Below are 144,179 nucleotides of genomic sequence, written 5' to 3'. Positions count from 1 at the left end.
AGATATGACAAAGAAAAGATAATTAAGGCAGTCAAACTATTATGACTACCTTCCTTTTGCGAAATAAGGTGTTGAATCAAGGACAGACAACTATTCTCCCAACGGTCCATTGCGTCATCAAATTTATCTCCAACTAAACCTTTAAGTCGAGACTGAAGATTTTTCTCTTTAGAAATAAGAAACACATTTTTCTTCGCAAGAGAAGAATAAGATTCTTCTAATTTGGAATATTGTTCTTTAAGCTGATTCGCCTTTACACTTAAAGTTATTCTACCTTGAATGAGTGTATCTCTTTCAGCGATATATGACTCTGTTACTTCTTTAAGTTCATTTCTCAAAGAGAGAAGAGATAGCTCTTGGTCATCACATACTTTTTGAAGAATACTAAGTTGTTGCGAAGATATCACCATCTTGTTTAAATAAGTTATCTTCTCTTGGGACAAGGATTTATTCTCATCTGATAAAGTTTCCATCCCTAAATTAGCTTTAGTTAAAGAATAAGAAAGACGAGATACTTCATTACTTAATAAATCTTGTCTTTGAATTAATTGGGTATTTTCATTGGTAAGATTATTTATATGATCAAGAGAATATGAATAGAGGTTATCTAATTGGTTATATTGATCCATCAAGATTTCATTATCAACACGGGCTTCTTCAACAACAGATTCAAATCGATATCTCTCCATTATTCGTTTCTGGTTTAAAGCTTAACATGCGAAAGAGGGATTTCAAGGATAATTAAATATGGGAAGGATAAAACCATTAAAAAGGCAAATTAAAGACACATATAAGAAAATTATACCTCTCAAAACATCTCTATCAGAACCCAAATTCTTGCTTAGAATTTCGCAAACATTAGACTTGATAGGATCAATAGAAGACTTCTTGACATCATCCAGAACTTCAAATAAAACTTTGAAGGCAATATCTATCCCTTCCACGGTTTCTTTCGAAAGAGGAAGAGACTTAGGTAAAGAACTGGTAGAGACAGAAGGTTGAGAAACATTATCAATGGGAAGAGAAGAGGTTTCATTCACAGCAGGATCAACAAGGGGAGTTTCAGTCATTGAGAGGTCAGCTGAAGAAATGAAGTATGAGGCAGCTTTTTCGCGAATTGGAGATAAAGGTTTATCTTGCGAAGATGTCGCAGAAGATTTAGAAGAGGTGAGTAAGTGGAAGGGAACAGAAGTTGGAACAGTTTTAAGGTGGCGAGATTTCTTGATTGGTTTATTAACATCTTTATCACCCTGCGAATTACAATCCAGATAAGAAACAGAGGCAACAATATTGTTATTATAAAAGGATAGTGTTTCTTACTACCTTCTCATTCGCAGACTTTCTTTTATGCGCAACAACCTTATGCTACGACTTGGGAATGTTAGGGTTCTGAACTGTAAATCTAGTGTTGGAAGCGTTTTTGTTGAAATAACAAGAGTATGGGAATCACATAAACAACATCAAATAAGGCAATAAACAAGATCAATTTCAGCAAAACTCATAAAGAAGAAAAAAGAAAACTAACCTTGATGAATCCATGGAAGATAATAGCAGGGAGATTGTTCCGAAGAAAATTATGAAGTATGAAGATTTGCAGAAGAAATAGTATGAAGATGAAGAAGAACTTAAAAAGATTGAAGAAGAAAGAAGAAAAGTTGCAATAATGGAATTTGCAGAAGAACGATGAAGTTGCAGAGAAGATAAAAAGAAAGAAGAAGAGAGTGAAAAGGAATATATATAGAGGGAATTTCTCCTCGAGAAAATAAACACGATTAATACGGAAAGATATGAGCGGTTAAAAAGTAACGGTTACAAAAGACGTGTCGAGAAATAAATGGAAGAAAGAATACGTGTGATAAATGCAGAATATGAAAAGATGAGCAACTGCGGAATTTCTCACATCATTCTCTACTTTGCAGAGAAGATATGAAAAGAGGCAAGATGTAGGATCAGAATCTCGCAATGACAATGTTTCAGCGAAATTATCAATGACACAGCACAACAACGTCGCAGAACAATTTCAGAAATGATAAAATAAATTACGTCAACTAAGATCACGAGAAAGATATGATAGTCCTGCGAAAATTAGAGAGTTTGCGAAATTAACATTTGTAAGGTTGCGAGAATGTCGCAGACCATACCCGAAAATAAAGGACAGATTAGCTGTCATCCACTATGTATTTCCTTATAAATAGTCATTCGAGTTGTAAAGAAGAGGGAGATCTTTTTTGAGTAAGAAACAAGTAAATAGGAGAGAGAAAGTTCACAGCAGAGATCATTCTTGATTTCTTTATCTTTTCTTGTAAGAACATTCAAAGATTAATCAATAAAATTAAGAGTGTAAACCTAAAAATGAGTTGATTAACAATGAAATCATATGAGGGGTGTACTGTAGGATTTACTGCAACTACAATGATATATGTTGAGAATTATGAACTAAATTAATCATCCTTGGTTATTTAGTTTTATACTCCATAAGTTTTCTTTCTTTATGTTGAGTATATGTGCGGTTAAGATGGTCATGTTCCATGATAATCTTAGTCGGGGTTCCATAATCTCTTATGTTGATCCCAAAATAATTAAATTCATTACCTCGGTTATTAGTTTGGTTATTTGTTTGTATTCTGATTAGATTAATTATAGGTTCTCTTGTAATTAATCTAATCGAATTTTCAAATATTCCACAAATTCTTGTGTTGAGTATATGAACGGCTACGCTATCATGCTTTATTGGTTAATTTAGTCAGGTATTCCGTAAGGTTTTCCTTATGTTGAGTACTTGAACGGTTAAGTAAGTCACCTCCGTATGATTAACTTAGTTGTAGCCTGTTGCTCCGTGAGTTTTCTTATGTTGAGCACTTTCAATTAAATTGATCACTTTGTGGTTTTGATTTAATTGCGTATTCCATTTAGAATACTCATGGGTTTACTTGTGAGTATTTTGATTGAGTTTCGGATATAAAAAATCATTCACATGGTTTTTAGTGTCCAAATAAAACTCCTTCTTTTCTTTCGAAATTAAGGTCGCTCTTGTTTTTCCTTTGGGAATGACATCAAATGGGGGTGAGTTATTTTGAACTTGTGCTTAATGGTAATATCTTGCGGGGAGTGCGGCTGTGGAATTTTATAGGGGTTATCTTGCGTCTTAAAACTCCTTGATGAATGTTCTTAGCTTCGGCTATAAGATTGCATCTAAATTAAGATGATATGTTGTCTTTCTTTTGGTCATGAAATGTCTCTTGTGGAAATTTAATTATGAACCTCTTCTTGTACCTTTGCCAATTTTATTGACGAAAAGGGGGAGAAATATTGTAGGTCACACTACAAATACATATGGTTTTCGGATCATTGTGTAAGGGGGAGTGGTTTCCATGATCGAGATGGAGTATTGACTAAGGGGGAATGATACATATCACCGTAGTACTATTGTTAAAGTCGTGATGCAATTGGACTTTGATGTTCATAATAATACTATGACATTGTATAATAATGATCGAGAATCTCGATTTCTCTCATTGTTATAGCTACGGATCTTCAACGACGGTGATGCTAAACTTACAACCTTTGGGATAATTGGAGTACTTGGAAGGACGAATATTTCAAGAAATATTGAAGATTGGACTATGGAATAGGAGTCACTAAAGTTTATCTTTTTTGTATTCCATATGTATTAATAGTTTTGTTACTAAAATTGACAAAGGGGGAGATTGTTAGAGCATAGCTCGGTCAACCTCGCATGCGTTGCTATATCAAGCATGTTTGTCAATGTTAGTGATCAAAACTATAAAGTCTTGATTTCTAGCCTATTATATAAGTCTCGGACTAGGATAGGAAAAGTGTAGTTGAGCTCAAGGACTTCATGGCGATTCAACGACAACGACGAATATCTACACCAAGGAACCTTGGAACTTCATCAACAAAAAGGTATGTGAAGACTTGAACTTATCTATCAATCGAAAGTCTATCTATTCTTCTCCTACTTCTTATAAGACAAAATTCGTATGCTATATAGACTAGATCATATACACTTGATATTTCGAGCTGAGTATTCATTGCTTATCTTTTACTCGAAATCATGTGTTGGTAAATCGTTTCGCTTTGACCAGGTTTATCTTCACCTAGTGACGAAAGTCATGAAACTTTTAATCACTTTGGAAATTGCTCTGACGAGAAAGGTCTGTTGTTCTTCACGACTGAATATCGCCCTCTGAGAATGTTTCAATGATTGAAATGAGAGTTTAGATTAGATAACCATGTATTCCTTGAACCGAAGTTTTCGAACTTTGTTGATCAAGAGAAATCGGTAGGATTGTAGAGAGGTGATTGATTAATCTAGGCTGTTCTTCGGGAATATAAGTCCGGATTACCAATTGCTTCATGTTACCTTGATTTTATATCTAAAGACGGAACAAAACCTAGGGTTTATCTGTGGGAGACATATTTATCCTTTCGATAGACTTTTCTGTGTGAGACAGATTCGTTTATTATCAAGTCTGTGATTTTGGGTTGCAGCAACTCTTTTTGTTGTGGGTGAGATCAACAAAGGGAATCAAGTGCGCAGTATCCTGCTGGGATTAGAGGCGTAGGAGTACAACTGTACTTTGTATCATTGGGAGATTGGTAAGGGGTTCAACTATAGATCAGTCCGAAGTTAGCTTGGAGTAGGATAGTGTCTTTAGCGGCTTAATACAGTGTGTATTCAATCTAGACTAGGTCCTGGGGTTTTTCTGCATTTGCGGTTTCCTCGTTAACAAAACTTCTGGTGTCTGTGTTATTTCTTTTCCGCATTAAATTTATATAATAGAAATAATATAGGTTGTGCGTTCGTGATCATCAACTTCTCTAATCCAACTTTTGGTTGTTGATTGATCCTTGGACATTGGTCTTTGGTACCGTCCAAGTTATCTCTCTTTGAAAAAGACTCGCTATTGATTTTAGCTTGAGTAATGATCAAATTGAGAGATTGAGATAGTAACTTCTTGAGATACTTTTTATCTAGATTGATTCCGACTGTCTAGTTGATTCTCTAACAAAGTATCTCGGAGTTAGTCCATACAGATTGCTAAGCGAAAGATTGGGTGGTGTTGTTAGACCCCCGCTTTTTCAATTGGTATCAGAGCAGGAAAACACATTAAAGACCTCATCAGTCTGTGTTTGTAGAGATCCGACTCTGTGGACATAATCTCATACACATACCAAAATTCCTCCTAAAGCTGTCAACTTTGTCAAATGTATCGAAAATACCTCAAAGGGTCACTCCTTAGCTGATTCATCCTAATCCCGAGGTAAGGAGAATGTCCCATGGTGCGTGAATCATTCTTCATCCAATGAGACATTGTACATAATGGCTAAAGCTGAAATGGAGATCACAAGAATTTCAAAAAATTCTACAGAGTTTGTTGATCTCAAGGATCATGTACAACTGATGGATGAATTTGAAAAGTCTATTGATCGTGAACAAATACTCTACAACATTATAGGGTCATTCTCTAAGGAAATTGAGAAACTTCTTCAAGAAATCAATATACAGCGTGAAAAGATATGTGATCTTGAAAAGCTGGTTAAAGAAGGCTCAATTAGAGAAAGTTGTTTGATCAAGACACATTCATCCGATCTAGACAAACTTCGTGTTGAGAAGGAGAAACTTGATGCTTCACTTGTCTTAGACCGTGGAAAGTGCAAATCCTTGGAAAAGGAAAATTCCGTGTTAAAGAAGAATTCTTCTCCACAAACTGATTCTCATGAGTTACTGTGCATAATGAAATTTTCTTCAAAAGAAGATTGTGTCAAGAAAAGTTTTCACAACTTAGAATCTTCCCCGGTGGCTATGAAGTTTAAACAAGTAACTGTTGTTACTTCTCCTCCACGAATATGTACCTTCTATGAAAAAGGAAATCACTATGCTATCCATTGTTTTGATAGGAAGAAACGTGTTTCTGAACTTCACAAGTGGCTTCTTTCAACTGTCAATGGAGTAAATAGTCGAATGACTACTACAATAAAGATTCCCTTCACAGGAAACCAGCCATCTTATAATGATCTCTCTCCTAGAAATCAACACATGATATTTGTAAATTCTTGTGCTTATAAGATTGAATCTGATAAATCTAAGTCTAGTGTGTGGAGACGAAGTTCGGAAAATCCCCTAGAACCTATCTCTAGAGGTCCTAGACTTTACTATCAAAAAGTTTTCTCTCCTGTGATTCCCAGAAGGACTACCAATTACACCCTCTTTCCTCGAAGCTGCGGTGAAAGGACAAGAAGTGCTGAGAAAAGATATCCTAGAGGAAATTACAACCACTCTCTCAAAATCGATGGTGAGACTATGTATCCCTCTGCTAACTAACAGCATAATGGTCTATCCTTGTGTCTAACTTGAGAGATACAAGGATGAGAATTTGAGAGATGCTCAAGTTTTGTGCTATATTGTCTTTAGTTTGTATATCCCTTGTTCTAATGGTCTTCTCATTGTTACTTTGACCTCTTGATGGTGGTAGTTTTTGAAGATGTACAATATACCTCTTTAGGGACATTTGTTTTGTCAGCCCACGAACGCCCATATCTCCTCAAGGAATTTTAGGGTTTCTATCCAGGGTTTTCACGAACGTATATAAATCTTATCTTATATGTGGCTCATTTTTCTTCAGAAAGGAGCTTTATGGAAACTGTTCCCAAAGAAGAAGTTAACCCTATGGATGAGGATGATCTCAAAGGGTATGATTCTGGTCAAGAGTTTATACGGAAGAAGATGCTAGAAAGAAAAGAGTATAACACTTGGATTGGTGAATCTGTCAAGGATCTGATTCGTGTTCATAATGAAGTTAAGAACGAACTGGCTAACCTTCAATTGTAGATACACCATCTTATTGATGGACATGCGAAAATCCTTGGTACTCAAAATATCTTGATCAGGAATTAGAAGAAAGTTATCCTTGATTGTGCAAAGTCTCGTCATTATGCTCGCACTATTGATCGAAAAGTCAACGCCCTAACCTTTGAACATGGTGTCTCTACGGTCAACAGAGTCAAGGATATCAGTGACTCCTACTTTGATGGACCATTTCAGAGGTATGAAATCATCAATGAAAACTAAGATTAGATACCTAATATGTCTTCTTTTTGGATTAGTTGGAAGAATAACTAGTGTTTTGAATAGCAATGATTGTGACAACACATAGATATTATTTGTTTCATCTTCTTATGTTATTAGGTTTATTGGTATTAAATTCTAAAAATATTTGGAGGATGATGATTATTGCAGTATTTTCTTGGTTTGTTATATTGCAATATTTTATGGGATATGTATTGTTTGCGTCCGTGAACTTGAAGGTCCCATATAGCGGTCAAAAGTAAAGTTGTTCATGAATCGGTATTCTTATTGATGAAAGAACGAATGGACTTTTGATATATACAAAAGTTATGCCTATGGAATCATGTATTTGATGGAAAATAGGATTAAATCTTTTGTGTGACAAGGATAAAGTCTGTTATATTGTTATGCATATAATGATGCAAAGATAGAATAGATCCTTGTATGTTATCCACGGTATAGATCTTCATTGATCCATTTTATTATGTTTTACCGTGAAGGCTCCATTATGTGTCTTATGTTGAGCACCTTACAACTAAGTAGATTAACCTTGGATTTGTTGGTTGTTCCATAAGATGATATATGTTGAGCATTATGAACTAAATTAATCATCCTTGGTTATTTAGTTTTGTACTCCATAAGTTTTCTTTCTTATGTTGAGTACATGTGCGGTTAAGATGGTCATGTTCCATGATAATCTTAGTCGGGGTTCCATAATCTCTTATGTTGAGCCCAAAATAATTAAATTGATTACCTCGGTGATTAGTTTGGTTATTTGTTTGTATTATGATTAGATTAATTATAGGTTCTCTTTTAATTAATCTACTCGAGTTTTCAAATATTCCAAAAATTCTTGTGTTGAGTATATGAACGACTACACTATCATGTTTTATTGGTTAATGTAGTCACGTATTCCGTAAGGTTTTCCTTATGTTGAGTACTTGAACGGTTAAGTAAGTCACCTCCGTATGATTAACTTAGTCGTAGCCTGTTGCTCCGTGAGTTTTCTTATATTGAGCACTTTCAATTAAATTGATCACTTTGTGGTTTTGATTTAATTGTGTATCCCATTTAGAATATTCATGGGTTTACTTGTGAGTATTTTGATTGAGTTTTGGATATAAAAAATCATTCACATGGTTTTTGGTGTCCAAATAAAAATCCTTCTTTTCTTTCAAAATTAAGGTCGCTCTTGTTTTTCCTTTGGGAATGACATCAAATGGGGGAGAGTTCTTTTGAACTTGTGCTTAATGGTAATATCTTGCGGGGAGTGCGGCTGTGGAATTTATAGGGGTTATCTTGCGTCTTAAAACTCCTTGATGAATGTTCTTAGCTTCGGCTATAAGATTGCATCTAAATTAAGATGATATGTTGTCTTTCTTTTGGTCATAAAATGTCTCTTGTGGAAATTTCATTATGAACCTCTTCTTGTACCTTTGCCAATTTTATTGACAAAAAGGGGGAGAAATATTGTAGGTCACACTACAAATACATATGGTTTTCGGATCATTGTGTAAGGGAGAGTGGTTTCCATGATCGAGATGGAGTATTGACTAAGGGGTAGTGATACATATCATCGTAGTATTATTGTTAAAGTCGTGATGCAATTGGAGTTTGATGTTCATAATAGTACTATGATACTGTATAATAATGATCGAGAATCTCGATTTCTCTCATTATTATAGCTACGGATCTTCAACGACGGTGATGCTAAACTTACAACCTTTGGGATCATTGGAGTACTTGGAAGGACGAAGATTTCAAGGAATGTTGAAGATTGGACTATGGAATAGGAGCCACTAAAGTTTTTATTTTTTTTATTCCATATGTATTAATAGTTTTGTCACTAAAATTGACAAAGGGGGAGATTGTTAGAGAATAGCTCGGTCAACCTCGCATGCGTTGCTATATCAAGCATGTTTGTCAATGTTAGTGATCAAAACTATAAAGTCTTGATTTCTATCCTACTCACTAAGTCTCGGACTAGGATAGGAAAAGTGTAGTTGAGCTCAAGGACTTCATGGTGATTCAACGACAATGACGAAGATCTACACCAAGGAACCGTGGAACTTCATCAACAAAAAGGTATGTGAAGACTTGAACTTATCTATCACTCAAAATTCTATCTATTCTTATCCTACTTCTTATGAGACAAAAGTCGTATGCTATATAGACTAGATCATATACACTTGATATTTCGAGCTGAGTATTCATTGCTTATCTTTTACTCGAAATCATGTGTTGGTAAAGCATTTCGTTTTGATCAGGTTTATCTTCACCTAGTGACGAAAGTCATGAAACTTTCAATCACTTTGGAAATTGCTCTGACGAGAAAAGTTTGTTGTTCTTCACGACTGAATATCGCCCTCTGAGAATGTTTCAATGATTGAAATGAGAGTTTAGATTATATAACCATGTATTCCTTGAACCGAAGTTTTCGAACTTTGTTGATCAAGATAAATAGGTAGGATTGTGGAATTGGCTTTCCCAAGTCCGCGAACTGACAGAAGTTTTCATCCCGAGAATTTCTGCTGGATTTTCCTTTAACTCGTTTGCATGTTTAGTCCGCGAGCTCAGTCCGCGAACCCAGTCCGCGAACTGGCGGAACTTCTCTTCCCGAGATTTTCTGCTGATTTTGGAAAACTCAACCGATTAACTTAAGTCCGCAAACTTGTTTGTGAGCTTAAGAGGTTATGATCTAAAGATGTGCTCTGAACATGAAACATTAATTATTAAGGAATGCTTTATGCAAACCGTGGCTATAATGTTCATGAGACGATTCTAGTCGAATCGAATCATCTTTGTTTCAATTGTGTCTTGTGTAGTTACATAAGATCTCATAGCAATTGAACAACTCTTAACTAGTTCATTTGAGTCAATTGGACTAGTTATGGTGAAGAAGAACATAATTAATATGAGATGCTCATATATGGTTGACCTTTTGGGTTATCATTTTGAACCAACATACGTGTACTCGTTTGGGCATGGTTTTCTCAAACCCAGTAAACGTGTACCCAAGTGTGTGTGACAAGCTATGTCTTTCGATATAACGGTTGAGAGATATTGGCTTAAACCTAAATCAGGTTTTTATCTAACGGTGAATAGAGTTCGCTTTGTCCCTAAGGCAAAACCCTGATTTGAAGACTATATATAGGAGACATCTAGCATTGAGCAAACCTAATCCCCACACGTCCGTGTGATACTAGTGCTCTCGCTAGAGTCTATCTACATTAACTCTTGAGCTTCTTCTCTAAACTCGAGTTAACGACTTAAAGACTTCATTGGGATTGTGAAGCCAGACCGATACTACCTTTATCGTAGTTGTGTGATCTGATCCATCTTCTATCGTACGAGTACAATCGGTTGATTGGATTGAGATCTTGAGAGTTATCCAATAGGAAAGATAAAGAAGTCACAAACATCTTCGTCTCACTATTTTAGATTCCTCGACAATCCGCTTGTGTAGTCAGGAAGGATTGTAGAGAGGTGATTGATTAATCTAGGTTGTTCTTCGGGAATATAAGTCCGGATTATCAATTGGTTCCTGTTACCTTGATTTTAATATCTAAAGACGAAACAAAACCTAGGGTTTATCTGTGGGAGACATATTTATCCTTTCGATAGACTTTTCTGTGTGAGTCAGATTCGTTTATTATCAAGTCTGTGATTTTGGGTTGCAGCAACTCTTTGTTGTGGGTGAGATCATTAAAGGGAATCAAGTGCGCGGTATCCTGCTGGGATCAGAGGCGTAGGAGTACAATTGTACCTTGTATCAGTGGGATATTGGTAGGGGATCAACAATAGATCAGTCCGAAGATAGCTTGGAGTAGGCTAGTGTCTGCAGCGGCTTAATACAGTGTGTATTCAATCTGTACTAGGTCCCGGGGTTTTTCTGCATTTGCGGTTTCCTCATTAACAAAACTTCTGGTGTCTGTGTTATTTCTTTTCCGCATTATATTTTATATAATAGAAATAATACAGGTTGTGCATTCGTGATCATCAACTTCTCTAATCCAACTTTTGGTTGTTGATTGATCCTTCGACATTGGTATTTGGTACCGTCCAAGTTATCTCTCTTTAAAAAAACTCGCTATTGATTTTAGCTTGAGTAAAGATCAAATCGAGAGATTGAGATAATAACTTCTTGAGATACTTTTTATCTAGATTGAGTCTGACTATCTAGTTGATTCTCTAGCAAAGTATTTCGGAGTTAGTCCATATAGATTGCTAAGAGAAATATTGGGTGGTGTTGTTAGACCCCCGCTTTTTCACCTACTACAAAGAAAGAAGCTTGGGAGAAGAATCTAAGTGCGGATTTAATTTTAACAAAACTTGATGGTCTGGAAGAAGCTAGAGAGATCGCTTTGCAACATATGGAAAATTATCAAAGAAGATTAGCTCGAGAATACAATAAACGGGTTAAGATAAGAGAATTTCAACCTTGAGAATTAGTGTTACGAGAAATACCGGTTTATCAGAAAGGAGGAGATGGGAAGTTAGAAAAGAAGTGGGACGGACCATATATAATAAAAAAAATAGTTATAAATGGAGCTTATGAGTAGGGGGATCCCGAAGGAAGAGATGTAGGAAGAAAATTAGATCGTCCTTAGAATACGTTATATTTGAAGAAATATTATCCATGAATATATGTGATATAAATCGCACATGTGAAAAGAATGCAAAGTTAAGAATTAGAGTTCCTATTTTTTTGAACATGGATGTAATATTCAATTCAATAAACAAGTTTGAAGATTTCGTTCATTCTCAAGAAATTCTTTCATCAGAAAAAGGCAAATGTAAGACCTTGATGTAAGACCTTAATAGAAGGCAATAGAAATAAAATCTCTAATTAGGGAGGCTAGGTATCTGAATGTGGCGTGCAACCTAGTTCTCATAAATGCAATAGGAAAAAGATAAGACCCATCGCACGTCATAATCGGGGAAAACCTAGTAAGCATGACTCAAGGGAAAGCTGCATCGACCCTGGAACTTGAGCCATGGAGATTTGGGGTGAGAAAAACGAAAATGCCCATCCAGGAAAGACACCTTAGTCGAAAGATTGGGGTAATAAGATCTTTCCTAAGGAGTGCAGAAACTCGATCAGGGCGCCGAGGTACACGGTTGAGTCAAGAGTTCCCTGGGCGTCTGGAGCGTACCTTGCCACTCTTGACAAGTCCTAACTATGATGCACTCGGTCCGAAGATACCCTACTTAGGGTGCGGTCTCGTAACCATAAAACTTATCGGTGGAGGGATAAGATACTGCGAAATCAACTGGTTGTTGTATTACCAGATGGGAGGAGCCAACCTTAACCCGGTATAGGTAAGCTTCCTTGAAGGGGCAACCGGGGGGAATATAAGGACATCATCCTCCATTAGGGAGCTAAATTGAGTCAAAAGACGTAAATGTCATGAGGCTTCTTACTCACGGGAGTATTAAGGCTTGCCACATTTACGCACAAGAAAAACCTAAAGAGGCAATAATACAAGAATATGATAAGACGAGATCAATGGGTCCTTACATTTAGGTGTAATGACCGCCTGCGATCTTGTCGCACAAAAACAAAAGATATATTAAGGCAAGATAATACCTTTACTTAGGAAGGCAACATAAGACCTCATGAGAAAAGTTATATATAAACTAATGTTGTTTTGCAGGGAATTCGAGAAAAAATAGTAGGATCAATCAAACTCGTATACTTGATTCTTACAAGGCATATAATAATAGGCAAGTAGGGGAGTTAAAATAAAAAGATATTATCTTTCTTGATTAAGAAACAAGTTCAAGATGTATCAAAATATAAAAGAGGGATTTAGATAATTAAGGAGTGAGAAGACTAAGCATTATTGGAAGGTACATATTCTTCAATCAAAGACTATTCAGGATCAATCTTCTGACTTGGATTTGGTTCCTTAACTTCAGCATTAGTCTTATCAACAGAATCAACATTGCCAGATTTGTTCTTCTCAAGTTGATCCTCTGAAAAGGAAGCATCAATATCATCTTCATGATCTTTTTCATCATCGCTTACAAATTCATAGTCACTATCTGGCTTTGGATACTTCTCGTCTTCGCTTATATTAAGGGGAGGGACAGTTACTGGAGAAAGAGAGTTTCTCAAAAGGATTTGATTAACTAAAGTCTGAGCATTAACATGAGCCTTGCGAATAACTTCTTTCTCAACATTTCTGGCATTGATTTCTGCGAAATTTTGAAGATATGCGAATCTTCGTCGCGCTCGGTCTCGGGAAGCAGTAAGAGAAACCTCAATATTAGTATAAGCAATTTCCAGGTTCGTACGATCCTTGCGAACTTTAGCTAAGTCAGATCTGAACTGGGAAATATTGGATTGATTTGACTTTTCGGACTCTGCAAAGATTAATATGGAATCATAATTTGAAAGCAAAATTCGAAGAAATAAATAAAAGGATTAGAACTTTAAGGCAGTCAACTCTAGCTGACTACCTTCGCAGAATTTAGAAAAGGCAAGAGTATTATTCTTTATACTTTTCATAGCTTTATCGAAATCGTCGCCAACTAAACCATTGAGACGAGATCGAATCTTCTTTTTATCTGCAGAGAGGGAATTATTCTTTTTCTTAAGTTCATCATGAGAATGCTTTAGTTGATCATATTGTTCTTGAAGCTGGTTCATCTTCACATCCAAGTTTATTTTAATTTGGATGATTTTTTCATTTTGGGTGTTTGATTCCTTAAATGATGCTTCTTGCTGAACTTCAAGTGAACGAAGAGCTTGTTCTTGATCATCATTTATTTTCTAAAGAATTAAGTACTGATGCGAAAACATTGCTTCTTCCTTTAAAAAATAGTGTTTCTCCATAGAAAGAGTATGATTCTCTTCTCATAAGGTTTGATGTCTTAAATCAGCACTATATAACAACTTAGACATGTGGGAAATCTGAGCATTTAATACTTCAATCTCTTGATTAAGATGACTATTTTCATGAGTTAGATTGTTAATCTGGTCAAGCGAATATGAATGTAGGTTATTTAATTGATTTAATTGAATCTGCAACGTCTCATTATTCGCACGAATATCTTCAGCAAGAAATTGAAAGGTGAATATCTCCGGAACACGCTTCTGGTTTAAATCTTAATAAATGCACGGAGAAGTTTAAAAGTGTAGATAAGTGAAGAAATATACTACAAGAAGCAATAAGTAAAAAGAAAAATACCTCTATGTTTTTGGTTCTGGTTGCGAAGACCTTCAGAATCAAGGATTGCAACTTGGAGTTCTCCTTTCAGTTTACCAACTTCCTTTTCTAAAAGAGTGTTCTGGTGTGAAACTTCTAGTTGAGAGGAACAAGATTTCAAACGCCCTTCAGCCAAAATCATTCGACGATGAGATTCCTAAGGAAGAAAGAACGTAAGGATAAATAATTAAGATATTATAATCAAAATAACATATGCAAAAGGTACTTACCAAGACATCTAGAGCGTTATGAAAACTTGGATCAATTTGAGAATGGATCTCATCTCTTGTAGCTTTATTATAAGGAAATTCTCATAGAAGTTTACTTAAAGCAGAACAAATGCGAATTTTGTGAGGATCATTGGTGGATGACTGAGCAGAGTTGATGATGTCAAGTAAAGTTTTAGAAGCAAATTTTACACTGTCCAAAGCTTTCTTATCGAGAGAAAGAGATTCCAATAAGAAAGAGGAAGATGAAGAAGGGGAAACAAAAATAGAAGGAGAAGAAATAGTATAATTCGCAGAGTTGGGAATATCCATATTATTTTGAATGGTATCGGTGCTTATGAGCAAAGGAGAGTTTACAAAGGTTGAAACAGTTTGAAAAATTAGAGCATGTTTGTACTTTATTATTGTTTTTCCCCATCCTTTATCTCTGTCTCTGTCTTAACCTTGAACTAATATTATTGTTTTTCCCCATCCTCTAATCGTCAATGTACAGCTTATTTACATTCACCATCCTTTATCTCTGCCTCTGTCTTCTTAACCACTTCGTCTTCTGTTTCTGCAGAGTTATCCGTCAACCCAGTTTTCTCAACTTGTACATCTGTTTCCTTCAATGTTTTCTGTTTTGCAGCTTTCACTTCCTTCAAAATGGGCTCATAATGATCAAGATTTGCTATCATACACTCATTTAACAGTGAAGCAATTACGTGACATTTATCATAAACATCTTGTTTCTTCTCAAGCACTTCTTTCATACAATCTTCCAAGGCAATAAAAGAGTCTTTACATTCACCACTTTACTTATTTTCCAAAGTTTCTTCTTTCCATTGTCTGGAAAGTGATTCAATCTTTACTTTTTGTTAGCATGAAAGGAAGAGGGTTTCCTTTTGATTGGTGTATAGAATGAGTTCCTTCACTGCACTTTAAACCTAGTTTTTAAGCATTTGTGTAGGGGCGTAAAAGCATCCAATATCAAATAGGCCCGGAGGGTATCCTTAAGTGGGAATAAAGAGTAGTAAGGCGTGACTCTTGCAAATTCTTCAACGATCATTAAAGCGCCCTAGGTTTGCGGCCACGTAGTCAAATAATATTTTTACCTTACCAATACCTCATTATACGCGCAATCTACATAACAAGTATCTAAAGATAAATAACGGTGTTTACCAAAACATAATGTAATAGCTAGCTTTTGGAAGTAATTTAAAAGAACAGTAAACATACATGCATACAGAAGAGTTCCCTCTATGAAAAATAATCCATAGGCTGCTTTTACGCCCCCCATGGTAATATTGGACACCTCAGTAACCACTTAAGGATACCCTCCGGGCCTATTTGATATTGGATGCTTTTATGCTTTGTACATAAGGCAAAACCCTGATTTGAAGATTATATATAGGAGACATCTAGCATTGAGCAAACCTAATCCCCACACGTCCGTGTGATACTAGTGCTCTCGCTAGAGTCTATCTCCATTAACTCTTGAGATTCTTCTCTAAACTCGAGTTAACGACTTAAAACTTCATTGGGATTGTAAAGCCAGACCGATACTACCTTTATCGTAGTTGTGTGATCTGATCTTGCATATTCTATCGTACGAGTACAATCGATTGATTGGCTTGAGATCGTGAGAGTTCTCCAATAGGAAAGATAAAGAAGTCACAAACATCTTCGTCTCACTGTTTATGATTCCTCGACAATCCACTTGTGTAATCAGGAAGGATTGTAGAGAGGTGATTGATTAATCTAGGTTGTTCTTCGGGAATATAAGTCTGGATTAGCAATTGGTTCCTGTTACCTTGATTTTATATCTAAAGACGGAACAAAACCTAGGGTTTATCTGTGGGAGACAAATTTATCCTTTCGATAGACTTTTCTGTGTGAGACAAATTCGTTTATTATCAAGTCTGTGATTTTGGGTTACAGCAACTCTTTGTTGTGGGTGAGATCAACAAAGGGAATCAAGTGCGCAGTATCCTGCTGGGATCAGAGGCGTAGGAGTACAACTGTACCTTGTATCAGCGGGAGATTTGTAGGGGTTCAACTATAGATCAGTCCGAAGATATCTTGGAGTAGGCTAGTGTCTGTAGCGGCTTAATACAGTGTGTATTCAATATGGACTAGGTTCCGGTTTTTTTTTGCATTTGCGGTTTCCTCGTTAACAAAACTTCTGGTGTCTGTGTTATTTCTTTTCCGCATTATATTTTATATAATATAAATAATACAGGTTGTGCGTTCGTGATCATCTACTTCTCGAATCCAACTTTTGGTTGTTGATTGTAGTTGATTGATCCTTGGACATTGGTCTTTGGTACCGTCCAAGTTCTCTCTCTTTGAAAAAAACTTGCTATTGATTTTACCTTAAGTAAAGATCAAATCGAGAGATTGAGATAATAACTTCTTGAGATACTTTTTATCTAGATTGAGTCTGACTATATAGTTGATTCTCTAGCAAAGTATTTCGGAGTTAGTCCATATAGATTGCTAAGCGAAATATTGGGTGGTGTTGTTAGACCCCCGCTTTTTCACCTACTACAAAGAAAGAAGCTTGGGAGAAGAATCTAAGTGCGGATTTAATTTTAACAAAACTTGATGATCTGAAAGAAGCTAGAGAGATCGCTTTGCAACATATGGAAAATTATCAAAGAAGATTAGCTCGAGAATACAATAAACGGGTTAAGATAAGAGAATTTCAACCTTGAGAATTAGTGTTACGAGAAATACCGGTTTATCAGAAAGGAGGAGATGGGAAGTTAGAAAAGAAGTGGGACGGACCATATATAATAAAAAAAATAGTTAGAAATGGAGCTTATGAGTAGGGGGATCCCGAAGGAAGACATGTAGGAAGAAAATTAGATCGTCCTTAGAATACGTTATATTTGAAGAAATATTATCCATGAATATATGTGATATAAATCGCACAGGTGAAAAGAATGCAAAGTTAAAAATTAGAGTTCCTATTTTTTTGAACATGGATGTAATATTCAATTCAATAAACAAGTTTGAAGATTTCGTTCATTCTCAAGAAATTCTTTCATCAGAAAAAGGCAAATGTAAGACCTTGATGTAAGACTTTAATAGAAGCCAATAGAAATAAAATCTCTAATTAGGGAGGCTAGGTATCTGAATGTGGCGTGCAACCTAGTTCGCATAAATGCAAGAGGAAAAAGATAAGACCTATCGCACATCATAATCGGGGAAAACCTAGTAAGCATGACTCAACGGAAAGCTACATCGACCCTGGAACTTGAGCCATGGAGATTTGGGGTGAGAAAAACGAAAATGCCCATCCAGGAAAGACACCTAAGTCGAAAGATTAGGGTAATAAGATCTTTCCTAAGGAGTGCAGAAACTCGATCAGGGCGCCGAGGTACACGGTTGAGTCAAGAGTGCCCTGGGCGTCTGGAGTGTACCTTGACACTCTTGACAATTCCTGACTATGATGCACTCAGTCCAAAGATACCCCACTTAGGGCGCGGTCTCGTAACCATAAACCTTATCGGTGGAGGGATAAGAGACTGCGAAATCAACTGGTTGTTGTATTACCAGATGTGAGGAGCCAACCTTAACCAGGTAGAGGTAAGAGAAACCTCAATATTAGTATAAGCAATTTCCAGGTTCTTACGATCCTTGCGAACTTTAGCTAAGTCAGATATGAACTGGGAAATAGTGGATTGATTCGACTTTTCGGACTCTGCAAAGATTAATATGGAATCATAATTTGAAAGCAAAATTCGAAGAAATAAATAAAAGGATTAGAACTTTAAGGCAGTCAACTCTAGCTGACTACCTTCGCAGAATTTAGAAAAGGCAAGAGTATTATTCTTTATACTTTCCATAGCTTTATCGAAATCGTGGCCAACTAAACCATTGAGACGAGATCGAATCTTCTTTTTATCAGCAAAGAGGGAATTATTCTTTTTCTTAAGTTCATCATGAGAATGCTTTAGTTGATCATGTTGTTCTTGAAGCTGGTTCATCTTCATAGCCAAGTTTATTTTACTTTGGATGATTTTTTCATTTTGGGTGTTTGATTCCTTAAATGATGCTTCTTGCTGAACCTCAAGTGAACGAAGAGCTTGTTCTTGATCATCATTTATTTTCTAAAGAATTAAGTACTGATGCGAAAACATTGCTTCTTCCTTTAAAAAATAGTGTTTCTCCATAGAAAGAGTATGATTCTCTTCTCATAAGGTTTGATGTCTTAAATCAACACTATATAACAACTTAAACATGTGGGAAATCTGAGCATTTAATACCTCAATCTCTTGATTAAGATGACTATTTTCATGAGTTAGATTGTTAATCTGGTCAAGCGAATATGAATGTAGGTTATTTAATTGATTTAGTTGAATCTGCAACGTCTCATTATTCGCACGAATATCTTCAGCAAGAAATTGAAAGGTGAATCTCTCCGCAACATGCTTCTGGTTTAAATCTTAATAAATGCACGGAGAAGTTTAAAAAGTGTAGATAAGTGAAGAAATATACTACAAGAAGCAATAAGTAAAAAGAAAAATACCTCTAAGTTTTTGGTTCTGGTTGCGAAGACCTTCAGAATCAAGGATTGCAACTTGGAGTTCTCCTTTCAGTTTACCAACTTCATTTTCTAAAAGAGTGTTCAGGTGTGAAACTTCTAATTGAGAGCAACAAGATTTAAAACGCCCTTCAGCCAAAATCATTCGACGATGAGATTCCTAAGGAAGAAAGAACGTAAGGATAAATAATTAAGATATTATAATCAAAATAACATATCCAAAAGGTACTTACCAAGACATATAGAGCGGTATGAAAACTTGGATTAATTTGAGAATGGATCTCATCTCTTGTAGCTTTATTAGAAGGAAATTCGCATAGAAGTTTACTTAAAGCAGAACAAATGCGAATTTTGTGAGGATCATTGGTGGATGACTGAGTAGAGTTGATGATGTCAAGTAAAGTTTGAGAAGCAAATTTTACACTGTCCAAAGATTTCTTATCGAGAGAAAGAGATTCCAATAATAAAGAGGAAGATGAAGAAGGGGAAACCAAAATAGAAGGAGAAGAAATAGTATAATTCGCAGAGTTGGGAATATCCATATTATTTTGAATGGTATCGGTGCTTATGAGCAAAGGAGAGTTTACAAAGGTTGAAACAGTTTGAACATCATCCGGAGCGAACGTAAAGGCAGGAGTGGGGGTACCCTTTATACCTTGATCAGTAACGGTTTTCTCTTCGGGAGGAAAAATTTCTTCGAGAGTAACAGAAACATTCGCATGAGAAGGAAAAATATTAGTTTGAACTGTCATTTCGAAAGGAGATGGAGGAATGACGTCTGCGACGCCAAATTCAGGAATACAAATATTTGATTTAAGAGCTGCGGGCTTGCGAACTCTTTTAAGTTTCAGTCCTTTCCCTACACCTATCCCACAGTCGCAATCCTGCGAAAATAACGTAGATAAAAAATGGAGGCAAAAAGATTGTTTGATAAAAATAGAATGTTTCTTACTCCTTTGTTGTGCGAAGTCTTCCTCTTGAGAGATTCTTTCTCCTTAATATCCGAAGAAGAATTAGGGTTGGAAACAGTTACTTTGAGGCCACTCGAAGAGGAACTTTTCCTACAAACAGTAGGGGAGTTAAGTTACTTATAAGATCAACAATCACGATCGAGGTTAACAATTATGATCAGTAATCATGGTCAACAGAAGAAAGGGAGGTTGATTTTGATAGAATGCACAAACCTTAAATTTGGATCCATGAGAATAATGGTGATAAAACAGCGACAAAAGTAACAGATGAATCAGGGAAGTAGAAGCCGAGAGATAAAATAGTCTCGAAAAAGAATAAATACAAACAAAATAAAAAAAGACGAAGAAATAGTCTCGATTAGAGACGGGTTATATCGGTAAAAAGCAGAAGAATCGACACGTGCAGATAGAAAGGCTAAAATTATGGAAGAATGTCGGAAATACAAAGCATGAAGAAATAAACATGTGCGATAAGTTAGATCGAAAGTTTCTCACATAGCTCACTTTATATAGAGAACGCTGTGAGAAGAGGAAAAATGTAGGAGTGAAATATCGCACATTCATTACGTATATGAAATAAAGGTCATCTAATGTAAGCGAGTGCGCTCGCATATAGTACAAATAGATGATGTATTTGATGATGTCAGCATAGTCACGAGTAAAGTGTGATGATCTGTGCGAAAGTATAATGTATGCAAAGTTGAGCGAATGTATATGAGCGATTGTAACGCAGAATGAATCCGAAAATAGGGGATCTATTAGCTGTCATCCACTATGTATCACCCTATATAAAGGGAAAGAAACTGTGTAATGAGGGATCTCTAGAGTGAGTGTTAGACAAGAAATTAGGAGAGATAAAGTTTATTTGGAGACCAAGAAAAGTTTTTGTATTATCATGTATTCAACCTTAAGATCTTGATGAATAAACAAATGATTTTTCCCCATGATTTCTTAGCGTGTTACTTAATCTTGAATGGATGTGATTGTAGGATTTCCTGCAACTACAGTCCAAATCGCCACTTCGGTCATATATCTACTTCAACCCTAGTCAGAACCACAATGCGGGCTCCTTGGAAAGCTTTCATCTTATGGTAATACATAATGTCAAAATGAAAAAAAAAATCGTTGCTTTAAACTTTTAAGTGTACTAAACGTAGGGAAACAATCAAAATGACAATTTTGGTCATATCCTCTTCATTTCAAGTCTGAGCTGGCGAATGTTGGCTCCCATAGTTCAATGATAATAATTTTCTAATGATGCCCAGATAAAAGAGAGAAAACTGCAAGCAAGAAAACATGTACATATTGATGGGTGGTAAGCATAAATACTTGTAGATAAGTTTGCATCTATTGGGCTCCGACGGCCGTACCTTTGATGTTTGTTGCAAAACAAAATTAATTTCTAAGCATTTGTTAGTACTCACTTTATTTTGTAGTGCAAAAATGATCAATCCACGATAATTTTATTTTTTGGAGAATTCCATCCGATGAGTAAACTTATTTTCATATTTTAAGCTGGAGAGGAATCGGGTTGAACACAAGGATTTCGTGAAGAATGTGGAAACTTGGTGGGAAGCTATGGAATTGAGAGGAAGTTCAAGCTCAGTTTTCTTTCTTAAACTTCAGAACCTCAAGCACTTTGTTAAGACGTGGGGCTTACAATAGTTTGGAGATGTTAGTAGGGAGAAGAAAATTTTAACGGAGAAGATAAGTGAACTAAACATCTTAGAGGAGACTGGTGCTCTTCAGTCGGACCAATTTTAGTTGAGGTTACAACACAAGATCAAGCTGAAGGAAATTGAGAATAATGAAGCCAGGAAATGGAAACTTAGAGCCAAGAAAAATGGTTTTAAGTGGGGAGATTCGAATACAGGCTATTTTCATATGATTGCAAGCGCTAGGAAGAAAAGGAACACTATCTCAAAATTACAAATAGATGGACTGGACTGTTTTGATCAAACTGTAATTGAAGAAGAGCTGCAAAATTATTACATCAACCTCTTTACTGAACACAACGATATTTATTCTTCCTTTGACTCTCTGAATTTTACTAATGTGGGTGTTGAAAAAAGAGAATGGTTGGAAAGGAATTTTACTGAAGAGGAAGTGTGGAATGTGGTGAGGCACATGGGTTCAAACAAGTCCCCAGGACCTGACGGTTTCTCAGCAGAATTTTATAAAAGTTGTTGGAACGTGATCAAGGGCGATTTCATGAGAATGCTAGATGATTTTTTCAGGTTTGGTGCATTAGACTGGAGATTAAATTGTTCTTTCATCACTCTTATTCCAAAAAAGGAGGACTCTTGTACCCCAAAAGACTCTAGACCTCTAAGTTTTATTGGAAGTGCATATAAAACTATTTCTAAGGTTCTGGCCGAAAGATTGAAGAGTGTGATGCCATTGCTTATATCAGATTACCAAGGGGATTTTATCAACGACAGAAAGATTCTAGATGGTGTACTCATTGCGAATGAGTGTGTGGATAGCAGGGTGAAATCAAAAAAACCCGGTATCGCTTGCAAGAGACATGGAGAAAGCTTTTGACAACATTAACTGGCAAGCTCTATTCTGTATTCTTCATAATCATGGCTTTGGAGAAAAATGGATTGGTTGGATTAAATGGTGTGTATCTTCTTCTCATCTTTTTGTTCTTGTGAATGGCGGATCCACAGAGAAATTTAAACCTACAAAAGGATTAAGACAGGGTGACTCTCTTTCACCTTATATATTTTTGTTGGTGGTAGAAATTCTCTCAAAGTTGATGAATGATGATGTTGAAAGGGCTCAAATTCAAGGTTTTAGTGTGGCTGAAACTGGAACAATGATATCTCAACTTTAGTTTGCTGATGACACTATTATTTTTCTGAATGCAACATCAGATGAAGTTACCAGACTCTTTATTATTCTATCTATTTTTGAAGCTCTTACTGGCATGAAGCTGAATCTCGAGAACAATACTATGGTAAGTGTTGGTGCTGATGAGGTAATTGAGGTGTTGGCAAAGGAGTTGGGGTGCAAAACAGAAAAGTTACCTATAAAATATCTTGGTTTGCCTATTGGTGCTAGCTTCAGAAGTATATCAATTTAGGATAGTATTCTCGAAAAGATGACTCTTAAGCTGGATTCTTGGAAGAGGAAGTATTTGAATAAAGCTGGGAGATTAGTTCTCATTAAACAATATCTATCTAGTTTACAAATATATTATTTATCTCTTTTTCACCTCCTAGTATGCGGTGAAAAGATAATGGTGGCTTTAATGCGGAATTTTCTTTGGGGTTCTTCTACAAAAAAAAGGAAGATGGTGTGGGTTGGTTGGAAAAAGGTATGTCTTCCTAAGAGTTGTGGTGGTCTAGGTGTGAAAAATTTAAAAATAACTAATAAGGCTTTACTGGTGAAGTGGGTTTGGAGATATACTCGGAAAAAGAAGGTATTATGGAGGAGGATTGTTCAGCAGAAAGTGCAAGTTTCGGAAGAAATTTTGATGCCTGCTGATAAACGCATTTATGTGTCAAATTTGTCCTCAATGTTTCGTATTGTTGGTACTCGATTTTGTATTAATTTTGTTATTTTATGTTTTTGTAGGCATTTTTGGGAAATAAACATTTTTGGAAAATTCGGCTCGAAAAGTTGATTTTGGCACCCGGAGGACACGTGCTATGCGGACTCTCATTTTGGTTAGGGGCACCTCAGTTGGGCACCTACTATTCACACCCCAGAACAGGATAGGGAGACACCATTTTCTTCATTCAAATTTTAGTTTTTGGCGGGAACTTTTGCAGCATACGACCAGAATTAGGGTTCGGATTTTGAAGGTGTTCAAGTGCGATTCAATAGCTAAAATTCTTTGGGAAGTTGTGTTTGAGCATAACAGAGATGGTATGGGATTTAGAATCAATTATATTTGGCTGGATGATCAGTTCGAAGTAAAACAGGGAAGACACGGAAACTAGCTTTCACCAGCGATGATTTCTGACATGATTTCGAGAGAGTTTGTGTTGGACTTTCTCTCGGATTTTGTTTGATCTGGGCCTGTTTTATCCAAACAGGGATGGTAATGAGATTTGATTCGACAAAATGAGTTGGTTACGTGGATTTGGGTGAATCAGAGTACGAGAATATCTCGTGCTGTCTCTCTCCTTCCCTGTGTATAACTGAATAATGGCGTGTGATCGGAGAGAGTTTCACTCAATTTTTGGCATGATAGTAACATGTTTGGAAAGTTTCAGCTGCCACAGACGCATGAGAGAGAAGAATAAGAGATTATTTCCTTAACAGGGAAGGCGAGAATAATAACAAGTAATGGAGGATTATGTTCTGTTATTACGAGTTGTTCTTGGTGCTGTCGAGTATATATAGCCTGCTGGTATGTTTTAGAGAAGGGAATGGAGAGTTAGGGGATAGAGCAGAGCATCAGAAAGTCGAGATAATCAAGTGGCAGGAAACCACCATTTCTGCTGCTGTGAAGAAAACGAAGAACATCGACCCACACTCATTGGACGCCTAAGGACAGTCGTTTATGCTACAGTGGTAACGACCCACAGACGAGGGTCGTAGTTCAGGAGACAGTCTTAGAGCAAACCGTGTAGGTCTCTGTTTGTAACAAAATAATTGTTACAAACCCGATTTTGAATTATTTCTTCCTTTTCTCTCATTCTCCTTGTAAACACCTTTTTGAGCAATGAAAAATTCCTTTGAGTGTGTTTTCACCATGCGGAGCTAGACCCATCACTGGGACAAACACGGAGGAAGAAACTTTTCATTCATGATGTGGTAAATGAATTAATTCTTTTTGTAGGATCAGATCATCCAGCACGATAATATCTCAGCGAAATTATCAACAACACAACACAGCGTCGCAGAACAATTTCAGAAATGATATGATAAACGACGTCAGCTAGGATCACGAGAAAGATGTGATAGTCCTCCTGCGAAAATTGAGAGCTTGCGAAATTAACATTTGTAAGGTTGCAAGAATGTCGCAGACCATACCTGAAAATAAGGAAAGATTAGCTGTCATCCACTAGGTATTTTCCTATAAATAGTCGTTCAAGTTGGAAAAGGAGAGATCTTTTGAGTAGAAACAAGTAAATAGGAGAGAAAGTCTAGAGCAGAGGATTCTTGATTTCTTTATCTTTTCTTGTAAGAACATTCAAAGATTGATCAATAAAATTAAGAGTGTAAACCTAAAAATGAGTTGATTAATAATGAAATCATATGAGGGGTGTAGTGTAGGATTTCCTGCAACTACATAATGGCGCTAGAAACAGGGAGGTATTGAAGATTATTCTAGAAAAAATGAAATTATATGAGATTTGTGAAAATTTAGAGTGATTGATTAAGATTTTTCCATAATTCTTGCAATATTGTTAACATTGAAGAAATGGCTAGAAGAAGAAATACATCCGAACAACCGACTACTGTTAGAAGAAGCAAGAGAATTGCTGGAGAGAAAGAAGTGAAATGGGAGAATCTACTAGAATGAGAAGTAATAGAGAAAATCAAATTCAACCACCAATTCAACAAACACTAGTTCAAGGGAGGAATACAGATTATGATAGGGTGAGTATACACACTTGGCAATCAAATTCGGCAGAAGAAGTAGAAGAAGAGCAACAAAACAAAATTATAGACAGGAAGAGAGAAATCAAGAAGCAGATGAAGGAATAATTCATGGAGATGAGGAAATTGGAGCGTTAGAAACGTTGAGACGAAGAATACATGAAGAAAGAAGATGAGGCAGAAGAACGTGCAAATCTAACAAGGCAAAATCACGAATTAAGGATGGAGAAATAAGACTACAGAATAGAAGATCGAGAAGTATTACAAAATCATATTCAAGATCGACTAGAAGAGAAATGAGGCGAAACTCACCCACAATCAATGCTGGAAACAATATTCAAGAAGAAATATCAAATCCTAATGAAGAATATCGCGAAAATAGAGAAAGAGCTGATGATCGTTACGTTCCACAAAATGAAACTTTTGATGATGGGCAAAATGGTGGAAATCAAGACGGACAACGTCAGGGACGAAATGACCAAGATGGCGAAGGAAATCGAGAGGAAGGAAGAAGAATTTTACATGAAAGAGAAACTCAAAGAAATCAACAGACAATTGAAGAAGAAATTGAAAGACATTATGCTGAACAAGCACGTTTAATCTGCGAACGTGAAAGATTGAGAGCGAAATGGAAGAACAAGAGCTTCAGGAGACAATTCGCCAGAACAATCACGACAATCGAGAAAGAAGGCGTACACAAAACCGGAATAACGGTAATCTCAATGAGGAGTATGATAGAGTAAAGAGGATGGCTGAAAGACAGCGAATGAATTGATAAGAAATGAACAAAATCATGGAGGGGAAAATGAAAGGCATCATCATATGCGAATTCAAGATAGAGATGAGGAAGAGAATCGCAGAAGAAGACGAGATGAGGATATGAAGAAGAAATGCAAAATTTCGCGAGAGAAGATAGACATGAACGCAGAAGAAGAGAGGCGAAATTAAAAGACCAATGGATCAAGATTCAGGTGTAAATAAACAAATCTTGAAAGAATTAGAAGAAATGAGAGGAATGCTAAATAATAGAGGAGAAGTAGGCAAAGACAATTGGATGAAGCAATAGAAGAAGCTGCGAAAACTCCATTTACAAGGGAAGTACAATTAGGAGGAATACCACCGAAATGCAATTTGCCCGCATTAACCAGCATTTTTGATGGAACAACTTGTGCAATTCAACACATTAAAGCCTATGTGAGGTGCATGTTACAATGGGAAAATCATGATGCCGTATTGTGCAAATATTTCGCATCCAGCTTAACAGGAGAGGCGTTAAAATGGTTTGAAGGTCTACCAAAGAAACAATAACATCCTTCAATCATTTGCAGACTACATTCTTGGGGCATATATAAGTAATAATTCCTCGCGACCTGGTATAGAAGATGTGTTTGGATTAAAACAAAGGATTGGCGAAAGTTTGAAACACCTGACTAAAAGATGGAGAACTATGTGTAGCGAAATGGCTGGCCGTGTAGATGAGAGATATCTTATATTATCATTTATCAATGCTATGTTTGCAACAAACCTATTGTATGTCCAAATTTTCAGAGTCAAGAATACGATCACAATGACTGAATTGCGAGAACTTCAAGAAGAATACATTGCTCTAGAGGAAAGGAAAATGAAATGGAATCATATCCAGTTGCGAACACCAGCTCACAAACAGCGAATGCAAGCTTATTACCCAAGCTAATAAACACAGTAGGAATACTTCGCAAGTACAACAAGAGAAGGTGACGAGTAACAATCAACAGAAACTGGTGGCTATGGGAAGCCGAGATCAAGAAGAGTATGAAAGAGAAAGAAATTTCTACAATCGTGGTGGAAATAACAAGATTCAAAGACTCGATCAACCAAAGAAACTTATGGAGGTCAAAGACAAAACTATAATAGAGGACAAGGAGGTCACAAGGTAGTATGGGAAGAAATCAAGATGCCACCTCTAAATGCAAGTGTGGAGAAGATATGGGAAGCTATAATCTTGATGGAGAATATACCAACACCATGGAACATGGGAACGGAACCACCTCCAAACCACAGAAGCATGAGTTTTGTTCTTATCATTTTCATGGACATACAACAAATGATTGCAGAAATGTAAAAAGAATTATTTTGAGAATGATAGATCAAGGAAAACTAAACGACTTTCTGGTAGGGCATCCACAATCTCAACCACTGCCACCACCACCAGAGCATCACAAAGTGAATACGATGAAAAAGAAGGAAACATTCTTCATAGAAGTTGGTGCAAAAGCAAAAAATCTATTCTGTCACTCTATCGTACATTCATATAAGACAATTGAAGATTTTCATGATAATGTTTTGAGTAGAGTGTTCGCAAGAGATAATGATGGAAGAGAAATTATGAATATTGCGAAAATCTCGCCACTAGAGGAATGGCAAGAAACAATCATTTCTTTTACCGCAGAAGAAATCCCGAAGGAGAAGAGGTGCATGACAATCCATTGGTAGTAAAATTAGAAATTAATCCAAAACCGAAAGAAGATGAGGATGATGAAGCTGAAGATTCATGGGCAATTAATAGAATTCTAATCGATACTGGAAGCTCTGTGAACATCTTATTTTATCATACTTATAAAACCATGGGTGGAAGAGATGATGATCTTATACCATCAACATATAAGATATATGGTTTTAATGGTACTGCTAACAAGCCTAAAGGGGAGGTTACTATGCGAATTCCATTGAAGGGAATATCTTCCGAAATCTTATTTGTGTCGTTGATGTAGAATCACCCTACAATGCGTTAATTGGTCGACCTTGGCTACATGGGATTCTAGGTGTAGCTTCAACTTTCCACCAGTGCATCAAATTCCCTCACCCCAGTGGTGTAGGAATCATAAAGGGAGATTGGGTTGAAGGAAAGAGGTGTTACGAAACTGAGATAGAATCTTGCGAAGGAAGAGCAAACAAGAAGGAAAATGGCGACACAAAATCAAAGATACACAAGAAGTGAGAGGTTGATGGTGGATGCAATCGAAAGGAAAGGAGAAGAGATGTTGCGAAATAATGCTAGCTCAGAATAAAAATGATGAACATACCACTACCAAGGAAGCAGTAAGAAAATAATAAAGAAGCAGAGGATGACAAAGGTAATAAAAACAAGAAATGTATGAATGATTAAGTTGTTGCGATACTCTCGCAATAAGTAAAATTCTCAAAAATACATTTGATTGAATGGCAAAATTGAGATTGCGAAATTCAGATATAATATGATTTGCGAGACTCTCGCAGAGATAATGAATTTTACAGAAGAAATCAGAGAAAAATGACAAAAAGAAAGGGGCAACCTTTATGGCGTACACCCTAGTTCGCGAATACAATTTCGCAAGAGGAAAATGTAAGACCTAAAGTACGTCATATAAGGGGGTACATGTTGCATGACTCAGGGAAAGGCTACACCGCCACCGGAACCTGAGTCATGGAGATTTGGGGTCAATAAAGCCCATCCGGGAGAGGCACCTTGGATTCTCAGCTTAATCATATGACTTAGGTTGGGCGACTAAGGTAATAAGGACTCTCCCAAGGAGTGCGGATCTGATCAAGGCGCCGAGGTACACGGTTGATTCAAGAGTGCCAGGGACGTTTGAAGCGTACTTTGCCATTCTTGACAAGTCTTGGCTTATACTTCACTCGGCCTGAAGAAAACCCCACTTAGGGTGCAGTCTCGTAACCATAAGCCCTATAGGTAAAAGGGATAAGAGGCTGCGAAAACAACTGGTTGTTGTCAAGACTGGATGGGAGAGCTAACCTTGTATGGTAGAAGTACGCCTCCTTGAAGGGGAAACCAGGGGGAGATAAGGGCGGCACCCTCCATTAGGGAGCTGATAAGTGTCTTAAGACGCAAATGTCATGAGGCTTTTTATTCGCAAGGATATTAAGGCTTGTCATATTTGTGCAACAATCCTGAAGAGGCAATAATACAAAAGAAAAGGATAAGACGAGATCAATGGGTTTTCGCATGAAAGTGCGAAGACGTCCTGCGATTTCGTCGCAAGACGGCAATGTCATGGGGCTTCATTTTCGCAAGAATATTTAGGCCTGTCATATTGTCGCAACATTCCTGAAGAGGCCATACAAAAGAAAAAGTTAAGGCAAGATCAATGGGTTTTTGCATGAAAGTGCAAGGACGTCCTGCGATTTTGTCGCAATGACAAGAGGTGGCATAATAAGACCTTTAATTAGGAAGGCAAAAAAGACCACACAGGAATGAGATTTTGAAAAGAATCAAAATTCACTTCGCATAAGATTGCGAAGTTATACATAATTAACGCGAAATTGAGACATAAAAGAAAATTTATGAAATCTCTCATTTGGATTCAAATAACAGAGGCAAGTATGGGAATGTATGAAATTAGAAAATGTTATTTGTCTCCATATGATAGATTTACTCAAAGATTCAAGAATTAATGATTATATTGATTAACTGTATTGCAAAGAAGAATTGTTTTAATGAATGCAGGTCAAAATGAAAGAAACACAAATATACAGAAAGAAGAAATAAATGTACAAGTATTACAAGAATCAAAGAAAGAAATAAAGACTACTTCTTAGTTGATCCTTCATTATCTTCATCAGACTTGTTCCCTTCTTCGTCTGTGTCCGAATCTTCATCACCATCAGAACTTCCATCACTATCAGATTCTTCATCGTCAGCTTCGCTATCAGAGATAATCAAACTGGGAGTATTCTGTGGGATTTCTTCCAAGAGACAAGGATAATCAGAATGTGGGATATTATGATCGTCACAAACCATTTGGATAGTTTGATTGCGAAAATGCATAGCATCATTCTTAAAATTTCGCAACAGTGATCTTGATTTGATTCTTTAATCTAGAATACTTGTCGTTGCGAGAAGAAAGATTCTTTGCGAGTTCCTCCTTTTAAGCTTCGAGTTCTTCAATCTTTTCACGATATCTATTTTCAGAACCTGCGAGCAAAAGATAATCAATTATTAACTTGATGAAAATTCATAAGAAGCAAAATATTAGTAAAGAAGAGCAGTTAGTAACCTTCTCTGTCAGAAATCATATCTCTAATCAAGGTTGTATGCTCAACTTGGAGACTAACATTTATACCTAAATCTTTTCTAGCATCATCTAAGATTTTCGCAGCCCAAACAAATTCATCCTCACTACTTATAAGAAGACGAGAATGAATTTGATTTTCCCTTTCGCAGAGTTCGATGTTCTTGCGGTTAGCTTCATCTCGTTCAAGTTTACCTTCAAGAAGAGCCTCTTGGAATTTCGCCAAAGCCTTGGCACCTTGATCAGAGATGCGATCCTTATCATCTATGAGATCGCTAATTTTGGTTCTTAACTCATTGGTTTCCTATTTAGAATCAAGAAGGAGACGCTTAAATCGGTTGGCTAAGCCTAAACTAGATCTATGGTCAATTTCTAAGAGGCGAAATTTAGATCTAAGCTCATTTAGAGAAAGAGATGAAATTCTATCATTTGAGAAGCTATTTAAGGAATTGTTAAGACGCTCAAGAAGGGTATCATTATCCAAGGAATTAAGAAACGAACGAAGAAGGGTAGCTTCATCAGAAAGACCATAAATGTCTGCAAAAAGGATCATTTAAATAAGATAAAACAACAGGATGAATGAATGAAGGGAAAAGAAAAAAGTAACATACCGTAAACCTGATTATTAGCTTGCTGAAAACTATAGATTTTGTTCTTATACGAAGAAGAATCAATTTCTAATTGTCTATTTTTCTCGCGAAGACCTTTAACTTCAGCTTCCAATTCTTCATTCTTTGTGCGAAATTGAAGATTCTTCTTTTCAAGATTTTCGCGTCTTCTCTCTAGGTCTGAGGAAACAACAAAGGAAGCTTTTCCAGCCTGCGAGAAAATATAAAAAATATTAATATAGAACGAAATTTTGAGTTATGATAATAAAGAAATAAAGGGATAAAATATACCATACTATTGAGGGAATGCAAGAAGTCGGGAGTCTGATGAGTGCTAAAAAGTGCATTTTTCTATATATTTTTCTTGGCATTTAACTCATCTTTTGTGCATTAATTCTACATTTTATCACATATTCTGTATTTTCTTTGTTTTCAAGAATAAATACTTTTCTTAATTAATTTTTGCATTTTTAGGTACTAAATAAAGCATGGTTATCTCACGGAGCGAAAAGAGCAAAGGAACGGAAAAGACTCTCGATAGGAGGAAGCGAAGAATGATGTTTGCAAGAGCCGGATCAACTAGAAGTGGGCTTGAAGAGGAAGAATTGTTCTTAAAGAAGATATGGGCTTGGCATACCCAAGGCCCAAAACCCTTACTAAAACACATTTCCACTATCCAAGCCCGTCTCGGATTTCAGCCGTCAGATCGAAGCATTTCAGCATCCTACGGTCGCTCCATCATCGCACATCAAACCTCGAAGCCCCCGCTTTACATCGCAACGCCCATCTCCATCCTGGGTCGTCCGTTTTGCTACATCCCTTCATCCGACGGTCGCTCCACGCTTACCTCCGTATCGCCGTTGGATCCACCTACCATCTTCCCATCCATCGCTCCTTGTCGCAGATCATCAAACCTCGCCGAACCCGCCTAACACCCAAGTATCGAACACCCTATTCCCATCGCCAAACACACCCTTCTCCCAAAAACATCGAGTTCTTCTCCTCCACTCCGTCTGCAGAGAAAACTCTGCCATCTCCTCCTTCCACCCGACCATGGCAGCCTGCAACTGCTGCTCCTCGAGCTTCACTACACCCCTCTCCGCCTCTACCAAAACCCGTACGTACCACAGTTTTCTCTTCCTAGCCTAGTCGTTTCCCCAAACCCACATCTATCTGACCTAGGTGTGGAGTTGATGAAACAACTCGAGCTAGGGTTGCAGTACATCAATTGGAGCAGGAAGAGCATCAGAGGGACATCAACAAGCATGGGTCGAGCTCAATTCAGGAAATTGGTGAGAGAATTTGATTTTCCCCAAAAAATTAGGGTTTCGAATTAGGGTTTTGTATTTTGTTGTAAGCTATAAAAGGGAAGTGATGTAGGATGTTAAAGGTTGTTCTTGGTTAGCCGAGAAACCCCCTAATTGGGTTAATTTAATTCTCAATGTTAATTTAATTTCACTGTTAATTTTTAGGGTTCTTCTTTTGCAATTTTCATTCACTGTTTAGTAGTTTAAATGATCATGTTTAGTTCCATTGTAGTGTTAATTATGTTCTGAGTCACTGCTGAGGCTCAGATGAAACCTTAGTTCTATTGAATGATGAATTGCTAGGAAGGCCTGTTTTGCTTGAGTAATGGGAAGAAGTTGGTGCTCTGATATGCCTGTGATTGATTGTTCTGTCAAAAGACAGTCAATGCTAGGGGCAAATCAGTGAGCAAGCTGATTCTCTTCCCATTATAGTTGGATGATTAAGTTTTTAAATCTAGAATTGCATTGTTTAGCTAGGACACAAGGTGGATTCTAAGCCTTAGCTTAGCCACAGCTGCAAACTCCTCCCTGCCCTTGGCTAACAGCCTTGGTTTATTTGGCTTTGTTTCCTGTTAACTGCCACTGTTACCTTTGCTTCACTGTCACATTTACTTCACTGCCTTGGTCTTTCTCTTTGCTTCATTTCCATTGTCTCATTATTTCACTACCATCTTCATTGCTTTGTAAATATCACAGTTTCACTGCCACTATTTGCTCTTTCTTCTCTTTTGTTTCTCCTGTTCTTGTTACTGCATTCACTGCCTAGTGCTCTGCTGCCTTGTTCTCCCCCAGCTGCTACTACTTGCTACTGCTTTTGCTGCTGCTGTGCACTGCTTCTGCTGCTGCTGAAGCCACCACTGCTGCTGCTGCTTCTTCTCCAGCCCAGCCTTGTCTGCTGCTGCTCCAAACAGTTAGCTTAGAACCAAAGGATAAAAGCCCAGGTTCAAAGTCCAGGTTAAGGCCTAAAGCCTAGTTCATAGCTCAGAAGCCTAGCTAATCTAAATGCCCAGCCAACTGAGCCCAAGGCTCAGTTCATTCCAAAAACCTAAGGCCCAGTTCACTGTTACCAAGCCCAGTTCACATCAAAAGACCAAAAACCCACTAAGCCCAAAGCACAATTAGAAGCCCAATAGCAATTTAGAGCCCAAATAGCTAGAAACTCCAAACACCCCCAGTCTCTGTGGATCGACCCGTACTTGCACGAGCTACAACTGACGACCGTGCACTTGCGGTATTACTGTAGGCCCGTTTTCATTTCACTTCAATTTTCGACGCTTTCCCGGGTCCACCAAGTTTTTTTGGCGCCGCTGCCGGGGATTGGTGCTGTGTTTTTCTTGTAGTTTTTTTAGCTATTTTTGCATTTCACTGCATAGCATTTGCATCTGCATCTGCTTCACTTCATTTGCTGTTGGGCCTGCTGTTCTGAACCTGTTTTCCTCTGCTGGGACGCCACCAAGGAAAAGAACCAAAGCCCAACTGGGTTTTTGCAACAATATCAGAGCAGTTGGGCTGTGCTTAAAAGGTAACCCATTTAAGAGAACCTGAATTGTGGGCTTCCAATTTTTAATTGTGGGCTTGTAATAATAAAGCCAATTTTTGGGCTTTTTATTTTCTGTTGGGTTTGTAATTAATTTCTGTGGGCTTGTTTGTTTAATTTGTGGGCTTGTATTTAATTTTTGTGAGCTTGTTTAATTTGGACTTGTATTTTGTATTCTGGGTTTTTAAACCCAGCTGAGCTTGTAACCGATCACGCTAGGTTAACTCGTTAGTGGGCCGAGTACCCAAATTCTAGGCCGAGATTTTGGACTCAGTTTCACCAAACGTTTTCAAACCAGCTGAGCCAAAGCAAACACAAAACCAACAGTGGGCTTGCTCCCATTCAAAAACCAAATTTTATTTTCTTTTTTTAAAAAAAAAAAAAAAAAAAAAAAAAAAACCAAAATTTTGCTCCTAATTTCAAAAACCAAAACTTTTCTCCCATTCAAAAACCAAATTTTACTTGCTCCCATTTTAACAACCAAATTTTTTCTTCTCTATCCCATTAAAACCAAACCTGCTCCCAAAATTTTAAAAAACCAAAAAAATGTCTTCCACCAAAACCAAATTTTTCCCAAAAATCCAAACCCTTTAAAAACCAAATTCTGAGCTTTGTACATTCTTTACTTAGCTTTTGAGCCAATCATGAATAGATCTTTTTCTACAGTTGGGGAGTACAACAAATCCCTTAGAGAACTTGCATATGGACAAACTTCACGTTATGAACCTTCCACGGACCATGATGTCAATAGTCATAGGAATTATTATGGACATTTTCAAAGTCCCGAGCCGCAATACATGAACCCTAATGACTATTCATACATGCATCATTCATCGCAACGTGAAAATGAACATTCTGCTATAGCCTCACTCACACAATCATCACTTATGGATCAAATAGAAGCTCGAATCGCAGCTTTAGAAATGCAATCACATGAGGAATCTGTCACATCTAATTTTCTTAGGCAACCTGAAATCTATGCATGTCCCGCATGTGGTAGTTTAGACCACCCTGTTGAGAATTGTCATATTTTGCATAATTTTAGGAAATCTAGAGAAAATCCAAGGTATGAAATGCCCATAAATTGTGAGAATGGTAGTCATTGGGACCATAATCAATCCTTTGAGGGTTGCGATCAATATTTTGTAAACCCTAATGACCATGCACACATGTACCATTCACCACAATTTGAACATGAAGAATTTGGTACTCCCATGAATTTAGACTCCACCACAGAAGCTTTAAGACTCTGCAAGCAAGACTATGATAGATCTACATCACGAATTCATGCATATTTAGATCAGATTTTGCTTCACCTACAAAAGAAGGAAATTCATGAGGAAATGTATGTTGTCCCTAATGAAGTGTCTAGTCCCATTCATGTAAATAATGTTGAATATGAACCTAATTTAGAGGAACATGAATCGACTAATGACACCACCACTGTCAATGAGGACCAATATGCATGCTACCATGATGATGATTATGATGATATGTTAGAAGAACATGAAAATATTGTGGAACCTGTTGGTTCAAAAACATATGGCTTCTCGCCCTCGACCTTCATGCATGTTGTTCTTTCTAATACTCATTGTAATTCATATGATTTTGATATTGACATGGGATTCGTACAATTATTCTGTGAAGATGAGCATGACATAGGAATAGTTGAATCTTCTGTAGACACTAATATGCATGAAAATATATTTGATGTGTCTGATTCTCTACCTAGGTCACATTGTGATATTTCTCCTGATTTGCCGATGCATGAGAATGAATCTGTTGATGGTGTTGATGACTCTGATTGTGATCTTGCCAATTTGTTTGATGATTGTGAGCATGTTGTGACACTTGTAGAAGACTTAGGAGATGTTGATGTGATTAATAATGATGTGCCTATCTTCCTACATGAGTCACAATCTGAAGGCCTTCCATCCAACCTAGATTTGGTTTGTACCGATATTGCCAAACCGACTTTTCTGAGAGTCCCCAACCTAGGTTTGGAACTGTGTGCTTCCCAAGTCCTCTTGGACTATTTTGCTTCTAAGTATAATACATCTGAGGAACCACAGTTGGAATTAGCATGTTTGCCCGTCCCTAGCACAGTTCATTTCGAGCTAGACCTTGTGCATGATGAACCCCCAAAACTGCGAGATTTTGTTTCCAAAATTTTATCCGTTGAAAAATCCAGGTTTGGGGGTAGCTCATTTTGTTTCACAGCTTCACTTGCATGCCTATCATATTATTATTGTGTGAAGCTGTTGAAACCTCTACACTTTGTCTTTTGGGTTGATCCTCAACTCTTTAGATTGTTAGTGTATGGTGAATTTTTGTATATAATCAAGTAGATAAAATTTCTTAAAACCCCTTTTGTTCCTTTTGTATATATTTTGCTAATCCAATATGATCTCGGCTGACATATGTTGGATTCTTGCGTTAAATAACGGAGTTCTAATATTGCTTTCGCCGAAATCGGGTATTCTCTTTCCTTTTTGTCTACTCAACATGATCCTCTTCATATGTTGTATTATAATTTTGTTCATATTTTGAAACATTGAGGACAATGTTTAGTTTAGGTTTGGGGGTGAAAAGTAGATACTTTGATAATATGCCATAATTGAAAACAAGAACTCCTTCTTTTTGACAAAAAAAAAAAATCAAAATAAAAAATTAAAAATTGAAAAAAAAAAAACATAAAAAATGGATCTCATTTACCTTGAAATGTTGACTCTTGTGCAAATATGTAATTATTAGGAGTCTTAGTCTAGATATTTAGGCACCCTGATTCTAGCACAATTCACATAGTGATAAGAAATTTGCACGCGCACGATCTACCAATACATGTTTGGCCTCGATCTTCAAGGTGTTTGATAGGAAGTCACGATTGCCAATCACTTTAGAATACTGAACGAAACTTGACTAGCTTGTTCTTTGGTTGGTTGGGATAGAAGGTGGAGGTTACATTAAGAAAGACAACCATCGAATTTAACTGGGTGCATCAAAAAGGGCTACCTCTTGCAAAGTGTCATGTAATCTTTTGTTTCCTTTTGTATATGTATCAAAAGTGTTTCCTTTTCAAAAAAAAAAAAAAAATCAAGTATTTATCAATTCCATCATCTCTTGTTCCAAAAATAAAAGAGAGTAGTCAATGTAAAAAAGAGTCATGTAAAGAGTCATCTTTTGTGTTTTATTGTAATAAGCAAGGAAGGGTGTATGCCATTGATGTACAACGCGAGTAATTGTGAAATACCTCCTACTCATTCACAATTCTCGTAAAGTCCGGACAGCTAGCTAGATTTCGACCTTGGTTCTTAGCCTGAGAAACTATCTCTTGGTGATTAGTAGTCATAACTTCAGATCTTTCTTTACACATGTGTAGATACACTTTACACTCTTATCACATGTCCTTTTTTTGTTATCAGTGCTAGGATTGTGCCTTGATAGCTAGATTGACATCTCCATTTTGCTGTGAGCTTAACTGACTTGCACATGTCACATTTGATGGAATCTGAGCTTATATTTTGACCTAGAACTTTGTAGGTACGTTCTAAGCAAACCTTCACGAGACTTAACTCGTCCACTAGGGACACTTAGTGGTTTAAAAGGCTTAATGCATACGCTAAATGCATTCGAGAGACCAGCGACAGTGGTATAGGTAGGATTTCCTTAGTTTTGTTTTACTTGAGGACAAGTAAAATTCAGGTTTGGGGGTATTTGATGAGTGCTAAAAAGTGCATATTTCTATATATTTTTCTTGGCATTTAACTCATCTTTTGTGCATTAATTCTACATTTTATCCCATATTCTGTATTTTCGTTGTTTTCAAGAATAAATACTTTTCTTAATTAATTTTTGCATTTTTAGGTACTAAATAAAGCATGGTTATCTCACGGAGCGAAAAGAGCAAAGGAACGGCAAAGACTCTTGATAGGAGGAAGCGAAGAATGATGTTTGCAAGAGCCGGATCAACTAGAAGTGGGCTTGAAGAGGAAGAAATGTTCTTAAAGAAGATATGGGCTTGGCATACCCAAGGCCCAAAACCCTTACTCAAACACATTTCCACTATCCAAGCCCGTCTCGGATTTCAGCCGTCAGATCGAAGCATTTCAGCATCCTACGGTCGCTCCATCATTGCACATCAAACTCCGAAGCCCCCGCTTTACATCGCAACGCCCATCTCCATCCTGGGTCGTCCTTTTTGCTACATCCCTTCATCCGACGGTCGCTCCACGCTTACCTCCGTATCGCCGTTGGATCCACCTACCATCTTCCCATCCATCGCTCCTTGTCGCAGATCATCAAACCTCGCCGAACCCGCCTAACACCCAAGTATCGAACACCCTATACCCATCGCCAAACACACCCTTCTCCCAAAAACATCGAGTTCTTCTCCTCCACTCCGTCTGCAGAGAAAACTCTGCCGTCTCCTCCTTCCACCCGACCATGGCAGCCTGCAACTGCTGCTCCTCGAGCTTCACTACACCCCTCTCCGCCTCTACCAAAACCCGTACGTACCACAGTTTTCTCTTCCTAGCCTAGTCGTTTCCCCAAACCCACATCTCTCTGACCTAGGTGTGGAGTTGATGAAACAACTCGAGCTAGGGTTGCAGTACATCAATTGGAGCAGGAAGAGCATCAGAGGGACATCAACAAGCATGGGTCGAGCTCAATTCAGGAAATTGGTGAGAGAATTTGATTTTCCCCAAAAAATTAGGGTTTCGAATTAGGGTTTTGTATTTTGTTGTAAGCTATAAAAGGGAAGTGATTAGGATGTTAAAGGTTGTTCTTGGTTAGCCGAGAAACCCCCTAATTGGGTTAATTTAATTCTCAATGTTAATTTAATTTCACTGTTAATTTTTAGGGTTCTTCATTTGCAATTTTCATTCACTGTTTAGTAGTTTAAATGATCATGTTTAGTTCCATTGTAGTGTTAATTATGTTCTGAGTCACTGCTGAGGCTCAGATGAAACCTTAGTTCTATTGAATGATGAATTGCTAGGAAGGCCTGTTTTGCTTGAGTAATGGGAAGAAGTTGGTGCTCTGATATGCCTGTGATTGATTGTTCTGTCAAAAGACAGTCAATGCTAGGGGCAAATCAGTGAGCAAGCTGATTCTCTTCCCATTCTAGTTGGATGCTTAAGTTTTTAAATCTAGAATTGCATTGTTTAGCTAGGACACAAGGTGGATTCTAAGCCTTAGCTTAGCCACAGCTGCAAACTCCTCCCTGCCCTTGGCTAACAGCCTTGGTTTATTTGGCTTTGTTTCCTGTTAACTGCCACTGTTACCTTTGCTTCACTGTCACATTTACTTCACTGCCTTGGTCTTTCTCTTTGCTTCATTTCCATTGTCTCATTATTTCACTACCATCTTCATTGCTTTGTAAATATCACAGTTTCACTGCCACTATTTGCTCTTTCTTCTCTTTTGTTTCTCCTGTTCTTGTTACTGCATTCACTGCCTAGTGCTCTGCTGCCTTGTTCTCCCCCAGCTGCTACTACTTGCTACTGCTTTTGCTGCTGCTGTGCACTGCTTCTGCTGCTGCTGAAGCCACCACTGCTGCTGCTGCTTCTTCTCCAGCCCAGCCTTGTCTGCTGCTGCTCCAAACAGTTAGCTTAGAACCAAAGGCTAAAAGCCCAGGTTCAAAGTCCAGGTTAAGGCCTAAAGCCTAGTTCATAGCTCAGAAGCCTAGCTAATCTAAAGGCCCAGCCAACTGAGCCCAAGGCTCAGTTCATTCCAAAAACCTAAGGCCCAGTTCACTGTTACCAAGCCCAGTTCACATCAAAAGACCAAAAACCCACTAAGCCCAAAGCACAATTAGAAGCCCAATAGCAATTTAGAGCCCAAATAGCTAGAAACTCCAAACACCCCCAGTCTTTGTGGATCGACCCGTACTTGCACGAGCTACAACTGACGACCGTGCACTTGCGGTATTACTGTAGGCCCGTTTTCATTTCACTTCAATTTTAGACGCTTTCCCGGGTCCACCAGATTCACTGATCTAGAAATTCCACGAAGAGAACTATCACCATCCAGTAAAGGGACATCGCAAAGTGTAGCGAGAGCCTTGCAGTTGTTGGAGAATTGGCTATCTCCCATTCCTTGCAGTGAATCGGAAAAGAGGCCAGAGAGCTTATCCATAGAAGATTCAGGTGGAAAATCTTCACTTGCAACGAGATCATCATTGTCCTCATCATCCTTGTTACTTTCGAAATTTTCTTGAGGAGGAATATTTGAAGGAGAAGAAGAACAGACTTTCTTTTTCTTTGAAGGAGGAGCAGTTGATTTTTCTCTGCGAAGATCACCTTTACTTTTATCACCAGTCTTCGCAACATCAGCAGGCTCTTCTATTTCAGCAATAATATTCACACACAGATAGAAATAAGAAATGGAAGCAACAGTATACAGTTTAAAATCATAAGGAAAAATTTCTTACCTCATATGTGTATGAACGAAGAGCTAACAGAGTACTAGCATTCCCAGTCCTATTATAACTATCTTTCAGTTTTTGGATCTGCACAATGTCGCAAGAGTTAGCGAATAAAATAATAAAGATAAATAAAGAAATGTAAAGTGAACTAAATGGTAAGAAACATACCTCTTTCTATTTCTCGGGCCAAGAGAAAACCCAAGGTTGATAAGCAGCGAGATTCGCAGGAAGAATATTTGACCCAGCAATGTAAGGTCCTTTTAGCATTAAAGGAAAAATACACCATTTATCATCTTTGGATTGGCAAGGAGTTGTGTTTTTACCAGAATGCCAGTCAATATCTTGCATGAGAATTTTGGCTTCATCAATGTTATCTTTCCTTTTTAAGCGAATACCCCAGCGAGTATTTTCTTTCTTCATGGAGATAAGTTCATAGTTCTCAAAGAAAATCGCTACAGTGTATTTCTCACCAATTATCTCTAAGTTTGAGAATTTAGGATCCCTAAGTTCTTTGGAGTAAAGAGATCCTCTACCAGCACCACAGTTAGCGAACTCTAGCATCAGACGGATGCATTCCCCACTCAGTTAGAAGATAGATCGCGAAAATCCCGAATGAGCGAGAATTTCATAAAATAAAGGAAGATCTGGGTCATAAAGAGGAATAGGGAGACCTGCGATAATATGACCTAGCGAAATTATGATTGATTGATCATCACAGTACTGATCAGAGAAAAGTTTGACAGAAAGAATTGATTTGGCATTTTCATCAGGAATGGTGGAGAGTGTGAAACCTTTATCAGCAAGATCTTTTTGGACATCTTTTAAATTCTTCTCATGTCTATGACCATTTGGAGCCATATTTGAATATAGAGTATGGTAATGAATAAAAAGTAAGAGGATTGAAGGGGGAAAAATTACAACAGCAGAACTTGCAGAAGAATAAAAGAGTTGCAGAGATGAGAGAATAAAAATAGAAGAGAAAGTAAAAAGAAAAGTGGAAAGAAGAGTAAGAAGAGTATATAAAGGAGATTTTTTTTACTCGAAGAAATAAACACCATTAAGACGAAAAGACGTGAGCGGTTGAAAGGAAGCAGTTACAGAAGACGTGTCAAGAAACAAATGGAAGAAAGAATATGTGTGATAAATGCAGAATATGAAAAGATGAACAGCTGCGGCATTTCTCACATCATTCTCTACTTTGCAGAGAAGATATGTGAAGAGGCAAGATGTAGGATCAGAATCTCGCAACGATAATATCTCATCGAAATTATCAACAACACAACACAACAGCGTCGCAGAACAATTCCAGAAATGATACGATAAACGACGTCAGCTAGGATCACGAGAAAAATGTGATAGTCCTGCGAAAATTAGAGAGCTTGCGAAATTAACATTTGTAAGTTTGCGAGAATGTCGCAGACCATACCCGAAAATAAAGGACAGATTAGCTGTCATCCACTAGGTATTTTCTTATAAATAGTCGTTCAAGTTGTAAAGACAGAGAGAGAGATCTTTTTGAGTAAGAAACAAGTAAATAGGAGAGATAAAGTCTAGAGGAGAGGTCATTCTTGATTTCTTTATCTTTTCTTGTAAGAACATTCAAAGATTGATCAATAAAATTAAGAGTGTAAACCTAAAAATGAGTTGATTAATAATGAAATCATATGAGGGGTGTAGTGTAGGATTTCCTGCAACTACACTTTTATTGACTTTTGCATAGATTTAGTTGCTTTATGATTTCTATTAATTATTTGTTATTTTGTTAGATGCCGCATGCTTATTTCTATATACTTTAGATGCGTCATGCTTTTAACTTACAAATAATATTTTACGAAATCTATTTTTGGCAAAGAACTAGAGTCACAACTTCTTTTGTTTGAGCTATATTGTCTAGAGTTAATGACTGAACCATAACAATATGAAAAGTAATGGAATCTCGCGTCTCTTCATCTTGTGACAAATTGTGTATATATATTTTTCCTTATTTTCTTTATTAAGTCTTAAAACATATTCTCAACAAACCTGAGTGAACGAATCATCTTACTATAACATCATTGAAAAATACGATGAGCATTGAAGAAGATTAACCTAATGAGCATACCTTTTCCTTAACTGACGACACTCCATAAATTCTAACTCCTCAATTTGCTATAAATTTATAAAGATTAAACTAATGATCAGGATTCTTTCGATGTTTCCATTACGAGGATATGACGAAACTACCATGTTTTCTTTTTCTAACACCTGAGCTATGTGCTTTTATGAATAGACTCTTTAGCTGTTTCCATCTAATCAGATTGGTTCCTCAAAAATCCTACAACCAAAATGCTTCCATCCACTTAGATTAGTTAGTGCCAACCTTAATAAACATAAATTTCTAGTCTCTGGAGCTTATTTATTGCAACTAAGAACTTTTTCCCATACCCCCAAACTTAAATCTAACATTGTCCTCAATGTTAACAGTTTCTCCTTGTTCATGCTTTTAATTTTATCTTTAGAACATTGAGGACAATGTTAGATTTAAGTTTGGGGGTATGGGAGAAACTTTTTAGTTGCAGTATAAATAAACTCCAGAGCCTAGAAATTTATGCCTATTAAGGATAGCACTAACCTATCTAAGTGGATGAAAACATCTTGGTTGTAGGAGTTGAGGAACCAATCTGATTAGATGGAAACATCTAAAGAGTCTATTCATAAAAGCATAGAGCTCAGGTGTTAGAATTAAAAAAAAAAAATGGTAGTTTCGCCATATCTCGTTGAATCCTAATCCTTCTGTTTTTATTTTTTTAAGTGATTTGGTGGGGCACACGATTCAAGTTGTTACCTTTGCTAGGGTGAAATAGGGTGATTGAGATACCAAAAACAAAAAAAAAAAAAAAAAAAAAATTAAGACCAGACCATCAGACCAACCGGAATAAATTCAATAAAATCGACCACTGGTGCCCTTGTATATGCCAGTTGTGTTGACCTAGAGTTAGGTTTATCGACCACTGGTCCCCTTGTATATGCCAGTTGTGTTGATATTAGTCAGACTGGTATCTCAGTCCATTAGGATAGGTTCATCTTGGCAGAGGCCTTCAGACATATATGGAAAACACCTTTCACTTTAAACCATCTTTTTCTTTATCCATCTTTTTAATCTTTCCATGTGATTGGTTGACTCCGGTTATGATGTCCAGAAACTATCTGAGTAGAGCTCTGTCACTTTATATGAATTTTAGTATGCTTGAGTGCAAACTCATGTACAACAATTGGAATTTCGCATCAGGGTACTTCCTCCTGTAATCAATAAGTATGCCAACCAAGGAGATTCTTTAGTGCCTTCTAAGGTTCTGCGTAGATAGCTAGGGTCTGGAGTAAAGGTTTTGTGGGTACACCTCTGGTAAACCCTCCCGAGACTATAACTCGGTCACTAGGGCCACCTAGTGAGTTTGAATTTTCTTTTCTAGAATAAATTTGCTTGAGGACTAGCAAATAATAAGTTTGGGGGTATTTGATAGACGCATTTATGTGTCTAATTTGTCCTCAATGTTTCCTATTGTTGGTACTCGATTTTGTACTAATTTTGTAACTTTATGTGTTTGTAGGCATTTTTGGGAAATAAATATTTTTGAAAAATTCGGCTCGAAAAGTTGATTTTGGCACTCGGAGGACACGTGCTATGTGGACTCTCATTTTGGTTAAGGGGCACCTCAAATACTAAGGGGAACCTTAGTTGGGCACCTGCAATTCGTACCCCAGAACAGGATAAATTTAGTTTTTGGCGGGAACTTTTGCAGCATACGACCATAATTAGGGTTCGGATTTTGAAGGTGTTCCAGTGCGATTCAATAGCTGAAATTCTTTGGGAAGTTCTGTTTGAGCATAACAGAGATGGTATGGGATTTAGAATCAATTATATTTGGCTGGATGATCAGTTCGAAGTAAAACAGGGAAGACACGGAAACTAGCTTTCACCAGCGATGATTTCTGACATGATTTCGAGAGAGTTTGTGTTGGACTTTCTCTCGGATTTTGTTTGATCTGGGCCTGTTTTATCCAAACAGGGATGGTATTGAGATTTGATTCGACAAAATGAGTTGGTTACGTGGATTTGGGTGAATCAGAGTACGAGAATATCTCGTGCTGTCTCTCTCCTTCCCTGTGTATAACTGAATAATGGCGTGTGATCGGAGAGAGTTTCACTCAATCTTTGGCATGATAGTAACATGTTTGGAAAGTTTCAGCTGCCACAGACGCATGAGAGAGAAGAATAAGAGATTATTTCCTTAACAGGGAAGGCGAGAATAATAACAAGTAATGGAGGATTATGTTCTGTTATTACGAGTTGTTCTTGGTGCTGTCGAGTATATATAGCCTGCTGGTATGTTTTAGAGAAGGGAATGGAGAGTTAGGGGATAGAGCAGAGCATCAGAAAGTCGAGATAATCAAGTGGCAGGAAACCACCATTTCTGCTGCTGTGAAGAAAACGAAGAACATCGACCCACACTCATTGGACGCCTAAGGACAGTCGTTTATGCTGCAGTGGTAACGACCCACAGACGAGGGTCGTAGTTCAGGAGACAGTCTTAGAGCAACCGTAGTTCTCTGGTTTGTAACAAATATAATTGTTACAAACCCGATTTTGAATTATTTCTCCATTTTCTCCTTGTAAACACCTTTTTGAGCAATGAAAAATTCCTTTGAGTGTGTTTTCACCATGCGGAGCTAGACCCCATCACTGGGACAACGGAGGAAGCAACTTTTCATGATTGTGGTAAATGAATTAATTCTTTTATTGACTTTTTGCATAGATTTAATTGCTTTATGATTTCTATTAATTATTTGTTATTTTGTTAGATGTCGCATGCTTAGTTCTAAATACTTTAGATGCGTCATGCTTTTAACTTACAAATAATATTTTACGAAATCTATTTTTGGCAAATAACTAGAGTCACAACTTCTTTTTCTGAGCTATATTGTCTAGAGTTAATGACTGAACCATAACAATATGAAAAGTAGTGGAATCCCGCGTCTCAGCGTCTCTTCTTCTTGTGACAAATTGTGTATATATATTTTTCCTTATTTTCTTTATCAAGTCTTAAAAACAAATTCTCAACAAATCTGAGTGAACGAATCATCTTACTATAACATCATTGAAAAATACGATCACCTGCGGATGACAACTCGACTCAAGATAGAAGTTTGTGGAGAAATGTTACAAGAATGTTTCCTGAAATTCAAAATTCTACTAGTTTCAAGATGAGAAATGGTAGAGGCATTCGGTTTTGGCATGATAAATGGGTTACTAATGGTTGTTTGAAAGATCTTTTCCCTGTTATTTATAAAGAGTCTAAGAACAAACAAGCATCAGTCGCCGAGATGATTCATGATGGTAGATGGATTGGAGATTTTAGAACTATCCTAAATGCAAATGAGCAGCTGGAATGGGATTTATTAAGGAGAGACTTAGGCAGTGTACCTGCTTTGGAGGAAGGAGAAGATGAAGTGCAAATTCTGGATAATTTCTCTACTCGCGTTTGCTATGACTCTTTGTCAGGTAACAATACTGATTGTCTTTTTCATCAGTTCCTGTGGAAAAATAACATCCCATCTAAGGTCAGTTTTTTGTTATGGGATATTTTTAACGAGTCGTTACCTACTCGAGATATGCTAAGACATAGAAGAATGGATATAGACAGTCCTTTATGTGTTATGTGTAACGAAGAAGATGAAACTGTTGATCACATATTTCTACAGTGCAAGACCATTTTTGAAGTCTGAAAATACTTCTTAAAAGCTTTTCACATTGTTTGGCCTCTACCGGATACAGTTTTTAAGCTATTTGAAGCATGGGATTGGAATGTATTAAGAGGACGCTGCAAAGAGGTATGGAATATATTTCTTTATGCTTTGATTTGGAACATATGGAAGGAACGAATCAATAGGGTGTTTGGTGGAAGACCAAAATTAGCTTATGAGATAATCATATATATTAAGCAAATTCTTATTCTGTGGAGTTGTCAGCTAAATACTTTTAAGTTTATTGATAGCTCTCAAATTTTGAATAACTGGGAGCTAGTTTTGCATATGTAATCAAGTCTGTAACGACTGATCGACTGTATTGTAGTTGGTTTGGTTTTCTTTTCCTTAATATAACCTTTTCACTTCGAAAAAAAATAAAAATAAAGCAAAATTTACTTGTTACACCGACTGTAAAATTCCACAGAGTGTAATTCCACGATAATTGTGTACCTTTTATTACTTTTTACATTACATTGTTACATACTTGCATTGTTTTTATATTAAATTGTTACATACTTACGTGTACGCATCTATCATAACATACATATATATGCATTTGAAAATACAATACCGTTCACCCAAATACAGTAGTAACTTAAACGTGAACATAAAACATGTAAAATGTAGTACGATCAGTGTCCCATAAGGTAATTTAAACAGCAATGCAATGTGGGCAGCTGCATACGCACTCCTTTGTTGATATAGTTATCTTCTTTGTCGTCATTGTTGTCATCTCACCATGTCTGCACGGTGGACAAGAGCACACAAATTTAAGGCATTTGTCTACTACCACCGGATCCTCTTCCAATATCATCCCTGATCGATGTGCACTAGTTGATAACTAGACATAGTTATAAGAATTAAATGAAAGTAAACATATTCTAGACTATGTGAAAGTCAACTTACTGCTGGAAGAAGATATTGACATGGCAACCAAGACAAACAAGAAGAAGCAAAGGAACATACTCATTCTGGCCATGATTAAATAACTGATTTTCTCGCTATACTATTGATCCTATGGAAGAACACTTTGTTGATGATCAAATAATGCTAACTAACTTCTATTTATATTGTAACTCCACAAATTTAAAATATCGATTTTCATAACAAATACTGATATTAATGATAATTAAGGGTCGTGATCGTTGAACAAAATTGTTTGACAAGTAATGTTAGTAAATATTCACTACAAGAAAATGAGTGTATTGCAACATATAAATTGTGTGGCAAGAACCCCATTTTGATGTAGCAAAATGTTTTTGCCTCACCAAAATCTTATGCCACACCGTGTGGAAACAAGCTTTGTGACAAAATGTTGTTGTCACACCTATGGGATAATGTGGCAGAACATGGGATTTTTGCCACAGTAGTTGGTGTGGAATAATGTGAGGCAAAATATTTTTTTCGTTTTCACTTAATTTAATTTAATTGATTGATTATTATGTTAAAAATATTTTGCCACACCAATTATCTGCTGCAAAAGATTTCTTTTTGCAACATCATGGTTGTTGCCAGAAATTTTATTAAACAACTATTACGGGACATAAACCATATGCATTATCATCGTACTTATAGCATTTGTAAACAAATATAAAAAATTGACTAAAAATCCAGAAGTCAGATTTTATTGATAAAGCCCAGTGTTTTACAAAGTACACAACCTTAATGAGAGAAATAAGAACATAAACAAATAATTTTACAGGTTCTCAGATTCACTCTCGAATTCACATCCAGGTTCCCTTACAAATCTTTGTGCGATAGGCTGATAGTAAAAAACTTCACGCTTCAGATAGATGCATGTATACTGAATCTTTTCCAGTACTCCATTATGAGACTTTAGTGTCCTACCAAACAGTAAAACATCATTATGTGACCAAGTAATAAAAAAACTAAAGAAATGATAAATACATCAAGTCCAATAAATTATTGAACTGTGAGTTTCAGTCGCTTCCGACACGGTATTGACATTGTTACTATGTAGAGTTTCAATTACTTCTATGGCATCTCCTGCAAAAGGGACGAAGCTTCACTTAGAACTCGTTACTTATGAACCAAATCCACTGTTATCTAGAGAGATTTCAAGCCCTACAAACTAATTTGTAAACAACCAGTAGTCACTTGAAGCTTTTCGGTTGAAAGTTTTTAGATTAATTTAACAAATCTAAGATATTCCTTCTCCCATAGCAGCAACATCATATAGTCTAGAAATGAGAACTTCTCTCTCCTGTGAGCAGACCGATGTTTTCGGACATAATCTCTGACCTATATGTCAGTTGGTGCTCCGGCTAAGGGTACCTTGAGTTCCAGACGACCTTCAAGAAAATAAACAAATTTTAAGAAAAACCAATAAACTGTTCTTAAACTGCTTATGAATTACTCATGCTTTAGCCTGCAGCAGGGGTGTATTAAGAAAAACAAGAAAGAGACTCACACCCTTAACTCTTTCTCCAGAAAGTAGGTAAATGATCATTTAGCATGGAGAGCATTTTCTTTATTGCCTAATGAGAACAAAATATATCAGTACAACTAAATTGATCAGCTTGCCAAGAAGATTGTGGAGGGCTTCACCAGTTTCACTTTTAAATTTGATCGAATTAATGCGTAATAAGCAAGTAGGGTAGCACAATACGGCTCATGTTGCACACTGGGAAGGTTGAGAAGAACTCAGTAGTCCAGTATTCAACAAGCTCAGAGGAGTCCGATTTATGTTACATTCGTATTGCAAAATTAATTTATTATTCTTAGTGATGGAACTTATACCTTCATAATCTGCTAACCAAATTGGACTCCACTCTGCCAGAAAAAGAATCACTTACTCTATCTTCTTCTTAACACAACAGACACATTGCCAATCACCAAATAGCACATCCATAAGAGGGATCTTTTTGTAAACAATTGAAGTACCTATAATTAAGCATATGAAAAAAATTTAGAATCATGACATAAGCATGTCTAACATTAATCGTTACACACAAACCAGTGGACATGGTTCACCTATGAAGAAAAAAACAATATCTATGAAGGTGTAGCTAGATTCATTTGGGTATACATGCTTAAATCAAATGTCTGACTTTAAAAAATTCAATGAAGACGAAGAAAGCAACGACTACGTGCCCACAAGAGCATTCCACCCCCGCCTAACCAGCAGATCCACCAAACTTTTTTCTATAAGATCCCTCCATCCAAATGCAAAGTAAAAATGAAATTATATGCAAATAACCAAAATTAGACCTGAAATGACCAAATCCTAAAATAAAGTTTTATATGGAAGAAAAGAGAGAATATACCAAATAGATCTCTCATCTCTTCATATAAGCAAACTGGATTGATATAATTTCTCCAGATCAAAAGACCTCCAATTGATTTCTAGGCTTCATAAGAAATCTGTGCAATTCTTGAAATAATAAACACAAAATCCATATCAGAAACGAACAATCATAATAATATAAGCATATATCAAAGATAACAGGTTGAGACCTTGTTAACAGTGTGTCCATTCGCCAAATACCTCCTGGCACTAATTTTTGTACCTACTAATCAAACAAACAAGAAATCGATTAGATAAACAAACCAAGATGATCTTCCATGTATACCACCTAAACAATTAGAAACCAAAGCAAAAACCAAAAGTAAAATCTAAAAAAAAAACCCTAATTTCAAAATCATAACTAAAATACAAAACGGAAATCTAATATTTCAACACCAATAAATCGTGGAAACAAATGTTTGTACTCCAGATTCGTTATTTTCTACACATGTTGGAGATGAGGCTCGAGATTTGCAGCAATCAATAGAATCGAAATCTTTATCAAGATATTTGTATGGGCAGCCGATATATTTTTCTGTTTTCTTTTGGATAGACTAGAAGAGATCGAACTGAAACCCTAGCTTTCTAATGAGGTGTAGATAGAGGTGAAGAGGGGGATGATGGCGAAGTTCTTTCTTCAGTTTTGGGTTCAGTTTTCTTGGAGACGAGGATCCGCTTGTTTCGGTGGTTGCTTAAGAGAAAAAGGGTTGGTTGCAGATTCTTTTAGGTGAAAAAAATTGGATTTTGATTTTTGCGAAAAAAAATTGGCGCCTGCATTTTCCATGAAACAATTTATTTTTCATTTTTTTGTCCATTTAATATATAGAAGGAAATAAATGAATTTTTTGCTACACCAATGTGGAAAAAGTTCCCCTTTTGTAGCACTAAAATATTAGGTGTGGCAACAAGATTTCTTTTGCCTCACCAGATTTTGGGTGCGGCAAAAAAACATTACTATGAGCTGCACTTTAGTGGCGGTGCGGCAAAAAACTACTTTTTGCCGCATATATTGCCGGGATGTGGCAGATTGGTGTTGCAATAAATGGTTTTTCTTGTAGTGATTATCGGAAAATCCTTAGAATCCGATTGTTTTACTGTTTTGAGTTTGAATATCTCTTAAACAACTTTGACCTTAATGTGAAAACACATACATGTCAAAGTATGACTTAACATAAACAATCGCCCGCATTACTGTATCTAATTAGTTTATTATGTTTGACTTGATTTGATGGTCTAATTTTTATAAATTTATCTATGCTGCTCTTGTTATCTGTTAAGGTGTTGCTTCTGAAAAACGATGCATCAGCAACGCTGACCGAGTGGGATATGCACAGAGTTAATAATAACTTAGATCAGCCATAGGAAATTCCATGATCGGATTAGAGGTCGAAAGTGTAAAACTGAGGTCCACGATCCCATAAATTTCGTGTAAGGTTGATGCGACCGGCTCAAAAAAAATAATTACGGGATTGTCTTCAGGGTTTTCCTTGGTAGGTGTAGTTTAATAGCCTTGTTATCCAATTAGGCCATTACAACTGGTATTATGACAGCAAAGCCGTCGCACTTACTGTCACAAATAGATATTGCAACGTAATCTATGTGAGTTTCCGTCACTGCCAACAAATTGTGACGGAAAAACCAGTTATTGTGACAGTTTATTAGCGTCACGGTAGGGCATCTTATTTGTAGAAAGTCGAACTTGAACGAGAGAGAAACTTGTACGTTGTACCAAAAGGGGCAAATATCTGTTAACAATCCCACCTGCTAATTTATTTTTATTTATTTACTTTTTTTTTTTTTTTTTTTTTTGTAATTTAGACACCATTTGAAGCAATTTTTTCTACAGGAGGCTTGAATCCCTGTTGGTTGCCGTTATCAAAGAAAGTAACTGAGATATGGTCTTTCCCAATAGCACCTGCTACTTGGCAATGGTTCGGCATCAATTTTGGACAAGCATAGGAAGACAACCTATTTTAGATCAATCCGAATGAAATCTTTTGCTACTAATTGATACGGAGAAACTAATTAAATTTCTTTGCATATCTTAACGAGTAGGCATATCTTAACGAGTCGAAGTAGTACCTAGATTATTATGTGTTGTTTTCTGATATATATCTTTCCAGATCAACTCAGAATCATTTTATTTGGAGCATTTCTTGTCGAAGAAGATAATTTCTTAAAATGTTAGAGTTGATTCCGATTCGGACCATCATTCGTCAATACTACTATTACAAAAATTGGATATTTTTGCGGTTCATGGTTCTTTCTTTTTGCGATGTATTTATAATTGGTGTCGTCATTTATATTTAGGTTTTGATTATCTTGTATTTTAGTGTTTTGGATAATCTTGTAAGCAATCGTGTAATCATTTTTTTTTTGCTTTGATGAATTGAAATGTGGTTTCATAAAAAAAAAAAAAAAAAAAAAATCAGAATCATCTATTGAAATCAACTCGTAATCATTTATTGAAGATTTTCGATAAGCATAGGATTCTATTTTATTTTGAAACATGCAACATTGCAACTGCATGCATTTTATTACTTTCTGAAGAAATTACGTGCATATACGTATGTTCTATTACATCGAATACGCCATTAATACAAAAAATAATACAGTATATCAAAAATAAAATATGTGATACGTGTACGATCAGTGTCCCTTAGGTAAGTTAACAGCATCTTGGGCAACCACAGCATGGCTTGTACTGACCATTTGGGCATTCAAGCACAGCCTGTGGGCAAAAAACTGTTTGTGGACACACGACTTGTAGGCACAGAACTTTCGGGCACTTGTTAACAGCTTCAACTTCCTCGAGTATCATCCCTATATATGATATTCAATTAATTAATTAGATAAACTAACACGAAAATGTTTTACACATCAATTTATAATTAATGAAAACGAAAAGATTTGAAACAATAACAAAGAAGACTTACTGCTGGAAGAAGATGTTGGCATGGCAATCAAGACGAACAAAAAGAAGCCGAGGAACATGCTAATCTTGGCCATGGTAAAATGAGTGATTTTCTTCTTCTTCTTTGATAATATTTATGCTATGTACGTACTTTTTCTGATGATTTAGATGTATTGATCAAATGATGTCGATGATGATGATCAAGTAATGCTAACTAACCTCTCTATATATAGCAGATTACAAATTCAAAATATATTGATTTTAACAACAACTAAACAATAGAAAATGAAAGTCGTTGTTCTAGTCTTTCGTCTATTTCCTTTTTTTCTATTCAACACGTTATATAACGTATATGTTACTGCTAGATTTTAAGTTTGAAGTCCAACTTATGGTTTTATCACTACGTTCATGGGTGGTGTGTTCTTCGTCGTGTTGTTTATTTCTCACCTGAAATTTCCATTCAACTTCAACAGCTTTACGTTGGTAGGAGAGTTTCATTAAAAATTATTATGAGACTTTTGTATTCTTCAACTTTGATTATGAGGACGCCAAGTAGTATTTTGATCAATTACAAACCGCCACATATATTTAATTTGGTCATAAAAATAATAACACTGAATTATTACAGATATTTTTTTATGCATTAATACAAATATTTTTTTTAATCGATCAAAAAAATTGTATTAAGAAGCGAACAAGTCGTGCGGAAACGAATACACCAAAGTAAGCGGAAAGCAACCCAAACCAAAGCAACCAAATTCTAAGGTTAAACAAAAAGCAACAAGGCCTCTTGGCAAACCTTAGAAACTAAACAACCATTATTACTTGCGAGCTAAAACAAGAACGCAAGCTACATTTAAGTAGGATTTTCATGAACCTCTTTCATGGTCAAATCCTTGTGATTTTTGGCCACACCACTGAACATTTCTTGACAGTATGGCTTCCAAGAGGGAAAACTTAACCCCATTATTGAACCAAACTCCATCAAATTACTTGCTGAAATCTTACTAGGACTAGTAAGAAATTTGGAAGGGCATTTCTTTTTTCTGCTTAATGTCTCATTGGCGAAGAGACCAATCACTTTTACCTGCTGAAATCTTAATACAGATAATACATTACGCTAGGTACATCAATATATTAAGATGAGAAAATACAACACTTTCTACGCCAAGTAACGCAATACAGTGGGTACCCTTGCACGATGCATGATATGCGGCAGGACCAGGATCCAATAGGTAATTTAAGCTGGTGGACAGCAGCTTTGGCAGTCACACCACAGCTCGTAAAGAACAAAACCTTATCTGCAGCTAGTGGGCATGCTTTTCGTGGTTTTGGACACACAACTTTTGAGCATGACTGGTTTTTAATCACTTTTGGGCACTTAACTATATAACTTGTACTCCCTCGTCCTACTCGAGTACCGTCCCTGATTGATATAAACAATAATATTCAATATGATAGAATTTATGTGTGATAAAAACTGATATAGATTTTAGAGTATAAGGGAGTAAACTTAATTACTGCTCGAGGAAGAGGTCGGCATGACAATCAAGACAAACAAGAAGAAGCTGAGGAACATACTGATCTTGGCCATGATCGAACGAATGATTTCTTTTTATTCTTAAATATTCTTCTTTGGACCTGTTATATGCACGTGACGTCCCTTTGTGGATGATGGTCGAATAGTGCTAACCAACTTCTATATATATATAGAGGCTACTAATCCACAAAATGAAGATATCTGTGAAAAAATAGGATAAGGAGGAAATCTTGTTCTTTAAATGCAATGAACATGATGTTGGGCTATCCCTCCTTATGGCCCAACCCGTGGCATCCCCTTAACCTTTGGGAGGAGCTAACTAGCGGTGGCCTAGTTAGGTTAAATGTTTCGATGAAACATCCAGGAGTCTTATCTTGTCCGTGAAATAGAGAGAAAGAGAGGCGGAGAGAGAGCTTTGTCGGCGGCAAGAAAAGGAGAGAAAAGAGGGAGAAATTTGTGGAGAAGTTTGAGGGAAGAAGTGGGGTTTTGCTAAGGGAGTGTTTGGCAAGGTCTCGGTGAGCTTAATCCATCAATTTGGTGCACCTATTCTTCTATTCAAGCCTGGAGATTTCTAGGGTTTGTTCAAATCCTAGTTGTGAGTATTTCTACTCTTGTTCTTGATTGATTATTGTGAATCTCGTCTAGTATTTACTATTAAGTGAATGAATTGTTGATCCATCCATTGGATCAGTGTAATTTAGGCAAATTGTTATCCAAGTGTTATATGCACCTTGAAGAATAGTGTATCCCCAAATTGGGAGTTGTGTGTAACCCATTGTTTGATTATAGTGGAAGATTTGCCTGTAATTTTTTACCCTTCACCTTGGAGGGGTTTTTCCACGTAATTTCCGGTGTCGTGTGATTGCTTCTTATATCTTCACAGTTGTGTTATTTCCGCATTGTGTTTCATTGATTGTGTGGTTTTCGTATTGCACGTAGCGGTTCGGATTTTGCAAGTCTCCCCAACACATGAAAGTCTTCATATTCTTCAGTGTTGTTCGTTTTAGTTTTAGTTTTCTTTTAGGAAAGCCACTGACAAGTTATCATTATGTGAATTTGGCCACGAGTACGTACCATTAATGGTCCATTATTAATTTTGAATTCCATGATCAATAATAATAGCGTATGTGTGTGTGTTGTAGGGTGAATGTTAGTGTAAGCGTGCCATGTGCACGTATGGTTTATAGAGTTAGAGAATGACTTGAGTCGAGTATATAATCTGGAGACATCTCTGTAACAAATTATCTTTCCTAATATTCAATTGAATTTAAATCGTTCACAGTAGAAATGTGGATTCTCACGAATTTATTATGGTATCAGTCCTGAGAAATCAATTTCTCATGGGTATCGATCCATAGCTTCCACTGTTCTTCATCTCTGATTCATCTTCAAGAAGATTTGTTCTTCAATTTGATAAGGTTTTCAAGAAGTGAAGATTTGCAGGAATTGGTGAGGTGTTGGATTTGATCCTGATACTTATTGCCACGTCGTCAATTAGGATCAAGCATGTTTTGAGATCTAAAATTCAGTGTTAGGGTTTGAGCTCTTGGTATTTCAATTTCTTGTTGGTGTATGGATTGAAATCTCTTACCTCATCAACTATCGATAGATTTTATCTTTAGATTACTCAGTTTCATCTAAATCTTTGTTCCTAATCTCCAGTTTCATCTTTAGATTACTTTAGATTTGATCTCATGTGTTCAATTTCTACATCACTATTTCAACAAAACTCAATTTCATCTGCAAATTCTGTTTTCATCATAACTTGGTATGATTTTGACCTAGTTCTTTTATCAAATCTTACTGGTATTGATTCCTGGATCTATTTGGTCTGATCATGCCTATTTCTGCTACAATAGTTAGTTAGGAAGAAGCTTAATTTTGTTCCATTGAATGGTGGGAAAATATTCCTCTTAAATCCAGTAGAATGTTGGGGTACGTGTGTGTATTGATTGTTTCCTGCATCATTGAGTGCTTAATTTTGCTTCTGTTAGATCCTCCTCTCAATGTTACTTTGGTATTGTCCTCACAATAGTGGTATGTGAGTGAGTTGGTTTGTGTGTGTAATGATGGAACTTAGGATGCTGTTTCGGGATTGAAATTGGTGAGATATATAAGTACAGATTGATGTTCTTCTTGATGAGTCTACATTCAATTCTGATGTATCCTGGTTTAGTTATCTTTACTGTTGTTTTTTACTTCATATCCTAGTCAGTTTCCTAACTTTCATATTGGTACATAATAATTGGTATTTCATCTGAATCTCTGCTGGTAATCTCCAATTTCATCTTTACATTACTTTAGATTTGATCTCATGTGTTCAATTTCTACATCACTATCTCAACAAAACTCAATTTCATCTGCAAATTCTGTTTTCATCATAACTTGGTATGATTTTGACCTAGTTCTTTTATCAAATCTTACTGGTATTGATTTCTGGATCTATTCGGTCCGAGCGTGACTATTTCTGCTATAATAGTTAGTTAGGAAGAAGCTTAATTTTGTTCCATTGAATAGTGGGGAAAGATTCCTCTTAAATCCAGTAGAATGTTTGGGTACGTGTGTGTGTGTTGATTGTTTGCTGCACCATTGAGTGCTTAATTTTGCTTCTGTTAGCTCCTCCTCTCAATTACTTTGGTACAATCCTCTCAGTAGTGGTATGTGAGTGAGTTGTTTTGTGTGTGTAATGATGGAACTGAGGATGCTGTTTCGGGATTGAAATTGGTGAGAAATAAGTACAGATTGATGTGCTTCTTGATGAGTCTACATTCAATTCTGATGTAGCCCGACTTAGTTATCTTTACTGTTGTTTTTTACTTCATATCCTAGTCAGTTTCCTATCTTTCATATTGGTACATAATAATTGGTACTTTCATAAGTACTGCAATAAGATTCTTCAACTGTTTCTCTACATTGTTAATTGATGGATATCAACTACAGTTCTTATGTGTTTAACGATGCTTTGGCTCTGGTTTGTTGCCTAAGTGGATCTATGTAGAGAGAGAATGTTTTGGTGCTTATTATTTCCTATGCAGTAGTATTAATTATGCCCACTTCAGTTTTAATTGCTGGAACCAGTTGAGAGGATGGTGATCTTGCAATCTGTGAGCAAGTGTGTTGTATAAGTTCTTTTGAAAATATTTTTGCCAGCAAGTAATGGTGGTTACAGATTTGCATAAGCTTTCAGCTCCATTCTGGTAGGAGAATGTTACATAACCATGTTCTGTAGAATATCTATTGAGGCTACAGTGGTGTAGTCTTCTACACAACATCCAAGGATAGTTCAATGCAGTCACTACTCATCATGGCTTTCCTGCAAGATTTTTTGTTGATTTTGCTGCTGCTAACGTTTCAGTGAACCGGAATCCCTATTCTCTATGTGCCAGAGCTGCTAATAATGATAAATTCCTACTTCTGGTTTACTTTTTCTCTTGCACTATCTCAATCCAGAACTACAACATCACCTATTTTACAACTACTCATGATGTTGTATACTTCTCAATCTGCTGCTGCACCATCAATGCAATTACTATCTGCTCCAACTGTTGCTACCTAGAGGCTATGCAAACTACTTCTACAACATCAAGGGCAACTTCTTTTTCACCTGCTACATTACTTCTTAATTGCAAAATGTACTACTAGACTCAACTGATGTTGTTGCTTGCTCCCATCTCCTGTTTTTTGTGAACTGCAGCATCACCTAACTCGCAGCTGTAGGGTGAATTGGTATGTGCTCTTAATTCTCTTCCATTATTTCTACTGTGCAACCTACTCCTGTTGTTGCCTGTATCATTACTGCTGCTACACCAACATATTCCTATTATGTTTGCTACAACATTATGAATCTACGGTCACATTCAAGCTACATCAACTGCAGGTGTTTGCTTATACTCTGCAACTTCAATTGGTTTTCACTTTAGCGTATGTAAGTTTGTGTGCGCTGTAGGGTGAACAAGATCAATGTACCTTCAAGGCACCTTGACCTTGAGGGAGGGTAATAGCGTATGTAAGTGTGTGTGTGTTGTAGAGTGAATGTTAGTGTAGGCGTGCCATGTGCACGTATGGTTTATAGAGTTAGAGAATGAGTTGAGTCGAGTATATAACCTGGAGACATCTCTGTAACCGCATACATTTTATTATTACATCCAACACTGGATTGTACACTTACATCAGATTAAAAGGAGAGAACACAATACAATACGTAGTTACATACATATATTTGCAAGAAAGATTATATGATGTGCGGTACGACCAGGATCCAGTGGGCATTTTAAGCAGGAGGAGGACAGCATTCTGGACATCTACAACACGGCATGTAAGAACCAAATCTGCATTTATTTTGTGGGCAGACTTTTGGTGGTGGATTGAGGCAAACACTTACACACTTAACTTTTGGGCATGTATCTACTACTTCTTGGTCCTCATCCAGTATCAATCCTGATAGATATAATCAAGTAGTTCGATAATTACAAATCAATACGTGCTTATTATATGTAATACTTTGAAAAAGAAATACTTACTGTAAGGAAGTAGTAGACTTACTACTGGATAAAGAAGCTGGCATGACAATCAAGACAAACAAAAAGAAGCCAAGGAGCAAACTGATCTTAGCCATGATACACAGTGATGCTTTTCTTTTTCTTCTTTGATGAAAAAATGATGGTGTCTGAGTAATAGTAACAGATTCTCTACATATATAGTAGTCTATAAATTTGAAAATATCTGTTCCGAGATAGGATTAAAGATATATTTTTTAATGCAAAGGATAAGAAAGCCGATGCATATCAGTTTTGATATTTTGGTCAAAACCAGTTTTCGTGTTATACTTGGCTAGGGAAAAATCTAATGGTGTACCAAAAATGGTGGACCATTAAATTCTAACCATTGGATGATGGTTTGGGGTCTTATTTGGGTTTTCAAAATCCCCACCCCCTATCAATCCTGTGGGTGAGGAGCAGGTCCACCGATTGGTACACCCTAAACAAGCGGCTTGGCTATTTACAAAGTTGTATCCCTAATCCGAGGCTGTAAATGATTTATGGTTTTGACACCACTTCAACTCGATTGATTCTTTTTCTTTACTTATATTTCAATTATAGGTAGTTATTTATTTATATTTTTCAATCAAAAAAAATGTTACTTATCAATTTTTTCTTACTCAACCGATCGAGTCATCTGAATATGACTTATCATGTCTAAATCTGACTCAAAATTATTATATAGCAAGGATTCATAGATTTAGATTCTTTTTTAATTACAGTCGATAAGCACCAACAACTCGTACCCTTACTCAAATACCTCTGTGCCAGACCTCTTTGACAATTAGAAAATTGACAAACAAACAATTTTATTTGTTACTGCCAGGCAAATCTGAAGGAAGCCAATTTTAGACGGTTTGGAATCGGATTTTCTGCTATTATTTCCAATTAAGAAGAAGGATCAAACTTGGTGAAATCTTGGAAAACAAACACCATTCTGTCATACAAATATAAAGAAATCTTGGAAAACAAACACCATTCTGTCATACAAATATAAACACAACCGCATACGCTTTATTACATCGAAAATGCAATTAATACCCTAATACAAACATAGGTACATATAAGCGGCTACATGAAAATAAGAGGAGAAAGACGCAATACTATCCAAGCAAAACGAGGTACACATATGTATGTAGAACTAACCCCTAGCAAAAAAAAAAAAAACATGGCCAGTATGTGGTACAACCAGGATTCGATAGGTAATTCAATTAACAGAAGCACAACCTCTTGGGCAGCCACAGCACGGCGTGTAAGAGCCAAATCTGCATTTAATTTGTGGGCACACTTTTATTGGTTTGGGGCACACAATTTGTAGGCACTTAAACTTTGGGCACTTGGTTACTACTCCCAGATCCTCCTCCAGTATCATTCCTGATATATATATATATATTGAATTAGTTGATAATTACGTAAAAATATACATCAATGTGTGATATAAATTGAAAGATTTTTTTACTAAAAGGAAGTATACAAACTTACTGCTCGAAAAAGAGGGGGTTGGCATGACAATCAAGACAAATAAGAAGAAGCCGAGGAACATACTCACCTTGGCCATGATATACTGTAAGTGTTGCTATTCTTGTTTCCTTTTTCTTATTTTTTTTTCCTTTTTCCTTTTTCTTTTTCTTTTTCTTCTTTGATATTATTATATGTAGGTACCCGTTGTTGATGATGATGATGGTCGGGTAATGCTAACTGACCTTTACATATAGTTATCTTGGAATTGAAAATATCTACTCTAATATCTAAAGATTGGATAAGAAGATGTTGGCAATAGATAAGATAGACACAAAGTCTTTGTACTTTTCAATGATGTTGGTTTTAGTTTTTGTTTTCTTTTACACAAGACATGTTACCATTATGTAAATTTAGCCGCCAGTAGGTACCAACTTCATGATCAGTAATGCCACATAGTAGTATAGTACGTTTGTCGGATGGCTGCAAAAGTTAGATCTTAGTGGTTGGCACATAACTTTTACATTTTAACTTGAAGCCATGTTACGCATAGATTTTCACGGGGTGGAATATGATACAAACGATATGGAAAGTCGATTTTTTTTATTATTTTTTTTTTGTTAAACAATTAACCATTTCACCAATGCAAATTCAAGGTTATAATGAGTTTAAGATCGAAAATAAGAGAATACAAACTAGCAAGAACATACTGTAAAAGTACAATACCGAGAAATCCGACAAGAAAAAAAAAGTATTACTGGAATAAGACAAATACAAGTATGAATAAGATCCGACTAAATCGGAGGAAGAATGGTTTTTCTCGGAAGTGAATCCCGACCATTTAGTTTTTTTTTTTTCTTTAGAAAGATATGTTCCCAAAATAGAGAAAATATTTGATGGGGGCGTTTTTTAAAGGGGGCATGGGGGACAAATGATGTGTTGAAACATGTCTTTAAAATTAATGAATTCAGTTTCTCCCCAAAATAGGAGTGATTTGCTCAAATCTCTTGTAAATAGTGATGAAGCTTCCGTCGTCAAAGAAATTACCGATAAAGATGAAGATTTCGTCATCGGAGAGCATCACTTCCGATCTTAGAACCCAACCCGATAACAAAGAACAATCACTAAAGCGAAGATAAACCTCAAAAGAGTAAATAAAACCACCATAATGATGTAGATAAGTAGAATACATAATAAAAATTAATCTAAAACTACTAATAAACCTAGAAAACACGAAATAGTGAAGAAATCTTCTCAGATCTGGTCCATTTTGGATCAAATCTGAGTAGAGAAAGATTGTTTTTGATGATTTTGTGGTTGAAGAGGAAGAAGGAGTGAGAAAGAGGAGAGAGAAAATCTAGAAGGCAGGATTATTAAGTGAAAGTCGAATCATACTATTGCATGACCATTATGTTATCATAAAGTAAATTTGGCCATGGGTACTACTCCAAAATATCCCAATTTTCTTCGTATACTTGGCTTCCCAGTTGCCTTCGTAGTTGGAAGAAATTTTTACCGCAAAGAGATCTAAAAAAGGGTGGAATTCTGCGTCCCCCAGAGTCCAAGATAATTCCAAAAGGGAACATATGATCAGAAGGTTAAAAAATGACCACAAAAATACCGTCTATGTCCCTAAAATGATGACATACATGAGTGGATGCGGTAGGAGCGACTTTTCAAGCGACTGATAGTGCACTCTAAAATTGGACAGGTCAACCGGACTCATTTGACTCGTCAAGGACAATTTTCTTCCCGTCCTAGATCGTTCATCTGGACTCAAAGAGGACTCAGTTAAAAAAACGTTGTGAAAAATCTAATGTGAGGGATAAAAATGGCATTAAAACGTTGCAAAAATTCTAAAATGTTGCTTTTGGAATTTTTGATAAGGAATGATAACACGTGGGAATTTCACCCTTCTTTAAGCCCCCTAATTTGGTAAACAGCTCTACTTGAAAGCTGTTGATTACACATTTGTGTATGGGACTACAAATTGAGACGAATCGTGGTTTTGACATTTTGCTTTTAACTCAAATCGAATTCTACGCGGTTGCTCACAGGAGACACCAGTTACTGAGAAAGTACCAAAACCAACAAAAACAATGTGTTTGTTTTAATATCTCTCCCAAGTAAATTAGCTGTGATTATTGGAAATCCAGTAACACACCCAAATGGAGAATATGCAAGATCTAAGACATAATAAATACTAGAACTTAAACTTATTTATTAATCTCAAGCGAAATACAAGTTACATTCGTGGGTTACAAGAAACCCTAATCCCTTCTCCAAGCCTATGAATTACAAGGAAACCCTAACTCTCTCTCTCTCCTATGCTAGACCTTTCCCTCTCCAAAAGATCTCTCCCTTTACATTGTCCAAAGGTCTCTATTTATAGGCCTAAGCATCCTTAGTGGCATACATCGTTCCTCATTTTCCTATAAAATCAAACTCTATTATAAATAAAGCACACTTTTAGAAACACAAAGAAACTCTAAACATAGTAAAACTCTAAAATTGGCAACAAGCACAACTTGCTTCTCAAATTAACTCGACTTCCAAATATGACACGCTGTGTCAACTTCTCTTGTTGATCCAAACTGACTGCTTCGACTGCAGTAGTTGATCCCTGTTGAGTCTGACGCGCAGAAGCTTCGATACTATGTCTAGAGGGTGAGCTGTGATTTTGGCATAATTTCGATATAATAACAATTTCATTAATTGCATATCAAAATCTGTACATTATCTCTATACACTCTAGACATATACAACTCTCACATGACACTCGTGTGCACTCACTGTGCACACTACTTACTCACTCCCACCAGTCATAAACTCACGATGAGAGAGCTCTCACCTCTCCCTTATCAGAGTCGGGCCTGAGGGTGTGCAGGCCGTGCGACCGCACAGGTCCCAACTCTGTTGAGGGCCCAAAATTTTTCTTACTTATTACGTTAAAGAATGTAAAATTATGGGAATTTTGATAAAGTACCCTCGTATAAATATAACCACTAAAAAACTGTCCCCGTTTTTCACAATTTGTTAAAGTACCCTCACCTAGTTTTTCCATCTAGTGTTAGTTAAGCCTAATTTACTTTACATATATGCCCTTTTCATACGCCACATTGATTATATACATCATTTTTCGGGTTCGTCGAGTCTGGTTCAGGATCGTTACACCGCTTTCAGGTTCGTTACCGCATTCCCCAAAAAGGTTTCATCATTTCAAGTGTTTTGGGGTTTTTGGTTGGAAGAAAATCGACCTTCAACGACATTTTTTTAGGTTCGTCGAGCCCGGTTCAGGATCGTGACAACACTTTCAGGTTCGTCGAGCCCAGTTCAGGATCGTTATACCGTTTTCAGTATCGTCGGATCACTTACCCTCCTCTCCAAGGATATGTGGTACATGGGTAAATAGGACTTTTTATTGGAAAGATAACTGCCACCTAGCACTTAACTGGACAGAATTTTCCTTTTGAATAAAATGGGGTACTTTAAAAAATTTCTAAAAAACGGGGGCACTTTTTTAGCATAAAGTGAAGTGCATGGATACTTTATCAAAAAGCCCTAAAATTATCCAAAAATCACCTACCGAGGTTCGAACCTGCGACCTAAGGGAAAAACTCAATCCATTGGACTGTTAATCAGCTGCTTTACCTCAAATATTATGTGAATTTACACTTTTATATTCTACCATCATTCCACCATCTCTATCAATGGTTATATCTTTTAAATTTTCGTCTGTGTATTTTCGTTCTTGTTAGTGGGCATCAACCAAAAATTCAAGTTATTTTCATTTATTTTTTCAGGAGTACACACTACCACCTCCGTCAATAAGTGCAAGACCACAAACTCTTAACTTTCAAATAAGTATGGAAGAAATTTTTCTTTACAAATAAATACTGATAATTGATATAATTGCTATTACAAAATTATCAAAAAAAAAAAAAAAATGGACCTTATAAGAGGCCCCTAAAGAAATTTTCGAACATGGCACTCTCAGGCTCACGATCGGCTCTGTCCCTTACACTGCGAGGACTCAATGCCACTTACTTGAGTGACTACAGATGAGGACCATGAACTCCTATTTATACTTTCCTAGGAACCGTCTAGAATAAGTCCCTAAAGCACCGACTAAACTAGTCAAGACATTTCTAGCTGGTACATGACAGATTTTATAATCTAGATATTTCTAGAGGATCTCTTTACACACGTATAAAAGTTTTCCAACGAAATAAAATTTGTTAAGTTCCATGGAACGGTTTTTTGAGATGTGTTATATTCAAGTTTACCTTACAACTATAACCCTGAAAAATTAGGATGCATAATCCGTTATACAGACATTTTTAATTATTTCATATAATTATGGATGTCACAGAAACATACAAGATTCTTTGGGCCTGACAATAAGAAAATAAATTTTTGGTCCATAGCCTATTTCTCCCGAACCCTGATTTTGGGCACACCTAAATCTTTCTAGGCATACAAAGCACTAGTCCTAACTTGGGTAACCTTATAAGGGGTACCCTATGGTTAGTTCAATTACCTATATGCCCTTAAATCCTTTAAATTACTAATCTATCCCTAACCCTAATACAAAACCTAAAATCAATAAACCTAAAATCAGTTTTATAACCCCTTCTTCTTCCTCCTCCATAGTAGCCGAACCCTTCTTCTTATTCCTTTTTTATTTCATCGTATCATCGCGGAAATTTAATCGTCGATTCGTGAAACTTTAATCGACGATTAAACTCATCTATATAATGGGTCGTCGTAAGGCAGTATCTCGTTCAAATCGATCTATTGAACAACCTATTGACGAAGAAGAAGATTTAGAGAGTGAAGAACAAACTCAAAATCAGCCACAAAATCAACCGGAAGAATATATTGAAGAAGAACCAACTCCGGAAATGAGAATAAAAAGGTTAGTTCTACAAACCCATCTCGTATTTGATGTTTTTAATTGTTTTGGTCGATTTAATTCGTCAAAATCATGTTTCTGCGGCGGTTACAGGGTATGGTTCGGCGTAAAACAAATCTTAGATGTGTGCCGATCTGTTCTTGAAACTGAACCCCGAAAGTGCATATGAACGGCTCGGCGTAGATCTGAAATCCGTTTTGAGCCGAACTTAATGACACAGAGACTTATATTTAGGATCGGCTTATTCGATGGTTTTAGTTTTTTGCCGAATATGTTTTGTGAATTTCAGAAATTTTGCATGTGCGTAGGATCGGCTTGTATGGTAATATTAGTTTTGTTCCGAATAAATGTTGTTTGAATTTCAGAATTTTTGCATGTGCTTAGGATCGGCTTGTATGGTTGTATTAGTTTTGCACCGATTAATGTTGTTTGAAATTCATGAATTCTTATTTGTATGACACCATTTTGTGCCGAACAAATGTTTCAATTCATAAGTCTAGATTCGGCTTATTCGATAGTATTAGGGTTGTGCCGAATATTATTGTAAAATTACATAAATTTTACAAGTGTATAGGATTGGCTTATTTATATGATATCATGTTGCGTCGAATACATGTTTGAGTTCATAATCATAGGTTCGGCTTATTCGACAGTATCGGTTGTGAGGCGAATATATAGGATCGTCTTATAATTGTTTTGTGGTATGAGTCGATCCACACTCTGTGTAAGCTAATAAAAATTTCAATACATGATTCGGCTCATATGTGTTATTTCGGGTAAGCCGAGCCTTCTTATTGGTTGACAAGTTTTTGGCTTTTCAAATCCATATTTCATATAGTTTGTATCCCTTTGTTGTTCAAATCATACTTCTAACTTTCATACTTGTGTCAGGCCTAATGCATCTAATAAGAGGAAGAAGATGGAGGTAACACCTTCTACTTCTAAAACTCTCGATCCTCGAGGAGGAGGTAAGAAAAGATTGGGAGTGGGAGGTAGAGGAGACATTTTAGAAGAAGAAGCTGAAAAAGGAAGAGTTGGAAGACAAGAAGAAGTTGATGATAATCAAGAAGAACATGAAAAAGTTCATCAAGAAACACAACCCCAAGGAAAACCCAAGAAAGACAAGAAAGTTAAGAAGGTGGCAGAACCCGAGAAAGTGAAGGACGATGATGATCGACCGACCACTGGTTTACACATTCCTGATGAAGATGACGTAATTACACCTCGATCAGATGGTTTGCCTCATGGTCTTCCGGAAGATGGAGGAAATGTGTTGATTGGTTATGCCGAATCTTGGGCGAAGAGAATTTATGAGACTCCTGATCAAAACCGTGTAGTCCGAGTATTGAGACACCAAAGGGAAGCGGAATGGAGTCTTGATGATGAGGTTCCTGAGGTGATTGATTACGTACAACGCGGTGCTTTATGGCCTATCATCAATTATGGACATAAGGAATATGATAGTGTGTCGGCCTCTGCCTTTACTGAGCGCTTTTTTCCAGAAATTTACACATTTCAATTACCTTTTGGAGAGATGACAATCACTCCTGATGAGGCTAGTAAGATTACAGGCCTTAAAGCAAGGGGTGTAAGTGTGGATGCTGGTTTTTATGACATGAGTTGGGATGAGCTATACAATTTTTACCTGGAAAGTCTTGGTTGGGGTTCACACAAAACTGAGTTGGAATTTTGTCTATCAGTTAAAGATGTCGATACTGTTTGCATACCAGGTGGCAGAAATAAGAATAATAAGAAGATCAAGTTGACTAACTTGAAAAAGGAGTTTGAGAACACAAAGAAAAGAGTAAAACAAGGTTTGTTGATAATGTATCCCGTCAAAGTGAAGCAAACCGGAACTTCCTACTTTCTTTAAACTCTTGGTAGAGAAATCTTTCCCGACACTACCGGAAACAAGGTAAATGCTAATTACCTCCAATCGGTAAAGAATCTTCAAACTTGTAACAAGTTTGCTTGGGGAACGTCTACGCTCGCTTACCTGTTGGACCAACTTTCCACCGCATCTAGGTTGACAAGTACAAACATCGGAGGGAACTTCACTTTGCTCCAGGTAACTTTTGGGAGTTCAGAGTATGGTTCGGCTTATAACCATAAAATCTTTTAATCCTAACTTTGTACTTACTTGGTTCGGCTTATAATACTTGATCCATATAAGCCGAACAGTTCTCTGAGTTTGCGAACTTTATTCTTACTTTGATGTTTCCAAGAAAAACTTGTTTCTATCAATTCAATTCTTTTGATTTTTTTTAATGTGGTTCTTTGTATGTAGGTGTGGATATATGACCATTTCCCAATTTTGAACTTGGCCAAAGTATATGAGAAAGATCTCGATTATGTTGATACAGAGCCAACTGCAGCACAGTATGCGTATGAGGACTCCAAGAAAAGGAACAAAAAGAAGTTGGTGGCAAGTTTGAGAGAGACGTTAGGCCGTATTGGTGTTGATGATGTCACTTTTCAACCATATGAGAAGGAAGATGAAGAAGATGAAGTTGTTGAAGATGAGGATATGCCGGTAGGTATGTATCATGGTCCATTGTGGTATCCCGGTGGTTATGTTATATACGATCCTAGGCAAGTACTCCGTCAATTAGGATGCGTCCAAAAGGTTACTTTGTTTGACGAGAAATTCAGGTTGTTACCAAAGAGTGGTAGGGGAACTAAAATCACCACTTCATCTTGGGAACCAAAGTATAATCCCGATCCCACCGTTGAGTTTTGGAATAATTTAGACAATCACACATTACATGCGTCCAAGTTAACATCTTTACTTGATGATCCATGTGAAGAGGATCGGGGCTATATGGATTGGTATAACCAAATTTCTCATCCCTTCATTATCAATAAGAAAAGGCAAAAGATAGCTGATAAGGGGAAGGCGAAGCCTATCAAGATCACCAACAAGTCTACTTCCGAAGATGTAGTCAAGGCTTTCAAGATTATGGTAATAATGACTTCACTTTATACTATTTTCATATATTAGTTATGGTAAAAATGTCTTCAACCTCACGGTTATAAGTTGTTAACAAATGAAAAAATAGGTTGCCGCGAGTAGGGAGATGTTGTAAAAAATGAAGGCCAAACTTGGTTGAAAAACATCAATGACCGCGGAAGAACAAAAATACCTCATCAACAAGTGGGATGCAATCATCAACAAAGGAGAAGGACCCGAGGAACCCGAAAAAATGCCTACCACTAAGAGGTCTCGACAAGTTGGTGAAGGTACAAGCCAAGGTGGTGCTACCGGCCAACCCGGTAATGATGAAGAAGACCAAGGTGGAAGAAGAGGTGGTCGTGCAACTAAGAAGAGGGGTCGTGGTTAAATGCCCTTTTATGTTTCCAAGTTCCTTTTAATGTTTTTCTTAAGTTTTAAGTACACTTTTATGGTGTTGCAAACACCTTTGTTTTTAGGTGCTGAACTTTGTTTTTAATGGTGCTGGGATTGAGTTATGGACACCTTAAATTTCATGTTTTAATGAATAGCTTAACAGTTAATTAGGCACTTACTACCTACAATTTATAAAGTTCCGCTTATCCTGAAATTTGAGTTATGCGCCGAATGTATATAGTTCGGCTTATCCTGTAATGTTAGTTACGCGCCGACTCATTTTTCCTTCAGGTTTGGCTTTCTCTATAATTTGAGTTATAAGTCGAGCCTTAAAAATCCTTATTGGTGTAATCCAGTATATAGTTCGGCTTAAAACTCACCAATATGGTGAGCCGAACCTGTAAAAAGTTTTAAAAAAATAGTCGTTACTTTTACTTTTTTCACGAAAATCTAGGAACGACTCTTTTTTTTGAAAGATATAGCCGTTGTAAAACTATATTCTATATATACCTACATGTTTTTTCATATTCTTAACCACATATGCTCAAAAAATGGCACCCCCAACTCCTAAGTTTACTCTAGAAGAAGATTTATCTCTTTGCACTAATTATGTAGCATACTATCCAAAGAAAGGTGAAGAACGACGAGTAAAAGGTATGACGAGTATGTACTACTTGGTTAGAATTCATGAAACCTTCAACATGGAAACAGGTAATCCTCACAAACGGGATACTGCGAACTTGTTTTGCCGAATTGAAAGTATTAAGAAAAAAGTCACAGACTTCATAGCTTTATTTCGGATTGTGAGTCGATATCAACTCAAAGGTGAAACAAACTCTGAGATTGAAGTTCGAGCTCTAGAGGAATGGCGATGATGGAAGGGAAAGAATTTCGAATACAAAGATCACTACCACATTCTTAGAAGGTTTCTCATTACCCGTTTAGGATATTAGAAATTAATTGCAAGCCTACTATGTAGCAGGGATGTAATCCACAATTTCTATGAATTTGAAAAGTCTATTTGGAATGATATAATAATTCTTCTGTTCATGAATCATGAAAGGTTTAACTTTCTTTAAAAATATACTACAAGCCGAACCTATCAAAGTAATTCTGGTTTTTTAAAGTTTTTAGGTTCGTCTTGCAGTGAAATATTATTATAAGCCGAAACTGACAAAAAAAACTATGTTTTTTTTTTTGTTGGCAGGTTCGGCTTGCAGTGAAATAATATTATAAGCCGAACCTGACAAAAAACTCTGTTTTTTTATTTTCGGGTTCGGCTTATAATACTCGTTATGTGATAAGCTGAACCTTCTCCCGTGTTCATGGTTCCAGTTTGCAAAAAACGACACGTTCCATAACTAAAAAGTAAATCATTCAAGTATTTCGTTTTGATGGGTACATGTAACTGCAATTCTAGTCAAAATATCATCCTCATCATACACGAAAATCAAAAGACACAAAATAAACGGATAAATCCATGAAACATTTTTATAGGAGATCCTAAACGAATCTCATCCTCTTCACTGACCTCTTTCTCATCATCTTCACTGACCTCTTTCTCATCCTCTTCACTGACCTTGTTCTCATCCTCTTCACCGACCTCGTTCTCATCATCTTCACTGACCTCTTGCTTATCATCTCCATCCTCATCACTCGAAAACATAATTACTTGTCCACTTGGAGGTTTCACATGCAAAGATTTCCAAAGATCTATTTCCGTCGCATAATTTGCGCACCAATCCATCGCAAAATTATTTTCAAATCTAGGCCAAAAGGCTGCACTCATCAAGGGTGGTAATGGGCAACCGGGTCTAAGTTTGAGGCCGATAAAATGACAATTTTGAACAAATCCAAGAACAAGTCTTTTATCCTTTACACCATAATTGCAAGGTTTTGTTGGAGGCGCGTAAGTAAAGCTACTACCCGTCCATGTGAAACAATGTACGACGCAATTGAATGTCTCCGCTATTAAAAACCCACAAATGGGCATTGCCATCCAATGCTCTTCGGTAATTATAAAATCCCCATGCAAACGACGTTCGAATGCAACGTACTCCGCTGCCACCCCTGCATCTTTTCTTGGACCTGTTCTCATCATTGTCTTAAAGAATTCTTTGTTTTTACGTAGGGTTTGTAACAATCGTTGCCGAATATAGTTCACTTCATTTTCAGGGATCACGGATTATTCCCTTCCATAAAAGGACCAAGTTGTTCCGCCGTGACGTAATAACCACAATTTTCATCACCTTGTACGTCGTCCATTGCTATAATATGCTCATGAATTATTGGCGATAGATCTTCCAAGTAGTTATCTTATATAAAATTGATAGGCCTCATATACTTACCGGACTTATCTCTTTTGGGTCATCTCATCCTACCAATTTCATGTACGGTCCTTTTCTCTTTTATCTTAGTTTGGTTCTTAGTTTGTGAAGGATACATCTTATCCTTCCCCTTGACATCCTCTTTACTATCATTTGCTTGTGACGGACAATCATTATCATTCACCTCTTTGTTACTTGTTTCCTCTTTTTGAATACTCGGACGACCTCGTTTTTTTGGAACTTTGACTTCTTCCTCCTTCATCAACTTCTCAATTTCTTTCTTTGCATTTTCAAACCTTGCATCATGGTAGTCAACGTTGGATGGATACCTTTTATTTGCCAATAGTTCCTTGTTGGCTTGTCTAGTTTGAAAATTATTCATTTTCTTACTCTTCCTACGTTTCGGTTCACTCTTCTCCGGTTCCAAAATATTTTCTTGGGTGAAAGGATACATGACCGGCATCATGTTGTCCCATAGGAATTTCTTTTGAGGTCGGGACATATTCCTAAACATCTCCGCCAATTTTTTCCCATTTGTCGTGTCCCATATCTCTAGATCATCCTCGTCGTATTAGGTTGGGAGAGGATCGAAGCTTAATTGTTTCCAAAAATGATCAATATCCTCAAATGGTATGATACCATCCTTGTATCGAAGTAGGTCGTGGCGGCATGGAAGTCCCAGAGATGTCTTCATTGTAAAAACACACTCTTCCTCCAAGGTGGCGCCTAATGTCTTAATCAAATCCACTTCTATCATCAACAAGTGGATGCATAGATGGGAGACTCTATAAGTTAATTCCTGTAGCAGTACCATAATTCTTGTGTCTAAACATAAGGTCATGCTCGAACGCGGATTTAATTCTCACAACATCACATTTGAAATATTCATCAATTGCATCAAAAACCGTGGAAAAAGTGTCAACACAACCAAAAAGGTTCTTCTTCAACCGATAACGAGCCGACTCTACCATACTTGTGTCTTGGTTGTCGAAGTGTTTGTGCTGATTTGTGAAACAACTCACGAACCTTTATTTATTAGGTTCCAACATATCTTTGACCAAGTAAGTAATGACATCGGGGTAGGCGGTCTTCCAATGCTTAATAAGCATTTTAAAATTTTCTTCAAAGACATCCTCGGTGATTGACCATATCAAAGCTTCCCATTCGCTTTGGAAAGAAGCCCACAACATCTCATTATGTTCATATGCTTTCAAGAATTCCTTCTTTTTCTTTACTAGTGTCTCCAACGGTTGCTTAGCAATATTCTTTAATTCTTTCAACTTAAGTGGTTGAATTATCGGTTGGCATTTTTTCCTCACATTGCACCATATGTGACACGTACAAATAAAATGGAATGCATCCGGAAATACCTTCTTAATAGCATACATCAACGATGAATCTTGATCAGAAATGAACACTTTAGGAAGAGCACCCTTCCGGAAGATTGACTTCAATTATTCTAACCCCCAAACATAACTCTCTTTCTTCTCGTTTTTCATGAAACAAAAAGCCACGGTGAACGAAGCCTTTGTCGAAGTATGCCCCACAATGTTCATCAACGACATCTCATATTTATTAGTCTTGTACGTGCAATCCAATATAATAACTTGTGGGAAGCATAGAGCCAATTGGGCGCATTCCGGGTGGGCAAGGAAAAGGTGTGTGACCGAAGTCATCCAACTTCTTTTGGCAAGCGTAGTTATTCTTCACCCCTGACAACATTACTTGTTGCATCACCATCCTACCTTGCAAATTGAGTCTTCTAATCTTTTGTCTTGCATTGTAGATAGTTTGCATAGTCGACTTGTTATTCTTGTTGTCCGCCTTCAATTTGCTAAGAATCCTAGAAGGTGGCAAACGTGCTCGTGTCATTTTATCCACTTCTAGCATCTCGTCGGGTTTGAGTCGCGCTACTTTCGCATGTCCATGAAGGTCTTTGGGACGTGGGTGGTTATGACGACAATCCATATCTTTATTAATTATCCAATATTGATCTTCTTTCTTCATGGTCTTATTCTTGAGGTTGCAAACGATCTTGAAACGGCAATTTCTTTTCTTCGTCTTCGTCCTATTCTTTCTCCCGGTCTTCCCAACATATACGGTACCCTTTTTAACCTTGCTAGCGCCGGTTCTACTACGCTCACAAATCATTTCAAACCGATCCCATCGGCTTTGTTGTCCTTTAAGTAGTACACAATTTACCTTCATCGCATGTTCCTCAAGCCAATCAAGAACTTCAGGTTTAGTTTTCCATGTCTACGTTCATTTCAAAACAAATAATTTGTAAGAAAAACTTCGGAATATTCCGACAACATTAAGGTGCTCAAAAAGTTCTTACATACCAAATCATTTTGGAAGTGATCCTTGGTATCCTCATGAATCATGTCTACTGGATCAAGTTTATTTTCCATGGGTCCAACCACGATCTACAAATAATAGCAAGGTTATATACTAGAAAAGAATTATAATAGCAAGGTTCGGCTCATTCGACAATCATATTATGTGCCGAATCATGACCATTTACAGGTTTTGGCTTATACGATATTTTAAATATGTGTCGAACCACACTCAATATTTTAACCCAAAAATTAACAAATTATTGTTCGGCTCATACGATAATGAAATTATGTGCCGAACCTTAAACATTTAGAGGTTTCGGCTTATATGTTATTATCAATATAAGCCGAACCATTAATTTTCTTATTCCGGGCAATGCAGGATGTTGTTCGGCTTACTATGAAACTTTCATATAAGCCGAACTAGTGTGTAGCAAAAGGGTGAAAATTGAAAATTATAGGTTCGGCGCATGCTGTAAACAGATCCAGTGAGCCGAACCGTTCATCATTTGGTTGATTCGGCTCATAGATGTGAGCCGAACCTCAACCTGGTTCGCTGAACCATGAAGCAAAAATCCAAACTTTTGATAATTTGTAGCTCTAGAAGTGAGATTGAGCATAAGATAGAAGTGTACATGTGTATTAGAAGCATTGGGTTCTTCATATATGTGCTCATCATCTGGATTTGGCTCATAAAAATCATCATCTTGAGTTTGTCTTTGAGTTTGAGCTTGAGTTTGAGTTTGAGTTTGTGTAAAATCATTCTCATAATCTAAGAAATCAGCCATTTGGGAATCATTGTTGTAGTTGATATGTATTTTCCTAGGTTTTTTATATGAATTATGACCCTCCTCATCCTCCATTTAATCAAGAATAAAATTTTCTCACTTTCTCCTTCTTTTTCTCTCCTTCTTAACCAAAACTTTGATTTTTTTCCCACAAATTTTTTCATCTAAACAACCTTTATAATTCTGAAAATATCTTAACCACTAATTAAAATATTTAATCATTAATCCAGATTACTAACACTAATACGTAAAGGGTAGATTTGCCATTTAAAAAAATTTGGATTAAGGAGATATCTGATTTTGTTATTTCACAATCCTTTTTGTCTTTATTGAGTATGCCTCAGAAAGATTTTGTTACGACCAAAATCATATGGGAAGTGGCTTATACAACCTTAACGAGGATCCTGACCACTTTTTTCCCCTTGCCTACAATTCTAGGAATGTGTGACCCATCTTGCATACTATTCACAGAGACAAAATGCAAATTGTGTCTCATTGGCCCCCATGCATGTTATAGGTTTGAGTTCTCATTTTCTTTCTTCAATTATGTTGCCCTCTTCTCTTCCATAAATTTGTCCCTACACTAGTTTTAAATTTTAAACCTCACTTTAGAAGACAAAGAAAAAAACATTACGGAGCCAATCACTCCTTCGATTTGGATAAACTCATGATATGATTGGGAGAAAAAGCTAAGTAGGTCATAAAGCATAATTCTTAATCATAACAACTACTCCAATAAAATCAGTCAAACGACCGTAAATCGGCCGAGAGGCGTTGGTGGTATATGGCCGATCGTCACCGCCGTTCGCCGTTCTTTCCACTGTCACAGAGTCCATATAATAATGATTAAAGTTATATTAGACTGAGAATATTATAAATTAACAAAGCCTTAATCATGATTAGTTGAGCTAATAATGAGATCAGATACCAAATAATTTTGTTCTGTTACTTTCACCATGGTCCTCTACTTTTGGCTAAGTGGTAAGAGTAATGTTGGGGCTAAGACTTAACCCTCAGTTGTCAATTCTCAATTAATACTCTTAAGAGAAGAAGAAGAGTCTTAGCCATTTATGTAGCTGATTTTGCCATCTTATCTTCTCATTTGTCCTTTACTAATTTACCAACTCCATTATCAGCCACTTAAAACAACTACTTCCTCCTCATTATTAATTTGAAACCAGCTCTTCATCACTGTTGATATGAACACGATTCCGGTGTGCCAGCACCGGTAAGATAAGCGGAGAAAGATTCATTAGTTAAGGTAGAATCATACTGTATTACTTAATTAATTTTAATTATCTTTCAATTTTTAGCTTTACTTGATTATATATGTTCATATGTTTATCTTTTTTGTTGTTAGTTTTGCTTTCAGATGGACCATTTCTGATTAAGAACAGAAGAATCGAAGCATAATTAGAAGACGGTCCCTAACGGATAAGATAAGCGAATTTCCCACTGGAAATTCTGCTTCTAAAGCTGTTGCTTGTGTTGTGTTTCTGTTACTTATCCAAGTGACCAAATTAAAGATGCCATTGATGTCTTTATCTTCTACTTAGGAAGGAAGAATCATGTCATTATTTTGACAGAACTATTACTTTCTAACTCAAAATACTCTGTTTTTTCTCTGTTTTCCTCTGTTTTCTTATCTCTTCAAACTTCCCCTAGAACTTTGGGTCTGAGCAACTATTTTAACTCTAGGAATATGATGCGTTTCTCCATTCTGTCAATCTCATTTGTTGTTCGTGTTGATCTTCAAACATTACGTACGCTGAAGTAGCTAGTAGTACTAGTAAAGAATATATATATTTATACACACACAGACAGAAAAAGGGAGTGAGATTCATTTGTCTGGTTTTCAACCTAATCGAGTATTAAAAAACAGATCCACGAGTTATTACTGGAAGTTTAGATATCAATTGTAATGGATCATCGATATGGACGGCGGTTATGGATCGATAAAGATCAAGAGATGCAACAATCATCCAATGAAACTAAATCGCGTGGGTCATATAATAGTGAATCCAATTTTGATACGAACATGGTGGTCATCTTAGCAGCTCTGTTGTGCGCCCTGATATGTGCCCTTGGGTTGAACTCAATCGTGCGATGTGCCTTACGATGTGGCCGCAGGATGACACCATCGGAAATGGCGAATGGAACGGCTGCAAGGACAGGCCTCAAGAAACGGGTATTGCGTCAGATTCCTGTAGTGGTCTATGGTTCTGGAGTTGATATCCCGGCGACAGAATGCCCAATTTGCCTGGGAGAATACATGGAAGGAGAAAAGGTAAGGATTCTACCCAAATGCAACCATGGGTTCCATATGAGGTGCATAGATATCTGGCTAATCTCACACTCCTCTTGCCCGACTTGTCGACATTCATTGATCGAACGTCCTGCTACGTCAACAATGGAAGCGGCAGCTGCTCTTGAAGTTGTTACTGACCGGCCGCGTGAAAATGAAAATAGTGGTCAAGGAGCTTTTGATGAAGTTTCATAGAATAGAATGTCTCTCTTTTTTCTCAATGAAAAAAATCTCTTTTGAATGTGTAAATATAAAAGGAAATTTATCTTATATCAATCTGTAATAGCGTTAGAACCAGAGTTCGAAAATCGGATCAAAACCATCATTCTCTTTTTTTCTCAAAGGAATCGGAATTCATGGTCACCATGGAATTTAATGACATATCAGTGTCGGTGTCGGCATATAAAAGAGTCTTCTTATGCGTAATAGTTCGATCGATAGAAACGAACACCCCCACATAAGAATCAAGTCATTTTACTTTGCCAAGAACGAATCTCTACCTATGTAAGGTAGTGTAATTAATCAAATTACTGAAAAGAAAGATAACAGTCTAGAATTGCAAATGTTAATTAGTTTTAATTTTGATTTTTTTATGGAGAAGTATATGTCCTACTAAGAGATATTTTGAGTGAATAGGTGATGAAAAGTTATTGGATGGCCCCTTTTTGACATGAAATGTAGTGGTTTGGACATTGATCAACAGCATTCAAACCTACTTCATCTTTCTCCCCTCACCAAAAATACCTCTTCTTGCAAATCATTTTCTTATGACAATTCCCCCCTGTATTGATAACCAACTTACCACTGCTTCATAATGATTTAAGAACACAAAATGAAGCTCTCCCCTCTCCCCTCTCTCCCTACCTGACCTCCTCTGTCCGACCTTTTCTAGACGTTGGTTAGTATTTGCTTATGCTAACGGCTAGTCCTAACGGCTAATTTTTGCCGGACCTCTCACTGGAACCTCATTTCTCTCTGCATGCTACATTTCTCATCCCTCTTCTGTTCCCTATGTTTGCTACCGATCCTGCTTCACTCCAGTAACAGTCTCTTTTTGGTTATGTGTTCTTTTTATATGCTCTGATCTTCTCATCCTTCTCTTTTCCCTCTCTCCGATGGCAGCCATTACAACATCTTGCATCACTATAACTCACCTCACCAAAGACTCCCCAACAATCACAGAAATCACAAAAATTACAGACTTCCCAGAAATCACTGATTATACAGAATTCACAGAAATCACAAATTTCACCAACATTCCAACAATCACACATCACAAGGGTTACCAAAAAAACAAAAATCACAAAATTCACCTGCATACTGATGAATACAGGACACCCATTTATCTGAATTCCAAGGAGAAGAAAGTTTATCTCAGGAAGTTATCACCTCAAATCAAGGGATTGAGAATAAATTTCAGACCTGCAGTTTTCCCCCAATTTATCATGATTAGCAAAGCTCAGTTTGAAACGCACGGTATTTTCCCTCCAACTATGAGGCCTTTAGTTGATACTGCTGCTTGGGTTCTCTATTGGAAATTCTTTCTAACCTTTAGGTGGATGCTTATCAAAGTCAAAGAAGACACAAATTTGAAGATTTTACGTTCATCCCTATTTCTGAGGTATCTTGTTTATCTTGACTACTGGGAAATCACATGGATACCTAATGCTTCTATCACTGGTATGCTCCAACTCTCTTGGTTAGTTTATCCAATAGGAAGTAAGTCTCTGAAACTCTGCTCTACTGGATACAAAATCCTTCTTCTAATACAATTTCAAAGTCTACACTTTTCTAAGATTATTACCATTGTTTGAAAATCTAGCTCTAGCTGTGATCGGAAACATGTTAACTCTCAGATCATTCACACTAGAAGGATTTGCACTACTGTCTTAATGCTCTTTCATAAGTTTTACCTACTTTGCATTCAGTTCACAAAGACTCACACCCATTTTGTGCAAAGAAACTTAAACTCTGATAAACAAATTATAAAACCCATTCACATGTTATCATACATTCTTTTTGATTTGTTTCAAAACAAAATAAACACTTGTTGTTGTGGCTTAGTTTTCCTTATCTTTTATTTTCTTATAATCTACCCCATGAACCATTCCTATGCTTGTATTTATTGGTGCATTCTAGTTTACTATGATCCTATAACTAGAAGACTAACCTCAAAATACCCCCAGTTTCATATTTTTGGCAATTCTTTATCTCTATAGCTTGGAATTGTAAATGTCTTGGGAAGAGACATACCAAGAAATACCTTAGTGATATGCTGACCAAGTTCAATCCTGACATATGCTTTATCTCTGAAACCAAGCAGAAACATGAAAAACTCTTAAACATTATGCAACAGCTCAATATTCAGAACTTCTGGCATGTCAATCCTGGAGGGGTTAGTGGTACTGCTGGAGGGATATTATTGATATGGAAGCACCATCTTGATGTTGAAATTATGGATTGCTCCATTAACCATATTAATGCTACAATCAAGCATACCAGTGGCCCTTCTTGGCTCTTTACTGGTTATTATGGCAGTCCTTATGATACTGATAGTAAACTTAGCTCTTGGAAAGTTTTGGAAAATTCAGCTCTCAATCACTCCCTTCCTTGATTGGTTATTGGAGATTTCAATTTCATCTTACATGATAATGAAAAGTACAGTACCCAAACTTTGGACAATATTGAAACTAATATCTTTAGCAACAAAATTGTGGATTTCGATCTAAATGATTTGGGAAATGTTGGATGTCCTTTCACTTGGTCTAATAAGAGAAGTGGTCCTGCTTTTACTGAACAGATACTAGATAGAGGATTAGCCAATGAACCTTGGCTGCTTGTCCATCCAAACTCTACTGTAACAAATCTTCTAGCCATTGACTCTGATCACCACCCCATTCTTCTAAACACCAACCCCAATTGGCGTACTGGTAAAATACCTTTCAAGTTCTTTAGTCCTTGGTTGGATCATAAGGACTGCAAGGACATTGTCACTGAATGCTGGTAGAGGAATATATCTGGTTCTAGTGCTTTTATCATTGCTAGAAAGCTCAAAGACATTAAACTGAAACTCAAAGTTTGGAACTAAGAGGTGTATGGCAACATTAAGACAAACATAGAGTAAAGTAAGCAACATCTAAATTGGTTTACAAGAACACTACTTCAAACAGGACAGAAATGAAGCTTTAAAAACTGCTACTCAAGTGCTTAGAGAATGGCAAGACATTGAGGAAAAATTCTGGAAGATTAAAAGCAGGGATCAATTCATCAAGTTGGGAGATAAGAACAAAAGTTATTTTCACAGAACCACAAAATGCAGAATAAGAAGAAACAAGATAGATTCTATTCAAGATAGTGTTGGAAACTGGATTGAAGACTACCATGAAATTAAATACTGTTTCACTAAACACTTCTCTAAGATGGCTATTACTGAATCACCTGAAATGAACCTTGAAATCATCAATCTCATCCCCACCACTATAACCATTGCTGATAACAACAATCTCAACAGAATTCCTGAAGATTATGAGGTCAAAAGTATTCTCTTTAGTATGGCCAAAGACAAAGCACCAGGGCCAGATGAATTCCCCCCTAGTTTTTTCCAAGCCAACTGGGATATTTTTGGAGAGGATCTAATCAAAATGGTTCAGCATTTCTTCAAGTCTGGGCACCTTCTCAAAGAAATGAATTCAACTTTCATATCACTGATACCCAAAACTAAGAATTCATCAAACCCCAGTCATTTCAGACTCATCAGCCTCTGCAACACCACATACAAAATCAGATCCAAACTGTTAGCCCAAAAGAATGAAACCTTACCTCAACAAAATCATATCACCTTACCAGTCTGCTTTCATTCCTGTAAGGCAAATTGCTGATAACATAGTCATTGCCCATGAAACCATTCACTACATGAGAACCAGAATAGGTCAAAAAGGCAATAAAGGAAGTATGGGAATTAAGATTGACATGGAAAAACTTTTGATAGAGTGGAATGGAAATTTCTTATTACTATTATAGGAAAAATTGGATTCAACTCTGACTGGTGCAACAAGATTATGCAATGCATTTCAACCACCTCCACTGTTGTGTTAATAAATGGTTCTCCTGATAAATTCTTCAATCCCTCTAGAGGGATGAGACAAGGGGATACCCTATATCCCTACCTATTTCTATTCTGCATGGAAGCTTTGTATAGAACCTTATCTCATGTTGAAGACTTGGGAATCATTTCTGGAGTTCAAATTTGCAAGAATGATCCTTCTATAAACCATCTTCTATTTGCTGATGATTGTATGGTTTTCTGCAAAGCTAATCTCTCTGAAGCCCAAAATCTTAAGGATATTCTAAACCTCTTTGGAAATACTTCTGGTCAACTTATAAATTTCAGAAAATCTGGTGTTTTCTTCAGCAAGAATATTAATCCCGCTCTTATGCCTAACATCTGCAATCTTCTAGGAGTTCAAGCTCTTCCTATAAATGACAAGTATTTAGGATCTCCTCTCTTTACTCATAAAAGCATAATTCAATCTTTCAAGCCAGATGTGGAAAAGATGAAGATAAATCTGTCAAGTTGGAAGAACTCCCCCTTAAACCCAGCTGGAAGAGAGGTTGTCATCAAATTTGTTACTTCCACAGCCAGCATCTACCAAATGAATTGCTTTAGAATTCCAAAGAAAATTTGCCAAGATAAGAACAAGCTTCAAAGAGACTTCTTCTGGGGTAAAAAATTAGAAAATCCCACAGGTTACTATCCAAAAGCTTGGACAGCTATATGTAAACCAAAAGATATTGGTGGTCTTGGATTCATGAATATGAAACTCTTCAATAGTGCCATGATAACAAAAATAGGGTGGAGGATGGAACAAGATAAGGACTCTCTATGGTACCAATTGATGGATGCCAAGTATGTACTGGGAAGAAATGTACTCAACATGGATACCAAAGCCAAAGATGGAGACTCCTGGATATGGAAAGGAATTCTAGAAGGTATCCAAAACATTCAACAACATTGTGTCTGGAGGATAGGCAATGGCAACAAAATTAATATTTGGGAAGACCACTGGCTACCTAACTCAACAGACAAGCTTTCAAAACCTGCAAACTGCCCAAATAATACTCAGTTTCTAGCTCATTTAATGACAGACCAAAAGGAATGGAATCTGCAGTTTATCCAACAACTCTTCAGCCCTGACATTACTCAAGCCATCACTAATCTAGATATCCACCCAGGGAAGAAGACAACATACACTGGAATCTCAACAGCACAGGAAAATTCTCTGTCAAAGCTTTGTACAAAGCCAAAATAGAGAACCTGTTCAGGAATGATCTCAACACAAGAATTCGAGTTCTATTTGGAACATGGAAGTGGCACCGGCTATCAAAATATTCCTCTGGAAATGTGCTCATGAAATCCTCCCAACTAATGCTAAAACTGCAAGTATTCTACACTACATAGATCCCATATGAAAAATTTGCAATAGCGGGAAGGAAACAACGACACACTTGTTCCTCAATTGCCCTGCTGCGGTTGAGGTTTGGCATCAAATGCTAGGTGAAAATCATGGTCTCTTTGACCATCACACTCGCTTCATGGATTGATTTAATACTTGGTTCCACAATCCAAGTAATAATGGAAATAATTGCACTTATGCAACCACCTACTGGTTCATTTGGAAGGCCAGATGTGACCTGGTATTCCAAAACATCAATCATATTGCTAAGAATACTTCTCTCAGCATCAAACAACATCTTTGTGAATATAACAGAGTTCACAACCTGCACCATCATGCTCTGAATACCCGGGGCCAAAATTATGATATTTATCCTCAGATAACACCAACAGGAATCCATGTTGGGGTTTAACCACAACAATAAAATTATGGTTACTTAATCAAAATCTGCATTATCCAGGATCCTAACAGTTCTCAGTACTTTTCAGCTCTGACTATAACTGATTTTTAAGGGAACTATGTTGATAGCAGAGGACACACAGGCCAATGGGGAGCAGGAGAAGCCACAGGAGGAGCAGACTTGGAGTTTGCATGGGCAGAGGACAAGCAGCACATGAACATTGAAATACATGTTGAAACCACTGACATCCTGGAACACTTCAATGCTCTCTACATCAAAGCAATCAAAGGAAGATTTAGCAGAAACTACCATAGGGAAAAACAGTTATTGAGTGCCTCTTCAGTTTTAATCATTAATCCTGTAACTTTTGTCTTAACAGGTCTTAAACTTTTACATAAAACCCAAAATCTCCAAGCCTTAAACTTGGCTATTATATATAAGAACTATAGTAGTGGGTCTGATGTTTGCCTAAACAACGACACCACTAGCACTACAATCAATCTATGTCCTTAGGCCTTGCCTAAGTTTTCTTAAAAAAAAAAAAAGATAACCAACTTACCGTATATGTATCTACAAGCTTCTAACCCGGTGCATACGCACCGGATATTCGTTCCTCTGGACGCAATTTTGTTAATTCATCCATCTACAAAAAACAATATTACGGTAAAGTATTATGCCAGATCCGATCCCAGAAAAAATTGTATCCTTGAAACCCCTCAGACCCCTAGTACTAAAATTTGTAGTTAAACAAATTTTTCATACGTTCTTTCTAGGAAAAGAATTGTGAGGCTCCAATTATGATTTCCTAACTTGACCATGTGGAAAGATATACTTGTAGTTACAAAAAGTACAAGCCGACACGTGGCCATAGGAAGGCGCGGGAATCTAGTGAAAAGATCTCATTTCAAGCCCCGAGATTCGTTGTCAGGACTTGTCAAATCAAGTCAGAATTAGGCTTATCCACACAGCAGTGAAGTAGAGTTAGGGACGAGGTAACTCTCCAAAAGGGACGTAGGGCGCGAGAGGAATCAGATGTCCATTACGAAATGACCACGAAATAATGTGACTTGGCTTGGAAGAAAAGCTACCCCCACGAAGTAGATGAATTATCGAGAAATAAATAGGACAGGTGTCCCGACAAGACCACATGAAGACAGCGAAAGGTGGGGGAAAACTTTATGGAATATGCTCCAGGCGAAGCATAAAGTAACCTCGGCGAGATAACATGAGATGTATACCACTAGGGTTGCTTAGGCCTATAAATAGAGACCTTTGGACAATGTAAAGGGAGATATCCTTTGGGAGAGGGAAAGGTCTAGCATAGGAGAGAGAGAGAGTTAGGGTTTCCTTGTAATTCATAGGCTTGGAGAGGGGATTAGGGTTTCCTGATAATCCACGAGTGTAACTTGTATTTCCATTGAGATTAATAAATAAACTTAAGTTCTTGTGTTTATCATGTCTTAGATCATACTTACTTTCCATTTGGGTGTGTTGCTGGATTTCCAGTAATCACATTTTGGCGCTAGAAACAGGGATTGAACCTGTGACCTTGTGGTTAACAACCACAAGGATTTATCCTCGTCTAAAGAGTAAGGAGAGAAACTGAGATTGCACCAAGGAGGCAGAAACCATAGGATTAAGCGGAAAGATTATCAAAGAGGTGGATACAAGGAAGGATTTCGGAACAAGGTAAACGATGAAGAGGAAGGTGAGGCAAACGAAGTCACAAACGGTGTTGATAAGGAGTAAATATTGGAGGCTCGGGACCAGAAGTTGAAGAACGATATATCGGTAAAGGAAAAAAAGACGAAGGACCATGATACATGGGAAACACAGATCGAAAGTGAAAGTCGGGACTGTGGAGAAACCTGGTCGGAAAGTGAAAGCCGGGACTACCGCGGAGAAGGAAATGAACCAAGAAAAGGCGGAGGCAAACGATAGCGAGGAGGATGAGGTATCGAAAGAACTGGGTGAAACCCCTAATCAGGAGGAAGATGACTAGATGATGCATGAGGAACATGAACGAGAGATGACTGATGAGGTCATGTGGGAAGGAAACGATAAAGCGGAGGGGATCACGACGCTATCTCAGAGGCAGACCCGAAACGAAAGAAATCAGGAGATGTATGAACAAGGGATGATGGAGTTGCTAGAAGGGTATCATAGAGAAAGAGACTTAAGGAGGCTGTTAGAAGAGGCGAGACGGGAAAACCGCGAACTAAGGTATGAGGAAGCGAGGAAACGTGAGGAGAAAGCAAACGAGTCAAAACAAAAGTAAACATTGATAAAATAAGAAAAATAACCATAGATCACGAGAGCTTATGCGAGCTACGAGGCTTAAAAATGCCGGTCGAAAGTTCACAAAAGGGCAACGAGGAAAGGGGAAGATCCAGGCGAAAAGATCCACGAGGAGATGGAGGAGGGAGGCATAATCTGAAAAACAAGGGGCAAGTCAGACAAGAGTCGACGGCCTGGACGGAGGTAAAACTTCCAGAACTTAACACAACTTTGGAGAAGGTATGGGAGGAGATAATATTGACCGAAGAGATACCAGGACCACCAAATCTGGGGAGAGAACCAGTCCAGGGAAGCAAGATTCATGAATTTTGCAGGTATCATCGTTTCCACGGACACCATACCAATAGCTGCAGGAGTATTAGGAAGATCATACTCCGGCTTATCAAACAAGAGAAACTCGCGCACTACATTGATCGAAAGGAGACATTGATAATTGCTTGTCACAACAGGCAGGCAAAGGAAAGCCGAGAAAGGAGACGTCTAGGCTGTAATTTCATAGCACATTCCAGGGGAAGTTTTCAAGATTTTGAAGATAATATACTCTCAAGAGTGTACAAGGTGGATCGCGAAGGTAATGAGATAATGAATCCCCCGAAGGAAGAACCATTGGAAGACTTGCAAAAGAGAGAAATATCCTTTTCGGCGAAGGACGTACCAGAAGAAGAAACTCAGCATATGAATTCACTAGTCATTAGCCTAGCTATGACCAGGGTTGCATCCCAGGAAGGGGATCAGCAAAATAAGGATATGACTTGGGCGGTAGACAAAGTCTTGATAGACATGGGAAGATCAGTAGACGTCCTCTTTTACCATACCTTTAGAGATTTGGGGTATGGGGATTATGACTTGTTACGTTTTGCATATACGCTGTATGGATTCAATGGAGTGGCAACAAGGCCAAAAGGCGAGATATGCTTGAAAATATTGGCGGGAGAGTTGGAAACAAAGGTTACTCTATGTGTGGTAGATGTGGAGTCGCCATATAACGCTCTTATAGGACCATGGGTACATGGAATAAAAGAAGTTGCGTCCACTTATCACCAAATGATACGGTTCCCAATGCCAAGTGGAATCGGCGAAATACGAGGAAGCAGCGAAGAAGCCGAAAACTGCAACAAGAAAGATATTGATATTTACGAGAGTAAAGTAAAAAGGAAGAAGGAACGGAATATGAAGGTACTGGAGCTGAAGAAGGATGACGAATTACGGGTATACCTGGCAAAGGCTAAAGAAGGGTGGGCAATACCCAACGAGGTATCAGAAAAGGAGGGAGAACCCGCGAAGCCCATAAAAGAACCAACCCCGTTGGGAGAGCCAACCTTGAATTTTGCCGCAGTCGAACCGACGAAAGATGTAAATCTAGGAACGGAAGACGAACTAAAAATCATAAAAATTGGGACGAAAAAGGAGGAGGGAGAAGAAAGAAGGTTGGTGGAACTATTAACAAAATATGGAGACATATTTGCATGGAGCATGGAGGAAATGCCAGGCATTGATCCGCATTTTGCATGTCATCGATTGAAATTAGACCCAGTGGTCAAGCCAGTAAGACAACGGATAAGGAAGATAGCGACGACCTATCATGAGCAAATTGACAAGGAACTTCAGAAGATGATGAAGGCAGGCATCATATAGATGGCGAAATACCCAGATTGGATTGTGAATATGGTAATTTTACCGAAGAAGAACAATGGAATAAGAATCTGTATTGATTTTAGTGATCTAAATACCGCTTGTCCCAAGGATAGTTTTCCTTTACCAAATATCCCTCAGATGGTGGAAGCAGCGTCCGGATACAAAAGGTTATCATCCCTGGATGGGTATTGTGGATACAATCAAATACCTTTGGCAGAGGAAGACCAGGAGCACACGGCTTTCTTCGCTCCTAGGGGCTGTACTGCTATACGAGAATGCCATTTGGACTAAAAAATGCAGGGGATACATACCAGCGAATGGTGGAGAAGGTATTCGCAAAATGGGTACACACGACGTTGGAAGTCTATGTAGACGACATGTTGGTCAAAACCAAAGACTCCGGAGATCATGTGGAAGACCGGTAAGAGATCTTCGATCAGATGAGGAGATACAAGATGAAAGTCAATCCGTTAAAATGCATTTTCGGGGTAGAATCAGCAAAGTTCTTAGGCCGTACAGTTTCTCGAAAAGGCATAGAGGTGGACCCTACAAAGGTACAAGCGATACTAGAAATGCCATCACCAGCTACTGTAAAAGATGTGCAAAAATTAAATGGGCAGCTCGCGGCACTGGGAAGATTCATCTCGCGGTCATCTGATAAATGTAAATACTTCTTTGACATTTTAAAGAAGGGAGCAAAATTCGCGTGGACACAAGAATGTGAAGAAGCTCTGAAGGGAATAAAAGAACACCTAATCAAGTTGTCAATCCTGCAAAAGCCGGAACCAGGGGAGGAGCTGTTGCTCTGTCTCGCGTCCACACTCAATGCTATTAGTGGAGTCCTACTCAGGAACGATGGAGGAGTAGAAAAACCCATATTCTACGTGAGTAAAACCTTGAACTCCCGCAGAAAGAAATTACCCTAAGATCGAAAAATTGATATTGTCGCTATTCTATGCATCACGAAAATTGAGGACTTATTTCGAAACCCACAAAATCAAAGTCCTCACAAGGATACCCATAGAATCAGTCTTAAATCATTCCCAAAGGGTTGGGAGAGTAGAGAGGTGGAACACTCACATCAACCATTTCGGGCTGAAGTACGAAGTACAGACTTCGACGAAGTCGCATATAATAGAAGAATTTCTCGAGGAATTTCCTTCGGAAGAGGATGGGAGTACAAAAGACATGATGGAGATGGACGAAAGCCGGCCGGACCCAAGGAATCTGTTAAAGCAAAGTCATCCCAGGAGATGGGAAATTTTCGATGAATGGGCGTCTAATAGCTGTGGAGGAGGTGTAGGAATAGTATTCACCTCTCCTGCAGGTGAGCGGATAGTGTTTTGTTTTCGTCTGAAATACAAAGCCACGAATAATGAAACCGAGTATGAGGCAGTAATACAGCCTATGAGAATTGTAAGAGAAATGGAACTGTACGAAGTACGAATTACTAGTGACTCACAACTAGTAGTTCGTCAGATTGAAGGAGTGTATAATACAGTCGATCCAGTGATGAAGAAGTATCATCAGCTCGTGCAAGACTATTCGGCGAAAATACGAAGTATCATATGGAGAAACATAAATAGAGATAACAATCGACGTGCAGATGCATTATCCTTCATAGCTTCCATGATTAAGAATCCGAAAATAAGGCATATTGTGATCCAGCAGCTGATGCAGCCGTCAGTAAGCAGAGAAGAAAGAGAACTTCAGATAATGACGGTAGAAGGGAGGAACTCAGTAATGAGCAAAGAGGATTGGAGAACACCAATCTACAACTACTTGATGAAAGAATACCTGCCACGAGATAGACAAGATGCAAACAAAATCAAAAGCAAATCCACGAATTACGAGGTGCGAGAAGGGATCCTTTATAGGCGATCATTCTTGGGTCCGCTAATGAGGTGTTATTCGCAAGAGGAAGGGATTGAAATTATGAAATCAATTCATTATGGGGACGCTGGAAACCATAGCGGAACCAGATCACTAGCTTACAAAACCCAAACACATGGTTACTTTTGTCCCTACATGCATAAAGATGCGAAAGACATTTATACGAGGTGTGAGGCGTGTCAAAGGTTCGGCAAAAGGATACATGCACCATCCACGAGATTGAACTCAGTATTGAGTGTGTGGCCATTCTCCATGTGGGGAATAGATAAAGTGGGGCCCTTTGTCATGGGGACGAAGCAAAGAAGGTACTTGATTGTAGAAACAGACTACTTCACAAAGTGGGTGGAGGCCAAGGCTGTGCAGGATACAAAAGACGGGGATATATATGATTTTATCCTTGAACACATCATTTGTAGATTTGGTATACCAGTCCTGATTGTTTCGGATAATGGAAAGAAGTTCGAAGGGGAGAATGTGAAGATGTTGTTCAACGCTTTTAAGATTCAATCCAGGAAATCTACTGCATTATATCCCCAGAGTAATGGGCAGGTAGAGGGTACAAATAAAACGGTATCCTCCACGCTAAAAAAGAAGCTTGAAGGACATCACAAAGGATGGTGCGAGCAGATCCCGAACGTGTTGTGGTCATATAGAACCACAAGGCGAAAAGCAACAAGAGTATCCCCTTTCTGTTTAACGTACGAAGCATAGGCAGTGCTACCATCCGAAGCCATCCTGCCCACAACAAGGAGGGAGGCATGGGAAAAAGTGTTAAACACGGACTTAATTCTTGCAAAATTGGATTATCTCGAGGAAAATAGAGAAATTGCGTTACAACATATGACGAACTACCACCAGAGGCTGTCGAGAGAATATAATAAAAGGGTAAAACCAAGAAGCTTCGTCCTAGGAGAGCTGGTGCTACGAGAAATACCACCTTATCAGCGAGGATCAGGAGGAAAGCTAGAACCTACTTGGGAGGGTCCATACATCCTAAAGAGGGTTGTTGGAAATGGTGCATATGAATTAGCAGATTGCGAAGGGAAGGATACGGACGAAGAAGGGAAGATAATTTACGGCGAAGTAGAACGACAAGATAGAAGGCTAGATTATCCTTGGAACCCTGTTTACATTAAAAAATATTATCCCTGAATGTAAGAAGCAAACAGAATTTATCAATAAAATATTTCTACAATTTTATATGAATGGATCTGTTTACACAAGAAGATAAGACCTCAAATTAGGAGGCAAATAATAACGACGAAATAAACAGTTTCTAGGGAAACTCAAAACCTTCGCCTAGGAAGGCTTGGAACCCACGACATGCACCCTAGTTCACATAAAAATGCAAGAGGCAAAGACCTAACGCATGTCGTGGACAACTCTCAGACAGAAAGCTAGGGACAATGATAAGACCTATCCAAAAATATGACCAAGGCGCCGACGTATTCGGTTGAGCTGCGGGTGCCTGGGACGTCTGGAGCGTTACCGTCCATGTCCTTCTGGCAAGTCTTGGCTACGATGCACTGGATCCCAAAGAAACCCCACTTAGGGTGTGACTTCGTAACTCAGAGTCTTGATAGGCACATTTTTGTGTCTTGTATAATCTCAATTGTATATATTATTAGTGCTCGATTTTATATTTATTATGGATTTTTATGTCCCTGTAGGTATTTTTTGGAGAAATAAGCTTTTGCGGCGAAATTGGCTAAAAAAGTGGTTTTTGCGCTCGTGGGAGAAAATTACTATACGGACTCTCACTTTGGATAAGGGGTAACCTAATTACTAATGGGTGACCCATTTCCAGGCATCTGCTAAAGGGAGACCAGCACAGGATAGGGGGAGCTCACTTTCTTCTCAAATTCAAATGAAATTTTGGCGGGAAAAATATCCAGCAAAGAACCAAACTTTGGGTTGGATTTCGAAGGTGTTTTAGAGAGATTCAATCGCTGAAATTTGTTGGGATGGACGTGATTGAGCATAACAGGCTTGGTATGTGCGCTGGAATCGATCAAATTGGGCTGGATAATCCAGAAAAAGGAAACAGAGTTTGAGTTTTGCACGTAAACTTTGTGGAATTATTTTAGGAATTTCAGGGAGACTAAAGGCGTGATATTGTTTCCTAAGGTCAGATTCTATCTAAGGAAGAGTTTCGGATGATTTGGAAGTCTTAGAAACGCGTAAGGAAGTTGGCAGAGAAGATTATTGCCGTGGCTTGCACGAAAAGAAAAAGAGAGAATTAATCGCTATTTTTAGGTTTCTGAGCAGTATAAAAGGTGTGTTCGAGTCCCAGGGAAGGTTACGAAGTTATTGGAGCAGTCGCAGAGGAGTTTGTAGCACTACAGAGCTGAATTGATCAAGTTGCAGGAAAACCCGAGTTTCTACTGCTGCTGCTGAAGAACAAACGTTGCAAATAAGACCAGTGTCTCAAATTTGTAACGCTGCTACAGTGACTTCTTTGTAACAGTCAGTCCTTTGTTTTGCAACACCATTACACCGTTTCAAACAATCAGTTTTATAGTTTTTCATTCTTTTAATCAACTTTTTGGCTAAGAACAAATATTTTGAGCAAGTGACTAATATGAGGAGATAAACCCCATTGCTGAGGCGACGGAGGAAGCCATTTTTCCAAATATTATGTGGTAAATTCTATTTAATTTAATTTTTGTAATTCTTTTATGATTATTTGCACTGAACTGAAATTGAATTTATGATTCTGATTAAGTGGTTGTGTTCTCAATTGATGGGTCATGCTTAGGTTAAGTCTTTTGATGGTCCATGCTTTCGATTTACACTATTGTTTTGAGAATCTACTTGTCTAGGCGAATATTAGAATCACTTAAACGTAAAGAGTTGCATAATATTGACTAGATTAAATCACATAAAAATTGGAGATTGGTGGAATCCTGAGTCTCAGTGCTTTTTATCTTGATACAATTTCTTTTAAGTTTTCTATTTTAATTTGAGTCTAAAATCGAGTCTACACAATCCGAGTTGAACGAACTTTACTACCACTTAAAAACTACATCAATTTTTGGCGCCGCCGACGCGGATTGTTTAGATTTGTTTTAGGTTTCTTTTTATTTTTTGTTCTTTTTTACGCTTTGGTATTTTTCGATTCTTTTCAGATTTGGAGCGAAGCTACAAGGAAGAAAAAGTGTTATAAAAGGAAAGCATCCAAAGAGGAAGAAAAAAAAAAAGAAGAAGATTTTGTATATAGTTATTTTGTTTATTTTTAGAAACTGTAAATAGGGTTTTATTTTTTGTAATTTTTCTTTTTATTTTTGGACACTTTTTGGACTTTATTTTTGGACTGGGACATTATTTTTAAACCCTACGAAGGGTTGGTTTAAATAAAAACTGTGTGCAGAGAAGGACGGTGATTACGATATCGCCTCGGCCCCTCGGGTTCGTACATGACATAGGAGTCGTGGCCCGAGTCGACTTCAGCGGTTCTTCGCCCGTCTGGTACGGGAGGTAAGTTTTTTCGAAACACCCGCGAATCCCCTGTCAGCGGGTTTACTGTATTCCTTCGTTTGCATATATGCTGAGGACTTGAAAACGGCTGCTTTAATTTCCTAGTAAAGGGCAAGGACTGGCCATACAAGATAAGGGTTCGGATTTCATCACCGTTCTCTTCTTCCCGCCTTAGGAAAAAAACCAAACGCGAACCTAAGCCTAAAATTTTGACTAGAACGAGACCTATAGGGTAACGAGCTTAATAGGAAAGTCGTTCGAAAAATATTGGTTACTCTTTTGAGCATACTTCGAAGTTCATGATGGTTTCTGTGAGTTGAATGCGTGACTGCGCCGCCTTGTAACCGGTGAGGCCTTGGGTATCAAAGCTCCACTGAGCTTCCCTCGCCTCGATTCAACTTACTTTGACTCGGATTGATTCCAGAGGGGTTTCTCAGATTGTAACGAGTTCCTTTTCGAAAGAATAAAGCTGGTCTAGAAACAATCTAAGTGGAACCATCATGCTTTTTGTTTGCTAGAAAATTAGGTTTGATTTGGTTGAGTCAGCCTTGTTTTGTGATTGCATAGAATCCCAAATATCCCGATAGAGCCAAATGGCAACTTTAAAAGCTTTGTTGAACCCAACTAGGACTACTCGTCCTCTTGTATCAGGTTAGCGAAACTGAAGCAAATTATGAACTTAGGCCTGGACCCTACAGATGCTCCCAATCTTTTTAGGGAAAGAAAATGAAAACCCATACTTCCATGTTAGGGATTTTGAGGAAATTTGTAGTACCCTAAAGATTAGAGACCTTGATGATGATGCTTTGAAACTTAGGTTATTTCCTTTTTCCCTGAAAGATAAAGCCAAATCGTGGCTATATAGTTTGGCTTCCGGTTCAATAGAAACTATGAACAACTTACATCTGCCTTTTTGAACAAGTTTTTCCCTAGGCACAAAACATCGTCTATTAGGACGCAAATCTGCACATTTTCTCAACAGGAGGGAGAATCGTTATATAGGTATTTGGAAAGGTTCAATGACTTATTAGCCCAATGTCCTCATCATGGTTTAGAAAAGGTTAGGCTAGTTCAAATCCTTTATGAGGGTTTAGATTATTCGACAACAACCATGGTTGAGTCTCTATGCACTGGTGGTTTTGAAAACCAAACTGTTGATGCGGCGATGGAATTTTTGAATGAAATCGCCGAAAAGACCCAGCAATGGGAATATTGTAGGGAACCCAAGAGAACAATTCTTCTAGGTAGAGGAAACGTTAATAGGGTAGAAGGAGGCTATGAATCAGATGCCAAAATTGCTGCTATAGCAAAAAGGTTAGAAGCTTAGAATTGGGTCACACTAGTGGTAGAGTAGACCTTTTTGGGAATGCCAGATATGAAGAGCAAGCCAATTTTGATCACCGTCAAAGTTTGACCCATATTCAGAAACCTATAATCCTGGTTGGAGAAACCATCCGAACCTTTCATGGTCTAAGGACCAAGGTCAGTTTAGTAATTCTAATGTTCCCCCAGGTTTTGGCTATACTAAGAATACTTCAGGATCAACTCAGTTTCAGAATCAGTCTGATAAGAAAATCTTAAGTCTAGAGGAAACTCTCACCTCGTTTATTCAAAATACTGAAAATATGCGTCAATTGCTTTCACAAAGCATAGAAGCTAGTAATAGGATAGGACAAGAACATAGTCAGGCCATTTCTGAATTGAAAGACCAGGTTAGTCTGATCAATGAGTCTCTAATAGAAAAAGGTAATTCCCTAGTCAACCGATACCCAACCCTAGAGGAGATAAAACATTTAATCAAGTGAATTCTGTCACAACCCTTAGGAGTGGTAAAACGGTAGACAATAAGGTAGCCATGCCTAATAGTGGACATACTGTAGATCCACCTTCTAGTTCCCAAGATGAGCCCCAGAAGGAGCCACTAACTGAAGAAACCGATAAAATTTCTAGTGATGCCAATGTTTCCCGACAGGTCTCATTTTGTACCCAAAGCCCCATATCCACAGTTGTTAGCTCCAACAAAGAGAGAGTCGACTTTCAACGAAATACTAGAGATATTTAAGCAGGTAAACATTAACATCCCTTTATTAGAAGCAATTAGGCAAATGCCTGCTTATGCCAAGTTCCTTAAGGACCTTTGTACACGAAAGCGTAAGCTTAATGTCCATAAGAAAGCCTTTTTAGCTGGTCAGGTAAGTTCAATCCTTCTGAACCAAACATCCCCTAAGTATAAAGATCCTGGATGCCCCACCATATCTTGTGTGATCGGTAATTATTCAGTAGATAAGGCATTACTTGACTTAGGAGCTAGTGTGAACTTACTCCCTTATCATGTATACAACCAGCTAGGTCTTGGTAAGTTGAAACCGACTAAAATGACATTGCAATTAGCTGATAGGTCTGTCAAATACCTCGTGGTGTCATAGAGGATGTTCTGATTGAGGTTGAAATTTATTTATCCAGTGGATTTCGTTGTTCTAGATACTCAGCCTGTTCAGGATCCTAGTGCTCAAATACCGGTGATTTTAGGTCGCCCATTTTTAGCCACAGCTAACGCTGTCATCAACTGTAGGACCGGACTTATGAACATCTCCTTTGGTAATATGACCACTGAACTAAATGTCTTTAATGTTAATAGACAACCTTCTGACAATTTAGAGGAAGTGAATATGATTAGCACTTTAGTTCAGGATCTAACTCAGGATAATTGGGACGACACTTTATTTGGTGATTCCTTAGATGAACTTGATGAGGAAATTCTCTTAAGTCAGTTAGGTGACCAAACTTTTGAACTAGAAGAAACTCTTGAGTACTTTAAAGACTCTACGGACCCTGATATTCAAGCCATAATGCTAGGCCTTACGGAGAGTAGTGTTGACCCTAAGTTTGGGGGTAATGAACTAGAAGAATCTCTTGAGTATTTTAAAGACTCTGAGGATCCAGAAATTCAAGCAATAGTTAGAGTTTTGTCCGAGAATACTAACTACCTTAAGTTTGGGGGTAGTAATGGTCAATTATCCCCATTAGAAGTCCCTAACTTGGGATTCGAGCCTAGTGTACCTGAGGTATTCTTGAGTCACTTCTGACTCCGCAACCGAATCCTCCTGATATTGTCCAGGAGGAAATTCTAAAAACTTGTTGTTCGAATGAGTCAATTTGTCAAGACACTCATATGAAGCCCAAATGGGCACAACAGAAAAACCCAGTTGTCTTGCAGGAAACCTTGGATGAGGATGTGCTAGGTCTGTTCATTTTTCTGATTTGGTGCAGTTGTCTGATAATTGTGGCAATTTTATTTGATTTTGTTGACCCTCAGTTGTTTCGACTATTGATACATGATTTGAAAGGTAATTAGCCATTTTGTGGTATTTGACGTCTGGCTGAAGACTTTAAATTTAGCACTTCTTGGGGGTAACCCAATCTCATGCAACACAGTAATATCTTTCCTTATCTCTTTTGTTTCAAATGGTAACAGTTTCTCCTTGTTCATGCTTTTAATTTTATCTTTAGAACATTGAGGACAATGTTAGATTTAAGTTTGGGGGTATGGAGAAACTTTTTAGTTGCAATAAATAAACTCCAGAGCCTAAAAATTTATTCCTATTAAGGATTGCACTAACCAATCTAAGTGGATGGAAGAATTTCGGTTGTAGGAGTTGAGGAACCAATCTGATTAAATGGCAACATCTAAAGAGTCTATTCATAAAAGCACAGAGCTCAGTTGTTAGAAATAACATGATAGTTTCACCATATCTCGTTGAGTCCTTTTCACTTCTATTTTTATTTTATTTTGTTTTTAAACTTTGTTTCTTTAAGTGATAGGTGGCGCCCACGATTCAAGTTGTTACCAATGCTAGGGTGAATTAGAGTGATTGAGTTACAAAAAAAAAATGTTCAGTGAATAAAGTCGACCACTGGTACCCTTGTATATGCCAGTTGTGTTGAACTAGAATTAGGATTATCGATCACGGGTTCCCTTGTATATGCCAGTGTGTTGATATTAGTCAGACTAGTTTCTCAATCCATTAGGATAGGTTCATTTTGGCGGAGGCCTTCAGACAAATATGGGAAACGCCGTTCACTTAGTAAACATCAAAACCATCTATGTTTTTCTATATCCATCTTCTTGATCTATCCATGTGATTAGTTTTTTACTCCGGATATTGATGTCCATAGTGCAACTATCTGAGTAGAGCTCTGTCACTTAATATGAATTTTAGAATGCTTGAGTGCAAACTCGTGTACAACAATTGGAATTTCGCATCAGGGTACTTCCTCCTGTAGTCAATAAGTATGCCAACCAAGGAGATTCTTTAGTGCCTTCCAGGGTTCTGCGTAGATAGTTAGGGTCTGGAGTACAGGTTTTGTGGGTATATCTCGTGTAAGCCCTCTCGAGACTATAACTCGGCCACTAGGGCCACCTAGGGGTTTAAAGGCTTATTGCATACGCTAAATGCAATCGACGATGCCTGTGACAGTGAGTTAGGATTTTATTTTCTATTTGATTTGCTCGAGGACTAGCAAATAATAAGTTTGGGGGTATTTGATAGACACATTTTTGGGTCTTATATAATCTCAATTGTATATATTATTAGTGCTCGATTTTATATTTATTATGGCTTTTTATGTCCCTGTAGGTATTTTTGGAGAAATAAGCTTTTGCGGCGAAATTGGCTAAAAAAGTGATTTTTGCGCTCGTGGGAGAAAATTACTATATGGACTCTCACTTTGGATAAGGGGTAACCTAATTACTAAGGGGTGACCCATTTCCAGGCATCTGCTAAAGGGAGACCATCACAAGATAGGGGGAGGTCACTTTCTTCTCAAATTCGAATGAAATTTTGGCGGGAAAATATCCAGCAAAGAAACAAACTTTGGGTTGGATTTCGAAGGTGTTTTAGAGAGATTCAATCGCTGAAATTTGTTGGGATGGACGTGATTGAGCATAACAGGCTTGGTATGTGCGCTGGAATCGATCAAATTGGGCTGGATAATCCAGAAAAATGAAACAGAGTTTGAGTTTTGCACGGAAACTTTGTGGAATTATTTTAGGAATTTCAGGGAGACTAAAGGCGTGATATTGTTTCCTAAGGTCAGATTCTATCTAAGGAAGAGTTTCGGATGATTTGGAAGTCTTAGAATCGCGTAAGGAAGTTGGCAGAGAAGATTATTGCCGTGGCTTGCACGAAAAGAAAAAGAGAGAATTAATCGCTATTTTTAGGTTTCTGAGCAGTATAAAAGGTGTGTTCGAGTCCCAGGGAAGGTTACGAAGTTATTGGAGCAGTCGCAGAGGAGTTTGTAGCACTACAGAGCTGAATTGATCAAGTTGCAGGAAAACCCGAGTTTCTGCTGCTGAAGAACAAACGTTGCAAATAAGAACATCGTCTCAAATTTGTAACGCTGCTACAGTGACTTCTTTGTAACAGTCAGTCCTTTGTTTTGCAATGCCATTACACTGTTTCAAACAATCAGTTTTATAGTTTTTCATTCTTTTAATCAACTTTTGGGCTTAGAACAAATATTTTGAGCAAGTGATTAATATGAGAAGCTAAACCCCATTGCTGAGGCGACGGAGGAAGCCATTTTTCCAAATATTATGTGGTAAATTCTATTTAATTTAATTTTTGTAATTCTTTTATGATTATTTGCACTGAACTGAAATTGAATATATGATTCTGATTAAGTGGTTGTGTTCTCAATTGATGGGTCTTGCTTAGGTTAAGTCTTTTGATGATCCATGCTTTCGATTTACATCTATTGTTTTGAGAATCTACTTGTCTAGGAGAATATTAGAATCACTTCAAACGTAAAGAGTGCATAATTATTGACTATATTAAATCACATAAAAATTGGACATTGGTGGAATCCTGAGTCTCAGTGCTTTTTATAATCTTGATAACAATTTCTTTTTAAGTTTTATATTTTAATTTTAGTCTAAAATCGAGTCTACACAATCCGAGTTGAACGAACTTTACTACCACTTAAAAACTACATCAAGTCTTATCGGTGAAGAGGATTAGAAGTCACGAAAACAACTGAATGTCGTAATAACCAGATGGGAGGAGACCAACATGCATGTTAGGGTTAACCTCCTTGAAGGGGCGCTCAAGGATGAATATAAAAGGATGACACCCTCCAGATTAGGGAACTGTGTGACCAAAAAAGATGACAATGTCATGGGGCTGCTATTTATGGGAATAGATAGGCATGTCATATTGTCGCGAAAAGAGAACTTAGCAAAGATGTTAAGGCGAGGTTGAGGGATTGCTATTCGCAAAGATAGCAAGCGCCTGAAACTTCACCGAAATAATACCCTTAAAAACAGGGTGAGGCGCAATAAGACCTTAATTAGGAGGCGCATTAAGACCTCATAGAAGGAAATAAAAGGTAAACAAAGATAGACGTACACACCTTAATGGCGTACTTATGAAGAGCGTAACCAGAATACTCTTGTCTTGGTCGGACAAAGTTCAATAAGAACAAGAGGCAAGTATATACTTTCATATTTTTTGTTCTTTTTTAGCATTCTCCTCTCAAGACTACGAAGTGCTTAAGGCATAATTTAAAGGCTGAGAGACAAGACATCAGAGAAAGGAGCACGAAGGAAAAGAGCGAAGTCGAAGGCATATTCTTACAACTATAGCACAAGTATATACTTGGCGGGAAAAGGTTAAAGGCGGAAACATCAGTTCTAATTGACAAAATAGCAAGATCGTAATATACATATAGGATTGAAGTTTATATACATAAGCGAAGAATACAAGGGTAAAAGATCGTATTTTCTAATCATCATCTCCATCAGCCTCATCATCTTCATCAGACCTTGTGCCTTCGTCGGAAGAAAGGATTGGTTCGTGGAGGGTAGGCTCCGGTTCGGGTTCGTCTTCTGAAACTACCTCAAGCTCCAGAGGAACGCGAGGAATATTCTCTAAGTCGCAGAATTCATTAAAGAGCCTAACCTTTTCGTCTTGGGCATTTCGGCGAAGCTTCTTTGCAAGTAAAACTGCGTCCTTCACCATCTTGTCAAGATCCTCGTTTAAGCCACGGACATCCTCTTGAAGATGAAAGACTTGATCCTTAAGCTTTTGCTCAGAACCTGAGATGAAGAAGGATGAGTAAGTAGGCTATCTGGAAATCTAAGCCAAAATAAAATGGATAAGAAAAGCAAACTTACGACGAAGAGCAAATGAGATGTTTTTCTCCTCAACAAGTTGCGATTCTAACTGAGCAATACGAGCACTCTGGCGACCAATAAGGTCCCTACCTTCGTGAAGTTCCACGAGATGGGACATGTTGTGATTATGTCCCTAAGGAGGCGAATAAGAAAGAAATGAGTAAGGTAATGCTGTTAAGGCAAATAAGAAAGGAATCGACTGTCACACTTACCAAACATAGCAGGGCGGCATGTTGTTGAATGGAGAGATTCAAAGAAGCATTCTGGATAAATCCTTGGATCGACATCTAGAAAGGAATCAGAGCTCAAGGAGGTCGGGGATTCAGCAGCCGCGGATCTCAAGGAGGAGTTCGAACGAGTTGTCACGAAGATATCTCGAAGGAATTTCATATCAGGAAGATATGTTGAGTCTTTAGAATCGTCAACATGAGGGCGAGAGGAGCTAGGAAGAGGACAGACTAATCCCGAAGGATGAACTTGAGATAGCCTGTCTACGTCCAATGTACGAGAATGATGTTGAGAAGGCTCCCGAGCACGAGGAGAGGTTGAAGAGTCATCCTAAAAGACCACAAAGTTAGTGGATGAATCAAAGAGGAAAAGGCAAGCCGCGAAATAGGGACGAACCTGAGCGGAGGAGGAGGAAACCTTTGAGCGCGCACGCTTTCTTGTGTTTGCAGCAGGACCCGCTGCAACTTGAGATTCCTCCCTCTGCGAAGTGAAAAATTAGGAGTTGGATTAATAAATTGAGAAGATATGACTCGCGAGATACAAACCTAGGCTGGAGGTGGCTTCTTTGAGCGGGCCTTTATCATGCCAGGAGGTGGGCAGGAATACTAAGGAAAAAATCATAGGCGTTAGAGGGGTATACAGTAAATAAAAGGAAAATTGAATGAAAAGTCAAACTTACCCCATGGGGCATCTTGGGCCAATTAAACCGACTCGGTTCGTATTCGGCGAGATGGGCATGCTTCGGAAGAGGAACGAAAAGAGACACACCATTCTCGTCTAAGCCCCACACGAATGGGCCTTCGATCACCAGAGTATACATCATCCAATTTTCGTCGTTGGATAAGCGAAGGTACCTATTCCTCTTTTCAACAGTAGGATCGACATCCAAAAGTAGTGCCTTGGATGTATCAGCCAAGATCTTGTGGGTAAACTTCACACCCCACTCCTGGTACGATCTTGTGGAAAAGTACTGGACGAGGTAATTTTCCAGAAAAGATTCGACGTTATAATCGGTCGAAGGAAAGTCTGACCCTAATTCGGGAACCTGAGAAGGAAGAACATTTGATCTTCGAACAAATTCGTTAGCCAAGCGAAGCGTTCCCACTTAGCTGATAAACACCAGGGCGAAGACGAGCTAAAATCTCAAGGAATGGAGGGTTCTTGGGATCATATAGGGGAAAACAAAGCCCAGCTCTTAGCTGTCCAATGGTGACAACCATCCTCGATGAAGTCCAGGTTTCAGCCCCTATCCACCGGTAGTTTAATTTCATCGAATCAGTAGCAGTGACGGGAGGAGTAACAGAGGAATCGATTGCGGGAGATAAGGTAATTCCTACTGCATTAAGGTCGGTCTTACACTCTTCATAGGTCTAGGATGTGGTTGGAGGGGGAATCTTTCTGGGAGCCATTAAAACAGAAGAACAGAGCTTATTGGAGATAAGAGGGAAAGGAGGAGAAGACTAAAGTCTTAGATAGATGAGAAGAAGGATTATTTATACCAGGTAACTGGTCAAAACGACCCACGACTGAAGAATATGAACCGGTAATCGACGGTTACGAGGAAAAGAGAACCACGTGGAAGACGAAGGAAGGGAGAAAAGGCGGTTACCCACTTCAGACGGTTCTTATTCTCCTCTCTTTATGGTCGAGCATAATAAGAAAAGGCAAAATGTAGTTAACAAAGTTCAAGTCGACACGTGACCATAAAAAGGTGCGGGAATCTAGTGAAAAGATCCCACTTCAAGCCCCGAGATTCGTCGTCAGGGACTTGTCAAATCAAGTCAGAATTAGCCTTATCCACACGGCAGTGAAGTAGAGTTGGGACGAGGTAACTCGCCAAAAGGGACGTAGGGCGCGAGAGGAATCAGATGTCCATTACGAAATGACCACGAAATAATGTGACTTGGATTGGAAGAAAAGCTACCCCACGAAGTAGATGAATTATCGAGCAAGAAATAGGACAGGTGTCCCGACAAGATCACGTGAAGACAGCGAAAGGTGGGGGAAAACTTTATGGAATATGCTTTAGGCGAAGCATAAAGTAACCTCGGCGAGATAACATGAGCTGTATGCCACTAGGGTTGCTTAGGCCTATAAATAGAGACCTTTGGACAACGTAAAGGGAGAGATCCTTTGGGAGAAGGAAAGGTCTAACATAGGAGAGAGAGAGAGTTAAGGTTTCCTTATAATTCATAGGCTTGGAGAGGGGATTAGGGCTTCCTGATAATCCACGAGCGTAACTTGTATTTCGCTTGAGATTAATAAATAAACTTAAGTTCTTGTGTTTATCATGTCTTAGATCATACTTACTTTTCATTTGGGTGTGTTGCTGGATTTCCAGTAATCACAATTCTTTTGTGATTAATACGAAAATTTCATTTTCATTAGTAACACGTTCACCTATGGTGAATGTACTGGAACAATTACCGGTAACATTGTCGAGTTAATCAGTTGCTAACAGTCAAGCTTCTAACCGGGTGTATACGCACTGGCGCAACTAAACTGTATGATGAGACAAATCTTATTTTACTATCCAGTTTGGGATCTTCGGATATTTTAATTTTATATGTGAGTTGGTGCATCTAATTGAAATGCTTGTTATTTTGTCACAGCGACCTAACATATCTCTTTCAATTTTCCGGTGAATAATAAGGTCAAATAGTTTTACCTAGGGGTGTCAACGGGTCCGGATCCTCCCGGGTATCACTAGACCCGGACCCTACTTATAAAGGTCGGATCCGAGTCCTAACGGTTCCGGGTCCGGTTCCTATTCTTGTGGACCCAGAATCGGACCCGTTTAAATGCCCGGGTACCGCCGGTCCCGGGTACCCATTGGATCTTAAGAAAACTATTAAAAAAACCTCAAAAACTTAATATTTGTCTCTTTTTGGCTTAGATTTAAATAACTTTTATAAAATTTATTATTATTTCTTATTAATGTACTAAATAAAGATTAAATGTAAGAGAAAAATTCAAAACGAGTAAAATATCAAAACTAAAACTAGCAACATGAATAAAAGTATGAATAAACGGGTACCCAACGGGTATTACCTGTTTGGACCCGTTTAAATTCTGGTCCAATCAGATAATTACCCGTCGGGTCCTAAGTTGTTAATGGTTCCAACTTTAGGACCCGGAACCGGACCCAAATCTACCGGATCCGGTTCCGATTCCGGGTAATGGGTACCCATTGACAGTAAAACCTTTACCTTTACATAAACAAAGTGTTATAACTATATGCAGAACTCTTCAAATAGAGAATTGCTTATTCAATATTTTCCTTAATCCTTATCCAAAATGAAACTTGCAGGGGTACTAAATAACATCTTTCTCAACATTTCCCCCCCTAGTATCCAAGTGTACTTCTCGAGAATTAACTACAACGCTTGCTGTGATTTTAACTATACATTAACCAGTCAAATTCCTTACTCTTATATTATGCATTTCCCTTGTTTCCACATATATTCTCTTTCTATTTCCCTGTCCAAGTTTTTTTTCTTCTTTAGAATAGAAACTTTTAAGAGGCTTAATCAGGTACTTCCATAGACTGTACCATATATGGACCCGAAAGAAGGAAACATCATCATCTATCAATCATGACAAATGCATGATCTCTTATTCCTGTATGTTGCTTAGTGTTGCTGCAATTCTGCCTGTGCGTTTGTCGACAGTTTGTTGCCTCTCCTCTTGCTCCTCGTTGTTACGGTTTTTGCTTGTGTGTTTGTAGCCTTTCGGCTCTTTCTGTTTGATTGTTTGGGCTTCTGCAAGTTAGCGTGTCTTGGTGCAGTCTTTTTAGACTCACTCCGTGTATCTCCTAGGCGTCTTTTCTTTTTCCTTTTCTCCTTTTCAGTAAAATTGTGCCCCTTTTCTGTAAAAAAAAAAAAAAAAAAGACAAATGCATGCAGGGCCGGCCACGAGGCAAAGTCAGCAAAGTTTGACTTTTGGGCAGCACGGCAGGGGGCAAAAGAACAAAATTCTTATAAGAAGGGGGTAATACAAATTATCAGGAAAAGGTAAGAAGGTCTAGATCGTGATTAAATAAAGTTATAAGGATATAAAAGAAGGGGGTTTAATAGTAAATATGAACTAGTTAACATCAAAAATCAGAAACGTTTCCTCTATCGAATTTTTTTTCTCTGTCAACAGTCAACACTCTTTTCCCCCTTTCTTTCACAAACTCAATAGCAGACCAGAGGAGGTATCAAAACAATGGGTTTATATCGAATTTGTGTTCTGCAGAGAAGGACTTCATTTAGGTAGTCTCCAAAGTGCTGCCATCACCGAACCCTCATCAGTTGCAAGATACACATTTTGTGCTTGACCAAATGTCTGAACCACCAGGTTAGTACGAAAATGTAAATGTTGATCTCGTTTGTACAGGTTAGTAATTTGTAACTTCATACTGTATTTCTTAGAAAACACCTTCGTAGTGTGCTTTTAGCATTAACGGTATAATTGTCAGGTTGACTTTTGACACGATAAAGCAAACATAAAGCAAACTGAACCAAGCTAGTGGATACACGATAAAGTCATCTTACTATCTGAAATCATTGGCTAACTTGTTTCAGATTATACATCAAGCGGTTTTATACATAACTAAAATGGTTGCTATTTGATTGAGAAACCATTGGTCTGTATTTTAAGTGGAGAAACTAATTTCCTTAATATTTTTCTTTCATGTTAGTTGAGAAGAATATTATGAATCAGTTGAGAAGTACGGTTTAGTCAGTATGACCAAAGTTTCTTGAAGTATGTTTACACCTGACTTATTGTCTACTTTGGTTCCTAGACTCAACTCCCTTGCATTCGCGTTCATTGGTGTATAATACGAAGTTTCTTAAGTTACACCGTTGAATTTATCTTCTCCTTGGCATATCTTTGAGAAAATAATTAAGAACCCAGGTTCGATTGAAGATTCCTAGATATATATCATCCAGTTCGATACCCTTGTATTTAGCCCGGCCACCATCTTGTGGTTTGGTTGGCAATTTTGTTTTATTTTGCAAAATCCGTTGATTGCTTTGCTTAGGCTGTGCATCAGTCATTAGTTCCCCACATGCATGGCCCTGTGCATCATGTTCTGCATTCCAACATCATATCCCTTTGAACCATATTTAAGAAACTGACCGTTTTTTTGAATCTTTATATAAACTGGCCGATATTGACATTTTCCATCCCGTTTTTTTCAAAAAACGGATTTAGGTAGTTAACTGGCTACGTGGCAGTTAACCTGCTAGGTAAAAGACGACTTAACCCTCGTCTGAGTTCGTAACCAAACCAGTATCGAGTCAACTCGGTGACTCATTGCAACGGTCGGATTTGTAACGGTTGGATTTGTAACGGTCAGATTCAGCTTCATTCATATAAATTAGGCCCTGCAGAGAAGAACCATAGTATTTGTCATACTCAACAGATCAAAAAAATAAAAATAAATAAGACATGAGCCAAAATGAAGTAAACTCTCCAGGCAGCAGTAGCAGCAGCAAGGTAAGATTAAGATTAAAACAACCCCTAATTTCATGTTCTATCTGTGCACAGGGAATTCATGATCCAAAGGTATGTCCTTGGATTTATTCCAGGTGCAAATATATACCATGTAATGGTATAAGGCAACTATTGTGTTCAAAAGCAAAAGAAACAAACGAAAAAATGTTTTTGAAGTGTTCAATTCCAACCTGTCAGTACTTTGAATGGTTTGACGATGCCATCGATCCTGTCAAATGCAAGATGGTGAAATTACCAGTAGAGAATGGTTGTTACGCTTGCGGAGAATCTGGTCATTGCTTCAAAAACTGCCCACTGCAAAATCAAACCTGCAACAAAGATCACTGCAAATCAAAAATGGAGATGAAATTTTGCAAGAATGAACACAACAAGAACATAGCATACCTCACTTGTACAGATTGTGACGGTTTTAAATGGGTCTCAGATGAAGTCTTCATTGCTGCAAAAAACAGAATTATGCATTCAAGTTTACAACTTAATGCTATATGTAAGGAACTCAACAATCTGAAAATGTAACCTGCAAATGTACTAATAAACAACCATCCACTTTTGATTCAGCATTAATTCAAGTCTACAAAAGAAAAAAATATTGTCTTCTTAAACACAAAAAATCAGAAAACGGATCTCAAATCATTTCTTCTTAGCCTTTCCATTTCCCTTCCCTTTCCTTGTTTTATATTCTGAGATACAGATCCAATGCCAAAGAAGTTCTGATAAAGGTTATTTATTGTAGAGGGTGGAGTAGAAGATGGTGCTATAGATGGCAGACTCATAGGTGTTGTGGAAGCTGGAGTAGAAGATGGTGTTGCCAAAGGCTGACTGCCAGGCCCTGTAAAACATTCACCAACAAATGATGCCGTTCTCTTCTTCTTGTTTGACTTAGCTGCACCCCTAACTCCGGTGGTCTGACTTGGCTCTATGTTGCTGAAGGTGAAGCTTTGTGCATCACATTCAGTCCTTTGCCTCTTTGCAGTTGGATTAGATCCCACTTCACCACCAGCACATGTTCTTTTGTTGTGGTTAGTAACATTTCCACATTTCCCACACCTCCTTTTTGTCTTCTCAACACGAGGTTCATCATAACTTCTTACCCTCTTGCTCTTGGGTCTTCCTGGTTTCCTACTGTGAGGAGGGTTCAAGATCTTCTTGTTCATGTTTGGCTACAAGAACAAATGCACTTATATTAATGTAGTTGAGAATATAAATAGGGCATATAGTTACAAATTTAAGAAGAAAAAGTACCTGGACCCATTCACTTTTATCATCTAGTGGTGCAAAAGTTGGTGCATATGTGGCCTTATAGTTCTCCACTGAATAGTAATCACTGCAGTACCTGCTCAAGCAGAGTATGTAAAGGTTAGTGCTAGATACATTTAAGGCCTAGAAATTGCATAAATAAGTTCTGAGACAAGGTACAGATTTAAAAAAAGAGAAATCTTACTTTCTCCATTGTGGCCTTATGCTATGCAATGCACTCACTGCATGCATACAGGGGAACCCCCTCAACTGCCACTGCAAACAAGAGCAAGTCTTGGCAAGTATGTTCACTGTGAACACAGAATTCTTTGGACTAGTCACCATATATAACTCTCCAGCCACACAAGGGTCAACACCATAGTCAGTCACAAATTCCAACATTTTCTTAATCAATGTAACAGCAGTAGGAACCAAATTACCATCTACCCATGATGCAGATTCAGTCCTCCTATTGTACCATGTACCCATCACTAAGTTAGCATACATTATTCCTATCATTATAATTGGTTTATTTCTCATCTTGTTGATCATATTGTTAAAAGACTCTGAAAAATTGTTGTTCATATGTTCACAACAGTGAATAGGGTTAAAAAAGGCCCTGGACCATGTAGCAGGATCTTCTCTACTGAGATAAGCACCAGCTGCAGCACTCTGTTTCACAATATTGTCAAAATGTTCCTGCACAGCCAATCAAAAACTAGCTAACTTGACTGTCAAATAGTGCATAAAACCAATAACAAAGAACTGTTGTGAACTGTCAAACCTGAAAATGCTTTTCTTTGTATGCTTTTGCTGCATTCCATAAAGAACTGTATAATTCAAGACCCTTGTAATCCTTCTTGAAATTTTTGTATAAATGTCTGCATTTTAACACATTGCAATTAACATAAGGACTTTATCTGATCTGACAAACAAAAGAAACAAAAACAAAGTTAGACAAGAAAGTTACCTCCAACAGTATCTGTGGTGATGGCCAGGGAACACTATACCAACAGCTTCCAATAAACCTTTTTGCCTATCTGAAATGAAAGCCACTTTCACTGGATGTGCTAATATTGCATCCTTCAAATGCTTCAAAAAAATGATCCAATTTTCCTTTGTTTCAGCTCTGCATACCATAATTCCTAACATTACTAACCCATTCTGTCCATCAAGTGCAGTTGCAGCCATCAATACTCCCCCATATTCCCCTGTTAGATGGCAGGCATCAAGCCCTATAACTCCCCTGCATGCTTTTCGCCAACCCCTCATTGCAGGTTCAAATGAGAGTGTCATGCTTTCAAAGGTGTTATTCACTGTGTCAAAAGTGAACTTAGCAACAGACCCATCATTGCATTTTGTAAACATCTTGCAGAATGCTGGTACTTCATTGTAACTTTCTTTATAGTTCCCATATAATGACTCTAAAACTAGATTCCTAGCCTTCCATGCACACTGATATGGTATATTTACTCTCTTTTCAGCTAAGAAGTCTTCCTTGATTTTATAAGGGTCTGGAACAACTTTTTTAGGCTTATTCTTCATCTGATCAAGAACAAAATCCTTTACAAAATGAGGATCAGCAGATCTATTCCTATTTTGGGGATCCCCTTCACACTTATGTTCCAAATTCACTTTCCTAAGAACAAAAGTCTTCTCACCCTCTTTCTTGCTAGCATACACAAACCAAGGACAATCATGTTCTGTTTTAAACCTACACTCAGCCTTAATTCTAGAGGGAGCACTTCTATCCAAAATATATTGAAACTTATTAAGAACACAATAACCCCTGAGATGTTTCTTAAATGCTTCCTTATTTGCAAATCTAGTTTTTACCTCCATTTTGCTAGGATCTACTGGAGTAAAAACTTCTTCTTCAGGGAAAAGATCTACATCATGCTCACCCTTCATGTACTGACCAAAATCATCATCAAAGTCATCCATGTAAGCAGGTCTTTCATCCACATCCTTACCTTCACATTCAAGATCAACATCAGTACCATATAATAAGTTACAAATTATAATAAATGAAATCAGTTATAAATGAAATATACCTTTTTCTTTGCCTTCTTTTTCTCCTTCTTCTTCTTCTTCTTCTTCTTCTTCTTCTTCTTTCTCTTCTTGTTCTTCTTCATCTGACCCATACTCAATGTCTTCATCACTGTCATATACTGGAGGAGCTTCTGGATTCTCAATTGGGTGACATTCATCTTCTTTGGTGTTTTCCAGCTGAATATTGTCCACATCTTCAACAAACTTAACTTCATTTGTAGCTTTTGACTGACTGCAACCACTGCTACTAGCCTGAGAATGTTTGAACATGGGCACATCCATGAAACTCAGCTTTCTTGATGCACCTTCAACTGATTTATCCACACTATTTAGCCTTGGGGATCTTCTAGGGGTGGTTCCCTTACTAACTGTCTTCTTCTTTGGTGTAGTCTTTGGAGTCCCAAACACTGTGTCTTTCATCCCCATCCACAAACATATACATCCATCCTCATTTACAAAAGAATCCTCCCAAAAATTATCAAAATCATCATTGTTTAACAATGGCAGTGGCAGACATTCTTCCTTAAACCAATATAAATTAAACTTCTCTTTAACATCCATAGACAAACCCTTATACACCATATACTTAAGTGTCATCAAGTCTGTTTCATCTCTATGGCAATCAGGAAATACCAAAGTCTCATTCTTTGGCTCCGCATATACACTGATATTCCTAAATTTGAACTGACTGCAACACAAATGAAACAAAATCAGATATAAACCTATGAAAACCCAATGAAAACCTAATTAAGCAATATTACTTAAAATCAAACACCCAATCACGAAAATTAAACCCCAATTAAACAATAAAAATTTGGTTTCAAATAAACCCTAATTACAAAGGAAAAAAAACAGAAACCCTAAAAATCAATCGATCAATTAAATTAATTAACTATCAATACAATGATTTTCATCATATATTAAGTCACGGGTTTCGTTAATCTTACCTTGATTCAGACTGTTTCAATCCCGGTTTGTACCTCATCTTCACTGTATCACCACTATCTCTGAATCCCTAAATATGTATAACTTTTCTTCCAAATACACTCTGGTCTTTCTGCTAACATCTATGTCTTCAGCAAAAACAACTTCAATAACATCAGCTTCAAACAGCTTCAATACCTAACCCTAGTTTCAGAACGAGGGAGAAGAGAACGAGGGAGAAGAGAACGAGGGAGAAAGAGAACGAGGGAGAAAGAGAAAGTGTGGTGAGAGATTACACCACACGGGTCTTTAAATGGGCAAGGGCACAGTCGTAAATTCTCCTACCGAGTTTGACTTATTCAACGCAGCTGACCGATCTGGTGGGCCCAGGTGTCAACTCTAACAGAAAGGCCAGTTTCTAAAAGAATTTAAAAGTTTGGCCGGTTTATTAATTATATGGTTTGAAGCGGGACACTTTATTAATTTGCGCAATAAAAATCTATAATCCACATAAAACTAACTGAAACCAAATAGGCTACTTACAGTACCAGGATGAATGTTTCGCATTTGGTGTTTAAATGTTTCTTGATAAGAAAGACAGCCGGATCTGTTTTTTTAACTTTTCTTAGTTCTAGAAAATGATTTGTCGTGATAGCTTCAGAAGATAATTTACTTCGTGAGGAGTTAAGAAAGACAAACAGATCTGTTTTTATATACAAATTGACCAAAAAGAGTGTCTTTTCCCTATCATTCTGTACACAATAACTAACAATAGTGTCTTTCCGTTATTAGAACAAACGTAACCATTTATGGTGGGTTTGGATGTAGAATTTTAAAGGTGGAATTTATAGGTCCAGGAGATTTGGTAGAATTACGTTTCCTTTTGTATGTTTGGTTGCACGAATCCTTGGAATCACGTTTCCTAAGGGATTCAATTTTCCAACAAATCATCCATATGAGTCCGACCCCTTTCCCCTATGATTTGCTGGGAAATTTATCAGGGGATTTATGGGCCCACTTTTTTTAAACTCTAAATTCCATATATATGCAATTTTAAGATTTGAGGGTAATGCCAAACAGTACAAAGACTTTAATACAAGAAAACTCTATAAATCCTAGGAATTTTAATTGAGTTACCAAACACACAAAGAATTTACATGAATCCCAGAATTTGTAATCCCATGGAATTATAAATTCCTGGGAACGGTGAATTCTACGAACAAACCCACCATAATGGTATGTTTGAAAAATCGTATCTTTTCGGAATAACAACCAATCTATTAGTATCATCCACATGACTTACTGATATCGGAGAACATATCGTTGTGGTTCCGCAACGTCAGCAAAATCATTCTCATTTATGCTAACCGAGAAGAATTGATCGTATCTATTGAACATTTGAAATGTTTGGCGAAGGGAATTGTATCTTTTTAAGTGACTGTTGGAGACTTGGAGTTGGCCTATTGTGTACTTTAAACATTAAGTGACTGTTGGGGCTGCCTATTGGATTGTGACTTATAGGAAGCAAATCAGATAGCAGTGACAGGGATAGTTAGTGTTGACGTGTCTCTACCAAAATCAAGAATGACTGTGGTATCGACATGTGGCAATTTGAGGGTCTCTTATTATAAAGAAAGACAAGTGTGACGGAGCCACGCCTGTCCTCCCTAGTTTTTGGTAAACACAAATTTAGTAGAGATGGTCTGGTCAAATGGAATATTTGAAATATTTTGCCTACGGTTGTGCAAGGTTTGGGCAGGCCGGCGTAAAAACTATGCTTTATTTTCGGGAATTAAGTCTGTCTCCTACCCGATCCGTACTTGCTACTGGTAAAGGGTTTTGGTCTGGTCAAATGGAATATTTGTCCCATCTTACTTTTCTGGTTTACAGTTAGTAGATATTACACCTTCTGAAAGTTACCTTCCGCAAAGTTTCTTCCCCAAATATATGTACGAGATAACTACCAGAGATCTTGTTGGGGTTTTTGTTTTGCTTCTCCCTTCTTTGTCGTTCTTCATCCTTGACCTTCATGCTCCTAATTTGTTTATCAATTGACCTTAAGTCTTCAGGAAGTGGCCTCCCCCCAATCTTCTGTGTGTCCTTGAACGTGAACGAGAGAAATTTGGTGCCGTATTCATGTTACCATGTTACCATTAACTCCTCTAATCTGTTCAAAGTAGAGACCTTGAAAAAAAACACGAGTGGGAGTCTCTCAATTTGTGCAGCATGCATACTATCGATTCTATAAAATTGAGAAGAGTAAAAAATTTCTTGGTGATGAAAACATTTATTTATTTTTATTTTTTTGAGATATCATACTTCACCCTATACATAAACTTTCTGGCTCCGCCACATATCATTTTCGTGAGTTAAAGTTATCCCACCCACATATAGGTCTGAACTCATGGGATCTACCAGCACTTGATATGTCTACGTTAAGCACCATTTATCTTTTTCTTTTCCTTTAAAAAAGAAAAGATGAGTATAATGTTTTCACAATTGCGATAGAAAAAGAAGAAAAGAATAATGTGTTTCACAATTTGTGATGGAAATTAAAAAAATTAGAGCCCAAATATCTTATTGTGTTTGTTATTAATATATTGTTGACGCATAAAAGCTTTGATTGCTACTTATCGTGTTCAGTCGGAAAGTTGAGATTTGTTGCAAAAGAACCACTTATTCCTTGAGGTAAAAGCAATTCCAAGAAATGAATTGCCAATTTGGCCACTTTAAATTTTTCCATCATTCAGTCTCACATGCATATCCTCCTAGTTACAAAGGGCACAAATATCTATCTCTACATATCTCAATGTTACGTTCAGTCTTAATGTAATTAGATCTGATCTCATAAAATCTGAGTTTCAGATATATAGGCCGAGGTCTGCAGTCATTAGATTGGTTCATTCATTCTCCAACTTATTAATTACTTTGCTCATCATATCTTAGTATTTCCTAACAATTATATTTCTATTTTCTAGTTTGGGCATCCTATAATTGTTTCGTCTATTTGTGCAGTGTAATAAAATGGCGGCAGCAAAAACATCCGATTCGCTTGAATTTGCACTACTTACGTCAAATAATTACACAAATTGGGAAGTAGCCATGCTTGAGATATTTAGATTGCGTGGATGGACAAATCACGTCTTCTCTAACGAGAACAGAATTGAAGTGTCCAAAGACAAGGAAGTTGTTGAAGAAATAAAAAAGTCGTGCAGTGCAGAGATGCTTCCACATATTATGTATGCAAAATTTGCTAAAGAAGCTTGGGATTGGTTAGCGGAAGCTGGTGCCTGGACAGAATTAGAAAAAGGTCAGATCGATTTCTGAAACAAAACTATATAAATCTTACTCATACTGAAACCGCTTGAATCGTGTCTTTATTTTAGCTGGAAGAACCTCCACTCCTCATGTCAAACTCATACCAATTCTTCTGGGATGGGATTTCTGTTAAAATTTTATTAAATTTAGGAAGGATTGTAGGTTAATCCAACAAAAAAATTTAATTCAGAATAGATATCGTAAATAGCTATTTGTAGAATAAGGAAGACCACTACTTTGATTTTTGGTGTTCCAAAGTCCAAATAACTTTATGGAATGCAGGTAAATCACTATCATCACTTGATCCATTGGATTGGTGACCCCGTGAAATTTGATAACCCTTAAAAATCCTTATTAGAGAACCACAAACAACCATTTCCAGCAGCTATTTGCTCACGAATTGGGATGATACTGATTATCAAAGGTTAATCAACTTTAAAGTACTCATCCATGTTTTGGTTTAATTCTCAGATAATTACAAAAACATGCTAGCAGCAGCAGCTACAGCAAGAGAAATTTTAGGCTTAGACGATGTTCCAGAGGTTGATAAAGTTCTAAGGAAACGCAACTACACAAAATGGAAAATATATATGAAAAACGTATTGTTAAGTAAATATCTTTGGACAGTTGTGGATGGTAGTGATCCAATTAGATCACGATCATACAAGACGAAAAATCATCATGCTTTGGTCGCCATAAGAACGTCATGTGGGGAAGATATGTTTCTTTACATTGATGAAGAAAATGATGCTAAAGATGCTTGGCGCAAGTTAGAGGGCAAGCTAGGAGCAGCTACAACTGCTTCTATGGTGTATTCTAATGAAACTATAAAGGAGAATGAATTTCTTACAGTGAAAGTAGATCATGAACATCTTACAGCAAGGAGCAATTATGAAAATTGGGTATTTTGTATGAAAAATTACTTAATAGTTCAAAATCTGTGGGGTTTTCTGGAAGAGATCGAAAAATCAGACTCTGTGAAAGACGAAGAAGCGCTTGACGTAATAAAAGTTTCATGTGCACCCGATATGCTAGCTTACATTTTGTACATGGATTGTGCCAAACATGCCTGGGAGAAGCTAGCAACCGTAGCAGCTGCTTCTACAGAAGATGAAGGTTAGAATACTTTACATAATGATAAGTAAATTAACTTTTAAGTAGATAGCTGTTATAATGAGATTAAATTTTGCTATCCATGGGACCAGAATCACCAGACTTTTCAATCATTATAAACCATAGTCAAAGTAGACATAAATTGATTTTCCTATAGAGCCCAGTTAGTAATTCGGGATTCGGCAAACGTACGAGTATTATACGGTTTTGTAAAATCCAGATTCGGTCCAAAATTCGATCAATGGGACTTGATTCGTCAGTAATTCGGAACGGCATACGTACGTGTATAATTCGATTTATAAATGTGAGTACGGCTCTGGAAATTCGGTATCTATATATAACAAATAATTTGTATTTATAAGGTCATAGACCAATTTTTATGCATATGTGTGAGTTATTTAAAGAAAAAAAAAACTTAATATAATGATATTAATAATATATACAACAATAGTTATCCAAGAGGACGTCGTATGGTGGTTTAGATGCTTGGTTAGTGAGTTTGAGATCTCTCTCACCTTCACCTTCAAATCTCTTCAATCGTTTTTGTTTCATAAAAATTACAACACGTCTAATATTCGTTCGTGTATGCTCGGGAGGCAGTAAAGCCCAAAAAGTGGAGTCTTTGAAAAGTAAAAGCTAAAGAATTTATGGCGAATTAAGCGGACGTATCATTCGGAATACGTAAAATTCATGAACGAAGAATTTATGGCAAACGTACGCGAATAAGACGGTAAAATTCGTGATATGGAAAAATTCGGGAATGATTCGCGAATCATTGGCGAACTTACTAACTAGGCTATAGAGTTGAATGGATGAAAAGTCGACTTGTATGGGGAGGTATAATTTGATTCTTGTTTGATGGAAGGAAAAGAAGTTTGACAGTGGAAAATAAATTGCATGGAGTTGGCCGAACTCCACCCTTAACTTCTTCGGTGTCAAACCCATTCTTAGTCAGTTTATTTTACAGAACCTTAACATACCTCTCTTATGTCACATGTACTATCTACCAGTTCGGGAACACCACTCTCATTGTCTGCGAACAACACAAGCAGCAGAAATAAGAACAAATTTGAGTACACGCCCAGAAGCTGATAAGGCCGTCTTGACAACACTGGGGAACTACCGGAAGTGGCGATACTACGTGGAACAGTTATTGTGGAGTCGGTTTCTGGAACATGATGATGTGCATCCAAATGACCACCACCCTGTAAAGGAAATCGAAATCATCAAAGAGGCATGTGGTCTTAGAATCATCAAAGAGGCTTGTGGAAGAGAAATACTGCCTTACATTTTTCGCACAAAATCACGTAAAGAAGCTTTGGATACTGTGTCGAAGGCCTTTCTGTGGGGCCAAAAAGGTTAGATCTATTTGTTTAATTTTTTTTTTTCTCATTTCTCTGCTCAAAGTAATTTACTAATTTGACTGACCACAGATTACATGAAATACTCACGACTACTCCACGCTGTCCAGAAAAATGGATTTCGGGAACAGATAAAAGATCGGAATGGTGAACTTTGGAGGGGAGCACACAAGTTTTTTCGAGATCTCCCAGAAGCGTTGGAGGCTGAAATTACCGAAGACGGGTCAACAGCTCTTCACGTTGCGGTTAGGTTAGGCAGAGTTGATTTTGTGAGAGAGTTACTAAAACTGATGACAGCGGCACAAACAGAATTAAAGGCACAGCAGGGTAATACTGCCATTGTAGTTGCAGCTAGAGGTAATAATATGGAGATTGTCAAGATGCTAGTGGATAAAAATCCCGACTTGGTACAAATTTATAATGAACATGGACTTCACGCGGTTACTATAGCTGCAATCAATGGAAACGAGGTGATCATGCGCTATCTTTACCCATCCACAGTCGAACATCTCAACAATAACTGGCACAAAAAAAGTGTTTCTTCTCTTCTCACATCTGCAGCAAGACTTGACGCATTCGGTAAGATCTGCATTAAATCTAAAATTTAATGGATTTAATTTATGGTCTTAATTAAATTTACTTATTCTTTTAATAAGCTTGATTGGAAGACTTATTGACATTTTAATCCCACTATAACATACAGATATTGTCCGCGATGTATTAAGTAAATTCCCAGCTGACTATTCTGCTCTTCAGCGAGATGTTCATGAAATGATTCTTCTGGGTGTATTGGCCGAAAAGCCTTCTGCATTCCCAAGTGGAAATCATTATGGACTTTTAGGAGGATGGGTATACCGGTTGGGTTAGTGATCCATCCCTTATTTAATAGACGAAAATTTAAATTCTAGTAATTTTCATTTCTGAAAGAATGAGTTCTGATGGAAACCCCACACTTGCAATTCTATAAATTGAAAAAATTTAGACTCCACGGGATGTAGTGTCTAAGGTGCTGCCGTGGAACCCTGTGAGTGAAATTATACATATTCTTTCAGAAAAGCAAGAATATGTAAAGAACTTCTCTATGGAATCATTAAAACTGTACGTAATAATTTTGTATTCTTTGCAGCTGGATGCAAGACGAATGGGGTAGTGTTGAAAGCTCTCAAGCTGATTGGTATGTCTCCGGCCTGCTAATGAATTTTATCTTGCTATAATTACTCTTCAGTTTCATTATTTTTTTTGGGGGTTACTTAGCAGCCTGTTGAAAACATGTAAGTATTATTTGTTTTGGGGGTTACATATATGCGTATGAAACAGTTCCAGGCGTGGTCAAAAGTAAGGAAAAAAATGATCAAATAATCGAAATAGTCCAGCATGTTTGTTCCCTGCTTCCCAACATGGATCCTCTCCAACTCACAGAGTCGTTAATATATGATGCAATTCATCGATCCACCATCCATGGAATTATTGAGGTATTTGAAATTCTTATCGATACGAATCCATATGTAGAGCATTTCAAAGATGAAACTGGGAGAGGTTTATTTCAAATTGCTATAATGTACCGCCAAGAGAGTATCTTCCAATACATGTCTCAAATGGGTCAAAGAAATCAGAATATGGATCTTTTGGACAAATTTGGTAACAACGCCTTACACTGTGCTGCATTTTGGGATCCATCTTCCAAGGTAGTCCATGGCCCAGCACTTCAAATTCAAAGGGAGATACAATGGTTCCAGGTAAATCAAATAGTATAGTGGTTCAATCAAATTTATTCGTTTTTTAGGAATTAACTCTGTACAACAGCTAGCTTAAGGATTAATCCCATATTAATTCAACAGTCTAGTATATATATAAGCTTTGTCTCTGTAATTTTCACTTTTTTTAATCCACTTTTGATGATTATTAATCTCGATGAAAAATTTAGGAGGTGGAGAGAGTGGTTCCACCAAGATACAAAGAGATGAGGAACAATGAAAAGTTAACGCCTAACACATTATTCTCGCGTGAACATAAAGATTTAGTGAAAGAAGCAGAAAGGTGGATGAAAGATATGGCACAAGCGTGTATTATTGTCACTACTCTTATCGCCACAGTGATGTTCGCAGCAGCATTTACATTACCTGGTGGCAGTGATCAGAATACAGGCATCCCATTCACTTTAAAATCAAGGGCTTTCAAGGTCTTCATGATTTCAGATGTCATTTCGCTCTTCGCGTCATGCACATCTCTGTTGATATTCTTTTCGATATTAACAGCGCGTTACGCAGAACGTGATTTCCTGACATCTTTACCCAGGAGATTAATATTTGGGCTTTTTACCCTCTTTTTTTCAATAGCAACCATGATGGCAACTTTTACAGCCACTGTCGTTATTGTTTTTCGTGGAGAAGCTCGATCCAGCGCATACATATGGGTGTCCATCTTAGCTTGCATCCCGGTTATCGTATTTGCATTGTTACAATATCGGCTATTTGTCAACCTCGTCTCATCTACATACGGACGTGGTATTTTTCACAGCAAAAGAGTTGTCGTAGCCCCACTTGCTAGTATTGGTTATGGATAATTAGCAGTGACGGAGCTAGTTCTTGGAATTGGTTATGGTTGGTTACTGCCAGCCTGCCGGGTATTAGTATTTCTCTTTTGATTTGATTGCTTTTTTCAGTTGTAGAAAGCAATAACTGTTCCTATTTCAATAACTTTCAGATGCTGCTAATTCATGTTTTACCCAGCTCTCAAGCTGCAACATATTTCTCTCACATACTTCTCCACCGAGGCTGCAACATATGCACATTCGTTATTAGTATTTCAACTCTAAACCATAGATTAGGAGTAATTTATCAAGGATGTGTCCATTCAGTTAAATGAAACTGTAGCGGTGAAAAAGGCTTGGGATGATTCAGCTCCGATTTCACCTTTCCATTGCTGTAAATGGCTCGCGATATCTGGTTCCGAGAAAAATCCAATGCCATTATTTTGATCTGTAGAAAATGAATCTTCCCCTGTTTTATTATCTCTTAAATCTTCCCCTCAAACTTTGGGCCTGAGCAACTTTTTAACTCTAGGAATATTATGTTTTTCCTTGTGCCAGTCTCAATTTTTATTCGATTTCATCTTCAAACTTTACATTAGCCAGTAGTAGTACATATGCACGCATAGAAAGAGTGAGAGAGATTTCATTTGTTCTGGTTTTAGGCCTGGTTCTGGTTTTAAGCCTGGTCGAGTATTGACAAACAGATCCATGAGGTATTACTAGTTCAGCAATCTATTGTAATGGATCACGAATATCCACGCCGTTTATCCATCGATAAAAGAACAGGATATGCAACCATCAAGCAACGGAACTTCAAAAGGGGTGAAAGATTAATGGTGGATGTAGTATCTAAATCTGGGAAGATAGACAAGAAGGGTATTGAAGCTGAATCTTCTGCGAATAATAGCACCAAGCGAGTCAGGGAGATTACTTCAAAAAGAAGGAGAGCGAGTGCAGAGGCAGAAGTTGTGTTCTCAAAAGAACAGTACCATGTGCGATGATACTCGCACAGGGGAAATTGAAGATATGATGCGAAATAATGTTCTGAGAAGTATCAATGAACTTAAAGAAATACAAAAGATGACAGGAGCATAAGAGTAATATGGATATTTTTCTTCATATATGAAAAATCAGTAAGAATTCTATGTACTAGAGTTATATAACTCACAAATAAGAATGAAATGAAAATTTCTATTTTCATAAGATGATATCATATCAAGAAAAAAGGCAAATGTAAGACCTTAGTATAAGGCAGTAGAGTATATAACCATAGAAGAAAGGTATCCAATTGTGGCGTGCACCCTAGTTCGCATAAATGCAAGAGGCAAAAAATAAGACCTATCGCACATCACATTTGGGGAAACCTGATAAGCATAACTCAAGGGAAAAGTACAACGACCCTGGAACTTGAGTTATGGAGATTTGGGGTGAGAAAAAACGAAAAAGCCCATCCAGGAGAGGTGCCTTAAAATTTCAGTCTCAGTTAATTGTCTTAGACTGAGAGACTAAGGTAACAAAGTCTCTCTTAAAGAGTGCAGAAACTCGATCAGGGCGCCGAGGTACACGGTTGAGTCAAGAATGCTGGAAGCATTGGAGCCTACTTCGCCATTCTTGACAAGTCCTGACTATGATGCACTCGGTCCGAAGATACCCCACTTAGGGTGCGGTCTCGTAACCATAAGCCATATCGGTGGAGGGATAAGAGGCTGCGAAAACAACTGGTTGTTCAAATACCGGATGGGAGGAGCCAACCTTAACCCGGTAGAGGTAAGCTTCCTTGAAGGGACAACCGGGGGGGATATAAGGACGGCACCCTCCATTAGGGAGCTGAATTGTGTCAAAAGACGTAAATGTCATGAGGATTTTTACTCACGGGAGTATTAAGGCTTGTCATATTTACGCACAATATAAACCTGAAGACGCAATAATACAAGAAAAAGATAGGGAGAGATCAATGGGTCGATACACTACAATATAAAGACTTCCTGCGATTTCGTCGCACAAGAACAAAGAAAATTTTGGGCAAGATAAGACCTTTAATTAGGAAGGCAAAATAAGACCTCACAAGAAAAATACGATATAAGTTAACTTTGTTTTGCAGGATTCGATAGAGATAAGTTAACTGCAAAATGTTTGGCATGATATTATATTCATCAGCTTATCAATCTGTGACAACTAGCAGAGGCAAGAATGGGAATGCTTATATAAAATAAGTGTTATTTGCCCCCATTTCACAGTCTTATGCATGTGCGAAAAGATAGAACTTTAATGTTGGTGAATGCGAATATGAATTAAAGGGAACTAATAACTAAGGAACAAAAGTTAACACTTTAGAGGTACATATTAAAGAAGAAATTCCAGAAGAAGTGAAGATATATAAGAGGTAGGAAAAGAATTTACATCAAGAGAAAATAATTAATTATCATTATGTTCGGCCTCAGAGTTACTTTCTTCTTCATACTCCTCATCCTCTTCATATTCCTCTTCACTATCAATAATATCAGGAACAACTTCATTGGGAGGAACATCTGCGAATTTATATTTAGAGAGAGGAATCCCATTATCAACACACTTTCTTAATTGCTGAATCACGAGCGCGAATGGCATCCTTACCATTATTTGAAACAGTGAGAACATAATTCTTTTTTAATTGCTGGTACTTGGAGTTGCGAGCGGATAATTTCATTCACAATTTCTCGGTTTCTTCAAGAAGAATCTTTTCATTGGTAGCAAGCTGTGTTTTTAACTATTCAATCCTCTCCAGATAATTCTTTTCTTTATCTGCGAAGTAAAAACAAGATGGTTAGACTTAAAAGAGATGTCATCATCAAGAAATGACAAATATGGAAGAAAAAAGAAAGTGACCTTCGTGATTGGAAATAATGTCCTTAACCAGCGCAGAATGTTCATACCGAAGGCTCACATTTACAGCTAAATTTTATCTAGCATCATTCAGAACTCTAGCAGCCCAACTAAATTCAGCTTCGCTTTCTATGAGAAGTCGAGAACGGATTAAATTTCTTTCATCAATGAGTGCGTTCTTTTCTCTCAAAGCTAAATCAAGCTCATTTTGAACTTTAAGGATAGTTTCTTGGAATTTTTCTAATGCTTTCGCACTCTTAAGAGCGACCTCATCTTTTTCAGTAATGAGTTTATTCTTCTTTTCTTCCAAAACTTGAATTGTCTCTTTATTTTCATGAAGACGGCGTTTGAAGTTATTAAGTGTAGTTAGTAAGGGTCTATGATCCATTCTAAGAGCAGTATACTTCAATCTTAGTTCTTCCAGGCTGAGGTTTTCAAATCCTTTGGTTGGATAATTTTTTAAAGAAGAATTAAGGTGTTCTAAAAAGGTTTCCTCGTTAGAAAAGTTAGATGCCTCATTGTAAAGGTTAGAAAGATCTGCGAATATATAAAAATGAGGAATGCTAATTATCACGAAAAAACAAGGAGGATGAAAAGAGTAAAGATTACATACCAATAATTTCTTCATTTATTTCTCGAGCCTTGCGAAGTAATTCAACGTTGGTAGAATTTTCGGCCTTAAGTTTGGCATTTTCTTTTCCCAAGTTGAGAAGTTTCCTTTGATAACCCGAAGAAACCGCATATGATAAATGAGATACCTGTAAAAAGTATAAGAAAGATGTTACGAGTTGGAGAAGAAGATTAAAAAGAAGGTTTAGATATCACCAAAGAACCAATCGCATATTGGAAACTTGGGTCTACAGCATAAGAAGCTCCACGAAGAGATGGATCATCCAAAATAGGAGCATCGCAGACTTTCGAGACCATGCCAAAAGTATGTTGTATATCATCATCATCAAGATCCTCCATGGAATCAGAAAAAAGGTTGGACAACCCTTTCATTGAAGAAGAGATTGATGGATCTTCAGAAGCCAGAATATCATCATCACTAGATTCAGAACTTGAAGAAGGGTAGAATTCTTTACGCTTCTTAGAAAGATCATAAGAAGAAGTCTTGGTCCCAAAATTAGATGCGAGTTTCTTGGTCTTCCCAGCATCCTTAATATACCAGAAGCTTCAACCTACGGGAATAATAAAGATAAGAAACAGAGGCAACAATATTGTTTAAGTTAAAAAAAGGGAATGTTTCTTACTTCATTATTCTGCGAAGATGATGCATTGTGCGAAGTTTTGGCCTTCTTAGCAGCCTGAAATCAGAAGAGTAGGAAAGTAAGAAGTAGAAAAAAGAAGGTTATGCGAAATTAGGAAAGATATGCGAAGATTTTGTACCATCTTCTTATTCTCATTATCTGATAAGACATACTTCCAAGGTTGATAGGTAGAAAGATTCGCAGGAAGGGGAAGATCAGAACCATCAGCAGCTCTTCCAGATAAATAAGGGCCAACTAAAAAGCCTCTTGTGCCAAATTCTTTCTTCAACCTGGTGAACCCAGCTTCCATCTTTTTACCAGCTGGAGCCATTATCAGAATGGGAATGAGAGATATATAGGTGAATGAAATCACAGTAAAAAAAAATGTGTATATCTTAATCAGATCACAGACGTAAATTATAGCTGAAATACAGAAGCAGGGGAAAAAGAAGAAGAAGGCAAAAAGAAGAAAGAAGAAGATGAAAGAATTTATATAAGGAAAATTTACTCTCGTTTTTCGAGATCTCTCATTAATGCGAAGAATGAATGGATAGGAATAGACGGTTATAAGGACGTGTCAAATAACGAGTGGATAAATGGACACGCGTAGTTATGGAAAGCTCAAATTATGGAAATATGTCGGCAGATCAGAATATGAAAAGTTGAGCATGTGCGATATTATTAAATGGAGATTCTTTATATCGCTCACTTTATAAAGAGAACGAAATGAGAAGAGGCAAAATGTAGGAGTGAAATATCGCACATTCATTATGTATGCGAAGTAAAGGTCATTTAATATAAGCGAGGACTATCGCACATGTTAAAATTAGAATGACGTATTTCATGATGTCAGCATAGTCACGAGTAAAGTGTGATGATCTGTGCGAAGATGTAAAGTGTGCGAGATTGAATGAATGTACATAAGCGATTGTAACACACGGTGATTTCGAAAATAGGGGATCTATTAGCTGCCATCCACTATGTAGTACCCTATATAAGGGGAAGGGATCTGTGTATTGAGGGGAGACTTCTTGAGAGCTTAGACTTGGAATTTAGGAGAGAGAGAAATATTGTTTGTTCTCCAAGTTAGAACTTATCTCAATTCTTGTAATCATATCAAAGATTTTATGAATGAATGTATGAAGTTTAAGAAGATCACTTGAATAACTATTTGATTTTATTAAGTGTGTGGCTGTAGGATTTTCTGCAACTACAAAACTAAACTTCTTGGATCATACAATAGTGAATCCCATTTTGACACAAACATGGTTGTCACCTTAGAACTATTTTTAATGTGTATATGTACAAAGAAAAATTTTCTTAGATCAATCCTGCATTTTTAAACAGTGTTAGCATTAGAACCATAGTTCGTACATCAGATTGAAACCGCCATTGTCATCTTTTCTCAAATTTATGGTCACAATAGAACTCAGACATTTTACGTTGCCAAAAACAACTCAAAATGTATAAAAGGGAAATGAACAGTCTAGAACTGCAAAAGTTGAAAATTTTCTCTATCTATCCCATTGGTCGTGTTTTACAGAAACATGTATATGTGCATCAATCATTTGTGTATCCGTCTATTTTCCGCATCGATGATCAAATGTTGAAGATTTTACTATGAAAAATCATACATGGAGGATCTTTTCATTATTTCATTGTTATTACTATAAAGTTATAAAAGGAAACAGAAGTGAATCAATAATTCATAGCATATCTACTAAATTAAAATCTAGATACAAAATCTTCCTCTTCCATTATAAAATCTGTCTCTTTCTGTGAAGAGATGAATGTCGCCATACAATTCTCTCTGAGTTTGTATTGATTTGATTTTTCAGGTATTTTCATTACAACCTCTGAAAGAGAGAGGATAAGTATTTAAAGACAGTGATTGGACCACACAAAAACCAACACACCCAAGACAGTTGGTAGTCGGTCTCCTACCTGAATAACTAACACCTGTCGGTTACATTACACTCACTCTAATACACACACTGAATTCGCACACTTACAGACATTCTCTAACACCCCCCCCCCCCCCCCCCCCCGCAAGTCCAGTGGCTATTGAGAAGCAAAGACACTGAGCTTAGACCGTAATATAGAGAAGCGGGTAGTGGATAAGCCCTTTGTGAAAATGTCAGCAACTTGTTGCTGTGTTGAGAGAAAGCGTACACTCAAAGCCTTGGCTTCCACCAGTTCTCGAACATAATGAAATGATATCTCAATATGTTTCATGCGATTATGAAAGATAGGATTAGCAGAGAGATAGGTAGCCTCCATATTGTTACACCAAAGAACTGGTGGATTTGGAGTGTGAAATTTCAACTCTGACATAAAAGACTGCACCCAAACCAACTCAGAAGTTGCATCATCCAGAGCACGATACTCAGCTTCGGTACTTGAAAGAGACACGGTTTTTTGCTTTCTAGAACACCAGGAGATCAGATTAGGCCCATAAAGACAGCCATGCCACTAGTAGAACGCCTGTCAATAAGATATCCTTCCCAGTTAGCATCAGAGTATGCTTGCGATTGTAAAGACTGTGAACACCTAAATTGAATACCATGACCCAGAGTGCCCTTTAAATATATGAGAATCCTCTTGATTGCAGTCCAATTGGCTTCAGAAGGAGATTGCATGAATTGGAAAGCCCTGTTAACAGCAAATACAACATCTGGTCTTGTGATAGTAGTATACTGCAGTGCACCAACTACACTTCTGTATAGAGCAGGATCAGCAAATGGTGGAGAATTGGAAGACTAGTTGAACATGAATGTGAAAAAATCATGTTGGTTTTATGTAGCAAATTAGAGATGTATTGCTCCTGATATAGAAGTATGCCTTCACTGTTCCTTGTAGCTTGAATCCCTCAGAAGAAATGCAGATCACCCAAATCCTTTATTGCAAACTCTCTACTAAGATCTGCAAGAAGTTTGTCAATCTCAGTAGCAGAACTTCCAGTAACTATAATATCATCCACATAGACTAAAACATAGATTGTTGCAGTAGTATATACTCTAAAGAACAAGGAAGTATCAGTCTTTGATGATTGAAATCCACAGTGAAGTAAAAATTGGCTAAGTCTTGCAAACCAAGCTCTGGGAGCTTGTTTTAATCTATATAAGAACTTCTGTAATTTGCAGACATGATTTGGAAAAAGTTTATCTTTGTAGCCAGGTGGTTGAAGCATGAACACATCTTCTGTCAGATTGTCATGTAAAAAGGCATTTTTCACATCCAATTGCCTGATGCTCCATCCCATGTAAATAGAGATAGAAACAATCATTCTCACAGTGGTAGGCTTTACAACAGGGCTGAATGTATCTTGATAGTCTACTCCCTCAATTTGATTGAAGCCTTTGGCAACTAGTCTTGTTTTATATCTCTCAATGGTACCGTCAACATTCCTTTTTATTTTAAAGATCCATTTACATCTAATGACATTTTCACCTGATCTTGCAAGAACTAATATCCAGGTGCCATTCTGTAATAAAGTTGTTATTTCTTCATCCATAGCAGCTCTCCAATTTGGATCTTTACAAGCCTCACAATAACAAGTGGGAACTGTTATGTCTTCACACACTGTTTGCACCTCAGAACTGAACACTTTGGGCTTAAAAATGCCTTTCTTACCTCTGTTAGTCATGGGATATTCATTAACAATTGGAGAAGCAACTTGAACAGGATCAGAAGTAGAAGCAGTTGGTACAGTATCAAAAATAGAAGCAGCTGGTAAAAAGTCAGACATAGCAGGCACAGATATATCAACTTCATTTGAAATTGCAGCAGAAGTAACTGATGATGGTTGAATATCCAATGCAGAAGTACCATTAGCATTCATAACCAATTGTGCGTAAGGAAATTCATTTTCTGAAAATGTAACATCCCTTGAGATAATGATCTTATTAGTAAGAGGATTCAGACATTTGTACCCTTTGTGCATATGGTTGTATCCCAAGAATATACATTTAACTGATCTAGGTTCAAGTTTGTGAGCATTAAAGGGTTTGAGACAGGGATAACATGCACATCCAAAGGTATGAAGAAAATTGTAGTCAGGTTTGTGACTAAATAGACAATCAAGAGGTGAAAGTTTCTGTAATATGGGTGTAGGAAGCCTGTTGATTAAAAAATTTGTTTCAAATGCATAACTCCGGTATGATATTTGGAGTGAAGCATGAGAAACAAGAGCTAATCCAGTTTCTACAATGTGTCTATGTTTCCTCTCAGATGTGCCATTTTGAGCATGTGCATGAGGACAAGATACTATATGTCCTATTCCACAGATGTCCAAGAATGTAGATACATTTTTATATTCACCTCCCCAATCATATTGAATAAATTTGATCTTTCTACTTAACAAGTTTTCTACATAAGATTTGAACTTAATGAAAGTATTAAGAACTTATGATTTGTAAGCTAGAGGATATATCCAAGTGAAACTGCTTTAAGAATTAATAAAGGAAACATAGTACTTATATCCATTGATTGAGCAAATGGGAGAAACCCATACATCTGTGTGGATCAAGTCTAATGGACCATACACATTATTAGTACTAGAGGGATAAGGTAAAGCATGACTCTTAGATGTTTGACAAGCTGAACATTCCTGAGATGATAAATGCTTATCTATGACTGCATCCACTGAAGAGAGAACATGCTTCAAGGTCTTGTAGGCGGGATGACCGTACTTATTGTGCCAACTTGCTGAAGTAGAAAGTAAAACTTGTTTGTGTTGACTATCTGTGAACTCCAAATGATATAAGTCATCTTTAACAGGACCACTGAGAAGTACCTTGTGAGTAACTACATCCTTCACATAGAAAATATCATGATGAAATTCAAAGAAGCAGTTATTTTCCTTGGTAAATTGATGCACTGAAATAAGATTTCTAGTAATAGATGGCAGATGAAGCACATTTGAAAGTGTAAATGTGACATTATCATTCTGAAAATTAGAAGATCCAACATGAGTAATGTGCAAACCTGAACCATTTCCAACTTTAACTTGATCATGTCCTTGATATTCAGAATGAAGATTCATATTGGATATGTCAGAAGTAATGTGATGTGTAGCTCGTGAATCAGGTACCCATGAAGAGATTGTAGAAGCACTGTTATCATTGTAAACTACATAAGCCTCAGGTTGTGTACACCAAAACTCATGTGAATCATCTTCATGGTACTCATAACTGGTGTTGTAAGACTGAACCATTGGATTATCATGATATCTGTATTTGCATACTGGTGCAAAGTGACCAATTTGTTTGCAGAGTTGACATCTAAAAGAATTTTTATTGTATCTGCCTGATGAATATGAAGGGAAAAAGTTATTATGTCTTCCACCAGAATCAAATCTTTGGTTTCTACCTCCATTGTTAAATCGACCTCCATTATCAAATCTTCCACCACGAAAACCTCCTCTGAAGTTTCCACCAGATCTGCTACCTCTATATCCGTTAGATCGATTGAAAGATCCTCTATAAGAATTATTCCCTGAATTTGAGTTAGGAGGTGGATAATGGGAAGAATTTGTGTAGTCTTGATAATAAGCAGTAGGTGGATAACAAGAATTTGAGTATTAAGGATCAAATGATGAATAAGGAGTCTAATAAGGTGATTGATGAGTTGATACATTTATAGATGTTGTTGTAAGATCAACTTTGGTCTCAGAATTCACACGAGCTTCTTCTGAAAGTAATAATCCAAACAACTCAGAGGAAGTTATCGGGTTTTCAATTTTCAATTGTTGTGTGGTAATACAGGTTCTGAAAGCATTGAATTCTGGTGGTAAACCTTGTAGAATAAGAAAGACTAAATCCTCATCAGAAATCGATCTTCCAATTTGAGATAACTGATGCGATATAGATCTTGCTTTGTTGAAGTAAACAAGTATAGAATCACTACTTTTCTTCAGATAAACTAAATCAGTTTTTAGTTGCATCAATCTAGACTTCATAGATGAATTGAAATTACGTTTTAAACGAATCTAGATTTCATGAGAGAAGGTGCAATCAATTACCTGAGAGTGAGATTCTTCTATGCAAGCTCTAAACAACCAGGAGAGTATAGCTTGATCTTGATTTACCCAATAGTTGTAGTCAGGATTGCGTATAAAATAATTTTCTGGATCAGGATCTACAACATCTGGAGATGCAAGAAGAGCTTCACCAGTAGTAGATGTTTTTCGAAAATATTTGACAGGACATTGATAAGATCCATCAAAAAATCTGAAAAGGTTGTAACTACGAAGAAGAGGAACAATTTGTGATTTCCATAGTGTATAATTTTGTCGATGTTAATTTTGAAGGTGGTTTAAATGTAAGAGAGATGTGTTTGTTTCTTTCAACCATTGTTGATCTGTGAAATTGATGAAGGTTTTGAGTTAGGGTTTGTAAACGGTATCTGATATCATGTGAAGAGATGAATGTCGCTAGACAATTCTCTCTGAGTTTTTATTGATTTGATTTTTCAGGTATTTTCATTACAGCCTCTGAAAGAGAGAGGATAAGTATTTAAAGACAGTGATTGGTCCGCACAAAGACCAACACACTCAAGACAGCTGGTAACCGGTCTCCTACCTGAATAACTAACACCTGCCGGTTAAATTACACTCACTCTAATACACACACTGAATTCGCACACTTACAGACATTCTCTAACACTTTCTAACACCAGATAAAACTAGAGTTTATGTTTTCTTTCATCCGAAATCGACTTGCTGACCTGGAAGGTATCGTCAACCGACAGGAGAAGGAAGATGTGGAAGTTGTAAAAAACAAGAAGATTACATACAAATCAGTACTTTGACAGGACAAATCATTATGTTGTGAATAATCATCTTTTTGTTGTTGCTATTGAACCACCACCACCACTTGCTTCTGCCATAATTTTATTGTTGTTAGTGGCCGTCGTTGAGAATTAATCCGATAGATGAAGGAACGGTTGTTGTTCTTTGTTTTTAGGGTTTTTGGACAGATGAGGAAGGAGGCACAGTTTCTATGAATCCCTAGTTGAAAACAATACTACTTCCTTATATAAGGGTTAGACGTCTGCTCGTTATATTTAGGGTTTACTCATCACTGTTCATTTCAGTTTTTATCATATTATCTGATGGCTGTAACGTCCCTATACTTGATAAGAACTTTGAAGTGTAGGATTTTTTCTAAGGTGGTGTTGCTTGAAGGAGCCTAGTTTCTAGAATTGGTGCTAGTAGCATTTCATTTTTCTTTTTTAGGTTTTTTTTTTTTAAAGTGGGATACCCCCAAATTGGTTCCATGTGTTGATGGACATTTTTCTCATCGCCTTCCGTGTTACAGTGCTATATGAGCGTCCATTTTCCGCATCATACTCTAAAGAAATTTTCTTAATGATAAAAAGTCCAAGGTCAGAGAGTAGGTCCACTGTCATAGTTGTATAATGTGGTGGCCAGTTAATTTGCGGCTCTCAAATATTCACTTATATAAATGCACGAAGTGACCTTACATGAAGGAAGTACGTAGACACCTCACCGGAGAAGACAACAATTCACAACTTGGAACGAAATTTAATAATTTACAAATGCAACCCATGATATGCCCCGGTATGACATTTGGGACTATACAGGATCTAATTAAAGTAGTAGAAATTACGTTGATCTTAGTTAACCATCGTTGGGCACAGTACTAGATGGAGAACAAATCTAGCATCTTGATGTTAAAGAAGTAGAAGATACGTCGAGAGTGATATTATGTATGGATAATCAACTATAGTAACGCATTGATATTGAAATTACTGAAACATCATATGTGCATCTATTTGCCTCAAACTGATTGACTCTTCATTTTCTTGTATTGGTAGATCCAGAATCCAGATTACACCATACAAGAGGTAATTTCATGAATCAATTAAACAAATAATAAGAAGATGGAGATGACTCGTAATTTTTTTATTTTCACATACACGATGGGAAATTGGAAGAAATTGGGATTTTTTTGTTTCCTGTTTCTTATTCTTCCTGCATCTAGTTATTTGTCAAGACATAGAGAAAGATACCACAAAGATGTGTATAGTGGTGGAAACACACAATCATGCTGTCCAGTTATGACTCATTTGAGGCTTTTTATTTCATGGGTTAGCCAAATACAGTGTTGTGAAATCATATTTTTGTGACCATTTAATCAAGAGGTGATTTTAAACCTGGAAAAATATAAAATCCGAGGCATTGATTTGCTGCGTTAATAGAAATCATTATAAAGGGGGATTCTAAATCTCTGCTTGATTGGTATAAAGGGGGGATTCTAAATCTCTGCCGATATTGAGATATTTAGAGAAATAGCTAGTGAAACTTGATTTGGAATTTACTGACACAAATGTCTAATTTCTTTCAAAACATTTATAAAGATCATAGATATGTGCATCTTTATTTGCCGAATCAATGATCAAACTGATCGACCCTTCTTCATTTTCTATGGTAGATCGAGATAACATCATACGTGGTGGGATATTTTCAACAAACGATTAGATCCAGATTCATTATTTATCTATTTTCACATACACAAAAATTGGTATTACAGATGGTTAAACTAGCAGAAGATTTTCAATACAAACAATCTCGTGCATGTCATTATTTGATTCCCAAAAAGTAAAATTTGCCGCATAACTTACATTTATCTACAAGTTCTTCTTCCTCTAGATTCATATCTTTACCTGATGATGAAGAAGATGGGAGAGGAGAAAATCTTGCAGAACACGAAGAAAATCTCTGCTCAACAAATTAACATTTTGAGAGGAAATATCATAACTCTAACTTCTTATTGGTGATGGTGTTATTGAACCACCACCACTCGCTTCTGCCATGATTTTGTGGCCGTCGCTGGGAATCAGATAGATAGGTAAGGGAACGGCTATTTGTTGTTTTTTCTTTTTAGGTTTTTTTTTCAGTAAACAGATGAGGAGGATGGGGGCACAGTTTGGATCATGAAGCCCTAGTTGAGAACAATACTACTACTTCCTTATATAAGGGTGAGACATCTACCCGTTTTTTTAGGGGTTTACGTATCACCGTTTGTTTCATTTTACTGGTTGATCTAATGGATGTAACGTTTCTATAACCGACCTTAGTTGCTGACCCTAGATTTAAATTTTTATTAGCCTAGGATACAAAATCTTAATGGACGATGAAATTAAAATGTGCCACTAAATTGGTTATAAGCCATTCTTGATGGACATTTTATCACCGACTGGTGGTGCGACATGAGCATCTATTTTCTGCATCAAACTCAAAAGCAATTTTCCTGGAGATTCAAAGACCACGATTAGATGAACAGGTTCCACTGAGCCAAGAACGTAAGACAGACTATCAAATGTTCACTCACATACTTCTCTACATTTGTTACTAGTTTTGTAACCGGTCCGCGAGTTATAACCCTAAAGGAGTCACTATCCATCCATAAAAAACCCGCCAAAATAAAAGTAACACAAAAACTCCAAAAAACAAAATTTTGATGAAACCAAAATTTGGTTTCATCATAAAATTTGATGAAACCTCGTAGAATTTGACGAATCCAATTTTATTTTTTTGAATTTTTGTGTTACTTTTGTTTTGGCGGGTTTTTTGTGGATGGATAATGACTCCTTTGGGATTATAACTCGCGGACCGACTGTCAGCAAGTATTCAAGAACCCCAAAGATAAGATGCACTAGCTGAGACCGACGTGCGGTTGGGTTTGTTATTTTGGCAGCACTGTGAAGGCAAAACAACTATCGGATAGAGTTGCTGAGCTGAAAGACGAAAATGAAAAATTCACTACTAGACCAGTAATTACATAAATGCTACATTTTTGATATGATTCAGCAACGATTTTGCATTTCATGTAAATTCCTCGCGGTTTCTGGTTCCAAGTAAATTCCAGTTGCTGTAAATTTCATCTTGAGGAAATGTATCTCTTTGTTAGTGGTTTCTTTCAAGTTTCAACCATACCACTGCACACATAAGAAAAATAGAACCACTTTTTAGGGACCATGAATTTATTGGGGGACCATGGTCTTATTAGGCCAACCTTCCTATATTTATAAGGAGTGTCCTAAAGTTAGGTACCCTTTACTTTAATTTAAATTAAAATTAACCTAATAACTATATAAATCTAATCATATATATCTAATCTGAATGAATCTATTAACCAATATCAAAATAAAAAACAAAAACAGGACGGGAATCGAATTTTTTTAGTTTTGAATAAAAAAATATTCTCTTCTTCTTCTCTCTTTCCTTACGTTCCTCGTTCGATTGAAAAACCCATCAATCTTTTTAATTCGTTCTTTGATTGGGAAAATTGAGTAGAAATCATCAAAATATGGTTTAAATGGAAGTTAAAGTGGCATGTTCGGTTAGGAATAGTTTAAAAAAAAAATAGTTTTGTAACCGAACATTCTGAAACCAAGAACACGAAGAACACTTCGGTTATCACGAATTTAATTTTTCGTAACGGATATATTGGTTCGCAAAAAACAGTTTTAATCGAACTCCTCATTGAAAACCAATATATTGTGTTCGGTTGGTCCTCAAAAAATTCTAAAACTAGTTAGTAACCGAACTCTACCCATAATACAAAAAAAAAAAAAAAAAAAAAAAAAAACAATGTTACCGAACTGTTTTATTTTTTCCACTATGTTGAGTTGTGATTTAACCGAACTTTGCCTACTATGTTCGGTTGGTTCGCAAAAATTTCTAAAACTATCTAGTAACCGAACTCTACCAATATTATAAAAAGAAAAAAAAAACAATGTAACCGAACTATGTTATTTTGCCTACTATGTTGAGTTTCAATTTAACCGAACTTGTCACACTATGTTCGGTTTGTTCGCAAAAAATCTTAACAAACCGAACTCTTCACTAATTGCATAATGTGGAGTTCGGTTAGATATGTTGTTGGGTTAAAGTTTGCGAACCAACCGAACATTACTCTGTAAATCCTATAAACAAAGTTCGGTAACATGTCTGTTAACCGAACGACTAAAAACCTCCATTAAAGAGCGAGTTCGGTAACCTGCGTGTTTGGAAAAAGTAACCGAACTACACTTTCAGATGAGTTCGGTAACCTGTTCTTCACATAAGGTAACCGAACAAGCCCAAATCTACTCTAAAAATTTACAGTTTTTTGAAAATTTTGAGCAATTCAACCAACATTATCTAAGTTTGAACCATACCTGGGTACCCAAATACTCTTCCTCCGGTTGTGGTTGGTAAAATCCATCGTTTTTCATGTTTTCCTTCTTCATCTTCTCTAACTTTGCTCTCTCAATAATTCTACTTCTTTTAGAAAAAACCATCTGATTTTTTGATCTCACTAATTATCTTTAACTTAATCATTTTACTAATCATTACACTAACTATTATTAACACTAACTAATCATTATCTAAAATTAATCAGGAGGGTAATTTAGGCATTAATATAAAGGTTTTACCTATTTCCTAACCCAATTTTTCCTAGTTTCCATCCACATTAATTCCTATCCCTAGTTTTCCTAAGTACCATCCAAATAAATTTTAGAATATCCTAAATCCCAACCTCTTTTGTTTTTGACTTTGTTTCATACGTATTTTCTATCCACCCACAACTAAAAACCCTAAGATCAAAACAAAAACCCTACTCTTTGTTTCCACCACCGTCTTCTTCCCAACAGATCCACCTTCTTCTTCCCCAACTGGCCATCACGCCGATTTTTTTTTTTAATCTAATTATTCAAACCTACTACCGTATTTTGATGAACGTGTGATTGTGTAACGAAAGTGCTGTTCAAAGTCTATTTTAATGTAGTTGTCATAATCGACGGCCATTAACACTTGTCTAAGCATCCCAAAACTGAAACATACTATATAAATTGTATTGGTTTATTTCCCTACGTTTTTGTTCCTACTGTGAATAACAGAATAAGTAAACCGAATTTAGGTTACTGTTTATGAAAATATGTACAAACAGAGAACGTGTTTTAAATTGTCCATTACCATGGAGATTAACTTTCCATACAAGATAGTGGTATATGCTAGCTAGTATAAGTTTGGACTGGAGGTGATGATGTATGATCATTTACCTAGCTACTTTTATTGCATTAGAAGATTTTGATTGTATTAAAAGATGAACCAGTTTGTACATAGAAAAGACTAAACTTTATAATAACAGGAAGAACTAGTCGTTCATAGATGAAAGTATGAAACGATTATGTCTGAACTCGATCTTCCATATTTAGTCTACGTCGAGATTCTACGTCGACATTTTTAATTGCCAATTGATTCTTCTACGTCTCTAAGAATTCAATAATAAAAGATGGAGAATAGGCGTATCATAATAATTAAAATCTAATTTAGGGTTTAATTTTTAGGGTTATTGAAAATAAGAGGTTAATAAAGAAGAACAGTAGTAAAAGGAACAACAACAAACGGAATAATACTCATAGTTAGAATTAATTTGACTTTTATAGGTGGTACGTAGGAAAAATCAAAAGTGAAAATTAGATTAACTTTGGAAATTGTGAAGAGGATAGGAAGTAGGAAAAATGGGGATGGGAAGTAGGAAATAATACTCTAGATAAGACGTGACCTACATTTACTTCTAATGTCTCACCCAAAATAAAATCATGATCCCCACAAAAAAACCATGGTCCCCAGTAAACTGTTCGAAAAATAGATCCATACCTAAACAGCTCTTTTGTCTTCATAAAAAAAACTCCTGAATGGAGTTCGACTTTCGTGGGCCTCCCTTAAAGGTCTAAGCCCAAAATAAATATTTCTCTCTTTTCATTTAATTTGCTTTGTACTTTGACGCCTTTCCGGCTTGGCAGCAAGATACAACCTTACTTCGCCCTCTATATCAGCGACAAACCTGTACGATCTTCTTTTTTTTACCGGAATTTGCAACAGGCCAGCCACTCTGACAGGGTACTTGCTCCTACCTACGCAGTTTGCTAATTGTTTCAAATCCGTTTACTTTTCCTGCCAAGGCTGCAGAGACCAAGTCAGGCATTGAACATTCCAGCAGAGTATTTCAACTCCAAACTATAGATTGCCACGATTTATAAAGAGGATACCGTGAAGTGGGGTACGTACCGTTTAGATTGCGCGTAATTTATCGAGATCCAAGCCTGTACAGCCCATTGGCCTTTAATAATTTCATGGTCTGGGCCCAAATAAATTGTCGTCGCTTCTCAATTTTTTCTCTAGAAGTAGAAGAAATATTGGATCAGCAGCATTCAGATCTACTTCGATCATTTGGTTTGGGACACCGTGAAGTGGCAAGCAAACCTGTACTAGAGCATGTAAGGAGTACTTCAAATTTGGTCGTAAGAATGAAGTTTATCTGAGTTATTACTTTTTCACTCTCTATTGATTTGCGAGTTGCACTCGACTGATAAAGATGATATACAATAGTTTTTCTGGTCATTTCAATTTTATAGTTCAGGTTTATATACAGAAGTTTTCAGTTCACCTGAAACATCTACAGATCCGTGTGTCGATTAGGAGCAAGGACTAGAGTTTGATGTAGAAATTTGAATGTCAGCACTGCTACATGGATTAATGCTTTATCTAAACTCATTTTAATTATTTATGAAGTACTAAATAACATTCATGGTTAGGGAATGCAAAGAAAGCTTCAACTATATATACCATTTCCACTGCTTTGATTCCCGTTCTCAACTAGGGTGCACATATCCTACCCTTACCCGCCACCTTGTCCTATCCGTCAGAATTTTTACCCGTATCCTATCTTACCGCCATTGACGGGTAGGGTGACGGGTAAACATTATTTTATCCGCCGTCAAATGGGTAGGGTGACGGATACAACCCGAAATTATCCTATCCTACCCGCTTACCCGCCTCATATATGTAAAAGACCAAATAATCCCTGTCCTTTCTTTTATCCCGTGCCCATTGATCCGTTATTTTAAAACAAACAAGGGGTAAAATGTTAACTCCATGTCTTTTATCAAATTGATCTAATCTAATACAGAAAATTAACATTTCTCTTTTTCTTCCACATCGTTTTCTCCTTCAACCATTTCTTCAATAGAATCTCAGATTCTCAGATAAATCTTTGAAGTACCCGCAATCAGCCATGGCTTTGAGATTAATAGCTAGGGTTTTAGGATGATTATTGTGAAGCCATAACGCAGAAGCATAAAACCCTTCTTTATCTGATTTACCACTACCTCTCACACCTCTCAAGTTACATATCAAATTAAAAGCTGTTAACGGATCTCGTTTAGAACCCTTTAATCGGTTGATTCAAGGTAAGATCTAACTTCAAAATTGATTTTGTTTCATTTTATTTATTTTTTGTGTTAAATTGATTGAAAAAATCATAGGGTTTTACGATTTCATGCATGTTGCAGGATACGATATTAGGTAATCTTAATTGATTAGGACAGTTCCAATATATGATTGATTAGACGTAGTTCCAATCATAGCTAATCTTAATTGAGCTTATTGATGTACATTGTTTGATATGAATTTGTTGCAGAATACGAGGAATTTGAGTGTGCAAAGCTAATGAAGGGTTTAATAAGTGGTTTTTCCTCCTCCTCCTCCTCCTCAATTAATTCCTGATTTGAAATCCAAACTAATTTTCAGGTGAAAATTCACTAAACCCAGATTTCCTTTTCCATCTTTTTACCCAAATACTAGGAGGGTTTTATGTAGTTGAAGTAATTATTTATGTGGGGTTGCTCATTTTGTTGTTAGGAAGTTAAGCTACTTAGATTGAAAGAAAATTTACATATTTGTAGTTGGAATCAGTCAGTGTGTTTGTAGGCAGCCTAACAAGTACACGTATTTTCTTGGATTGTTTCTTGAGTCAATGCCAACTGTGTGGAGAATTAGCTAATGACTTAGTTTTGCTTCATCATACAGCCAAAACTCTTCATTCTGTCACCTGAATGTTCTTTATGTGTAATACCCCGATTTCGGCAGTGGTTCGCCGATGGAATGGAATATTGGTAATGGTTTGTCCTTTCCTAACATCGAGGCCTTTTCAGCACAATTGGCTCCAGAGTTGGCAAAAAACTTTGCAGTTAAGCGTGCTCGGGCAAGAGCAATCTTGGGATGGGTGACCTACCGGGAAGTTTCTGTTGGATGACCGCAGCGATGCCCGTTGAAAACCCGACACTGTCGGATAACCACAGTGGCTAAGTGGGGACAGTATCGGTGGAGGGACGGGTCATTACAAATGGTACCAGAGCCGAAGATGGGTCTCCTGCCGAGGGTGGGAAGGTACGCTGGATGAGGTTGGTCCAGGTGCTTCTCATGAGGGGTAGGGAACATCGGAGATCTGGTCTTGTATATATATTCCGGAGCCGAGGACGGCTCCAATTTAAGGTGGTGGTATTGTAATACCCCGATTTCGGTAGTGGTTCGCCGATGGAGTGGAATATAGGTAATGGTTTGTCCTTTCCTAACACCGAGGCCTTTTCAGCACAATTGGCTCCAGAGTTGGCAGAAAACTCTGCAGCTACGCGTGCTCGGGCGGGAGCAATCCTGGGATGGGTGACCTCCCGGGAAGTTTCTGCTAGATGACCGCAGTGATGCCCGTTGAAAACCCCACACTGCCGGATAACCACAGTGGCTAAGTGGGGACAGTATCAGTGGAGGGACGGGTCATTACATTATGATAGAGTTATGGCTTCTCATATTAATGGTACTCTTGTTCCTGAACTTAAAGAAGTTGTTGCTATTTGGCTCTAGTCTAGAGGTTTTATTTACAGTCCTGCTGCTGAGAAAAAGAAAGTAAATTATTAGTAGACAGCTAGTGCATCAAAGATTAACAAAATGAAAGAAAGGAGGAGATGGTTTAGTGTTTCTTTCTCCACCATTTTGGATACTTTATTTAGCTTAGTGTTGGTTCTTCTTTAAAGTTCTAATTATTGTAGGGGTTCTGAGTCTGCTGGGGTTGTGGGATGTTTTTATCTTTTGATATTTGCAACAGAGATATGTAATTTGCTATCTATCCATATACTGTGTATACAAAAATTAACGGAAAAAAAAAAATCATCATCTTTGTTTCTTGTTATTTTCTTCTTTACAATTTGTATCTGTCTCATTATGAGAGGTGATGCTGCTTAATTAGTTATGTGTAGAAACAAAGTACCTGTTTTTGTTTACGCCTAGCTGATGACATACGTAGAATTGAAAAATCACCTAGCTGATGACATAGCCAAGTAAGGCAGGGGCCAGGTGTATCCTCTCTCTGATTTTATACATTCATGTGTATGAATGTCATTGTCTCTGAACAGATGTCATTGTCTGATCTGAAGTTCAGATTCTGAACTAAGATTTTTGAGTTGCATGATATCTAACACTTAGGTATAGCTGTGTTAAACTTCCTTCCATACTGCAAATTGCACCTGAACCCTAAGTACATCTTCTGAATTCCTAAGCAGAAACTGATTTCATCTTAATCCAGTCAATAGTCATCTCAAATATTGTACGGGCGCAGCCTCCCACTGCAACATATCTTCATCATTTCAATGAAGCCATCTTCACTGAATTCCTAACCATAAAAGTACATCTTCTGAATTCATAAGTTTTTTCAGTTCTATGTATGTCATATGTTTTTGATGTTTGGGTAGCTCTTAGATATGCAAAATAGTTAGAGTTCAATCAAGTTCTTATTATTTGAATTATATGATTTCATGTAATGGTATTTCGATTACTGACCTATATGTATGGACTTAATTATGTATCTTAGAGACTTAATTAGAATTGGATGGGATATGCGAAGTGACAATAATGACAAAGTAGATAACTGGGAAGAAGGAGGAGGTGGAATAAGATGATCACGCCTTTTTCGCCCCTTAGTTGACTCAAGAATAGGCTGCTTAACGAGGAGAGTGTCATCCGGCAAAGAATAGAAGGTTAGAATTTAAGGATATCACGAGAGGAAAATAATAGGCGAGGTAGATACCTGTTTGGGAGTTAAAGACTCGATAGTAACAACCTTTCCCTTGGACGTCTTGAGAAGACCAGCGGCAGGCATCACGAACTGAAAGAAAAGGGGAACATAAGAACAAATCGGGCCCCGAAACGAGATAAATCATAAGGAAGAAAGTCATATCTCGGCTGGTACAGACCACCGAAATTTCCAAGGATCGCAATCAGCGAGATAGAAATGTTTAGGAAGAAGGCCTTGGCGAGGAGCCCCCTTTTCGTCAAAACCCCAAACAAAATGGCCACTAACCACCAGAGGAAACATCGCCCAATCATCATCACAAGAGAGGAGAAATTGGGAATCCACATCTAACAAGAGAGCTTTGGTCGGAGCCACAACAGCATTTCGAACAAGATCAATGTCCCATTCCTGGTACTCTCTCATGCTGGTGAATTTAGCTGAGTAGTTGGCCACGAAAGAGTCCACATTGAAGTCGCGAGAATCGAATTCTTCTGTTGCTGATGGAACTTGCGAAGTACCATTACCTGAGCGAACCCAAAACTCGTTGGAGATGCGAATTGCATTAGTAGAGAGTTGAAAAATTCCACACTGCATCTTACTCAGAATCTCAAGAAAGATGGGGTTAGAAGGGTCGTAAAGCGGGAAAGATAATCCAGCCCTCAATTGGCCCACAGTAACGATCATCTTGTCGGTCGCCCAAGTATCCGACTGAATCCATCTGTAATTCAGTTCCATGTCCTAAGTAGCAGCAACAGATGGACTCACAGAAGAATCAACAGCAGGAGTTAGGGTTAAACCCATCTTTTGAAAATCCGCTTGGAATTCCTCAAAGGATTTGAGTGATACAGTTGTGGAAACCTTCTTGGGATCCATGGTAACAAAAAGAGAGTAGAAGGTCGAGAAGGGTAGCAACAATGGCAGAAGATGAAGAAAGTGCAAAAAACAGATAAACACAAAGCGAAGGGAGGAAGAAGAGGAAAAGAAACCCCAAACCTAAGTCCAGTTGGATATAAATAGCGTAGAGAAGATGACTGGCTCAGCGGGTTGACGACACGTTCGAGGTATATTAACCGGCAATAGGCGGTTACCCAGAGAACGTGGTCACGTGGAGGCAGGAAAGTGGAGAACGTGGCGGCAAGGGAATCCAAAGCGGTTCTTATTCCATTCTCGAACGGATCGAATAGAATAAGAAAAGGAAAAATGTGGGTACACGAAATAGGTTCGCCACGTGTCGGACATAAAAGGAAGAAGTATGGCTAGAGAATCTCATTTACAGATTCCAATCAGGGACTTGTCAATTCAAATGTCAGAATTACCTCGTCACCGATCAATCCCGCGAAGTACAAAGGGGATGCGAAGAGACTTACACGAAGAATCTAAGTTACGAAAGACCAAGTTAGAGTACCCAACAGGATATCAACGACGAAATAGAAAGGGAGAAGTACAATAACTTGGAAAAAGGATAACCTGCGAAGTAAATATATTGGGGAGTAAGAAAAGAGACAGGTGTCCCGACAAACCCATGTGAATATAGTGAAAGAAGGGGAAAAACTTTATGGAAAATGGCCTGGGCGAAGTATAAAGCACCCCCGAAAGAACTTGGCGAAGTAAAATGAGTTGTACCCCATTAGGATTGATTGGCCTATAAATAGAGGTCCTTGAGCAAGGCAAAGGGGATCGGATTTTGGAGAGAGAAGAGAGCTTAGCTTAGAGAGGGAGATTAGGGTTTCCTTGTGTTCAAGAACTTGTATTTCGTTTCCTTAGAATTCATCAATAAAGATTTTTTAGTTTATATTACTTAAACATGTCTTAGACTTTGGTTATATTCCTTTTGGGTGTGCTACTGGATTTTCAGTAGTTACAGTCGTAGCCGTTTGTTGGATGTAGACAATATTCACACATCGTGTACATTGTTGAACCACGTTAAATTTGTGAGTACTTTACTTCTTGTTGCTTTGTTTATGGCTTGCATATATGTGGTTCTCTTTCTCTTCTTCTTATCCTAGATCGTAGTGAGGTTCATGGAGCAATCTGAGAGATCAAGTGTTTCTTGTTAGCTATTTTGTTTCCGCAGTATTAGCATGTAGATGGCTCTGAACCCCAACATACACTACCCGGTGGTAGTGATCAAAACACAGGTCGTCCCTTACGTGCAATAACAAAAGCTTTCAAGATTTTTATAATTTTGGATGTGATTACTGGAAATCCAGCAACACACTCAAATGGAGAATATGCAAGATCTAAGACATAATAAACACTAGAGCTTAAACTTATTTATTAATCTCAAGCGAAATACAAGTTACACTCGTGGGTTACAAGGAAACCCTAATCCCTTCTCCCATCCTATGAATCACAAGGAAACTCTAACTCTCTCTCTCTCTCCTATGCTAGACCTTTCCCTCTCCAAAAGATCTCTCCGTTTACATTGTCCAAAGGTCTCTATTTATAGGCCTAAGCAACATTAGTGGCATACAACTCATATCATCTCGCCGAGGTTACTTTATGCTTCGCCCCGAGCATATTCCATAAAGTTTTTCCCCACCTTTCGCTGACTTCACGTGGTCTTGTCGGGACACCTGTCCTTTTTCTTGAGCCCTACTGTTCCTACTTCGCGGTTTATCTTCTTCGCCAAGTAATCTTTTTGTGGCTTCGCCTTTGTTCCTCTTGATGGTCCTTCTACTTTATTCGGGGTGGGGAGTTATCTCGTGCTTGGGATTTGTATTTCTCCTTCTGATGTTGACTGATTTGACAAGTCACTGACACATATCTTTGATTAGGATTTCCTTACCTTACTTAGTATGACACGTGGCAATCATATTTCGTGTACCTACATTGGATGCTGTTTCACTCTTTTCTTCATGCATTTCGGTTTTGATGTTCTTCGCTATATTAACATCACGCTATGCAGAAATTGACTTCCTGACATCTATGCCTAAGAAAATGATACTTGGTCTCTCCACTCTCTTTATATCTATAGCAACCATGATGGCAACTTTTGCGGCAACTCTGGTTATTGTTCTTCGTGGAGAAGCTTCTTGGGTTTACATTCCTGTGTCCGTCTTAGCTAGCATCCCCGTGCTCTTATTCGGTCTGTTGCAATTGCCACTATTTATTAACATTCTCACATCTACCTACGGTCGTGGTATTTTCCATAAGAAGAGAGTTGTTTTAGCCCCGCTTACTGGTATCAGTTATGGTTGATGATATGACGGAGCTAGACTTTGGTATTTGTTTGATCTCGTTTACTGTAACAAAATTTCGTATCTTGAATATTTTTATTTTTCGCTCAGTTTGATGTTTGAAAGTTGAAAATCTTCTTGTTTAGATGTCATAACAAAAATTGAGTGAGCTATGATCTAGTTAGTCATTAGTTTTCATGAAGAATCTTAGGATTCGATCAACCATGACTTTTACATTTTATTAGAAATCAACAACTGGTGATGTTGAATTTATCGTGTAACATAAGTCACTACTGCTCAATAAAACAGGATGAAAACAATTAAAACAGAAACCAAAGGAAACATCCTCATACTGGGCTAAACTCGTTGCTGATCACTGGAGTAGTATCTCCCCAAGGCTAGTTGCCAATGACTGAGTGGTTGATGGGGAGACTCCCCTAGTCCCACCCAAATACCATTTCTGAATCATTTCGATTACATTTCCGTTCTCAACTTTTATCTTCAGATCTTTCTGTCCTTCTATTTCCAGCCCAATCTGCGCAAAACAATTAAGCAAAGGTCACGATGAAACTTAGTAGTAAATCTATGAAAACTATTTAGTAGTAAATCAAACTGATAATAACCTCGGCAACGGCAGGTGTGGTAGCTGAGAAATGGAAGGTAATAACAGAATGCTGCTTCAAGTATTTAGACTGAAAGAACTCAATAACTTTGTCAAGGGACTCTTCTTCTTCGTCTTCGTACTTATCAGCGGCTGCTAATTCGTCCCTCACCCAACTCTCTAGCTGCAACATGTATTGTGATCCTTTTATCTCTTTAATCACCACTACTCTCACATACTTCTCCACCGATGCTGCAAAATCACATACGAAAATTTGTCATTAGCATTTCACCTAAACAACATATTACGGGTAATATATCAAAGAGGTGTGGACTCAGTTACCCGAAACCACAGCAGCGAAAAATTCATCATCTTGGGACAATTCAGCTCCGGTTTTGCCTTTCCATTGCTGCAAATGGCTAGCAATTTCTGGTTCCAAGTAAACTCCAATTGCTGTGAATTTGATCTGGAGAAAATGTATCTCCATGTCCGTAATTCCTATCAAACATATAGTTGGACGCATAAGAAAAAAAGTACAGCCCATCGAGCTTTACAAATTTCAACGTCTAGGCACAAATTGAAACTGTCACTTCTCAAAAAAAAAATTCTCTAAAAATGTTAGAGAAATTTTACAGGAGATCGACAAACTGTGAACAAGAAGCGATGGAGCATACCTTGTCCCAACAGAGGCAATTGTTTTTCAGTAGTCACAGTGGTGATGTTTTGCGGGAAAGGAATGTCATCCACGAGCACCGTCTTAGTAGCAGACTCAACGTCCTTCGTTTCACCCACTGATCATCCCAAAATTCAAACACAAAAAGAAAAACCCAAAATAATTAAATCATTTGAAGCGTATTCTCAAGAATCATTGAACAGATAAAACTATACAAACGAAAAGACAAACTAAGCGATTTGCTGATGAAACTTACTAGTTCTTAGAGTGGTATGACTAGCTAGGGAACTGTTGCTTAACAGTAGAAGAAGTATCAGAGCTCTAGCTAGAAGAAATGAATATGGATGGTAAACAAGAAGAGAAGGAAGTGACTAAATGTACTCGGTTGTTATATAAGTTTTGAGTGTATGGTGGTGTTGTTTGGTGGCTTGGGTGGTGCTCCTACTAACCCTTCAATTCACCTACCATCCCATTATTTTTGGCTTACTTACCCGTACCACCAGCATCTTCTGGTGCACAATTAAGAAGTCGGTTGGGGGTATATTTTGTTTGTACACAACCTTCCTAATCTTCCTTTTTTGCCTCTCAGCTCAGATAAATGATACCACCATGATCCCAAATTTCCTACTAGAGAACATTTCTCTCCTATTCTTTTCTATTTTTAATATTCTTTTCTGGATTTTTTTTATTTTATCCAACACTGGATTTTCTTGCATTTCTCTAAATTTAAGCGAAATGCATAATGCGTTTCTAACTAGAGAAAACAGCCAATCTCTTCCAAAGTCTGAGGAAGCTCCCTTCATGCATGAGCCCATAACACCTGATTTTACTGACAAGTGGAAACTACCAAGGGTGGGCATCTTTGTCATTTTCAATTGCATTGCCATAGACATCAGAAAAAATATCTTCGAGAGTTGAAGTCTTTGTCTACCCCCGTATGGTACTGAATTCAACAGTACTGACGTGTCTACATTAATCACCATTCCTTTGAACCTACTTACCTTCTCGTCTACAGATGATCTGATGCTACCTAACTCGTGTTACAGTTATCTAGTTGGCCACGCCATGAAGTACTGTGATCGTAGGTCCCACCTACACTACCGGTCTACAACTTGCCAAACCCGATGGTAATTCTTAATCAATGTAGAAATATTCGCAAAGCTGCTGCCGGTAAAAGAGTTAAAGAGTCAAAGAGTTGTACATGAAATTTTTTGGTATTTCTAAGAAAAATCATGTGAGATTAACTCTAGCAGATGTAATGGTACATCCGAGTTAAAAAAAAATGACATAAATTTTATTTTAAAAAAATTAAGATTTTTTCTATATTTTCTATTTGATTTTTGAGCTTAACTTGTTGCTTCGCTACCAATCAAAGCTGCGTAGAAAGTTTGATTCTAACTGATTATTAAATAATTTTAAATAAATTTTAAATTACATGAAAAGAACCAAATCAGTATCGTTATAAGACTGGCCGGTAAATTAGATTTCAGATGCTCAAAAATATATATCATAATAAGAGTTATGCGAGGATAAAATACCCGATCGCCACGTGTCATCATCTTAAGAGATGATCTCATGATGAGACGATAAGAGAGAAGCACCAAATCATACCGCATAAAGTGGTTCGTCTGAATCAAGACGCCTGCTACAACGTCACATGAATGACGCGTGTAAGGAGTGGTCTAATCTGCTCAGACGGTCAAGTCTAAAAAGAAGGACCGCATTTAATGAAGGATCAGAAGATGCGCAAGCGAGTCTATAACACCCTAGAGAGTTCGGACGACCTATACTATAGCCCGAAGATGATACAGCACGAAGTTACTCGGAAGGGTCGCACGATGGTGCACAAGGCGAGATGTATCGGAGAGGAACCCAGCATACCATCACGAGGGATAGTATAGAAGATCGCCCGAAATCCCTTGGAAAAAGACGACAAACTCCGTGTACTCGGCGAGGCCACACCTTCACGAGTTTTATTTATCTATAAATACCAGTCCATGTAACAGGAGATGGACAACTTA

At 37.4% G+C, this 144,179-nt stretch overlaps 7 protein-coding genes and 5 long non-coding RNA genes across 18 annotated transcripts; 5 read left to right on the top strand and 7 right to left on the bottom strand.

Annotated features, from left to right (window-relative positions):
* Window positions 1-52,051: 52,051 nt before the first annotated feature.
* Window positions 52,052-52,750, bottom strand: LOC113278154. Its single transcript, XR_003325326.1, has 2 exons — window positions 52,547-52,750; window positions 52,052-52,433 (listed from the first exon to the last, which is right to left on the bottom strand). It is a non-coding gene; the product is annotated as an uncharacterized LOC113278154 (long non-coding RNA).
* A 1,598-nt stretch (window positions 52,751-54,348) lies between these two features.
* Window positions 54,349-58,273, top strand: LOC113283688. Its single transcript, XR_003327579.1, has 2 exons — window positions 54,349-57,790; window positions 57,942-58,273. It is a non-coding gene; the product is annotated as an uncharacterized LOC113283688 (long non-coding RNA).
* LOC113283687 lies at window positions 58,176-58,746 on the bottom strand. Its single transcript, XR_003327578.1, has 2 exons — window positions 58,607-58,746; window positions 58,176-58,501 (listed from the first exon to the last, which is right to left on the bottom strand). It is a non-coding gene; the product is annotated as an uncharacterized LOC113283687 (long non-coding RNA).
* Window positions 58,747-59,520: 774 nt separating this feature from the next.
* On the bottom strand, window positions 59,521-60,267 carry LOC113278153. Of its 2 annotated transcripts, none has more exons than XR_003325325.1 (2): window positions 60,085-60,267; window positions 59,521-59,976 (listed from the first exon to the last, which is right to left on the bottom strand). It is a non-coding gene; the product is annotated as an uncharacterized LOC113278153 (long non-coding RNA). The 2 variants fall into 2 exon arrangements; XR_003325324.1 differs by having other exon boundaries at window positions 60,152-60,267.
* A 14,556-nt stretch (window positions 60,268-74,823) lies between these two features.
* LOC113283686 (RING-H2 finger protein ATL74-like) lies at window positions 74,824-76,500 on the top strand. Of its 2 annotated transcripts, none has more exons than XM_026533018.1 (2): window positions 74,824-75,033; window positions 75,145-76,500. In XM_026533018.1, exon 2 carries the CDS (start codon window positions 75,694-75,696, stop codon window positions 76,270-76,272), a length of 579 nt encoding a protein of 192 aa, XP_026388803.1. In that variant the 5' UTR covers window positions 74,824-75,033; window positions 75,145-75,693; the 3' UTR covers window positions 76,273-76,500. The 2 variants fall into 2 exon arrangements, with proteins under 2 accessions (XP_026388803.1, XP_026388802.1); XM_026533017.1 differs by having other exon boundaries at window positions 75,133-76,500.
* A 1,924-nt stretch (window positions 76,501-78,424) lies between these two features.
* On the top strand, window positions 78,425-81,386 carry LOC113280088. The gene is made up of 5 exons (XM_026528736.1): window positions 78,425-78,652; window positions 78,737-78,934; window positions 79,085-79,153; window positions 79,248-79,870; window positions 80,066-81,386. The coding sequence occupies exons 1-5, from the start codon at window positions 78,425-78,427 to the stop codon at window positions 81,384-81,386; spliced, it is 2,439 nt and encodes an 812-aa protein (XP_026384521.1).
* A 5,668-nt stretch (window positions 81,387-87,054) lies between these two features.
* Window positions 87,055-88,467, top strand: LOC113280087. The gene has a single exon (XM_026528735.1). The coding sequence runs from the start codon at window positions 87,055-87,057 to the stop codon at window positions 88,465-88,467; it is 1,413 nt and encodes a 470-aa protein (XP_026384520.1).
* A 15,301-nt stretch (window positions 88,468-103,768) lies between these two features.
* LOC113283685 lies at window positions 103,769-104,767 on the bottom strand. The gene is made up of 3 exons (XR_003327577.1): window positions 104,525-104,767; window positions 104,311-104,448; window positions 103,769-104,010 (listed from the first exon to the last, which is right to left on the bottom strand). It is a non-coding gene; the product is annotated as an uncharacterized LOC113283685 (long non-coding RNA).
* Window positions 104,768-104,770: 3 nt separating this feature from the next.
* LOC113280086 lies at window positions 104,771-106,921 on the bottom strand. Its single transcript, XM_026528734.1, has 6 exons — window positions 106,347-106,921; window positions 106,161-106,257; window positions 105,582-106,075; window positions 105,383-105,473; window positions 104,910-105,300; window positions 104,771-104,820 (listed from the first exon to the last, which is right to left on the bottom strand). Exons 1-6 carry the CDS (start codon window positions 106,919-106,921, stop codon window positions 104,771-104,773), a joined length of 1,698 nt encoding a protein of 565 aa, XP_026384519.1.
* Window positions 106,922-107,633: 712 nt separating this feature from the next.
* Window positions 107,634-108,517, bottom strand: LOC113280085. Its single transcript, XM_026528732.1, has 3 exons — window positions 108,376-108,517; window positions 107,697-108,116; window positions 107,634-107,637 (listed from the first exon to the last, which is right to left on the bottom strand). Exons 1-3 carry the CDS (start codon window positions 108,411-108,413, stop codon window positions 107,634-107,636), a joined length of 462 nt encoding a protein of 153 aa, XP_026384517.1. The 5' UTR covers window positions 108,414-108,517.
* Window positions 108,518-110,916: 2,399 nt separating this feature from the next.
* Window positions 110,917-117,759, top strand: LOC113283683. 5 transcript variants are annotated; one of them, XM_026533013.1, is made up of 9 exons: window positions 110,917-111,040; window positions 111,368-111,662; window positions 112,142-112,786; window positions 113,794-114,141; window positions 114,217-114,723; window positions 114,848-115,006; window positions 115,271-115,318; window positions 115,462-115,880; window positions 116,069-117,759. In XM_026533013.1, the coding sequence occupies exons 2-9, from the start codon at window positions 111,377-111,379 to the stop codon at window positions 116,705-116,707; spliced, it is 3,051 nt and encodes a 1,016-aa protein (XP_026388798.1). In that variant the 5' UTR covers window positions 110,917-111,040; window positions 111,368-111,376; the 3' UTR covers window positions 116,708-117,759. The 5 variants fall into 5 exon arrangements, with proteins under 5 accessions (XP_026388798.1, XP_026388799.1, XP_026388800.1 ...); XM_026533014.1 differs by lacking the exon at window positions 110,917-111,040 and adding an exon at window positions 111,072-111,181; XM_026533015.1 differs by lacking the exon at window positions 110,917-111,040 and adding an exon at window positions 111,072-111,231 and having other exon boundaries at window positions 115,654-115,880.
* Window positions 117,760-141,089: 23,330 nt separating this feature from the next.
* LOC113283682 (probable chalcone--flavonone isomerase 3) lies at window positions 141,090-142,570 on the bottom strand. Its single transcript, XM_026533010.1, has 5 exons — window positions 142,415-142,570; window positions 142,160-142,276; window positions 141,828-141,983; window positions 141,508-141,737; window positions 141,090-141,419 (listed from the first exon to the last, which is right to left on the bottom strand). Coding segments are annotated over exons 1-5 (666 nt in total). The 5' UTR covers window positions 142,416-142,570; the 3' UTR covers window positions 141,090-141,257.
* Between the last annotated feature and the right edge of the window lie 1,609 nt (window positions 142,571-144,179).

This window comes from Papaver somniferum, chromosome 5 (genome assembly GCF_003573695.1).
Source record: "Papaver somniferum cultivar HN1 chromosome 5, ASM357369v1, whole genome shotgun sequence".
Taxonomy (NCBI): Eukaryota; Viridiplantae; Streptophyta; class Magnoliopsida; order Ranunculales; family Papaveraceae; genus Papaver; species Papaver somniferum.
Note: the sequence above shows the minus strand (reverse complement) of the source record. Positions and strands in the feature narration are given on the sequence as shown.

Excerpts from the sequence above, each read along its gene's own strand:
- LOC113280087 (XM_026528735.1), top strand. The coding sequence starts at position 87,055 with ATGGAGATGGACGAAAGCCGGCCGGACCCAAGGAATCTGTTAAAGCAA.
- LOC113283686 (XM_026533018.1), top strand. The coding sequence starts at position 75,694 with ATGGATCATCGATATGGACGGCGGTTATGGATCGATAAAGATCAAGAG.
- LOC113283683 (XM_026533013.1), top strand. The coding sequence starts at position 111,377 with ATGGCGGCAGCAAAAACATCCGATTCGCTTGAATTTGCACTACTTACG. Across the intron at positions 112,787-113,793 it reads TGCTTCTACAGAAGATGAAG|TTCGGGAACACCACTCTCAT; the intron begins GTTAGAATACTT and ends ACTATCTACCAG. Across the intron at positions 115,319-115,461 it reads GAAAGCTCTCAAGCTGATTG|TTCCAGGCGTGGTCAAAAGT; the intron begins GTATGTCTCCGG and ends CGTATGAAACAG.
- LOC113283682 (XM_026533010.1), bottom strand. Across the intron at positions 141,738-141,827 it reads TTTCGCTGCTGTGGTTTCGG|CATCGGTGGAGAAGTATGTG; the intron begins GTAACTGAGTCC and ends GTGATTTTGCAG. Across the intron at positions 141,420-141,507 it reads CCACACCTGCCGTTGCCGAG|ATTGGGCTGGAAATAGAAGG; the intron begins GTTATTATCAGT and ends TGTTTTGCGCAG.
- LOC113280086 (XM_026528734.1), bottom strand. The coding sequence starts at position 106,921 with ATGAAGAATAAGCCTAAAAAAGTTGTTCCAGACCCTTATAAAATCAAG. Across the intron at positions 106,258-106,346 it reads CACCACAGATACTGTTGGAG|ACATTTATACAAAAATTTCA; the intron begins GTAACTTTCTTG and ends GTTAAAATGCAG. Across the intron at positions 105,474-105,581 it reads ATAAGGCCACAATGGAGAAA|GTACTGCAGTGATTACTATT; the intron begins GTAAGATTTCTC and ends CTGCTTGAGCAG.
- LOC113280088 (XM_026528736.1), top strand. The coding sequence starts at position 78,425 with ATGCAACAGCTCAATATTCAGAACTTCTGGCATGTCAATCCTGGAGGG. Across the intron at positions 78,653-78,736 it reads GTAAACTTAGCTCTTGGAAA|TACAGTACCCAAACTTTGGA; the intron begins GTTTTGGAAAAT and ends GATAATGAAAAG. Across the intron at positions 79,871-80,065 it reads TACAAAATCAGATCCAAACT|AGTGGAATGGAAATTTCTTA; the intron begins GTTAGCCCAAAA and ends AACTTTTGATAG.
- LOC113280085 (XM_026528732.1), bottom strand. The coding sequence starts at position 108,413 with ATGAGGTACAAACCGGGATTGAAACAGTCTGAATCAAG. Across the intron at positions 108,117-108,375 it reads TTGAAACAGTCTGAATCAAG|TCAGTTCAAATTTAGGAATA; the intron begins GTAAGATTAACG and ends TTTGTGTTGCAG.